At 47.8% G+C, this 137,978-nt stretch overlaps 8 protein-coding genes, 1 long non-coding RNA gene and 1 other non-coding gene across 13 annotated transcripts in view; 6 read left to right on the forward strand and 4 right to left on the reverse strand.

Moving 5' to 3' along the window:
- The window catches only part of Magix (MAGI family member, X-linked), a 6,465-nt gene extending 4,203 nt beyond the window's left edge, over positions 1–2,262 (forward strand). The window contains exons 4-6 of the mRNA XM_021153394.3: positions 545–781; positions 872–1,040; positions 1,695–2,262. Coding sequence (XP_021009053.1) covers positions 545–781; positions 872–1,040; positions 1,695–1,987 — 699 coding nt within the window. The 3' untranslated portion in view covers positions 1,988–2,262. The remainder of the gene's footprint in view (positions 1–544; positions 782–871; positions 1,041–1,694) is intronic.
- Positions 2,263–5,439: 3,177 nt separating this feature from the next.
- On the forward strand, positions 5,440–8,676 carry Plp2 (proteolipid protein 2). Of its 2 annotated transcripts, none has more exons than XM_021153965.3 (5): positions 5,440–5,712; positions 7,094–7,249; positions 7,354–7,449; positions 7,878–7,968; positions 8,390–8,676. In XM_021153965.3, exons 1-5 carry the CDS (start codon positions 5,617–5,619, stop codon positions 8,407–8,409), a joined length of 459 nt encoding a protein of 152 aa, XP_021009624.2. In that variant the 5' UTR covers positions 5,440–5,616; the 3' UTR covers positions 8,410–8,676. The 2 variants fall into 2 exon arrangements, with proteins under 2 accessions (XP_021009624.2, XP_085694426.1); XM_085838300.1 differs by lacking the exon at positions 5,440–5,712 and adding an exon at positions 6,388–6,670.
- Positions 8,677–9,018: 342 nt separating this feature from the next.
- Prickle3 (prickle planar cell polarity protein 3) lies at positions 9,019–19,207 on the reverse strand. Of its 2 annotated transcripts, XM_021153242.3 has the most exons (9): positions 19,091–19,207; positions 17,864–17,949; positions 16,857–17,040; positions 13,315–13,428; positions 12,910–13,047; positions 11,754–11,957; positions 11,474–11,660; positions 10,341–10,640; positions 9,019–9,794 (listed from the first exon to the last, which is right to left on the reverse strand). In XM_021153242.3, exons 1-9 carry the CDS (start codon positions 19,130–19,132, stop codon positions 9,172–9,174), a joined length of 1,878 nt encoding a protein of 625 aa, XP_021008901.1. In that variant the 5' UTR covers positions 19,133–19,207; the 3' UTR covers positions 9,019–9,171. The 2 variants fall into 2 exon arrangements, with proteins under 2 accessions (XP_021008901.1, XP_085694425.1); XM_085838299.1 differs by lacking the exons at positions 17,864–17,949; positions 19,091–19,207 and having other exon boundaries at positions 13,315–13,723; positions 16,857–16,985.
- Positions 19,208–24,154: 4,947 nt separating this feature from the next.
- On the reverse strand, positions 24,155–38,100 carry Syp (synaptophysin). The gene is made up of 7 exons (XM_021153482.3): positions 38,007–38,100; positions 36,844–36,909; positions 35,646–35,770; positions 32,559–32,757; positions 31,659–31,850; positions 27,913–28,243; positions 24,155–24,969 (listed from the first exon to the last, which is right to left on the reverse strand). The coding sequence occupies exons 1-6, from the start codon at positions 38,040–38,042 to the stop codon at positions 27,917–27,919; spliced, it is 945 nt and encodes a 314-aa protein (XP_021009141.1). The 5' UTR covers positions 38,043–38,100; the 3' UTR covers positions 24,155–24,969; positions 27,913–27,916.
- Positions 38,101–41,556: 3,456 nt separating this feature from the next.
- On the reverse strand, positions 41,557–69,379 carry Cacna1f (calcium voltage-gated channel subunit alpha1 F). Its single transcript, XM_021153210.2, has 48 exons — positions 69,355–69,379; positions 67,525–67,774; positions 66,585–66,690; positions 66,231–66,370; positions 65,845–65,987; positions 65,610–65,762; positions 64,835–65,031; positions 64,629–64,732; positions 62,587–62,777; positions 62,266–62,358; positions 62,058–62,151; positions 61,896–61,922; positions 61,585–61,745; positions 60,399–60,624; positions 59,344–59,551; positions 59,129–59,249; positions 58,927–59,008; positions 57,791–57,836; positions 57,218–57,266; positions 56,384–56,537; positions 56,106–56,235; positions 55,610–55,669; positions 55,348–55,454; positions 55,174–55,261; positions 54,618–54,725; positions 54,479–54,531; positions 52,803–52,949; positions 51,295–51,496; positions 51,047–51,205; positions 50,128–50,238; positions 49,776–49,859; positions 48,979–48,999; positions 48,657–48,785; positions 48,299–48,364; positions 47,967–48,058; positions 47,123–47,282; positions 46,766–46,893; positions 46,443–46,539; positions 46,180–46,282; positions 45,837–45,938; positions 45,598–45,728; positions 45,267–45,410; positions 44,834–45,003; positions 43,922–44,029; positions 43,688–43,815; positions 43,491–43,603; positions 42,032–42,229; positions 41,557–41,787 (listed from the first exon to the last, which is right to left on the reverse strand). The coding sequence occupies exons 1-48, from the start codon at positions 69,377–69,379 to the stop codon at positions 41,557–41,559; spliced, it is 5,940 nt and encodes a 1,979-aa protein (XP_021008869.1).
- Positions 44,862–58,568, forward strand: LOC147004865 (uncharacterized). The gene is made up of 3 exons (XR_015047202.1): positions 44,862–44,945; positions 45,890–45,945; positions 58,487–58,568. It is a non-coding gene; the product is annotated as an uncharacterized LOC147004865 (long non-coding RNA).
- A 1,599-nt stretch (positions 69,380–70,978) lies between the features above and the next one.
- Positions 70,979–82,793, forward strand: Ccdc22 (CCC complex scaffolding subunit CCDC22). The gene is made up of 17 exons (XM_021152689.3): positions 70,979–71,146; positions 72,049–72,226; positions 75,784–75,916; positions 76,805–76,911; positions 77,040–77,106; positions 77,204–77,382; positions 78,835–79,029; positions 79,774–79,836; positions 79,954–80,073; positions 80,613–80,732; positions 80,814–80,930; positions 81,029–81,130; positions 81,213–81,320; positions 81,562–81,657; positions 81,874–81,933; positions 82,013–82,087; positions 82,435–82,793. Exons 1-17 carry the CDS (start codon positions 71,097–71,099, stop codon positions 82,546–82,548), a joined length of 1,884 nt encoding a protein of 627 aa, XP_021008348.1. The 5' UTR covers positions 70,979–71,096; the 3' UTR covers positions 82,549–82,793.
- Positions 82,794–83,503: 710 nt separating this feature from the next.
- Foxp3 (forkhead box P3) lies at positions 83,504–90,235 on the reverse strand. Its single transcript, XM_021152692.3, has 11 exons — positions 89,960–90,235; positions 89,343–89,447; positions 89,108–89,246; positions 88,631–88,718; positions 88,440–88,544; positions 87,553–87,640; positions 87,332–87,412; positions 85,041–85,191; positions 84,335–84,411; positions 83,842–83,943; positions 83,504–83,695 (listed from the first exon to the last, which is right to left on the reverse strand). The coding sequence occupies exons 1-11, from the start codon at positions 90,164–90,166 to the stop codon at positions 83,552–83,554; spliced, it is 1,287 nt and encodes a 428-aa protein (XP_021008351.2). The 5' UTR covers positions 90,167–90,235; the 3' UTR covers positions 83,504–83,551.
- Positions 90,236–102,208: 11,973 nt separating this feature from the next.
- Ppp1r3f (protein phosphatase 1 regulatory subunit 3F) lies at positions 102,209–117,780 on the forward strand. Of its 2 annotated transcripts, none has more exons than XM_021152686.2 (4): positions 102,209–103,242; positions 112,052–112,104; positions 112,399–112,478; positions 115,514–117,780. In XM_021152686.2, exons 1-4 carry the CDS (start codon positions 102,242–102,244, stop codon positions 116,780–116,782), a joined length of 2,403 nt encoding a protein of 800 aa, XP_021008345.1. In that variant the 5' UTR covers positions 102,209–102,241; the 3' UTR covers positions 116,783–117,780. The 2 variants fall into 2 exon arrangements, with proteins under 2 accessions (XP_021008345.1, XP_021008346.1); XM_021152687.2 differs by having other exon boundaries at positions 115,517–117,780.
- Positions 117,781–133,110: 15,330 nt separating this feature from the next.
- On the forward strand, positions 133,111–133,250 carry LOC115030154 (small nucleolar RNA SNORA70). Its single transcript, XR_003835778.2, has one exon. It is a non-coding gene; the product is annotated as a small nucleolar RNA SNORA70 (small nucleolar RNA).
- The last annotated feature ends 4,728 nt before the right edge of the window (positions 133,251–137,978 follow it).

Below are 137,978 nucleotides of genomic sequence, written 5' to 3' on the forward strand. Positions count from 1 at the left end.
ACCTCACCTGAGAAAATGTTTCCGTAAGATCCGGCTGTAAGACATTTTGTTAGTGATTGATGGGGGGAGGGCTCAGCCCACTAGGGGTGGTGTCTTCCTTGGGCCAGTGATCCTAGATTCTATAAGAAAACAGACTGACTAGGCAATGGTAGCACACGCCTTTAATCCCAGCACTCAGGAGGCAGAGGCAGTTGGATCTCTGTTTGACACCAGCCTGGTCTACATAGTGAGTTCCAGGACAACCAATGCTACACAGAGAAACCCTGTCTCAAAAAGAAAAAAATAAAAGCAGGCTGAGCAAGCTATAGGTAACAGGCCAACAAGCAGCACCCTCCATGGCTTCTGAATCAGGACCTGCCTCCATATTCCTGCCCTGCTTGAGTTCCTGGTTTGACAATTTTGGTGATGAACTATGATGTGGAAGTATAAGCCAAATAAAGCCTCCCCGCCTCCAAGTTGCTTTGGTCATGGTGTCTCATCTCGGCAATAGTAATCCTAAGGTACACACCCAGCTAATTTATGTATACTCTTGCCCCTTTTCCAGCATCAAAGGTCTGAGACTCTAGGTACATGGATGGAGCCACTTCCAGTAACCCAGAATAAGGCAAGCTATGCTTTGAAAGTACCCCAAGCCACTGGCCAATTTTCTGTGGAGCTGGTCCGAGGTCCGGCAGGTTTTGGTCTCACTTTAAGTGGAGGCCGAAATGTATCTGGGGATGCTCCATTGGCCGTGCATGGACTGCTGAAGAATGGGCCAGCACAGCGATGTGGTCGTTTGCAGGTCAGCTCTAAGCAACAGTCCATTCATAGATGTGGTCCTTATCCTTGTCCAGTCTCCATCTGTCCTTCATACAGCACTGTGTTCTTGCAGGCTGGTGACCTCGTGCTCTATATCAATGGCCAGTCAACACAGGGCCTTACTCATGCCCAGGTGGTGGAGAGGATTCGAACTGGAGGCCCCCGCCTTTGCCTGGTACTTCAAAGGCCTCAAGACATGGATGGCAGTAGGATCAAGGAGGTTGGAGGACATCAGAAGACAGGTGAGGTGGTGGATTTCCCAGAGAAGAGAGGCAGGCAGAGATCAGAGAGGGGAAGGGGAGGCTCAGAGAGTGGAAAGGCTGGATCCCGAGGAAAAAGAGGTTTCCTAACCATCTGAGAAGCCCTGTGGATTCCATCCCCCAGATTCTCTTTTAGAGAGTAGGGAGTTTACTTGTGAGAGACAAATAAAGGGGGCTGGCAAGAGTGCTCAGTAGATGAAGGTGTTTGTCCCCAAGCCTGATGACATTGAGTTTGATCCCTAGGTCCCACACAGTGGCAGGAGAGACCTGATCCAACCCCCACCCCCACCTCCACCCCCCAATCTTTAAGAATTGTTCAGTAACTGAAAGAGCAGGGAGCCAAAGAAGGAGAGGTGAGAGAGAAGAGATTCGGAACACTCACAAGGGGAAAGCTTCGTGGTTCAAAAGCCAAGATTAGGGTTTGATTGCCTTTGGGCAATGATTCTGTGGAGCATGTCCTGGATTGAAGAGGTATATTTATTTGGAGGCGGGGATGTTGAGGTTTGTGACGGAGTGACACCTTTAGGACTTGAAGAGAATTGTCTCTAAGGGCTTTTCTGGCCACTCTTAGCTAAGGCCCCGATTTCCATTGTCTATTCCACCACCCAATCTAACCCCTAGTCTTGCTATCTCCAGATCGCAGCCTAGATCCTAGGGGAAGCAGGGTGATGGAGTCTCGCAGCACCATTTCCCCAGTTCACCACCGGCCCAAGACCCGGCCCAGTCCCGGACCTAGTCCACAGGCAGTGGCTATTGGCCACGTGGTTCGCGCAGTGGAGCACCCCACAGAAGACCTGGAAAACCGTATCCCTGGTACCCCTGGGCCCTGGCTGGTGCCGAGCGAGGACCGGCTCTCACGGGCTCTAGGGGTTCGGGGTGGGGGCGCGCAGCTCGCTCTGGAGATGGCAGCCGGAAGGCGGAGGCATTGAGCACCAATAGACAGCTCTGTGCTCACTAGGTGAGGTCCCATAAGGTTCTAGCATGCCGGACCGCCAAGCTCTAAGCTTTTCCCTTAGAGCTTTAACCTGGTTTAGTACCTTCCCACTGCACATTGCACAGTGGAGTGGTCCCCACCCTTTCAAGACGCCAGTGGTATGGCCCTCCCAGAGCCCAGAGCGCTCGCACCCCACCACCCCCACGTCCGCGTGCGCGCAGCTTCTCCTAGTCCCTTCCCGGCCTGGAGGTAATAAAATAGCTGGATCCAGTTCTGACTTGCTAGGTGCTCTAGGCGGGGTGAGGTTTCCCAGTCCACCCTGGAAGGGAGGGGTGGCTTGATCTGGTTTCGATGAAGTCCCTTCGAAACCACCCGAAAGCTACGTGCAGCTTCCTTCATGCCTCCAGATGGGTCTTTATTTCTGCTTGCTTCCCAGTTTGCTTTGCTAATCCCTGCCCTTCATTCATTCATTTCACTTTCCGAGTACGCACATTATTGCTTGTGATGTGGGGAATGCAGAAGTAGGCCTGTTGTGGGAGTGTCCCAGTAAGCTCAGGGTTCCCGCATGGAATTCTTCAGACCCTTAGCTGACATCAAGATAGCAAATCTAGAATCCTGGCGTCTTCCTCCACCCAGAGTCTCCCACTTCCGGCTTGGAAAAACTAGCTTTAACTGTGGTATATGCTGTCCCAGGGGCGCGGGCTGGGGCCTTGGACCCCACTTGGAGACAGAGCCGGGAAGGTGTGAGTCAGCGCCTCGGGTAGGCCAGGCTAAAAAGGGCTGTTAGAAGTCTTTGGACCACGCCTCCTCCTTTCCTTAGACGGTGACAAACTGCACCAGGCGGTCCTAGCCTGGGATGAGACTAAAGTTTCCTCCGCCCTGGGAGTTGAATCCTACTGTCAAAAGCTTATATGGACAGTAGACTCCAACCCAGAGAGCCACAAAGCAGGTCCTGGCCAATGCTACAAATGTCCAGTCACCTTGCTGCTAACCACATCCTGCATCCTCAATCCCATCCCCCAAAGAGGGAAGTTGTGGTCTTAACAGGCAACTTTCCCCCTCTATAAGGAGGATGCGGGGGGGGGGGGGGGGCGGGGGGGGAGAGGAGGGGAGAAATGACAGGTCCTGAGTCTCAGGTGGCGGTGGGGGTGGGGTGGGGCAGACTGCAATCCAAACAGGGACAGCTAGCAGCTGGGGTATAACAAAGTGAACACTTGAAGTGTTAGTGTGTGGTGGTGACATGTGACTCAGAGTACATACAGTGGGAGTATGGTTCCCCAGAAGTCAGGAAAGGGTTCTAGTACACAGTTCCTAAACAGCCACACCCAGGGGACTAATATAGTAACCTCAGCCACCATTTACTTAGTTTAGCTTTACCCTGCTACTAGCTTTAATGGGGGTTTTTATTTTCATCTACTTACATGCCTACTCAGCATTAGATCATTTCCCAAAGGGGGAAAACGAGGCCCAGCGATCGCCAATAGACTGAATGGGGGAGAGCTCAAAGCAGGATTAGTTAAAGCTTGGTTCGGAAGCCTTTCCTCATAAGCTTAACCGTATCTGACAAGTCCCAGTTGAACCTCGACCATATACCTGCTCTAGAGTAGTTCTACAGTGACTCCAGGGAGCTGGGATAGTGAAAGTAGACCAGTATCAGACAAGAATGACAAGAATCCATAAAAGATAACTTCCAAGAGAAGTGATAGTTACAGAATAATAATAATAATAATGATAATAAAGGTTATGGCTGGAGATTGTTGTATTCCTGTAATTTCTCCATGCGGGCAGCCAAGACAAGAGGATCACGAGTTCTAAGCCATTCTGGGCTACACAGGGAGAGACTGGCTCAAACAAACAACATCAAAGCAAAAAGGACCAGCTAGACTGTGGGAGGGGTGGTGGGCTGCTGGCCTGCTTGAAGACACAGCTTTTGAAGTGGAACCTGAAAGACCAGAAACCAAATGAAGCCAACGCTGTGGGGGAGGGGCATGACAGTTATGAGAACGGCGAGTACAGAGGCCAGAGCTAAGTTTGTCATGTTCCACAAGTTCAGGTATTTGTCCCTGCTTGAATGCAGGCACTCAACACTGGGGAAAATGTTTCAACCTTTCCATTACTCAGGCATTCCTCTCAACAATGGTGACTGTAAAATGGACCCCCTTTCTTCATTTGGAAGGGACTTATGTTTGGGGCGGGGCAGGCAGGACCTTAGGGTGAATTCTAGCCTTTCAGTGATTGCGTTATACTTGAGTATAAACCAATGTCCAGAACACATTGGGGTGGGGGGAGTTTCCTGATTTCAGGTAACCAGGCACATGTCTCAGAGTTAGACACGACGAAGGCCAGGAGGAATTAATTAATTGCTCAGGAACACACCTCAAAAAGTCAACTTTTGTACCCAAAATTATACTCAAAGACCATCCCCTTACCTTGCCCAACTCTCAGCAAAAATGTATGCTTTCTCTAGTCTTTCCCTAAAGCTTGTTTGGCCTCTCTTCTCAGAATCAGAAAACAGGGGTCCAGTACCAAAGCCGAAGAAGTCGTGCCTGGAATTGGCCAGCATGGGTTACTGGGGGGCTAGGCTCGAAGCAGACTGATAATATAGTCACTAGTATCCACCAGGTTGGTCACCAGGTTCCGTTCCCACTCAGTCTCTGCAGCACTGTCACCACCACTGCCCAAACTCTGCGAACTGACTGCATCCTCCCCATCCCAGTTTGGTACCAGTTGACTACAGAACCTGACCTGACCCAATCAGAAACACCTTTCAATTTTTATTCATCTCACTTATTGTGAACAATTACACCAGATTCAGGGGGAATTAAGTCTTAATACCTCAGACCCTGCCTATTAGGTGGTTCTCAACGTCCCTAAAGCTGCGACCCTTTAATACAGTTCCTCATGCTGTAGGACTCCTGACCACGACATTATTTTTGTTGCCACTTCATAAGTGCATTTTTGTTACTGTTAGGAATTGCAGTGTAAACATCTGTGTTTTCTGATGATCTCAGGGGACCCCTGTGAAAGGGTCGTTGAACCCCAAAGGGGTCCTTACTTACAGGTGGAGAACCACTGCTCTATATGCAAAGGGAAAACTTTTTAAAATTCAGAGCACTCCGAATTCAGGAAACACACCTGGCCTCGAGAATTTCGGGTTTAAACAGGGCCTCAGCTACCCTTTTTTCAGCTAAGGAAACTATTACTTCTTGGCCTTTTGGCTAAGTTCAAAAGTAGAAAATCGAGTCACTCCCTTCCAAAGCCAGATTCCCTCGGTAGCTCTTTTGCATTAAAAAAAAAAAGAAAGAAAGAAAAAAGAAAAAGTGAAGGGTCTACATATTCTTCCTCCTGGTACCTGAAGTTTCCAGGCACCTTGAAGATAAGGCTGTGTGCGGGACCCGTATCGTCTTCGGCCGCAGGGCAAAGGGGGCTTCCGGGGCGGCCTCCACCTGGCCCGGCCCCCTCCGGCCCCGCCTGCTTTGCTAGGCGCGGTGATTCATTCCCTCCTTTGCCCGGGGGGCCCCCTTCCCGGCCAGACGGCGGGATAGACGGCTGGGTGTGCAGCGACCTCGAACCCGTGAGCCAGAAAGCAGAGCTTTTGCGTCCCAGGGACTCCAGCACACCACCATGGCGGATTCTGAGCGTCTCTCAGCCCCCGGCTGCTGGTTAGCCTGCACCAGCTTCTCGCGCACCAAAAAGGGAATTCTCCTGTTTGCTGAGATTGTGAGTGTTCCCCGGCCGGAGGGTGGGTAGAGGCCGAATGTGCAAGCTGGACCACTGGGTACGGGACTGTGGCGGTTGAGGCAGGCACGTGGTCCAGCTGCTTGGCAGTGGGATGCAGGTGGGTGAGTTTGTGGAGGAGGGTCGAAGCCAGCCAAGATGCAGGGCGTTCGGTGGGGCATGGGCGAAGGGGTGGAGAGCTGGTAGTTCACTGGTGAGGTGAGTTATCTATAACTAATGTTGGGGGCTGTGGGTGTGTGGGTGTGTGTGTGGGTGTAGGCTCATAGTGGTCGGAGAGAAGGGGTCCTGGGGAGTGGGAGCCTCTCGTGGCAGGGCGTGGCCGGCCTGGGCACTAGCTGGCGGGCTGGCAGTGCGCCTATAGGCGGGGCCTGTTGGGGTGGGGTAGAGCTAGTCCCCTCTAGGGTAGGGCGTTCCACACTTCGCCAGTTCTTCCTTGCCCATTTGGGACTGGATGGGAGGTCCTTTGCTCTTTGGATGGTTATAGGGAACCTTGGTTTTTCCATCCCCCTCCAAGTGGGCACCGCCTTTGGGTCACTCATAAAAGAGGTGCGGTTCCTTTAACGGAGCCCTGCCCTTGTAGTGTCAGTCTCCCTCCCCCCCCTTCCCAAAGGGGTTGCCTGGGGAACCGAACGTCCCTCCCCCTCAAGGCATGGACGCTGGCGCCACCAGCGCTCACAAAACACCTGGCAGAGCCACTCCCCTCAGGGAAAGGAGAACTGAAGCACATAATTCGGCATTTTTCTTACTGGTTGACCCTGGGCAAGCCACTTAACCTCTCTGTGACTCACTTTCCTCCTGTGTAAAATAAATGTATCTAGCTCATTAGATTCTCGTGATGATTAAGTGGAATAGACTTGTAAAGCCCTTAGACAATGCTTGGAAGAACACTGAGCGTGGGAGAGGTGTTTCGCAATTATCGGACGTCATTTTCTCACTCCTGGTAGTTATTTGAGAAAAAGTGTTTTTTTTTTTTTAATTTTCTTTCTTCCCCATCCTCCCCTCCTCTCTGGAGCTTGAGTACAACCTAGGGCCTTGCATATGTTATGCAAATGCTCAGCCACTGAGCTACATCTTGGAAAGTAGATTTCCTCCTCCCCCCATGGATATTTAGGTTTGAGAGCCCTCTTTTCTAAATTTTTTTGTTTGCTTTTTTGTTTTTCGAAACAGGGTTTCTCTGGTTAGCCCTGGCTGTCCTGGAACTCACTTTGTAGACCAGGCTGGCCTCGAACTCAGAAATCCGCCTGCCTCTGCCTCCTGAGTGCTGGGATTACAGGCGTGCGCCACCACGCCCGGCTCCCTCTTTTTTAATTTAAACCATTGCTTTTAACCCGTGGCTGATTGAGCTCTGTTGCTCCGCTCTCAGATACTGTGCCTGGTGATTTTGATTTGCTTCAGTGCATCTACAACATCGGCCTACTCCTCCCTGTCGGTGATTGAGATGATCTTTGCTGCTGTCTTATTTGTCTTCTATATGTGTGACCTGCACTCCAAGATATCATTCATCAACTGGCCTTGGACTGTGAGAAAGGGGCCGGCAGTGCCGGGGCTGGGCAGGGCTCGGGATGTTGGAATGGTCTGCAGCTCTGGGTGCTGAGGTCACCTTTTTCTCGGTCCACTTCTCAGGACTTCTTCAGATCCCTCATAGCAACCATCCTGTACCTGATCACCTCCATTGTTGTCCTTGTAGAAGGAAGAGGCAGCTCCAGAGTTGTCGCTGGGGTAAGTAAGGGGCCCAAGAAACAGATGCTGCAAAGCTTTCAGGACTTACAGCAAAGTCTGGCCGCAGCAAGGACCATTTGGTGTAAAAACACTGTCCCTTGTCAGACACAGATCTTGTGAGAGGCAAAGGCAGCCCCTTTGTCAACCTGTTAGGCTACCATGTGCTAGAACTTTGTCTCTAGTTGTAGTAGGAAGCAAGCCCTCTGCATATGGGGCAATGGGGGTGGCTGTCCTGTGCTGAGAGGTATTGGGGAGATGGGGAGGTAGTAAGCATTCAGACTCCTGACCGGTCCCTGAGGTTTCCAGCCTTCCTAGCATGAGACTGGCATCACTAACCTACAAGGCCCCCTCCCTGGAGGTGGGTACAAAGACATGGGGGCTGAGTAGGAATGCCCCCTAATCCAGTCTCTTCACTCCTATCTATCCAGATACTGGGCTTACTTGCTACGTTGCTCTTTGGCTATGATGCATATATCACCTTCCCTCTAAAGCAGCAAAGACATACAGCAGCCCCCACTGGTAAGTGTGTGCGTGTGTATATACGTGTGTGCACATGTGTGTGCATTCACGCTGAGAGCAGAAACAAACAAAAGGGTTGGGCAGTAGTAGCAAACACCTTTAATCCCAGCACCCTGGAGGCAGATCTCTGTGAGTTCAAAGCCAGCTTGGTCAATATAGTAAGTTCCAGGACAGCCAGAGGTACATAGTTAGAACCTGTTTTTTTGTTATTGTTTTTGTTTTTTTTTTGTTTTTTAAAAAAAAAATTAAGGAAAAAAAAAGAAGAAAAAGGAAAAGGACCTTCTAGGGAAAGATATGACTGCCAAGTGTGTCCCTTATTGATTCTTAATGTCTTTTGTGTCATGAAATGTCGTGTGTCAGAATTCCCGTCTGTATAAATGGGCCTCTAGATTCATCGATGCTTTCTTTCTTCCTCCTGCAGACCCCACTGATGGCCCGTGATCGTCTTTCAGCGGTCTCTGCTACCTGTCAATAGCTCCTCCATCAAAAACTTTCCTCCTGTCGGGCGGTGGTGGTGCTCGCCTTTCCTCCAAGCTCTCAGGAGGCAGAGGCAGGTGGATCCCTGTGAGTTTGAGGCCAGGGCTACACAGTGAGATCCTGTCTCTAAAACAATTTTTCCTCCGGTTTCCACAATTCTCTGACCCCATTGAAAGTGCTTATGGTACAAGAGATTGAACCTAGAGCCGTGTGCATACTATGCAAGTATTCTCCACTGAGCTACATCCCTGTAAAAGTGCCTTTATTGGGAGTTTTGTCTTCCAGCCTGCCAATCAACCCATCTGGGTGTGGCCACCTTTATGGATGTGCCTAGATTCCCCTTTGCTCTGCAGTACCAGCAGTGGACATCAGTTCTGCTTGAACCGTATCCCCACATAAGCTACAAAATGAGTGTGACCCACTACAAATAACCTTTTTCTCTGTGTGGGGTGAGCTGTGAAGGGCTAAATAAACAATAAAAATATTGTTAAAGTCTATAATGAATAAGTTAACTTTTTTTGATGAAATGTATGTTAGCATCAGGAGGAGGGAAATTGAGGCAAAACCATTGGATCAAAGAAGCCAGGCCTGTTTCTTTAACAACTATTACATTGCTTCGCTAATACAAACAAGATGGAGTGCAGAAGGGGACCATGACTTAGTTTAGGACAATCATCATTTACACTGACTTTAGAAAGGTAGAATTCCTTCTAAAGTTGCCTTCCTTTAAGCCACGATGCAATTCTTGTCCCGGGTCTGGCGAGGCATCACGGGGTGAGACTCCTGGACAAGTGGCTGGGCTGGGGAGTTAAAGGTTTCGGTTGGGGTGTCCTGAGTGGTCCTGGGCCTGCACAGGTGAGGGGGCAGTGGTATACGTTCCCCCAGGAAGAAGCCATCATCCTCAGAAGACTCTGAACTGGGGCTGGAGGGAGAGCTGGAGCAAGATCCTGAATCTGAACCTGATCCCAAGTCACAGCGATGGTGGCCATGTCTGCCAGGATGGTGGTGGTGATGGTGGCTCCCTCGGCGGCGGTGCCGCTGGCGCCTGCGTCGATGATGGTGGTGGTGGTGGTGGCAGCTGGGGGTTCTGGGTGGGGGACTTCGCGGTCTGCGGCGCTGGGCTGGAGGTGCACTAAGGGTCCGTCGTGGACCTCCTTCAGATACCAGAGGGTCTCGGAAGCTGACACGAGGCGTACTTTGGCGACCAAAGGTGTTATCATCTGGATGCAGGGCAAGATGGCCAGGGGGTTCTGTGGGTGGCTCAGGAGCACTGCGGAGTCCCAGTTCAGGCATAGAATGGCGGTGGGGGGCTCCTCTCAGAAAGTGGGAGGGCTCTTCAGGGCCTGCAGCTGGGAAAAAGGAAAGATGGAAGACACCAGATATGTGCTTGTCCTGGCTGGCCCTTACCGGAGGAAAGACTTGGGAATGACTTCTTCCCTCTACTAGGACTAGGAAGAGGGGCAGGGGTCAGACACTGGATACCCCAAAGTTTGCCTCTTGCTTCAGGCCTTGAGTGGAGAGAAGGATAGGGAGTAAATTAGCATGAGTAGGGAAGGTTTGGCCAGGAAATGGGCAGATGGGTTGGCCAGAAGTGGGTATTATCAAGGGCTGGAGTAGATTTGGGTTGAGATAGAACAAAGGGGAAGCCTGGGTGTAGTGGGTAGAGGGTGACCAGTTGCCTGAAGTGAGGGAATTACTTCAACTCAAGATGGGACGAGTTAAGGTGTGTGTGTAAAGGTTCTGCAGGCACAGGGTGGACTAGGGTCAACAGAAAGGTGGGGTCAGGGCTAGAGACTAGTCCTGAAATAGAGAAAGATGGGCCCAGCTATCTAGAGATAGATGCTACAGGATAAGACTGGGCAGCCCAGGAAAGGCCTAGTGGAGGTGGGGCTCACCAGGCTCTGCCTTGGTACAGGTGCCTTTGCTGGCTGTCTCTGATGTCCCCTCCGTAGCTGAGAAAGAAGCTGTAGAAGTTGTGAGCGGTGCGGTGACGGTGCCGGCGCTCCAGCTGCGTCGGCCGGACCCTGGAGCAGTGGTCTCGGACCCAAGGCTGCAGGCTCGTGAGCAGAAGATCAGGCCTTGGCGTGGCAGGAAAGGGCGGCCCAGAAGAGGTCGACCGCAACGGCTACAGCAGAAGCAGCGATCTGAAGCGTGCCAGTGTTGGCCCTCATAAGCCATCTGGCCCTGGTCCAGGCCTGTGAGGACCAACACACGTGGGGAAACTGAGGGAGCACTCATAGGCTACCCTACCTAAGTGGGCTCTTTCTTAGGAAGAGGTGGGGGATTTGAAGTAGGGGACCCTGACTTTTCTCCTCACTTCCAGAAGGGACCCTTTCTGTGGAGAAAGCAGATAATGTGAGATTTAGCCCTCATCTTCCTTATCTCTTGGCAATGGCACTTTCTCTTTCTTTTCTACCATGAGCATAGCTGGGCACTGAGCTCTAACACGTGGACATTAGGAGCGCCAGTCAGCTTTAGGTAGAAGGCAAATAAATGGAAGACTGGAACTGGAAAGAGGTGTGGCTATTGGGGGTGGGACTTAGGGAGGAGCGGGATTTGGTGGGAAAGAAGCCAGTTTAAGAAGGTAGGATGTCCAAAAAGGTAGGGTGTGCTAGAAGGCAGGACTTCAGGTAGGATGAGGGAGGGAGGAAGGTGGAAAGGAAGAGAATATAGCTCTGTGGTAAAGGCTTCCCTTTAGCGTGCTGGAATCAGACGGTGCTCTGTAGGTGCATTTAGGTGTTGTAGGGGCGGCTGATGTGTCGGTGGAATTTAGAAAGCAGGACATAGGCTGGGGAAGATAGATCAGTGGTAGAAAATCTGTTGGGCATGATAGAAGCTCTGGCCCTGAGTCCCATCTCCAGCACCAAAGGAAAGGAGGGAAGAGGAGAAGGAGCTTTGTTGGGAGGGGAGAGAGAGAGAGAGAGAGAGAGAGAGAGAGAGAGAGAGAGAGAGAGAGAGAGAGGTGAGTGGGGCCATGGCCTAGCTGTTCCTACGCCCCTTTGTCCTGTCCCAGCACGTTCTCACCCACCGATGTGTTCCCCACAGCCGTCACAGTATTCCGCATGGCGGGCCTCATAGCAGGCACAGCAGTGGGGGCGGCTCTGACGCATGACATAGCGCTGCCCTCCTAATGAAGCTTCACACTCGAAACAGCAGAAGTGACCCATGTGCCAGTGTCGCCCCTCCGCCTCCGTACATTCAGGGGAGAAGATGATCTGTAAGGCACAGATCACCGCGGGGCTGTTGGAAGAGCTCGCTTCTGGCTCAGTCCACCCTCCATTCCCACCTCTGGCCAGGGTGGCACAAACCTCATCACACGCTTGGCAGCGAGGGCGCAGACACTCAGCATGGTGGCGCCCACAGTAGACCTTGCCAGCATGATAGAAGTAGATGAGGTCAACCAGCAGCTCCTGGCACGTGGTACACACAAAGCACTGAGGGTGCCAACAGGCACCAAGGCCTGCGCGGCTGGCAAAGACTGCAATATCCCCACCGCCGATCTGCTTGCCACACTGCCAAATGACAGACGCCACCACAGTCACCAAGAGAGTCAGATGGATGGGGTCAGCCAAGCATGTGAGAATGCTTGGCCTCTCCCATGATGAAACTTTGTATATTTTCTTATGACAGGATCTCACACAGCCCAGGCTGGTTCTGAATTTAATACACAGCTATGGCTGGCCTTAAACCCCTGATTTTCCAGCAACCAGCATCTCCTATGGGATAAATCTGAGATAGTTTCCACTCACAAGTCGATCGCACATAAGCGATTTACTCTGCTTGTGGGAAAATCATAAAGACAAGACTTAATCATGGGTGGCCTTACAGGCAAACCTTTTTCTAGGTGACTGGGGCAAATATTAAGCTACACCCAGTGGAGGTGCTGTAGAGATAGTCTCTGCCCCACAGAGGTCTCAGCCAATGGATCTCACCAAATAGTTTTAAAGACAGGCCCCCACCCACCAGGCAAGGCCTTGGGGACAAATCCCATCAACTGTGGAGGGTTCTCCCTCAGGATTCAGACTCTGCCACTATGCATCAGTTTATTAATCTTATTATTTGTTGTTATTAATTTGCATGGCTGGGGGATAGGCTTGTGAGTGAGCTCTTTGTTTTGAAACGTGGTCTTACTATGGGATGCCCTTGAATTTGACAATCCTTCTGCCTCAGCCTCCCAAATTGTTGAGATTACACGTGTGAGCCACAAGGCCCAGCTATGTGGATCAAATCTTAAGAACAAGTTCTGATCACAAGAAGAGCAGAAGAGACAGTCCCTGTTCTATGCCTTCTGCACGGGGGAGAGGAAACTACAGAAGTATCCATCAAGGCCTTAGAGACAAATTAGACCCAATATGGGTATCTAAGGGACACAGCATATTCACCAGAAGACTCTAGAGACACCTCACTGGGTGTTAAGGGGTAGGCCTCAGAGCCTTCACTTGCTGAGACCCCACTATAGCTCACCTCCTCGCAGATGGCCCCAGTAATGGTCACTGGGAAGATTCGAACGGTGGCTCGTCCCAGATTCTCCCGCTTCCTCTGCTGGCTGAAGGCTCGCAACTCTTTCTTCTCCTCCTCTTCCAGGGCTGTGCAGTACTGTGCCTGGGGAGAGAAGGAGTCCTTTGGATTTCATCCACGCTCACAGAGTATACTTCTATGCCATTATCTATAAGATGCCTCCCATTGGTGAGACCCATCCCTCTTCTCTCAAGACTCAGCTACCTTTGGTCAAGGCATGTTCCCCTTTTGGCTCTTGCTTCTCCAGGCCTTTCCTGAGCTGACCCTGCCCATTTCTTGTCAGTTAGCCCTGGATTTGTCCAGGCTGTACCCCACTCCTAGCATGCCCGCCCAGCCTTCTCCCCTCCTCACCTCACTGTCATGTGGGGGTAGCTGGTGCAGTAGCTGCTTTATCCTGTATTTCTCCCCAGGACTGTTGACATAGGGGACCTTGTCCTCTGGAAGGCAACTGAAAAACTGGTAAACCTGGGAGGACGTGAAAGGGTGAGAGAAAACAATTACAGTTAGGGATGAGCTAGGATACAGCGAGGTCATGGGTCCGTGGTTCTATGGGAAAATTAAAGCCATCTGAAGGGCACTTGTCCTGAAGCCAATCTCTTTCTCAAAACTCCTGAATGGTTGAAGGGACCTGCAGGGAAAACTCTGCTCTCTTCTTCCCTTTATAGCAAAACTTCTCAAAAGAGTTGAACATTCCTGTCCAGTCTGCTTCCTTTGCTCCCATTGTATCTTGGCCCAACTCAGGTCACTGGGGATGTCTGCGCTGTAAAAAAATAAAATCATTGTTCTCGTCTTAGTCCTCATTGGTTAGAGCATCCTTAGTCCAGGTCCCTGCTGATTACTCTTGCTTCCTGAAAACAGTTTCTTCCTTGGGCCTCCAGAATACCACAAAGCCCCAGGTTCCTTCCTTCCTTCCTCACTGGCTGTTTGTCTCATTCTTTATTGTTCCTCAACTAGTGGACACCTGAATATGGGATGGTTATAGGGCTGAGTCCTTGGTCCCCTTGCCTCTGTCTATATATACCTTGTTAGAAATTTGCATTCACCTTGGCTATAATGGTGATCTGTTGGCTAAGGTGCCAAAAATGCAGCTCCGAGACCTCTCCCCATGTCCTAGGTAATGTGGTTATGTAACTAGCAGCACCAACTCTTATTCAAACTTGCTCTTTGTTGGCCTTTTAAAAAAATCTCTCCTTCCCTGACCTTTCCTCTTTGAGATGGGGGAATCAATATCTAGTTCTTGCTGGTTTGGCCCTTGCAATTTAGATCAGGCTGGCCTTAGTCTCCTAAGGGCTGGGATTACAGCAGGTATGCACTACTGTGCTTGGTTTACCTAAGCTTCTTTCCTTTTTTTTTTTTTTTTTCTTTTTAGGTTTTTCAAGACAGACAGGGTTTCACTATGTAGTAGACCAGGCTGGCCCCAAACTCACAGAGATCCTGCCTGCCTCTGTTTCCCAAGTGCTGGGATTAAAGGTGTGCACCATTCTCATACTACTTCATTCACCCATTCATCTTTAGGTTGGCCTTGAATGCACAAAGATCTACCTGCCTCACCATCTCAGATGCTTCAGATGCTGGTACTTAAAGCCTGTGCAACTATGCCTGGCTTTCCATTTCTCTCTCTCTCTCTCTCTCTCTCTCTCTCTCTCTCTCTCTCTCTCTCCCTCTCTCTCTCTCCCTCTCCCCCTCTCCTCCCCACCTAGTTAGAGTTTCTATGTGTAGCTCTGGCTATCCTGGTACTCCCTCTGTAGACCAGGCTGGCCTTGAACATTGAAGGATCTGCCTGCCTCTACCTCCCGAGTGCTGGAATTCAAGCCATGTGCCTGGCCTGATTTCTTTTCTTAAAGACTGGAACTTGTTATGTAGTCTAGGCTGTGCTGGGTCACATAGTGAGTTCCTGTCCAATAAAGGGACACAGAGCCCTGTATCCTACCAAAACAACAAAAGACAATGTATCTAGGATTGAGGCTGGGAGGTTTCCCACACTCAGTGGTAGTGCATGTACAAAGGTGCAGTGCCTTAGTCCTAGCATTGTGTAGATTTCCAAAAACAAGCCTCACTCAGCAGTGACCCCAACTATTGACACAGCTTCCTAGTCAGCAGTCCTGATTCCACCCTTGCTACTACAGGCTGTTATAGCAGCCAGATATACTTTTACATAAGAAGACAAGCCATGCCCCTCTTCTCCCAGTCTTCTCGAGCCTCTCCCCTCAGAGTAAAGTTGTCTCCATGACCCTCTCCTTCCGTCCTCTGCCCTTCCCTGCAGGCACTCTCACCCTGCCCACTCTGCTCCTGCCCCACTAGTCTCCTCACATTTCTTCACACAGATGTGCCAAGCACACCGTGCCTCTGTCCCTTGGCATTTCTACTTAGCCTGAACTGTGCCAACTTCAGATCTCTGTAAGGCTCACTTCACCTCCTTCAGGGCGGCTCAGATAGGGCTTGCCTGGGCACTCTATTTATAATCCTGGCCTCCTTCCCTTTCCTCCCTCCGCTTTTGTTTTTTTACTTCCATATCCCTTATGCCACCTGATACACAGTCATGCCTTCCCGAGAGTCCCCACACTCCAGGATTAACTCACCAAAGATAGTTTTTAAAGATCCATATGAACAGAACACCTCTACACACTGACTATTCTTCTGAGACAGGGTTTCTCTGTGTAGCCCTGGCTGTCTTGGAACTTACTCTGTAGATCAGGCTAGCATTGAACTCACAGAGATCCTTTTTGCCTTTGCCTCCCAAGTGCTGGGATTAAAGGTGTGCACCACCACTTCCCAACAGCATGCAAATTTTTTCTTGCCATTATTGTTATTTTTTTAATAGGGTCTTATTATTACTCTTGGCCGGCCTGGCATTCTCTCTATATAACATACAGCCTCAAATTTGTGGTGCTCTTCCTGCTTCAGTCTTCCCAGAGCTGGGATTACAGGCATGTATTACCACACCCAGCTATTTTTTTTTCCTGAACACTATCTTTTTTTTTCTTGACTGTGGGCTTGAGTCCAAGGCCTTGTACATGTTAGGCATGTTCTTTACAACAGAGCCACAAATCCCAGACCAGACATAATACAACTGCCTATCTGACATTTACAGTGTAGCACAGACTATAATCTAGAAAAGATTTAAAGTGTAGAGAAGATGTTTAGGTTATATACAAAAATAATGTGCCATTTTACATGAGGTGTAGGGTATATATAGATATTATGGAGTTTTATAAAAGAGACAAGAATTTTTGGATGTTGGTATTCCTGTGTGGGAATATAAGTGCCAGCACGTGTGTGCATATGTGTGTAATTTGGTGCTGGAGTTAAAACCCAGTGTCAAATGCATGCTAGGGCAAAAGCTCTATGCCTGAACCATACCCTCAGCCTTTGTTTTCTGCTTTCTTTACTGTCTGTCCTCAGTGCCTAGACGTGCCCAACAAGTGGCAAATGCTCAGTACCAATTGAATGCATGCATAATTCGATGGAGACATAGTGAATGACATGCTGAGATAGTCTGGAGTAAAGGATAGAATAGAAATGGGGCTGGAGAGATAGTTCAGTGGCTAAAAGTGCTCTCCTGCTCATCCAGAGAACTGGAACTCAGTTTCCAGTGCACACACATGCCAGCTGACAACCTCTATAACTCCACTTCCACTGGGTCTGATACCCTCTTCTGGTCTCTTCAGGCACCTGTACACACACACACACACACACACCTTTAAAAAAGAATGGGATGAAAAGTGAACAAGACTCAGAGGAACTGGTCCAGTGATCACTCAGAACAGAGAGACACTGGTAGGTGGACCACACTTCAACATTACTCCAGAAATAGGTCTGCACTTAAATGCATATGTGCCTGCATATGTGTGTGCCCATTGGAGAACTAGAGTGGGTAGCCAGCCTTTGGTCACCTGCTCCGGCTTAAGGCCAGGGGGTACCCAGGCATACTCCTCTGAGGCACAGCCTGAGTCGTCATCGGAAATGGAGTGGCGCTGGAAGTCTGAGATGAGCCGGCACATGATGCGTTCTAGGTCCACAGGTACAGTGCGTACAGCATGCTCCTCCCGCGGGCATTTGCAGTGCTGGCAGATCTTTCTGTGAGAGCCAGGATAGGAGTCAATGACTAAGGAGTGGTCCACCCAGATCTCTAGGTACTCATCCAACTGAAGGGCAGGACATGTAGATTAACACCAAAGGACTCAGAGCTGGGACAGAGCTCTGTGCCTGAGGCCAGGGCTGACAGGAGCTGAGGCTAAGAGCCAGGGTCTGACTTTGCCTTGTGACCAGGCCATGGGACACTGGCTGTGCCAGGCTCAGCTTCTCGATGATGACTGGTCTGGAAATAGGGGCCTAGAGGACGGGGGTGGGGTGTGGGGGGGAGGGGGTTGGGCTGTGATTCTGGGTACAGGATGTGAAGGGGTGGGGCTTCAGTTTCAGCTCTGGTGCTTGGGTCAGATCCTTTGGGCAATAGGTCTGGCAGGGGCGGGACTCCGGAGCTGAGACTAGTATCATAAATCAAGGGATTTCCTTAGGCAAACGAGTCTGTGCTCTGTGGGGTAACCACTCCTGAAGAAAGGTCTCTAGGTTATGTGTAGGGGGAGCGGGGATACAATTGGGAGTCTGTGGGACTATGGGCTCTTAGACTTTGGGTAAAAGGCCACTGGGTATGGGGGGAAAGTTCTGAGCCTAAGAAGGGGCTGTGGACGGGGCTAGAAGATCATTCTAGACATGGGACTTAGACTTGAGAGAAGATTCTTTGGGGTTCAGGGCTGTGGAACTCTCCTGGGAACAGGTCTCTTGGGAATGAGTCAGGGGCGGGGCCCTGGAATGAACTTTGAGGCTTCTTTCCCAACTGAGCTCTCTATGGGCGGAGCTCAAGCCTTGGGGCGGATCTCTGACAATGGCTAGGGTCACTTACCTCCAGCCATGCAGCAGGAAGCCTGGGCACTGTTCCCTGCAGGAATTGCAAGGCTGGCCGCGGGCAGGGTCCTCTGCTTCTGGAGGCTGTGGTGGGTGGGAGCAGATGCAAGAAGAAATAAGGTGCGGGAGGAGGGAGGAAGAAGTCAACGCCTGCTACTCCACTCCCAGGCTCACAACCGCAGGCTGGGGCCTGTCTTACAGGGGTGGCAGCGCTGGGCAGGCTGAGACCGTGCATGGAGCGCGGGGGAGGAGGAAGCATTCAAACCAGAGGCAGGGCAGCTGAGACCACTTTCCTGTATTCCCTTTCTAGGGAATTCTTCTGTCTGGGCTGGTCTGTCCCTCTTTAGTTCTCAGACAGGTCTGTCGGAGAGAGAGAGTCCTCTACCTACCAGAGCAGAGACCCTAATCTGGGCATTCCTTCCCAAGTCTCCCTTCAATATCCAGGGCTACAGCAGCACTCCAGTCCCACAGGGCAGGTGTCTGAGAACCTCTCCTTTCCCTGGGATCCCTCATGGACTCTGGGCAATGCCATTCCCTCAGAAGTTCTCCCGCCCCTCCCCCAAATCCTGGCTCCATCTCTCCTACCTGAGGAAATGAGGAGTGTCTTTAGGACCACGGGCCATCCCTGCTCCATTCAGAAAGCCCTAGCCCAAGAAATCTTTCTCTTTACCCGGCATAGTTTAGAACTATTCTTCTTTGGTCCAGATTCCACCTTTTTTGGTTAAAGATCTTTCAAAGCAAGAGAGACACCATCCTATCTAGGAAGTCAGCTTCCAGACTCCGATGGAAACCTGGAATTCTTCTGATCCTAAATCTTAGTTCATTGACTCTTGGTACCCCTGGATGAAGGACCCCCACTTTCACTCTACAGTCCCTCAATGTATGAGGTCCCTTAATCAGAAACTCAGGATGCCCCACTCTTGCTCAACCTCAAATCTCAAGCCCCTATTCTTTTCACCTTTCAGATTAATTCACAGATAAGGGGGGCATCCCCAGATTGCAACAGTGATAAAAGTGTGAGGCGTGTTAGGGGCTTAAGCCACCATATCTACACGTTTCTGCATCCACGATTCTACTTCAGTCCCTGTGCCCCAGTCTGGGAAAACTGGGGAAGGGAGTTCCCATATCCTCCCTTAGGGTGCCTCCCCTCTGTCCCGGTGCCCTGTCCCCTCGTCTGGATCTTAGTTTACCCCTGACCCCCACCACTGTCCTGAGCCCTGCTCACCGCACGCCCAGAGCGGCGCCTCCGGGACCCACGCGCGAACATGGCGCGCTCAGACAGATTCAAGCACGGCTGGTTCAGACGAATGGAGTCGGCTGCCACGGCGCGTCGGGCCTGGCAGCTCTGTTCCGTAAACTTGACTCCGAGGTGGGAGGAGCACGCTTTCCAGGGCCCGCCCCACGGCCTGTGTAGTGTCTCAATCACCCCGGTGTCCCCTATCTAAAGGTGAGTGAGTGCCTTGCTGGAAAGCCCGTTGTTGGCGTTCATCCCAGGGCGAGAGCCTGAGCAGAGTGTCAGAAGGCTGAGCCTTCAGTATCCCTCGGTGCCACATGGCCTTTAGTGTTGGAAAGCCGGAAGCAAACGGGTTTGGATGTGGAGACATGGTGAGAGTGTGACACTAGAGTGCTTGTTTCTAAGAATAGAGTCTTGAAAGCTTTGGGGAACAGGGGTCAAAGCCACCTCTTGGTCCCTTCCCAGGTTCTCTTTTCCCAGGATGAATGTTACAAGGACCATCCCAACTTCATCTTCAGTGGTAGCTGGTGTTCTGTGGCTCTCAACATCCTGCTAGATCTGTTCCATTTTGGTACCAGCATAGTGGGGTATTCCTGTGACAACCTGACCATGTTTTGGGGAGGACTGTGGAAGGACTTTGGAACTTTGAGCTAGAAGATCCATTCCGTGTTAAAAGCTCTGTGGGATGTTGTGTAGGAGGCTGGAAGATAATGTTGAGAACAGTGCAGAAGATGGAGGCCTGGCTTGTGAAATTCCAGAGAAGATTAAAAACTCTTTTCAGGGCCATTGCTGTTTTGATTGTGAAGATTCTGTGGTTTTAGTTAGTTGGGGCTGAAGAATCAGCTGTGATTAACAAGATACCAGAACTATTAAAGAGAACACTTTGAAGCCCGGAGTGGTGGCGCACGCCTTTAATCCCGACACTGAGAAGGCAGAGGCAGGTGGATTTCTGAGTTCAAGGCCAGCCTGTTCTACAAAGTGAGGTCCAGGACAGCCAGGGCTACACAGAGAAACCCTGTCTAAACAAACAAACAAACAAACAAACAAAACAAAACAAAGAGAAAACTTGGCATTACTGGGACTATTGATGCTGGTTAGCTGGAGCTAAGAAATTAGCTGTGATTAAGAAGAGACCAACATCATTGAGGTGAAATCTTCTGGGAAGTGTTCTGAGAGAACAAAGAGGCTGTGTTCCAGAGATAGCCAAGGTTGTACCTTGTGCTGTGGCTGGACTTGGTAATGTGTAAGAGTCACCCAGGTGGCACTGGTTTTGAAGGCATGAAGGGGTCATCCAGAGCAGCTGAGGCTCGGCACTGAGAGAGGCCATGGGGCCATTGGTGAAGGTGCAGCCTCAGTTGCAATTGATGGCCCAGGACTGAAGGGGTCATGCAAAGGAGTTGAGGCTTGGCACCATGAAGAGAGCCTATGAGAGGCTGTTGGTGAAGCCTAGTTACAGCAGAAGACAGTAGTGTTTGGAGATGCCAGTACCATGAGATGACCACCAAGGACAGCAGCAGCAGTGGAGTACAGGCAGCTGGAGCCTAGAAGATAATGTTTATGCTACAAAGGGCATGGCTGGAGAAGTGACCCAAGCCCTTGGAAGAGCCCAGAAGATTGTGAGTTGGATCCCAGACATTGGATGGTTAGAGATTGATTTTTGCTTTTGATTGTGACTGTGCCCTGATATTTTTCCCTCTTGAAGGAAGAAAGTATTTTAATGGAGCCCACAGTTAAGAGACTTTTAATTTTAAAAGATACTGAACATTTTAAAGGGATTGAACTTTTAATATGTAAAGACTGTGGGACTTTTAAAGTTATTTAGATTTTGGGGATGAATAAGAAAGTAAGGGTTGGCCGAGCGTGGTGGCGCACGCCTTTAATCCCAGCACTCGGGAGGCAGAGGCAGGCGGATTTCTGAGTTCGAGGCCAGCCTGGTCTACAAAGTGAGTTCCAGGACAGCCAGGGCTATACAGAGAAACCCTGTCTCGAAAAACCAAAAAAAAAAAAAAAAAAAAAAAAAAAAAAAAAAAAAAAGAAAGAAAGTAAGGGTTGGCCAGGCGGTGGTGGTGGCGCACGCCCTTAATCCCAGCACTTGGAAGGCAGAGGCAGGCAAATTTCCGAGTTCGAGGCCAGTTCCAGGACAGGGCTACACAGAGAAACCCTGTCTCGACAAAACAACAAACAAACAAACAAAAACAGAAAGTAAGGGTTGAGGCTTAATAGTGATGTGTTTTTGTGTCAAGTTGACAAGGGGTCAATTGTACTGGCTGGTTTTGTGTGTCAACTTGACACAGGCTGGAGTTATCACAGAGAAAGGAGCTTCAGTTAGGGAAATACCTCTATGAGATCCAGCTGTAAGGCATGTAGTGATCAAGGGGGAAGGGCCTCTTGTGGGTGGTGCCATCTCTGGGCTAGTAGTCTTGGGTTCTATAATAGAGCAGGCTGAGCAAGCCAGGGGAAGCAAGCCAGTAAGTAACATCCCTCCATGGCCTCTGCATCAGCTCCTGCTTCCTGACCTGCTTGAGTTCCAGTCCTGACTTACTTTGGTGATCAACAGCAATGTGGGAAGTATAAGCTGAATAAACCCTTTCCTCCCCAACTTGTTTCTTGGTCATGATGTTTGTGCAGGAATAGAAACCCTGATGAAGACAAATTGGTACCAGCATAGTGGGGTATTCCTGTGACAACCTGACCATGTTTTGGGGAGGACTGTGGAAGGACTTTGGAACTTTGAGCTAGAAGATCCATTCGGTGTTAAAAGCTCTGTGGGATGTTGTGTAGGAGGTTGGAAGATAATGTTGAAAACAGAAGATGGAGGCCTGGCTTGTGAAATTTCAGAGGAAAGATTAAAGACTCTTATCAGGGCCATTGATATTTTGATTGTGAAGATTCTGTGGTTCTAGTTAGCTGGGGCTGAAGAATCAGCTGTGATTAACAAGATACCAGAACTACTAAATCGAAAACTTTGCATTAAAGGGACTATTGATGCTGGTTAGCTGGAGCTAAGAAATTAGCGGTGATTAAGAAGAGACCAGCATCACTGAGGTGAAATCTTCTGGGAAGTGTTTTCTGAGAGCACAAAGAGGCTGTGTTCCAGAGATAGCCAAAGTTGTACCTCATGCTGCAGCTGGACTTGGTAATGTGTAAGAGTCACCCAGGTGGTACTGGTTTTGAAGGCATGAAGGGGTCATGCAGAACAGCTGAGGCTCAGCACTGTGAGAGGCCATGTAAGGCCATTGGTGAAGGTGCAGCCTCAGTTGCAATTGGTGGTCCAGTACTGAAAGGGTCATGCAGTGTTTTGGAGATACCAGTACCATGAGATGACCACCAAGAACAGCAGCAGCAGTGGAGTACAGGCAGCTGGAGCCTAGAAGACAAGGTGTGTGCTACAAAGGGCATGGCTGGAGAAGTGACCCAAGCCCTTGGAGGAGCCCAGAAGATCGTGAATGGATCCCAGACATTGGATGGTTGGAGTGTGATTTTGCTTTTGACCGTGCCCTGAAAATTTTCCCTCTTGAAGGAAGTTTTTCAGTGGAGCCCACAGTTAAGAGTCTTTTAATTGTAAAAAGACTTTGGATTTTAAAAGATATTGGATATTTTAAAGGGATTGAACTTTTAATATGTAAAGACTGTGGGACTTTTAAAGTTATTTAGATCTTGGTTTATATGGAAAAGTCTGAAATCACTGGTGAGGTTCCCCCACTGCACCTCTGCCCAAAGAATGAGGTCTTAGAGCCTTCCTTCCTGTTCCCCTATTTGTCTGTCTCCAGGTAGATCTTCTTTCCTGAGCTCATTTCTATAGCTGGGTCTCTCCTGCTCTCCGCATCTCTGGGCCTTGGAGCCAGGAAAGGGGGTCAAGCATCTGCAGCTACAACTCAGAACTCAGGCGCCTGACTTGAGTCTTTAATTAGGCATGAGGCAGCAATGGTCAGACAGGCCTTTCATCTTGGGCGCCCAGGAACTCCTCCTTCTGCCCACCTCAACCCTATTACAACACACAACCTTGCCACTTCCTGACTCTGGTCCAGGGAGAAGCTGGGGGAGGGGAGCACTTCTTCATCAGTTAATCAACCTCTTCTCCCCACCTGGCAGGCCTCTGGTTTTCTTGCTGAGGCTGAGGCAAGAGAAAGGAGGGAAGATACCACAGAAGGGTTCAGAAACAAAGGCTTGCGTAAGGTGAGGTCTTGTGGAGTCTCCCTAGTTGGGGAGGCCTTGAGGATTTGAGAAGACTTCCTTGTGGGCCAGGAAGAGGAGGACTGACAGCCAGCAATGGAACAGTAAACAGTTGTAAGGCAGAATGAAACTCAAGAGTACTTTGTAGGCGAGGCTTCAGCAGGATGCTACAGGATCTGAGCTTCCTCTAGTCTCCTTTCCTCCAGCCTCCTGTGCCTTCTGCATGTCACCCCCCCCCCCCAAAAGGACGCGCACTGAGAAAAAGAGCCGGGATGACTAGATAGTTGAGGAGTTTATTGGGGGGGGTTCTCATATTTGCTCTTCCTTGGGGAGGGGGGTCTTCAAACAATACCGAAGGGCACAGGAAAGTAGGGGGTCTGGAGGGAAAAGGGAGGGGCCACAGTCAGACAAAATGGCAACACACGATCACAGGCACTACCAACATCACAGACACAGCAGAGGGTACAGGATTGGGGCTCCAGACCCAGCCTCCAAGTATTCCGGGACAGACGGGAGTGTGGAGGGAGAGGGTAGAGAAAGGGTGGAGAAGGTAGGCCAGCCCCACAGACCTGTAGATTCTGTCTTCTGATTATCTAGTCCTCTTTTGAGGGAGTCAGTAAGGGACATTTCGCTCACCCTCCAAACCACAATACTTGGCTCTTCCCAGGTTACCTCCATTCAGGGGAGTGGGGGGCGGGGTCAGGAGTACTCCTTCCTCCTTTTAGCAAAACTCACCTCACAGCTCCCAACCATGGCCTCCTACACCCACTGCTCAAACTCCACTCAACTGGAAACGTTTTTTCTTTTCTGCCCCATTACAGAATGGGCTTCCTCTTCTGAGACCACCACACATCCCTCGTCCTCTTCACCTGCCTGTCTGGAATCCTGACTAGAACCTCATCTCAAGCTTAGATCATTCCCGAATCCCACTTCTAGCCTTGCTCAAGCTCTTTGGAATCAAGCTCAAACTCCTGAATGTTTCAAGACACACCCCTTCTAGAGATGCTGGATCCAACCCAAACCTGCCCACTCCGGAACCCACCATGTGTTTAAGTCACACCCCTCCTAGTACCCCCTCTCCCCAGTCCCTTTTAGCCCCATTCCAGAATGGTGTAGGACACCACTTCCCTTTTAGGCTCCACATCTAGTATGTCTGGAATTCAACTGTTGGCTGACTGGTCCTCTCTCTACAGAGGCCATCTCCTCTCCACCCATTTCATCCAAGCCACCTCCACCCCTCTACTCTTGGGGTCGAATTTCCATTTGAGAGCTTCTGAAGTTCAGGCGATGCTGGAGGAACCAAGGCTAGAGTTAGGAGGGGCAGAGGGAGAGAAGGAAGGGGGAAAAAGTCACATCGACCCACTCCATGCAGCCAAGGTCTGGTCCCCTTCCTGTCCCCTTTCTAGAGCCCCCTTACATCACGGGACATGGCTGGGGAACCGATAGGGGCTGAGGAGTGCAAGGTCAGGGGTAGGGAGGAGCCCATTCAAGACTGGTCCCCTAGTGCATGGAGGAGTGTGTGAAGGTAGGGCTCAGACAGATAAATAGATATTTATATATAATATATATATATATAAACAGCAAAGACAGGGTCTCCTGGGTTGAGGGGTGGAGACCTAGGATATGGGGATGGGAAGGGGGGCAGGCCTTCTCTTGAGCTCTTGCCCACCCGTGGGGTCTTCGTGGGCTTCACTGACCTGTAGAGAGAAAAGAGAACGGGTCCAGGTGAGGGCGGAGCCTGAGCTCCCAGAGGAGGGCAGTACCCTCAGGTAGGGATTGGGCCGCTAGGCTTTTTCTTCTGCAACAGGTCTGGAGTCAGCACCATCCTAACTGCTCTCACTAGGAATATATTACCAACCTTGCTCAAACAGGGTACCAAAGGAACGGTTAAGGTCCCCTCTCTTAACCAAAAAAGCCCATTAACCAGTACCGTTCTAGTCACTCTTGAAAATCCATATTGAGAAAAAAAAAATCCCTATCTTTGTGAGGCTTACATCATATCAGGAAAGGAGACAGGTTTCACAATGAACATGATATACTAGTAGATTATCAAATATAAGACGATAATAGGCCATGCATGATGGTGCACACATTTGATACCAGCACTCAGGAGGCAGAGGGAGTTGGATCTCTGTGAGTTTGATGCCAGCCTGATCTACACAGTGAGTTCCAGAACAGCCAGTGCTATGTAGAGAGACCCTGTCACAAAAAAAAAAAAAAAAAAAAAAAAAAAATCCCTAAGTGAGCCTGTAGAGATGACTCAGGAGTTAAGAATGTGTGCTGCTCTTCTGGAGGACCCACATTTCACTCAGAGAACCCACACTGGGTGGGTTACAACAATCTGTACATTTAGCGCCAAGGGATCTGACCTTTCTTTCGGACTCCATGGACACTTGAACTTACGATTAAATAAAAGAATAATAAAAACAAAAAGTACTCTAAGTGATGTATGAATAGCACGAATGAGCCTTAGATCTCTAGTCTAGTGTAATATATGAACCATGAATTAGTAAATTACAAATTGTGAGAAGGAAAAACATAGGGTATGATGCGAGAGATAACAAGCGGGGGTGTTTTAGACAGACAACCTCTGATATGTAGTTGGTGGTATATACCCATGCCAAAATTTAGGAGGCAGAAGCAGGAGGAAAACAAGTTCAAGGCCAGCTTTGGTTCCATAATCGGACCCTAACTCAAACCAAAGCAAAACAGGGAGGTAGAGGCACAGTCAGGAAGTCAAGATCAGCCTTAGTGACCTAAGGAGCTCCAGGCCAGCCTTGGCTACAGGAGATCTTGTCTCAAAAATACTATCAACAACTAAGCCAGGTGTGGTGGTGCAAACCTATGAATTCCAGCCACATGGGAGATGGAGACAAGAGTACGGCAAATTCACAGCCCACCTGGGTTATAGGATGAGTTCCAAATTGATCTGGGCAATTTAGTAAACTCTGTCTCAAAATAAGAAGTAGAAAGAGGCTGGGCAGTGGTGGTGCACGCCTTTAATCCCAGCACTCGGGAGGCAGAGGCAGGTGGATTTCTGGGTTCAAGGCCAGCCTGGTCTACAGAGTGAGTTCCAGGACAGCCAGGGCTACACAGAGAAACCCTGTCTCGAAAAAACAAAACAAAACAAAACAAACAAACAAAAAGAAGTAAAAAGAGGCAGTGTTAGAGCACTTGCTTAGTGTGCAAGAATTCAAGTCTCAGTACTTGTAAAACAAAGCAACTCCCCCGACAGACAGCCAGACAGCAAAAAACCTCATTGAGTGAGTGACCAAAGCAATGGCTAGGTAGAGGTGTGTATGTAGAAAGCAAAAGCAAAGGCCCTGCAGTGCGCCTAGACCTGGCCCAGGCCAGTTCGACGCTAGGAGGCGAAGGTCAGATTCTGTCTGTGGGGAAGATAGGGCAGTGCTGCATTGGTGGGCCTGGGCGCACACTAACATCGTTTTTTTTGCCTTTAAGTGAGATGCTACAACAGACATGTGAGGGAAGGACAGTGACTTCTGAATCTAGGCCAGTGGAATCCTTGAGGCTGCTGGGTGGGTGGTAGAAGGGGTTGTAAACAGGATAGAAGACAGGCACTTGGGAAGCACTCTAAGGACGATAATTGTGAAAAAAAAGGAAAAGGCTGGAGAGATTATGAAAATAGGAACCAACAGGACTGGAACCCACCTCCCCCCCCCCCCCCCACACACACACAGGGCCTCTGAGCAGCCTGGAAATTGCTTTGCAAAACAAGAGACCTGCCTGTCTCTAATTCCCCCCCCCCTCGAGCTGTGCTTAAAAGGCATGTCTCAGAGCCTGGCCAAGGAGTTTAAAAACAATTAAATGTGGGTTGCTGTAGAAGGCTCACCCAGGACCACATCTGCTCCCGCCTAGGTGCTGTTACCTTCTCTGTTTAAGACAGGATTGGGCGATACAGACCACGCAGGAGTCGAGAACTTGCAATCCCCATGCCTCTATCTCTCAAGTGCTGGGATTATATATGTGCTCCATCACACCAGGCATTTTTTTTTTTTTTTTTGGTTTTTCGCAACAGGGTTTCTCTGTATAGCCCTGGCTGTCCTGGAACTCACTTTGTAGACCAGGCTGGCCTCGAACTCAGAAATCCGCCTGCCTCTGCCTCCCAAGTGCTGGGATTAAAGGTGTGTGCCACCACCGCCCGGTGGCATTCATTTTTTAAAGGCCCAACAAAAAGGCATACTCGTGTTTCTAAGGCCTCCACCTCTCCCCTTTTCCTCATTTGAAATTCCAAACTCTCTCTTTCATTAAAGGGTTAAGGAGAGGTAGCAGCTGACCTACATCCTGCTTTAGCGCTGGCGCCCTTCAAAACCCTACATGTTTACCTTCCTCTACCTACTGGCGTTGCCGCCTATTGGTTTACCAATGATTTCAAAGACCCACCTCCCCTTCCCTTCCTGGAAATCTACACCACTTTGGTGATTCTCCACTGCGCAAGTGCCCCTACACTCCTTTCATTGGTCACTCTGAGCACTGCTCCGTCCCCTTCCTTCTCACGGTTTCTCTCATTGGCTAGTTTTCCTAAATTCACCTTTTTTTTTTGTTCTGCCTATCTATTGGTTCCTTCAAACTTCACTCCTTGTATGCTCCCTGCCTACCGCATCCGCCCAGTTGTCACTCACCAGATTACATCTGATTGGAGAAGGAGGTGGGCGCACCCTGTTGGCCGTAGCCTTGCTGCCCATAGTCGCCCTGAGGCCCGTAGCCACCGCCACCGCCGCTGGCTGGCTGCCCGTAATCGGGTTGATAACCACCCTGAGGCCCGTAGGAGTCCTGGGGCCCATAGCCTCCGGGGCCCTGCCCGTAGCCCGCATCGCCGTAGGCATCGCCAGGTGCTGGTTGCTTTTCTGGGGCGCCTGGAGGTGCGCGCATGAATGGGGCGGCCCAGCCTGTCTCCTTGAACACGAACCATAGGTTGCCAACCCAGAGCACCAGGTTCAGGAAGCCAAACACCTGCAGGGAGACATGACCAAAGCTGTTGTCTCTGAGGCTGAGTGAATAGGAATGGGCATTTTTAGGGCATAAATTCGTGGGCCTCTATGACTATCAGTGTACAGAAAAACTTGGGAGTGTGTGTGTGTGTGTGTGTGTGGTTAGATTCCCATGGATGTTCAACTTCTATCAGTGTTTACATGGACAAGTCTGAAGGCCCACATCTGTTATCCTAGGAAGCTGGAGGCAGGGGTGATCACTTCAAGGCTAGCTTTTTTTCTTTTTTTTTTTTTTTGAGACAGGGTCTCTCTGCAGCCCTGGCTGTCCTGGAACTCATAGAAGTCGCTTGTGTTTGCCTCCACTACCCAGAAATTCAAGTCTACCGTTAAATTCATAGTTTGAGGGTAGCCTGTGCTACATGAAAGTCAGCCTCAAACAACTCATTTTTGGGCTGGGTGTGGTTGTGCAGTCTTCATCGTAGTACCCAGGAGGGAGAGGCAAGCAGAGGTCTGTGAGTTCGAGGCCAGTCTGGTCTGCGTAGTGAGTTCCAGGACAGCCAGGGTCACATAAGTAGATCCTGTCTCAAAGAAAACCAAAACCAACCAACTAACCAACCAACCAACCAAAAAACCCAAAACAAACCACCCAACCAAACCAAAAAGACCCTAATTTTTAAAATATATTTGAATACATGTTTATACATATACAAAATATAAATTTAATTTTTAAATATATATACATTTTAAAGAAATAGACATCACTCATTGATGCATATATAAACTTACGTATATACAACTTAGCACATAAATGCATATGTACATGTATAAAATTTTTTTGGTTGTCTTTTAAGACAGGGTCTTTTTATGTTCCAGGTCCTGGCTGTCCTGGAACTCCTTATGTAGACGAGGCTAACCTCAAATTCACAGAAATCTACATGCTTCTGCTTCTCAAGTGGTTTGTGTGTGTGTGTGTGTGTGTGTGTGTGTGTATGTGTGTGTGTGTATACACCTTGAGACATGGTTTTACTATGTAGCTTGGCAGTCCTGGAACTCACTGTGTAGACCAGGCTGGCCTCTGCCTTCCAAGTGATAGGATTAAAGGGTTCTAGGACTTGAACACTTGTTCTCAGGAAGAGGAGTAGGTGCTCTTAACCATGGAGTCATCCCTCTAGCCCCTCTTTTTCTCTTCTTTTTAAATTGATTTTTATTTGTTTTGTTTGTTTTTGAGACGGTCTTGCTGTTTATCCAAGGATGACCTGGAGTTTATTATGTAGGCCAATCTGGCTTTAAATTAGCCCTGGGCATAGAGTAATGGCACAGAGGTTAGCATCTAAGTTTAATACCCAGCCCCTACATGGTGGCTCACAAACACCTGTAATTCTAATTTCAGGATATCTGACACCCTTCCTTTACCTCCACAGGCACTAAGAATGCAAGTGACACATATAAGCAAAACATTCATACACATAAAATAAAATAATAAGTATTTTTAAAAGTAGTCTTTTAAGTGCTAGGTTTACAGGCATATATTAACATCCTTGGCTCTAAGAATATGCTTTTCTTTTCTTTTTTTTTTCTTTTCTTTTTTTAGACAGGGTCTCACTCTGCAGCCCTGGTTGACCTGGAACTCACTTTGTAGACCAGGCTGGCCTCAAACTCTCAGAGATCCACCAGTCTCTGCCTCCCAAGTGCTGGGATTAAAGGCGTGTGCTACCATGTGCCCAGATAAGTATATGTTATTTTTTAAAAAAACAATTAAAAACTACAAATAAATATGGAGCTTATATGAAATACTTAAAAGCAAAATTCTATATGCCATTTAGTACATGTTACACCCTCTTCTGAGCACCTTTATTAGTTTCCTTAAAGTTCCAGGTTTAAGCTGCTTAGTGGTGATCTACAGAGCAAGTTCCAGAACAGCCTGGGCTACACAGAGAAATTCTGTGTTGGAAAAACCAAAAAAAAAAAAAAAAAAAAAAAAGTAAAAAATAAAAATAAATAAACAAATCCATGTTTGGACAGAAAGTAAGACCTACATTTTATTCTGTTTGTTTTGACACAATCTTGAAATGTTGCCCAGGCTGGCCCAGAACTCTTAGGCTTATGTGATTGATCTTCCGCCTGTACTTGCTGAGTAGCAGAGACTATAGACCTATACCACTACCTCCAGTTGACATCCCCGTTCTATTTATTTATTTTTAGCATATTTAGTTTATTTTTCTATTTTTGAGACAAGGCCTCTGTAGCCTCAGATGTCCTACAACTCACACTATATAGCCAGAGTGGTCTCAATCTCTTAGCAGTCTTCCTGCCTCAGGCTCCCACGTGCTACAACTATAGGCCTGTACCACCACACTTGGGCTGATACCTCCATTTTATTTTGTGTTTAAAATGATCTTAAGGTTTTGCTTTATGATTGTAAGCATTTTGCCCACATGCATGCATGTGTATCACTGCATGCCCATAAATCCCGTGGAAGTAGAATTATGGATGTTACAAATTGAACGTGGGTCCTCTGCATGGACAGCAAGTGCTGTTCCTTCCTAGCTCCCATCCCAGACAGGGTTTCTTTCTGTAGCCTTGGCTGTCCTGGAAATAGCTTTGTAGACCAGGCTGGCCTCGAACTCAGATTGGATTGCCTCTGCCTCCCCAGTGCTGGAACTACAAGTGTGTACTACTTAGCTGTTCAGCCACCTCTCCAGCCCTTGTTGTGTCCATTTTAAAGCCAAGTTCAGACACCCAAGATTACACAATCAGCAAGTGGCAGGAAAAAAAAAAAGACTTCAAATCTTAGCATCTGTAACATTGATATGGGATGTAGTTTTGTGTTGGGTTTGTGTGTGTGTGTGTGCGTGTGCGTGTACGTGCTGTGAATTCAGTGGATACTCATGTTTGGAGCAGGACCTATCATCAGCCTTCAGTTTGCATGTTCAAAATGATGCCTGAAAGGCTGTAGGTCACAGAGCTTGCCAAGTGACAGGATCTATGGTCAGACTGTTTTTAGCCGCTAGGGGGCGCCCAAGTAAGAAAACATTTCAAGATCGTGTTCTTCTGCACGTAAGGAAATCAATTCTAAAAGGATACTGAATTTCAGCAGCTTTGGCATGACTGGGCTGGGCCCAATTATCCCCACCTAATCTGAAAGACCTCATGTTCTCCTACTGGGGACAGATATGTGGTATCCCAGTGGTTATAATTGTTCAACCTTCTTTTGTTGGTGTGCCTCTTCCTGGGAGCCCTCATGGACCAACCTCCTGACTCTCCTCCCATCTCTCTCTCTCTCTCTCTCTCTCTCTCTCTCTCTCTCTCTCTCTCTCTCTCTCTCTCTCTCTCTCTCTCTCTCTCTCTCTCTCTCTCTCTCGTGCCAGACTGTTTCCCGTGCCAGACTGTGTCTCCCAGCTTTTCTCTTCCAACCCGGCCAGCTTCCCAGGGCTTACCACCGAGGTGTTGAGTCCTGAAGTCACAGGGTCCCTCAGTTCCTTGCATGTGTTTCCTGTCTGGCGGCACATAGGCATCTCCTTGATAATGTTCTCTGGGTCAGTGGCCATCTTCACATCGGACAGGCCTTTGGCCCAGGCGGATGAGCTAACTAGCCACATGAAAGCGAACACTGCTGTGGCCAGGAAGTCCTAGGCAGGGAGGGTTGAGGAAGATGTCATAGTGAATGCACGGCTTTCTACTGAGCCTTGAGCCCCTACAGACCCCAAGCCTTTGTGGGAGGGGTCGTCTAGAAGAGGCTTGCATCTTTTCTGCCTTTGCAGCTCTGAGGCTTATTAGATTTTCACCTGAAGGTCTCAGCTTGAGCGTCTGTGCGTGTCTATGATACAGAGGGAGTGTGCTAGTGATGCGTGGGTGCAGATGTTGAGGGAGGAACTAACTCCGTGGGATGTTTCCGAATCTGTGAGAAGTGTGTCTTACCACTTTTATTTGCATGTGGGAATATGTGTCATTTGATGTCTGGGATGAGGGTGTGAGAACCTCTCTGTGTAGGACTCGGTGTCTGTGTGGCAGGGTGACATGCATGACTGTCACAGTGAACCTCGGTACTCCCTCTTTTCATCTAGTCTGTGTGGACGTGTGAGAGATGGTGGTATGTTTAGGTACGTGGGCCAGTCTGGCATTCTGTGTGGGCTATGAGTATGTCCCCCATGATTCTATGATGCCCAGTATGGATGGAGTCTTGGAGAGAGCAGCAGCAGCAACAGCAGCAGCAGCAGCGTTGGGCTGCTTGGGTATGGGGCCTGTCTGGGAGTCTGTTTGGCCTGTGAGCCAAATGAGCTGGGTCCCTGCGGCCTCATGTCCTTGGTCACTGCATGCAATCAGCTGTGGGGACTCACCATCATTGGTCCTTTGTTGTTCTCTCTGTACTTGTTCTGCAGGAAGATGTAGGTGGCCAGGGCCCCCATGGAGTAGAGGAAGGCAAACACAGCCACGGTGACAAAGAATTCAGCAGAGGAGGAGTAGTCACCAACTAGGAAGATCTTGGTAGTGCCCCCTTTGACGCAGGAGGGTGCATCAAAGTACACTTGGTGCAGCCTGCAGAGAGAGGTGCTCAGGTGTGGTCCAGAATTCCTTTCTCACCTTCCTGGCCAAGAGCATCCCAGACTGTTTTGAGGTCCCAGGAAAAGGAGGAAATGGCCATTCACAGAGCACTTGCAATGTACCATTGATTGCTGAAAGCATCCTGGTAATATCTGTGGCACCTCTCCCTCACTGCAGCCCAGGTACTCCTGCCTCTGAGTTCACTGTAGAAAGTGACAGGTATCTCTCTAGCTTAGGGCCTTTGCACTGGCTGATCTCTTTAACAGGAATGTTCTTCTCTCATTGTTTCCCAGCCTTTTGGCTAAGATCAAGTATAGGGAGGGGTGCTCTTCCTTAAGATAGCTTTCATGCCTTATTCTTTCAGCCCCTTCAGCCTTTGCTTAACTATCAGCTTCTCGTCAAAGACTTCCTGCATTTCACTTTAAAGGAAAGATTTCTTATCCATGTGTGAGTGAATGTGCACGTGTGTGCAGGTGCACATATGTTGGTGTGTACGAGGTTGCACCACTTTGTGACAGCCAGAGTTTAACCTCGTGTCTTGTTCCTCAGGTTCCATTCCCCCTCTTTTGAAACAGGGTCTCTCTCTGGCTTAGAGCTTGCCGAGCTGGCTGGCATGGAGTCTAGCATGGGCCACCACGTTGGGCTTTGTTTAAGTGGGCTCTGTGCTCCAAGTTCAAGTCCTCACACCTGTGAGGCAAACACTTTACTGACAGAGCTAGCTCCTCAGCCCTAGGATTTGTCTTTTCATCTTGCTTTTTGCTTTTGTTTTCTGTACCTATGAGGAGGTAGGCCTTACTCCTATTTTTTTCTTTTCCTGACAGATCCCAAGGATCTGGAATCATGCCGGCACCTATTAGCTTCTCGAGCAGTGGTTTTGGGGGTGAAATGTACAGAGATAGGAAGAGGGTCAGAGAAGTACATTTGCTTGTATGAAGTCATGCAGCTAGTAGAGACAGGACAGAACTTCTGTATGCATCCTGTGCCCTCCTAAATCATGTTGGCTGTTTTATATGTCATGCTTTAGGTGCCTGAGAGAGAAGACAGATGCATACGTGGCAGAGAAGCCAAACAGCTCTGAAATAGGAAAGGACAGAAGGGATAGAAGGGATCAGGATGTGTGAGGGACAGTCTGGGATGGTACTCAAAGACAATAGCCTTCCTTTCCTGTGCTGTGATGGGGGGTGTGTGTTCATGTCTGGGGCTCCTAGCTCTGGCCTCAGGTTGATGTCCTTGCATAGCAGTGGTTCTGAGCATGGAAGGTTCTAGGGGAAGTTCATGGAAGGCTTTTGTGACCTTGTGAATTCTCAAAAGGCTGGCTCTCATGCTGCTGATTACCCTTCACTCCCCACTGTGTGTGTGTGTGTGTTTGTCCTCCTCCAAAGTACTGGGGGTACAACCCAGGGCATGCTAGACGGATGCTTTGCCACTGAGCTACACCCTCAGCTTCCAAACTCTTTTCTTCCTGGCTTGTGTGAACCTGGATACGCCTGGCTGTGCTCCTCTATTATTTCCTGTTTCTATCACTGCTCATAGCCTGAGCTGGCTTTCCTCTCCCTAGTGTGTGACATTCTGGGCCTCCATTTAATCCTTGGTGTTCCCCAAGTTCCAGATTCCAACTCTTCCCCTAAATCTGAATTCTTATACTTAACGAGCTTATGCTGAGCACTTCTCGTGTCCCAGACTCGGCACCAAGTGCTTTACAAGTGTCACCTTAGTGGCAATGTTCCATCACCTGTAGGGCATCAGTATTTTCTCTGTTTACAAATGAGGACGTTAAGACCCTAACTGTTATATGATTTAGTTTGGTAGTCAAGGAAAGCTAAGTGAAACCATGGGTCTGTATCCCAGTCTGTCTCCCCATCCTTAAGAGATAGTGGCTCTTGCAGTTTGTCCTTACTCATGTACACCTAGTACCTAGCATAGTGCGTGGTACATGGTGGGGAACCTTCAGGGACATCTAATTTGGTCCCTTGATTTCCCACATCTATATAGTACCCTCATTGTTTTCTAGCAAAACTCCTGCATGAAGATATGCTTCTAGTATTTATCTATATCTGCAGTTATCCTCTTTGTTCTGATGTAGAGCTATGAGGAGAGGGAACTTGGTCTGTTTGAGAAGTAAATGATGTTAACTAATATTATTTTAAAGTGTTTTTTTTTTAAAAGATTGCATTTTATGTATTTAATGGGTGCATACCTGTGTGTATGTAGGTGCATGTATGTCACAGCTCATGTGTGGAGGTCAGAGAAAAATTTGCAGGGAAGTCTGTTCTTTGTACCACATGTGACATAGGGATCAAACTCAGGTTGTCAGGCTCAGTGGCAAGTGCCTTTATCTGTGGACCACCCTCCTTAGTTTGAGATAGGATCTCACTTTGTATCCAAGGGTGGCCTGGAACTCACTACAATTCTGGCATAGTCTCCCAAGTGCTGGGATTACAAGCACTTGCCATCGTGCCGAGCGACTAATATTAATTGAGCATTTACTGCTTTAAGGTGATGCTCTCTCATCCATGATCCACCCCCCCCCCAACCTAGGGCCTTGCATTGCTGTGCAATCTCTCTACCACAGACTCCAGCCCCAGCCCCAGCCCCAGACTCCAGTCATTTACTTATGAATCTTACTTATTTCCTGTCCTCTATTACTACCCTTTGCCAGAATATAGTCAGAGAGGATGACACTCTGTGTCTAGCTTGCACACCAATTGTCATAGAAGCCAGAGCTGTTCCAGCTACACAGCAAAGTGTTCGGTGCACGGGAAGTAATCCCAGGGGCGGTGGCCTCAAAGGTGTGAGCTGTGCAAAGGACTCTGGGAAGAACTGCTCTGACCCACCCTGCCCCTGCCTCTCCCAGGTCTCAGGATACCAGGGCAGGGGCACACCTGAACGGGTACTCAAATTCGACTTCGATGTTGAGGGCACTCTCCGTCTTGTTGGCACACTCCACGCTCAGCCGAAGCTCTCCGGTGTAGCTGCCGCACGTAGCAAAGGCGAAGATGGCAAAGACCTTGGGTAGCAGGGAGGTGGATGGCTGTAGTGAGCCTGTATGCATGTGGGAGGGAGTGCCCTCCTCTGGACAGATTGAGGGGGGGCAGCACAGACAGTAGCAGATGGAGAGGTCCCCACCCCCACCCCTCTAATCAGGGCTCATCGGGTCCTAGCACAAGCTGATTACAGGGGTGTGGCTGTTTCTCTTTCCCTGTGTCTCTCCGTTTTTTACCTCTAGGTGCTCTGGCTTCTCCTTCCCTCCCCCCCTCCCCTTTCCTCCTCTTTCTTCTATTCGTTTTCTCTCCTCTCCCCTCCCCTTTCTCTCATGATCACTGTATCTCTGTCTCTCAGTATCTCTCTGTGTGTTTTTATGCATGTTCTCCACCTCTCTCATACACACTTTCCCCATTAATCTCTCTCTCTGTCTCTCTGTCTCTCTCTGTCTCTCTGTCTCTCTGTCTCTCTGTCTCTCTCTCTCTCTCTCCCTCCCCCCCTCCCCCGCCTGTTTCTTGCCCTGCTTGTCTGTCTGTTCTGTCTTTCACAAGGTCTCTCTGGTTCTCTGGCTCCCTTGTGCCTTCTGTCTGTTGCCTTCTGTTTTCTCTTTTGAGATCCCCTATATCTGAGTGCGCCTTTCTCTCCCTTACACATTTTCCTGCTCTGAGAGCAGCTCCCTGGCTCTCATCTCTTTTACTCAGCACTGCCATTACCACCATCCCCTGCCTCTCATACTCTGTCTCCTTGGCTGTCTCTGGATTTTTCTGGTTTTGCATCTCTCTTTCAGCAGTCAGGGCTTCAGGCTCCACCTCTCATCCTTTCCTCCTTTAGTTCAAGAGAGGAGGTAGGACGTCACAATCTGTCACTTCACAACAGGGGTACCCACGGCCTTATGTGACGTCATAGCCTTCTGTTCCCTGTCCTTAAATCCCTGGGACCTTACTCTGGAGCCCAATTCCCTCATCTCCTTCCACCCCTGTCATTCCACCCGCCAGTTCAGTAGGACGCCTCCTGCCTCACCCCTCTGTTTTGCTGGAGCCCATCACCACCACCATCTCCCCCTGTACTTCCCCCACCTATAGCCCAGACCACACTCACCCACTGCAGCACCTTCACGAAGCCAAGGGGCTCCTTGACCACTCGGAACTGACCCCCAGCCACCAGCTGAGGAGAAAAACAGTGGGGAGGGGGAAGGGGTGTGGGAAATAGGGATGGAAGTGAGGGGCCAGGCTGCCAGGCAATGATCCCTGGGGATAGGGCATGTGACCCTCCGGGAGTGGGTGACATATGGAGAGGGAGTGGGGAAGGAGTAAACATCAGGGTCTCAGCAGCCCCCCCCCCCCCGGGCTCAGGAGTGGTGAAGTGTGAGGTGATGAGTCACATGGCAGAGGAGGTTGGGTGTAGAAAATAGATGGGGGTCCAGACTAGTTAGCGAAAGAAGGTCTGAACTGCTTAAAGGTGAGTCAGATTGGAGAAAAGGTTGAGTGGAAGAAGATGGGGTTCATTAGAGTGGGGGAGGGGGCACCAAGTGCTGAAGGTGAGTCACAACAGCAGAGGGGAGAGGTCTGCAGTGGTAAAGGTGAGTCAGATGACGATGGTTGCGTCTGAGGAGATGGGGATGGGGAGGGGTCGCTACCGGTTAGGGAGAAAGCCGATTTTGAGGTGATGAAGAAGAGGGAGATGGCGGAGGTGATCTCTTAAGGTGGGAGAGAGCTGGGGGCATGGGTTTACTGGACATGCGCTGGGAACGAGGAGGCTGGGGTTTTTGGAGAGGCAAAATTGGATCGTCCTCCTCTAGATCTGCTCGGGGGTGAAAGGGTCGTCATCCATCGGGGTGCATTCTTTTTGGGAGGGGCGGGTGCCAACCCTCCCCCACCCCGCCCCCACACCTTCTGTCGTTCTATTTCCTAGCTCATCTGCAGCCCCCCGAGTCATTTTTCATTATCCCCTCCCCTTCTCTACCCCTTTGCCCTCTTCCTAGACCCGAATCTCTCTTTTCGCCCTCCAGGTCGACAATTCTTTTGGGGCCTCTGGAGGCCCCCTCTGCGGCAGTGAGGACAGCCTTCGCTGCGGCAAAGAGCGCACTCCTTTTCTCCACCTCCCCCTTTCCCCTTGCCTGCTGCAGACCCCTTCCCAGCCCCAGCCCCAGCCCCAGCGACCGTATCTCTGCTACCCTCGCCACCACCTCTCAGGGTTCGAGGGCCAAAGCCACCCAGGTTTCTGCAAGCGCCGGGCTCTGTCCACGGTGCTGGAGCGCGTACCTGATTCACCACGTCCATGTCTGCCAGCAGCAGCATCAGCAATGCGGGGGGCGGAAGGTGCCTGGTAGCAAGGGCGGGCGCGGGGAGCGGCGGGGGCGGTGCGCGATCGTCGGAACAGCCCAGTCGGCGGCAGCCACGCCCCTTGCACCCTGCCTATCTTTTGAGCAAGCGCCTGCGCACCATGGCTTCCCCCCCCCCCAATACCCCTCTCCCGCCCCAGCTCGCCTGCGGCCATTCCATTCGGGAGGCTAGAGACTCTGGGTCTCTGAGCGAAGGGTCCTTTTAGAAAACAGGTAGCTCGGGGTGGGGGTCGGGGTGGGGTAAGAGGACCGCTCAGTTCTACCGAATGACATTTTGCCAACCTGAGTGCTGTTTGTTAAGTGTGTTCTCTCATTTAATCCCTATGTAGCAGTGACTATTAGTCCTGTTTTTACAGATGAGGAAAATGAGTCTCCAGAGAGATTAAGTGACTTGCACAAGGTCACACAGCTAGGTAATGGCAGTGTTCAGAGTCCTTGCAGTTTAAAGTCTCCACAGTTTAAAGACAGTTCAAGGTCTAGAGGGTTCCTTTTGGAAAACCTGCATTTTAAGCACATCCAAACTCTAACCATCTCATTTTTTTTCTCTTCTTCTTGGTCAAATTATAGCTTACCTTCTGTTTATTATTGTGTGATAGCTCCCTTTCTTTTAACAATACATTTATTTAGCATAGAGAGAGGGACAGAGGGAAGGGGAGGGGCAATCCAGTATAGGTGTGAGGAGAGGACAACCTGCCAGATAGGTTCTCTCATCTCACTGTGTGGGTACTGCTGTCTCTTAATGGACTACCTACCTTCTTTCATGATACTAAAACTAGGCCCACCACGCTCAGTGATGATTGCCATGTTACAAAATTCAAGGGAAAAAATATAGTTGAGATTAAAATCACCTTTTTATACCCTTCTGTTGCTTGAATTTGGAAACATTTGACTGGATACCATTTATTTGTTTGTTTGCTTCTTTTTTTTGAGGCTGGCTTTTTTCTGTGTATCCCTAGCTGTCCTGGAACTCACTCTGTACACCAGGCTGGTCTTGAACTCAGAAATCCGCCTGCCTCTACCTCCCAAGTGCTGGGACTAAAGGCGTGCGCCACCACTGCCCGGTTGTATATTTGAGATAGGATTTCACTTAGCCTGAGGCTGGCCATGCCCTTCCCAGGCAGCTGAGGATGACCTTATCCTAAGCTTATCCTTTTTCCTCCCCTGCTCAGGTGCTGGCATGTTATCTCTGCATCATGTGAGCTCTGGCTTTTTTTTTTTTTTTTTTTTTTTTCTTCTCTGAGACAGGGTTTGTCTCAGTAGCCTTGGATGTCCTGGAATTCACTCTGTAGACCTCGAACTCATAGAGATCTGCCTGCTTCTGCCTCCCAAGTGCTGGGACCAAAGGTGTGCGCCACCACTGCCTGGCTAGCTCTGGCTTTTATACTTTTCTTTACATTTAATTATTTACTGTGTGTATGTGTGGGTGTACAAGTAGAAGTCAGAAGACAGCTTTTGGGAGTCAGTTCTCTCCACCACATTGGTCCTGTGGATCTAACTCAGGTCTTCAGGCTTGGCCATCACTTTTACCTTCTGAGATATCTCCCTAGCCCCTGTACCTTTTATTTTATTTTATTTTATTTTATTTTTCTGAGATAGGGTTTCTCTCTGTAGCCCTGGCTGTCCTGGAATTCACTCTGTATAGATCAGGCTGGCCATGAACTTATAGAGATCTGCCTCCAGAATGCTAGGATTAAAGGCATGTGCCACCATGCCTGGCTCCCATATTTATTTAAAAAACACAAGTATATAATAGATACTTCCCAATTGTTTGCGTTTTGGCTCTCGGTTGTTTGAATCTCATTTCTAATATTTACTCCTGTTTGATCTTGGACATGTAAAATGTTTTAAAATATTATGTGTATGATTGTGCTGGTTAAAAAAAGATAATTGCCAGGTGATGGTGGCACACACCTTTGATTCCAGCACTCAGGAGGCAGAAGCAGGTGGATCTCTGTGAGTTTGAGGCCAGCCCAGTCTACAGAGTGAGTTCCAGAACAGCCAAGGCTATACACAAAGAAACCTGCCTTAACCTCCCCTGCCTCCCCCCCCCCAAAGATAATCAACTACAGTGCACTTAGAATAGGGTTCATTTTACTATTTTGGAAGCCACTGACTTCTCACCATTTTCCCCCTTTACCTTCCCTGGCTAAGGTAACCATCGTTTCTGCTAATTTTAGCATCTCCAGTCTCTTCCCCTCTATTCTGTTTTCAGCATACCACCAGAGCATCTATTTAAAATGCACAGTTAACTGTGTCACTACCTTACTTAATGCCTTCCTATGGTTCCCCGTGCTTTTAGAGCCTAGCATTCAGGACTGCATGGTAGAGCTCCCAACCTTAGTTTTCAGTGGACTTTATGCTTCCACCCTAACTTGCGCTTTCACCAAACATTAGCCCAACTGCTCCAAGCCTTTGTTTCAAGGCCCCGTGTAACTGAGTTTGAGTCCTAGTCTTTGATTGTGGCTTCCCTCAAATTTCCTGGCTTGGTTGACTCAAGAGATAGAAATAAGAACTGCCTGTCTCACGAGTGAGGAGGGCTCTACTTCAGACACTCCCCACTGGTGATCCCTTTTGGCATCATTTGCTGTGCTACCTTCAATTCCTGTGGAGTGGAACTGACTCCCACTTTGGATAAATCTTGTCATATGTCTAAGTCACCCCAGTTTGCTCCGAGGTTAAACCAGCAAGGTGCCTGGCACACACTAAATGCCCGGTACACTTTCCTTGAGTGAATGAGACCCCAAAGGCAGAACAAGAAGCGAAGGAAGATCCCGTGCATCTGCGTAGGGAGGGAACAACTCTCAGGTGTTTCAGGAGGACCAAGGGGGTGGGGGCTCGGAACGGGTTCCACGGAGCTAGAAGCACCACTGTATGCTGTCATCTAGAATTTCTACCAATGGATTTAGACTTTTCTTGCCTTTCTCAGGCAGAGGTGAGAAATGGGAGACACTTATGATACTAATTCAACATCCCTGAAATTCTTGATGCTGTTCAGGGGACACGTCTGCTTAAGCCTCCAGGTCAGCTCCAACCTCTAGGCCTTTGCTCTGTCAAGAATCTTCTACAGCCTGTCCTTTGCACTGATCCGATCGAGCCCCTGTGATGTCTCTTCCTTTCCTTACTACCCAAACAGTATCTCTTCTCTTTCCTTCCTCTTATCTGCCCAGTGCCCTCCTTCTCCCCGCACCTCCACTCTGTCTCCAGCTTTTTTTGGCTGCTGTCTCTTTCTCCTCCACCTCCTCCCTCCTTCCCTGACGCTGAATAATCAGGCCTAGCTGTCCTGGTTTCTGGAAATACTCATGTGTGGGCAGTGGCTGAGGGATGCAATAAGGGATGGATAGAAGCTGTTGGGCTGGCCCAGACTGCCAGTGCAAAGATACTAAGATTCAGCAGTGTGTGGTCCATGCCTGCCTCCCTCTGGGGGAAGGAAGGGCAGGGAGTTTATTGAGAAGTAGATGAGGGGTAAGGATTTAGAGGGCATGGACACAGGCCATCTCATCTCCCAGGTCTTCTTCATCAAAGCGGGAGAGAATAGACTCCTCATCACTGTAAAGGGAGGTGGCTCTCTGTGCCAGCAGGTCACTGGCAGCACTGTCCATCTCATCCAGGGTCAGGTGACATGCATCTGCAATCTCCTGCTTGGCCAGGGCCACAAATCGTGGGTCTTGGGCAAAGAGACCTAGGCCTTCGGAGATGAGCACCTGGGAGGGGGGTGTGGTCAAAGTAGGATTAGTGTTGATCCGTGACACAATGTGCACAGTGCAGGTCACTGTGAATAAATGACACACATGCAGCGCGCAGCGGGACAGGGTCAAGTACAGTATGCCGAGAAAAGGAATTTCCACATGCTCAACATAGAGTCTGGCCACTCTTGGTCCTTGGCTCTCAGCTCCCACCTCTGCCCCTACTACCGAAGCCCCTTTCCCCACACCCATCTGGACTCACAGCCTCCACCAAACTGTCAGCACTGCCCCTCTTGCGGTGGCTGGGATTCGAATGAGCTCCAGGCACTTGCAGACAGGTGAAGGTACGCAGTGGGCCGCCAAGTTTGCCAAGGTATCCTTCACCCACTGTAGATTCCTCCACCAACAACAGGGGGGCATATAGCAGTCGACCCTTCTGAGGAGGGGCTGCCCAGGAACCCTGGGTCAGAATAAACAGACACCAGATGGGCAACGATTGGTAAGTATGAGAGTCTTCCATTCACTCTTGTCAGTTCCGTTCCTGTCCTCTAGTAGACACAACTGGAGTCACGTGGGTGGGTGTAAATCAGAGGACAAATAAACGACTTCTTTATTTGTGGGGATCAAAGCCAGAGTCATAAACATGCCAAGCAAGTGTTCTGCTACTGAGCTACATTCCCAGCTCCACACTTGAGTTTATGTCAGAGTATAGACAGTGCCTGTTTGCATGCATCATGTGTGAGTTATTTATTTATTTATTTATTTATTTATTTATTTATTTATTTATTTAAGATAGGGCCTTGCTCTAGTATCAAGGCCTGTAATTTACTATGTTGCCCAGGTTGGCCTCAATTTTTCAGCAATTCTCCTGTACTAGTCTCACAAGGGCTGGGATTACAGACACAAACCACCCCATGTATATGTTTTGGTTCTTTTGAAAGAGTCTCATGTAGCTCAGGCTACCCTCAACTCCATAGATAGCTGAGAATAACTTTGAAGTCTTTTTTTTTTTTTTTTTTGGTTTTTCGAGAAGTCTTGATCCTCCTATGCCTACTTCTACTTCCCAAGTGATAGGATTGCAGGTATGTGCCATCATAGATGACTCTAAAACCTGGATTTAAATGCCAACTGTGGGGACCAGAGAGAGGAATGAGCAGCCAAAGAGCACTTTCTGCACAATCATGGGAACTAGAGTTCAAATCCAAGCACCCATGACCCACGTAGCAATCCAGGCCTCCCACGCATGCCTGTAACCCTAACAGTAAGGAAAGCAGAGACAGGAGGATTGCTGGAGATTGCTGGCTCTCTGCCTAGCCAAGAAAATGTGAGCCATTACTTCAAAGTAATATGTGGAGAGAGAGAGAGAAAGGAGGGCCCTGACACTCTCTTCTGGACTCTGTGCACTCCCATGGGGAAATATATCCACATACACAACATGCACACAGACACACAAAGACATATATACACATACAAAAATTGATAAATGAATAAATAAATACTAAATGTTGTAAAAGTGCCAGTTGTGCTGTATACTAGCTATGTGACCATGGGTGGATAGACTTTGAGCTTCAGTGATCTCCCGTAAAGTGGGGACAGCAAAGCCATTTCACAAGTACCATGGAGATTATGTGTGTTCCTTCTGAAGGCCCTGAGACCTTCTGTTTCTAAAGTTCAGCCCAAGATGCTATTTCCCCAAAGGCCACAACATCGCTTTTCCTCACCTGAGCCCTGCTTGGTCCTGAGGTCCGTCCACGATGGTAGGTGCCTGGGATGGGTAAATCTTCACAACTGCCCTGGCGTTGCAGACACTGGATGGTGAAGGAGGGCTTCCGACCTGGACAAAGGACAATGGAAATCCCTCTTCTGTTCTGTTCTGTTTTAGCCCTTAGGGTTCCATAGGGTCTATTTTTATGCTTGCCTGCAGGCGTGGGGGGCAGCAAACGTCGGCGTGGCACATGGTGCCCGTTTACATGTTGCTGGGACCAGTGAGGTGGTAAAAGGACTGGGTTTGAGGGAGTCCCAGCCTGCTCATCCAGGTCAGGAGTCCTGTGGAAAAGGCAGATCTGGCAGTGAACTCAGGTCTGGAATTCAGAGTTGGGGTACCAACACTCCTGCTCTCCCCTGCATGGCCCATGTAGTGTGGTCAGTGTACCAGTCAGGGACTTCCTGTTCCTCATTCGGATTGTCCTGCCCTTGAGTTCCCTTGGGCTGAATACTTCCTTCTTCCGGGATAGTGAACATGAAAACCCCAGAGCTTCTCCTGGAGAAATGATGCATATTAATAGTTAGGCTAGGTCCTGACCCTGCAACCCCAATAGCTGATCCCAGGCTCCATCTTCCTCTTATCCCATGCTTGCCCCATCCCCTGTACAAACACTAGGATTTACATTTACTTGTAGACAGGGTCTAACGATGTTGTCCTGGCTGACCTGGAACTCATTACATAGACCAGGCTGGCCTTGAACTCACAGATAACTGTTTGCTTCTGCCTCTTGAGTGCTGGGATTGAAGGCATATGTCACTATTCGTGTTAACCTTTTGCACTGTCTTTCTCATATTTTCTTGTTATTCTCTTTTTCATATTTCTTGTATTACCCCTCTATTCCTATTAGCCCTTGATTTGTCTTGGTCTTTTTTTTTTTTTTTTTAGAAACAGGGTCTCAAACTCACTATAGAGCCAAGGATAGCCTTGCATTCTGGATTCCCCCTGCCTCTATCTACTGGCATCACTGCTGTGGTCAACCTACCACATGTGACACTCATTTGAGCCCCTGAAACACACCTTTCCTTCCCAAATGTCTTCTTCTTCTAATTCTTTTTTGTTTTTGTTTTTGTTTTGTTTTTCGAGACAGGGTTTCTCTGTATAGCCCTTGCTGTCCTGGAACTCACTTTGTAGACCAGGCTGACCTCAAACTCAGAAATCCGCCTGCCTCTGCCTCCCAAATTCTGGGATTAAAGGTGCCCAAATTTCTTCTTGAAGGTCACTAGCCCTTCTCCTATGTCACCCAATATAGTGTCTAATCTTTCTCCATTCTCACAACCTTCCGCAGATGCTCGACCATACCTGTGGGGTTGGGAGCCAGCCTGTATCACACTGGGCTGCCTGGAGTTGGGAGCCAGTCCATCATCATCACTCGGCCCAGTTGAGAGAGAATCTGGAAGTTTCTCCTTAACAGGTAGAGACACCGAAATCCTAGAGTTCCATCGAGATTGGGGCTGGGAGTCTATGGAGTCCTGAGGAGAGTCATTTGTCTTTAGTGTTTCATAAATGTAATGGCTAAGTTACTTGATCAGTGTTTCGCTCACTGGTCCACAGGGAACACCACTCCCTACGGGATGAATCTGGGTCTTGTTTTCCAACAGCCAGTGATAGGTATTGAATAGGTTTCCATTGTAGAGGAGGCTTCTCCCAGACACAGTATGAAATTCAATTAGGGGTCTGAGGGAGTGTTTTTCCAGTCAAGAGCTTTGGAGGGGAGTAAAAAACTTGTCCTCACTTTGTATGGTTCTGGGTTGTTCTCAGCTTCCTCTTCCTCAGCCTCCTGACCCACTGCCTCTTCCTCTTCCTCTTCTTCCTCAGTGTCATAGGTGAGGGCCTGACGTATCTCAGGACCCAGGTCCTGTAGGCTCCTTAGACCAGCCTGTGGGGATGGATGGAAAAAGAAGGAAATTGGTAGCTCCTGCTCTAAAGTGCCCTTCTATCAGCTTGCTTCCCATGCAGAAGTGTGTGTGCTGGGGCTGTTTCTTCCTTTGTGACATGGGTTTCAGGAGATCATGAGGGAGGTCAGCCTCTATGCACATGGCCACCCAGGGCCCTGTCCTTCAGACCTGGAGGGCAGAGGATGTGCTTGTTGGGGCCTCTCTTCCTAGTAGCCCCTTTTCTTTCCTTCTCCGGAATTTTCGGAAATAATCTTGGATCAGGAATGTGGCATAGAATTTTCCCACAGTGACCTCTTCCTCTGGGGCAAGAAAGAGGGCAAAGTTACACAGGGATCCTGCACACTGCTCCTGCCTACCAGCAATAATCTGGGCAGAGAGTTAAGGAGCTGGGGGGATGGGCAGCTCACCATCGGGAGGAGGGATGACCTCATCCAACAATTTCTGCTTTATCCGCTTCCAGATCTTTTTGATGACCATCCGAAGCTCCTGGTTGGCTTGATCCAGGTTCCCTGAAAGGTAGGAGAGAGAGTATGGGTCAGGGGAAATAGAAGTGCAGAAGTTGTTCTTCATTGCTGCTGGGGGGGGGTAGGGGGCAGGGCTTTGCTTTGAGTTTCACTTCACTCCTATCAGCTAAGGTATGGAAGCAGGCCTGGAGAAGCCATTTTGAGGTTCAGACTTAGGAGCTGCATGTCTGTCATTCTCAACCCTCCCCAGGGCTCATGTCACTCCTGCCCCTCCCTTCCCCCATACCTTCTGTCTTGATCTTCAGGGATGTCCGCACCAGGGCAAAGAGTGTAGCGTTGAATGTCACTGTTCCATCTGAGTTGAGGGGCACATTCATTGCCACGAGTCTCTAGAAACACCAGAGACATAAAACGCACTCTGAGAAAATGTTAGGTAGAAACCTTTGTGTCGTATATCCATCTCTACCAAAGGCAAGTCCCTTTCCTTTCCCATAGAGTATAGAGCCTTCTTGGAGATCAGCAGGTGAGTGGGTGGGCAGGCAAACAGACCTTGCAGGCCACTCGGTGTGGGCATAGTTTTCCAAATCCCAATGGGGGCTGGATGCGTCTCAGCAGGGCAACCACATCCAAGTGCTTGATGCGGCCCCTGGGGCAGTCAGATAAGTGCCACTGGATCAACAGTCTTCCTTAAGCCCCATCCCCAGTAAATCATTACCTCCCATACCAACACCTTTAAGGCTTTGAGGGGAGAGCACATATGGGGTGGGCAGAGGATGGGTGATGAAATGTGTGAATATGAAGTTCTGGAACTAGGGGCCTTGGAGGGCAGCACACTATCCCTAGGATTCTAGGTAAGACATTAGAGGGTATACTTGGCTCCGGGGTCATATTCAGACCAGATCCTCTTGAATTCATCAAGGTGGTGGGGTCCCAGGATAGACCAATCTCTGGTTAGGTAATCAAAGTTATCCATGATTACAGCCACAAAGAGATTTATAATCTGTGGGTCAATGAGCAGAGTTAAGTAAAGGGGCAGAGCTGGGTTTGGGGGGGGGTGGATAGGGGCTGGGATGATCTTATATGGTCATTGGGTCACAAGCTCCTTGGTTGAGCATATTGTTGTGACAATGTTGTCAAGAGCTGGGCTGCCCAATCCATTTGGATATCTTTGAAGTACTCAGGGCCAGTTCCCATGGCAACTGTAGTGGCTGTGGGAAAATGGTTCTTACCAGGAAGGCACAGAGCATAAAGAAGCTGATAAAGTAGACGATGGCAAAACTGCTACCACAGGTAAATTCCTCGCCTGGGCCAAAGTCAGACTCAGGGTCACATCGATTTCCTGGAAGGCTGGCTAGCATTATCTCTTGCCAGGCCTCACCAGTGGCACACCTGGGGAGGTTCACAGAGGGGCGGTATTCTGAAGGAAGGGCTATAAAGTCATGTCAAGTACAGGTGTGGGGGGGTCTAGGGAAGGGAGAGGATAGTCTACTCTCACCAGGGGCTACATTTTGCATTTATTTACTGTGTATGTGAGACCGAGATGGAGAGACAGAGACAGAGAAAGAGAGAGACAAAGACAGACAGACAGACAGACAGACAGACAGATAGACACACACACACACACACACACACACACACACACACACACACACACACGGGGTGGGAGCAACCTGTGGAAGTCTTTTCTTTTGTTTCATCATGTGCATTCTGGGAAGGGAGCTCGGGATGCCAGGCTTGGCAGCAAATGCCTTTACTTGCTGAACTATCACATCAGCATCCATTTCAACACTTTAACTAGCATGACCATGATAATGGCAGTCAGAGAACGTCTCTTACAGATTAGGGCACTGTGGCCTAAAAAGGGGCCACATCTTACAGCCAGAAAAAAGAATGGCTTAGACTGGAATATTTTGAAAGACCCTCTCAGATCACAGCCAGAAAAGGCCTCTGCTTATGTGGAACTCAGGCTACCCTGATATTTCCATAGCTTAGGCATCTTGGGGCCCATAGCAGGTGCTTGAGTTCCCTAGGTATTCTGAGGGACAATGTAGCAGGGAATTAGGAGTTTATCACCTGAACAGAAGCAGCACAGCCTGCGGAAAAGTCTGGAAATTGTTGTTTCGATTTATCTGCGTGCCGTCCTGAAGAGCCACCTTGCCAAACATCTATAGACATACAGAGGCTGTGTGCCGGGAGTGAACTTATGTTCCCATCCACTTCATATTTCCTAATACCTAAGGGATCCTTATAATCTTGAAAGCAATTACTAATGAGCCCATTTTACATATGCAGACTTACCAAGGGTCATCTAGTGTGTCTATCTTTCTACCCCTCCATCCCCACACTGGGGCTATTCCTACCAAGTCTCTCAGACAGAAGGACTATTCTCTAGGGTCTCCACTTACCTGCATGCCAATGACTGCATAGATGAAGAATATCATTGCTATGAGAAGTGCCACATAGGGCAAGGCCTGGGAGAATGGGAAGGGGATAGATATTTCAGGTGCAGCCAGAGAAGTATAAATCCTAGAATGCACTCCTCTTCCCTAGCATGGGCCTGCTAGGAGATGTAGTCTACACTTAAAGTTTCCTGAATTACATGTCTCTCCCAAATGTGGACACAATATTAAATATAATAGGGTAAAGTCAGCGAAGCTAGAGGCATGTTAGGAATTGAGAGTGCAGAGAAAGAGAGAAAGTTGAAAACGGTAGGTCGAAAATGCTATGGAAGGCTGGGAACTGTAGTTCTGAGTGGGGACTTACCTGGAAAGACTTGATGAATGTCCAGAGCAGTGTGCGGATCCCCTCACCCTTACTCAGAAGCTTGACCAGCCTCATGACTCGGAAGAGGCGAAAGAACGTGATAGATATGCGGGAGCTGTCCTCTGAACTCTGGAGTTAGGGATGTAGTGAGGGTGCTCAGTTTACACCAGCTCTAGTAGCTTTTTTTCCCCCTTATGCCTTGGCCCTCCCAGTCCTCAAATCTCTCAGAACTCAGGCCCAAGAGTGGTCAGGGGGCATTTCTAAGGACTCTTGGGCTGGGAGGGATGATGGAAAAAAATTCCTGTTAAGAGTGAGAAGCTACCTCGCCAAGATGGCCTCCGTTCTGGTGGGATATATGGGCAAGCCAGAGGTGATAAAGGAGATGATGTAATCATGTGCCCAAATGAATAAGGAGAAATGGTGGTGCATACTCAGGGCATCGTGGGGAAGGGTATATGGTAGCAGATCAAGATGGTTGTAGACAAAGTTTTAATGGGGTGGAAATGTAGGGGCCAGGTAAAGGAGATGGTGGAGCAGAGACATTGAAGAAACAATGGAGCAAAGCGTCATGGAAACAAGAAACAATGGGTGATTATCAGAGAAGCCAGTGATGCAGAAATGCAATTGGCAGCATTGTCCATCAAGGTTATTACCACGTAGTACCCATTGGATGAAATGATGAAGCCAATGATGCAATCAGTTATGATAACCGAGCCGGGAAAGAGCCAGTATGGAAGATGGAGTTGGTGAACAATATGGAGCCAGCGAAGTAGTCAGAGAGGTGATGAAGCCAAAGCAGGTGTCAATGGAATTGATGGAGCCAATGGAATGGGGACGAGACAATGAAAAAGATAACAGAAATAATAAGGGAGGGATTTGGAGAGGTAGCAGAGCCACTGGGTAGGGTGCAAAATGAAATTGGGGAGCTGGTTAGCTGGTTAGAGGGAGGAATATGTTGGCAGAGTCCAGCAAGGACTCAAAAAAAAAAAAAAAAGATTGATCTAGAATGAGGAGTGCTAGTCTCCAGGACTGGGGAGGATACAAATGGGAGCTGCCTACCCAAGTGAAAGAAGGCTCTAGGGAGAGGATAGAGGGGTTAGCACAAAGCCCAGTTCTCACATTGACTTCTGTGACGGCGATGTCGACTACACTGCCCACTACAATGAGAGCATCAAATGTATTCCAGGCATCCGCAAAGTAATGCTGTAGATAGGAGGAAAGCAGTGTGCTGTGTTCTTTTAGCCAGCAGACTCGTCCATCCATGTAGGGGACCAATAATGGATACATGGTATTGGGGAGGCAGGGCCTGGCTTGGACTACAGATGGCCTGTACCTGGGTCCCTCTCATTATTATTATTTAGTCTTATGACTACTTGGTGGCCAGCCTCCAGCCTCCCTCGCCCCCACCAGGCTATGGAATGTGCTTCCTACCCCAAGGAGTTTCCTTGTAGGGTGTGGGTCTAGGGCATACCTTGGGTTTAAAGGCGATGATTTTGAGCACCATCTCAATGGTGAAGAGGCCGGTGAAGACCATGTTGAGGATGTCCATGGCATAATTAAAGGGAGCAGTCTGTTCATAGTGCTATGGGAAAAACCAGATGAGGACAGAGCCTAAGGCAGAGACACCCTACATACAAACACATAGTCCCTGGCCTGAGCTGAGGAGTCTAGGGATTGGAAACACTGTGTCTGACAAAACTGGTTCTTCATTCTCAGAGCACCTTGTATTAAGGCAAGGATTGTTCTGGGAATGAAGCATCAACATCAATCTCCCGCTGATTGACAGCTTCAGTGAAAAAAATAACTATATCATTAAAATGTGCAAGAATTGCTGCTTGATGCAACTTGCTTCCCCCCCACCCCCTTGGGTGTGGTATTGATGTCTGGACTAGTTAGTTATTTTGTGACCACAATGCAACAATCAACTTATAGTGAAATGGTGTAGCAGGAAGATCAACAAAGCCTGGCTCACTGGCTAACAATGGGAAGGCAACCTACATTAGTGTTCCTCAACATTTGAGGCAACTAAGCAAACTACACCGACTCTAGGGTGCACGACATTTTTCATCTTAGAATCTGAGTCTGGAGTGCATTTTACAATTGGGACAACTTACAACAGTCGTGGACCATTGCTTTCACATTCCAGCATCTTTAAAAGCAGAATGCAGGCTTTGGCCTTAGATTTGAAGAAAAGTTACAAATGTGCTAACTTAAGGCTCTGTCAGTTAGGCAGATGTGTGTGGGTGGTGGTGGTGGGGAGAGTGCGGGGGTGGGGTGGGACAGGATGTAGGCTTGTTACTTGCAGCCTAATGCATTCCTAATAGCTCTCAAAGAGATTGTGTGAAGAGAACAAATGTCTGGCAATGACCAAGATAGAGGGTTCAGCAGACCTGCATGGCTAGGGCAACCGTGTTGAGCAGGATGAGCAGAAACATGAGGTACTCAAAGGCAGCAGAGTTCACAGTGGCCCACACGCGGTACTGATGAGGATTTTTAGGGATGTATCGGCGGAGTGGCTGAGCTTTGAGGGCATATTCCACACACTGGCGCTGCAGAGTGGTATAGAGCATGGGTGAGCAGGGAAGCCTAAGACAAGGGGAGACAGTTTGGTGGCCATGGGTCAGGAGGGAGAGGTCACCTGGTTCTTGTCCAGTTCACAGTTTTGGTACTCCTGCTCTCCCTGGGCACGGAACGTGATGATAACAAAGCCCACAAAGATGTTCATCATGAAGAAGGCGATGATAATGATGTAGACAATGAAGAATACTGATATCTCCACATGGTAATTGTAGATAGGGCCCTCATCTTCTGCATTTGCATCTATGGCCTTGTATAGTAGCCTGCGGGAGACAGTGGGAGTTAGAAGTGAGGGCACGTTCGGGGATTCCCAGCCCTCTCTGACTTCCTTCCAGGCTACATTTCATATTCACTCCCAAATCTCCAACCCCCCCCCTAAATTTACAACCCAATCACTTTGAACATACACAAAGAGACCCACACAAGGCTTTTAAAGGGGCCAACATCTTTGGTTTGTTTGTTTGTTTGTTTTCCTTTTTTAAAAAAATTATTTATTTGCATTGGTGTTTTGCCTCCATGTATGTCTGTGTGTCTGATCCCCTGGAATGGGAGTTAAAGACAGTTGTGAGCTGCCATGTGAGTGCTGGGAATTGAACTTAGGTCTTCTGGAAGAGCAGCCAGTACTCTTAACCAGTGAGGCATCTCTTCAGCCCCCTATTTTCCTTTTTTTTGAGACAGGGTCTCATCATGTAGCCTTGGCAGTCCTGGAACATAACCATGTAGGCTAGGATCCAAACTTTTTGTCCCAGAAACCTCCAGAGAGTCCTATGCAGTCCTCGAAAGAAACCTATCCAGACCTTCAGTGACCTTTCAAAATTCTCTGATTCTGTAGACCTTTAATCCCCTCAAGGCCCTGAAGCACCTCCCCAATGTGGTTCTCCAGAACTTCCCACAAGCTCTTAAAGATCTTGGACCCCAATCCTACAGTCTCCAATGCTCTGCTCAAATCCCCCAGTAAATATCTAGCTAATATGCTCAAAAGCTTTTGTTGCTCTTTGTTGAACTTCTGAACTGTATCTCCTCAGCAAACCCCTTTTGAATTCCCCCATCCTCTACTTAACCCCTTGTAATGCTCACCTAGCCTTTTCAAGAGTTTCACCTATCCCCTCAGATACCTTTCCCCAGTTTCTAGACACCTTTCTCCAAAGTCCCAATCAATCCTAGCAAGGTTCTGGGAAATCCCTGTCCAGGCTTCTAACACATTCACCAGTCTCTAGAAAGCTATACTCAACTGGGTACAATGGCATAAATCTGAATCTCAGTACTCAAGAGGATGGGGAAGGAGGATCATTAGGTTGAGATCAAAGTGGGCTACATGGTAAGACCCTGACTCAAGAAAATAGGCCATAGGGATATAGTTTAATGGAATATCATTGCCTAGCATATATCAAACCTGGTTTCAATTCTCAGGCATTGGAAAGTGGAAAAAGGAAAGAAAGAAAACCCTATTCAGTCTTGAGACCTTTATTACATCCCTAAGACACACTCCCATCCATTCCCAGGTGACCCCAGAAATTGTCTAGACCCATCTGCCCAGCTTCCTGTCATCCTCAAGACCCTGCCCCTCACGCAGGCCAGCCTTCAAAGGTAGAGACAGTGAACAGGGCCATCATGGCTGAAAGGACGTTGTCAAAGTTAAAATCACTGTTGACCCAGAGCCGCTCCCGGACCAAAGGTCGTGACACATCTCCATCAGGGTAGATGAGGAAGGAGCCCCTGCGGATGTTGTAGACAGGTTAGATGGGGGAGGAAGAGGAATGAGGAGTGGTGGCAAAGGGTTTAGGGTCTTTATTATGGATGTAGCAGGGCATAGGGGTGTACCTAGACAGTTTGGCCTCACATCCTGCCCTTTGATTTCCTGGCTGGGTTATTGTATTTATTCAATCTCTGTCAGTTGATTTTTGCCTTCACTTTCTCTATTTTTTTTAAATGAGAATACTAACAGAGCCCATTTCCCATTTGCCACAAAGAATGAGTAAGTCAATAAATGACAGTTAATCATGGTGGTGCACACGTTTATAACCCCATTACTTGTGAGGCACAGGTAGGAAGAGGTTAGCAAATTTGAGGGCAGCCTGGTCTATGTACATTCCAGGTCAGCCAGGACTACATACTGAGACCTTTGTCTCACAATAGACAGACAGACAAAATCCAAATCAAGTCAGGCATAGTAGCACATGCTTATAATCCCAGCAAAACTCAGGTGGCAGAAGACAGGAAACTTGTGAGTTGAAAGCTATCTTGAAAGTTTTAAGGCTGGCTTGAGACATATTGAGACCAAGGCTCAAAACACAAACAAGGGCCAGCAAAACGGCTCGATGGATAAAGGTCCTTGCTTCCAACCTGATGATGTGAGCCCAGTCCTCAGAACTCACATGGTGGAAGGAGAGAACCAATTCTCTCAAGTTCTTCTCTGATCTCCACACATGCTCAGTTGCATGAGTACTCCCCATATGAATAAATACATGGATGCAAAGCAAGCAAGCAAGCAAGCAAGCAAGCAAGCAAGCAAGCAAGCAAGGAAAAACAGCCAACAAACCAACAACAAAAAAACCTAATCTCTGTAACACAGTTGGTATATCACTGTCACCATTGTCTTTGAACATTTTTGCCATCCAGGGGAAAGTAGTTCCAAGTGACTACTACCAAAGCTTCCTTGCACTGACTCTACGCCAGGCACTGTGCTAGCTCACCATGCAGGCACTTTGCTATGTATACATATTCCATACACTACCTCTCTACTTCTCTTAACAGCCCTGTGAAATAGGCACTCTTTATCCCTAGTTTCCATGTGATCTAACAAGGGCTAGACAAAGTGAAACAATGCCCCTGAACTCCATGCACTGGGGTCGTCGAGTCAGGGATTCCTGGCTTCATGGTCTTTGCCTGAAACCACCTCCATCTACAAACATCTCTAGATGGAAGCTGACATTCAGAGCAGGAAATTGCAAGAGGTTCTGGGGAGGAATGTAGCTAACACTGAAAAAATTCGGGAAAGGGTTATGGGGAGACTTTGAGGGCTTGCCCAGATATGAGGGCCTCTACAATTAATAGGGGAGTTCTGGGGTATAATCTTGGGGGCATTTAGGGAAATTTGAAGGTCTTGGGGACTTTCAGGAAACAAGACATATTTAGGGTTCTTGGTAAGAGGCTGTAAGCTGCTTCAGGGACCTTAGAGAAATCTATGTGATTTGGGGGTGGGGGAGGTTCTGGATTCAGTAGAGGGTGAGGCTTCAAACACTCACTTGCATTCTTTCAGGGTGTGTTTGGCCTCATCAGTGCAACTGTAGAATTTTCCCTATAGGGAGGAAATGTGTCAAGCAGGTTCACCTTTCACCCCCACCCCTGCCTGGACCTCCCTTTGGATCTTTGGATCTCCCTCACCTTGAACAGCTGAACACCAATGCAGGCGAACATGAACTGCAAGAGGGTGGTGACAATCATGATGTTTCCGATGGTCCGGATGGCCACGAACACACACTGCACCACATGCTATAAAATACCCACACACTTGACTGATGGACATCACAGGCCATACATAGCATGTAAAGGGAACTTGGGTGATGAATACAGTTTAAGGACTTGGGTCAGGGGTATGTGGCTGCAAGTCAGAGATGTGTGATCAGGAATAAATGGTCAAAAGGCACTATGGCGGAATAGCATCCACCATAGCTATTATGACCATAGCATGTATGGTATCAACAAGGAGTAAGGGTTTTTCTAGACAAGGATATATAGTCATATGCCAAGGACACGAATTAGAAAAATGTGGCCATTGGTATAGTCACTTGTAAGGAACATGGCCAAAAGGCAAGAATATGTGGTCACATGTTGAGTTCAGGCTGCAGGCAGTCAGTCATGTCTTTGTACAATAGTCAAGTTGGGTCAGTTATCCTGATCCAGGGCCTGGGTCCTGTGGGTTTGGGTGAGCTGGGCTTACCTTAAGTCCCTTGGCTCTGTTGATGGCTCGGAGAGGCCTCAGGACTCGGAGGACTCGGAGAATCTTCACAACTGAGATGGCACTGGAGCTGGGGAGTAGAAGTTGTCAGGCCCTAATTAGGGCTTGGTCCTGGTTCTGGGAGGAGTGGGGTGGGCAGGGGGAGGTGTCACTCACTGGATGCCGAAGGAGATGAGGGACACACTGACCACAAGCAGATCCAACAGATTGAACCAGCTACGGCAGAAAGAGCCTCGGTGTAGGAAGGCCCCAAACACTGTCATCTGGGAATCAGATTATATTGGATTAGACCTCCAACCTGAGGATATAGCTGATGGGATGAGTAAGAGCAGAGCAAGAGACCAGAGAGATAGGTGGTAGGAGAGGACTGAAAATGGATTGGGACAACTGAGGGTATGGCTGACAGTCCAGTAATCACCTTTAGTAGAATCTCCACAGTGAATATGGAGGTGAAGGCATAATCAAAATATCCCAGAATCTGGGGACATAAGAAAGAGGAGGAACACTGTCATAACTAATGGGTATTAGCATCTCTCTCTCTTTTTCTCTATCTATCTATCTATCTATCTATCTATCTATCTATCTATCTATCTATCTATCTTTCCATCTATCTGAGACAAGGCATCACTTTGCAGCCCAGGCTGGCCTCAGAGTTGCAGTGATCCTCCTGCTTTAGCCTCCCAAGGACTAAAAATCCAGGCAGGTACAACCATGCCAGCTTGCTACCCCCAGTCAAATCCTGATCCCCTGTCCCACACTTCTCAGAGTATGGAAATGGCTGCTGGCACTGTATCTGCCATTTTTAATCCTCTTTCCCAGCCCAATGAGGCGTCTTCTGGACTTTCTCTACTCTGGCTTTGTGCCCAGGAGAATGCCCTCTGTGAGTTACTCCCAGCCCCCTGCCATAGGCTCACATGGTTTCGGAAGGAGTGAGCTCGGATGGGGTCCTCAGCAGCCAGGGACACACTACTGAGGATGATGAACACTAGGATGAGACTGGTGAAGATATGGTGATGTATGAGTGTGTGGCAGGCCTTCCGAAGCCTGGGGAGTGGAGAAAAGGCAATGAGTAGAAATCAGGATTGGTGTTTTCTGGGAGATCCAAGGGAATACATCAGTGGCCCACTGCCTCCTGTGTAGTTCTAGGGCTCCCCACCTGTTGCCCTGCCCTACTGGCATTCCCAACACTCACGGGTTGGTTTGGCTAAGGCAGAAGAAGGCACTGCCTTCAGGGATGGGTACCACCTTCTCCTTGGGTACCACTTCCTGCAAGAGTTCCACATGTCCTGCACCATTTTCCTCTTCCTCCTCCTCCTCTTCTTCTTCCTCCTCCTCCATGCCTGGTGCTGGGGATAGAGCAATGAGAAACCTCAATGGAAAGCTCCTGTCACTGTGCTTGACACAGGACCAGTTGCTTTCATTTCCTGCCCCGAATCTCAGCTCCTCAGCGGAAGGGACCTTCCATCTGTTTTGTTTAAAATGGTATGCCCAGCTCTTAGAACAGCGCTGGGACACAGTGAGAGCCTGGTGAATGTGCCTAGTGAGTGTTATATGCACACACACAATTTGATAACAAAGGCTCTGAGAAGGCCCACAGTAAAAGAAAATACCCATCTCTCTTGTTTAACCTTGGTGTCCCAAATGTTGCTGGTTACAAACCAAGGCCATCCATTCATTTCAGAATAATTATGTTTTCAGTGCAGATTGTCTTACCCAAGCTGTACAAGCACTTTACCATTGAGTCATAACCCCAGTCCTTATTTATTTACTTTTTTGAGATAGTATCAAGTGTTTCTAATAAAGTCCAGGCTGACCTGGAACTCACTATTTAGCAGAACACGGTGTCCTTAAATCTGCTACCTTTCCCAAGTGTTAAGACTACAGGCAGGTGCCACTGTGTTACTGCCTTCAGGATGACCTTGGAAGAGTCTGCTGGCCAGAGAGGATTTTGTTAGGAGTCAGGAGTTCTCTGCCTGCATTCTCTTTCCAGTATTCCCTGTCACTTCCATTTGACCTGCCTACTTGCCTGCTCCTTCACTTGTGTCCTTTGCGTCCTCATTCTCTCCACCAGGCACCTGGAGACAGGAAGATAGGAGTCATCGATGAGAGACAGCAGGCAATGGACACAAAGGAGGCGTAGAAGAGACAGGATAACATGGAAATAGATTGACAGAGGATGGGGTTAAAGCTATGCCACATTGCTAGGTATGGGGGGTGAGGGAGAGACAACCCCTAGGCTTTTTTTTCTTTAGGATTTAGCTTTATTGTTTTCAATTACGAGTATCCATGTGTGGGTATGTGTATGTGAATGCAGGTGACTCTAGAGGCCAGAGGCATTGGATCTCCTGGACCTGGAGTTGCAGGGAATTGTGATCCGCATGACACGGGTCTGGGAATCAATTCAGGTCCTTTAGAAGATCAGCAAGTACTCTTCAACTCCTCCACCCTTTTAAAAAGAACGAGTCTCCTTCTCTAGCCCAGGCTGCCTGGAACTCACTACGTAGAGCAGGCTAATTTGAAACTCAGAGACTCCCCTGCTTCTGTTTTCCAAGTGCTGGGATCAAAGGCATGCATCAGCACACCCAGGCTTCTAACTTACCAATACTTTGTTCTCCTTCGGAGGGTTTCCTTCACTGCTCTTCTCTCTGTTCAAGGAAATAAGGACTGATTGCTGCAAGTGGTAATAGATGGATAAGGCTGGGCTGGGCACTGCTGTCAGGACAGACCTTTCTTGGAGCTTCCTGCTTCTGTTCTACCTATAGTCTATCCTGACAGCACTCAGAAGGAGCCTGTGAAACCCTAACACTTCCATGTCTATCACTACCAAGAACCAAAGCCAAAATCTCATCTTGATCGAGAATACCCGCAATCTGGTCCTTTTATTCCTCTTAACGTGTAACCCCATTTTCCTCCCGGCTGTGTCCCTGCCTCACTGGTGGTTTGTGGTTACTTGTTATGGTGCTGGGGATGGAAACCAGAACTTCAAACAAGTACATTTTCTTCCTCTAAGCTAGGTCAGAGGCCCGGATGTTTTGTTGTAGATAGGTTAACACCATCACCACTTCAAAGGAGTGATCTTCTTGACCCTCATCTCCTATCCAGTCTCAATATGGAGCCCATTTTGGCCTTGAAGTCCTTATCCTTCTGCCTCGGCCTTCCAAGTGTTGGGAATATAGGGATGGATCTCCAGGCTTGCTTTCATTTTTCACTATTGCTTTGTTCTGTTTTCTGCTCCGTTACTACTTATTATTAACACATTCTTCTTCTTCTTCTTCTTTTTTTTTTTTTGAGAAAGTCTGTGACAGAAGTGGAACCCACTATGTAGGCCAGGAGGGCCTCTAACTCAAAGAGATAAACCTGCAACTGAGAGCCTGCATTAAAGGTATGAGCTACAGCACCTGGCCGACTAACATTATTCTTCAAGTTACATGTCGATGTTCTTGAATTTTGCTTGCATTCCTCAACTACAAACAGCAAGGACTCTGTCTGCTGTCACACTGGCATGCCGTGTCTGGCTGCTGACAGCATGTCAACCCATGCTGTCTCCTTAGTATTTCCAGCAGGGCCTAGCATAAAGTGTGTACTCAATGAATATGTGTTGAGTGAATGAATTACTGAGGACTGTATCTGGAGCTGGGGCTTTCCAGCACAAAAAGTCCCATGGGATGTGTGTTTGTGAGATCCACATCAGAGATCTTAGGGAAAGGAAGCCTTGGGGATGAAGCCAGAGCTCACCTGCCCTTGTCTTTGGCAGTGCCTGCATCTCCGCTGGCTAGGTTATCCACAGCAATGGCAAGAAACACGTTCAGCAGGATGTCTGGAGTGAGCTCAGGTTGCAAAGGTGAAGTAGCAGTCTGCCTGTGTGCTGCCCGGCCCACATCCTTACCCTGTCTGCCTTCACCAAGCTCTATCCATTCCCTAAAAGCTCTGAGGATACAGTTGCCACAGATGAAGAGGATGATGAAATAAACACACACCAGCATCCCTGGGAAGAAGGGCCCACCGTAGGCCATGATACCATCATACATGACAACGTTCCAATCCTCACCAGTCAGGATCTGGGGGTAGGAAGTCACCACAAAGTTCTTGGGGCCCTGTATAACTCCAGGCCCTATCCACATGGGTACACATCTTAGGGTGTCCAGGCCATACCTGAAAGACAGTGAGGAGGGCTTGGGGGAAGGTATCAAAGGTGCTCCTCTTGGTGTGGGTCTGGTCAAAGTTGAACTTGCCCCCAAACAGCTGCATGCCAAGCAGGGAGAAGATGATGATAAAGAGAAAGAGGAGAAGCAGCAAGGAGGCGATGGACTTCATGGAATTGAGCAAGGATGCCACCAGATTGCTCAGGGATGCCCAGTGCCTGCAACAGAAATAAAGTACAGGGTTAACATTTATTTGGTCAGGAGTCAGGAGCCAGGCAGGCCTCCGGTTTGGGATACACTGGGGCAGAAGGGGTTAAAAGAGGCTGTGGTGCCAAGGTTGGAAGTGGTTTTTGGAATTGAAGTGTGATAAGAATAGGAAAGGAGGATTGCTAAGTTTGGAGTTAGAGTTGGCACCCAGGGTGTGGTGGGAGGTGAAATTAGTGGGGAGGCGTCGATAGAATTGGGTTTCATGTTGGGACTGGGATGAATTGGGCATCAAGCCATGATGATTTGGGGTTGGAGGAGTTGGGAGAAGGTTATGATTGAAGGTTTGGTCTAGGAAAGGAGATGCAGAGGAGCTTGGGGTTTGGGAGAGCAGAATGGGGTTGCAGTTGGAGAAAGGTGGCTGGCCAGGAGTAGGATGACGAATCAGAGATTTGGGAATGGCATTATGGTTGGTGCTCAGTGATGGCGCTAGGGCTGGGGCTGAGGTGGGAGATTGGGTTGGGCTTGGGATTAGAGAGTGGACCTGTGGATTAGATGTAGTTGGGGCTGGGGTTAGAGAGGTTCTGTGACTGGGGTGGGGGATAAGCATGGAGATGGGCTTGGGGGTGGTGAAGTCAGTTGGGAACTGGGATGGAAATGGAGGAGGCACGATTCCTGGTGACTCTCCTCTCCATGAGGGTAGGAATCTGTGCTTTCTTTGCTTTTCCTAGGGCCCAAAGGTCAGCATGTAGCAGTTGGTGCTGAACAGATGTTTGCTAAATGAATGAGGAGGCTGAGAGAATTATCTTTGGAGCACGGGAGTAGAGTTGGGGTTGCATTTTGGGCCCCATGCATACATACCTGGTGACCTTGAAGATCCTGAGGAGGCGTACACATCGGAGTACTGAGATGCCAAGAGGCTGCATGGCCCCCACCTCCACCAAAGTGGTTTCTAGGATGCCCCCACAGACCACGAAGCAGTCAAAGCGATTGAAAAAGGAGGCAACGTAGACAGAGGGGCCCAGGCCGTATAGTTTGAGAAGCATCTCCACAGTGAAGAGGCAGAGCAGAACTTTGTTGGCATACTCTGTTGGGAGCCGGGGTGTGGGGCGATGTGTAATATGGCAACGTGTTTAGGAAGCCAGGAGCTTTGGTGGGATCTTGGGGTAAGCAGGGAGCAGGCCGGGTATGGGCTAGGGTTTGGTTGGGGTTAAGAACTGAAGTGAGTTTGTAGGTCAAAGCAAGTGAGGTTTGGAGCTGGGGCAGAAGGTAGAGTTGAGACAGGGGCCAGAGTCACCCTTTGTGAGTCCAAGACAACTCCATACTCCAGTTAGCATCTAGGATTTCTTCTTATTATTATTTTTATATTTATGTCCTATGTTTTTGCTTCTGGGAATGAACTCCAGGGCTCCTCACATGCACTCTTCTGCTGAGATACAGCCCCAGCTCCAAGCCTAGGGTTTCTTTGGGACTGAACTGGTTTGGAGTGGGGTTAGGAGCAGGACCAATAATAAACTTGGGTTTAGGACTATAAGGAATCATAACAGTTGATATTTGATGTAGGCCAAACACTATGCTAAGCATTTTACAGCTGAGCTCGTTTAATCCTCCCAACCACTCCATGCCATGGACACTTATCATTGTTTCCATTTTGCTTATGGGGAAACTGAGGCACAGAGGGGTTAACTTGTTTGGAGAGCATGATGTTAAAGAGTCAGGATTCTACTTCCTGCTCTGACCCTCGGGAGCTGAATCCTGGGGTTAGTTGCTCAACATTAATGGCATGGTGATCAGGACCCTTAACCTTAAAGTTTTAGTGGAATGACATTTGAGTTTGGCCATGTGTAATACCGAGACTAGAGCTTGATACACATAGCAGGTAGCACATAAGTGTGGTCTGCAGGGTGGGATAAGACAAGTTAAGGTTTCTGCACTCGTTTGGATTGGAAGGCGGTATCAGCAGTCAAAGACTCCCTAGAGAGCCTGCCTTTGAACTTCTGGGGCGAAGAGAGCAAGGGATGAAGAGAGCTGGCAGGCAGAGGCTCACCTTGGGTCTGGGTGAGCCACACAGGCTGCCCATGGTGCTCTGAAGCTATGGTCAACGTGTTGAGGAAGACGAGCAACAATACAGCCCAGTAGCAGGCGTTGGACTTGACCGCCCGGCGGCAGCGTGCACGGAGACCCCGGTTGGCTCGGCGGAAGTGGCGGCTAGGCAGAGGAGAGCCCATCACATCATTGAGATTGGCCTATGTCAGCCCAGTGTGCAGGTCGGGGAGCCCAGAAGTCCACATGGGCCATGGAGGTGGACCGGTCTCAAATTCAGGGGGTCAAAAGGTTGCACAACCTTTCACAACTTACCAGATCCTGGTTTTCATAATCTTGTTTCTAGAAAGGATTGGAAAGGGGATGTCATAAGGAGCAAAGAGGGATTCAGCAGTTATAACTGGAAGTCAGGTGTTTGAAGCTAAAGTAAGAGTGGGGGTCTGGGCTACATAGGGATTGCGGGCTGGGATTCCTCACAGGCAGCGTGTACAGCTAGCCATGGTCCCCTCCTCTTCATCCTCGTCTCCGGGGGTGTCTGTCATGGAGCCAGTGTCACTGGCTGGGAGGCTGGCTGCAGGCAAAGTGAGGTTAGAGGTGAGGACCCAAAGTCTAGGTTCCAGTTTTGGTTTTTCCCTCAGTCCACTCCCCCTAGCTCTGCCCCACCCCTTGCTGGCTTAGTCCTTACCATGGCTGCTGGTGGAGTGTGTGGAGCGAGTAGAGTGGCTGAACCATCGCAGCCGTCCGCGCCTCCTATTGGTCAGCTCTGACAGTTGTGGCCCTGTGGGGGATAGTTGTAATTGAGAAGGGTGGCTTGGTGGCAGAATTAGGGTCAAATCTAAGGGACAAGGAACTAGTTGGAGTCTTTGTATCTGAATCTGGGTTGAGATTCTGTGTCCTGAGCCAGATTTGGAGCAAAGCCTAGGGTGGCTGCAGGCTTGCTCTGGGTTTCAGGAGGGCAATCACATCAGGGCTAGGAATGAAGCTGGGCCAGAATTGAGTTGCCTACGGTGGCCCGCCCGTCCCTCTTCAGCAAGAGAAGCCAAGTTGCCGTCTACTGAGGGGTCATGAAGGTCTAACTCCTCAGCCTGTGTGATCCAGTCCAGGTAGCCCCGAAGGTCTTCTTCCATCTGCTGCTTCTCCCGAAGCTTCTGAAAGTCACCTCGGGCTTTTGCCTTTTCTCTTTCCTTGGAGAACTCCCTGGAGGAAGAGGGAAACAGACTACATAAGGAAGTCACCCCCAGTAACCTTGCCTTTACTACTCCAACCACAGTAGCTTTCTAATTGTTCTTTGGAGAGACCAAGGACATTCTAACTGCCAAGCCTTTGCGCCAGCTGTTCCCATGACTTAGAATACCATCAACACTTTCTCAAGAGGTCCTTCCTGATTTTTAAAAGAATCTATCTATCTATCTATCTATCTATCTATCTATCTATCTATCTATCTAATCATTTATGTGTGAGGCAAGTGGGTGTCATGGCCTGTGGACCAAAGGACAATCCAAGGGAGATGGTTCTTTCCTGCTATTATGTGGGTCTTGGGTCTTAAACTTAGGTCATCAGACTTGGCAACAACATCTTTAGCCACAAATCCATGTTGCTGGGTTCTGATTATTATTAATATCTATATCTATCTATCTACCTATCTACCTATCTATAGAGAGACAGAGACAGATACAGAGAGAGTGAGACAGGGTCTCACATACTCTAGGCTGACCTTGAACTTGCCAGGCAGCCCAGGCTGATCTTGAACTTGTTATGTAGTCAATGTGATTCTCCTGCTTCTGCCTTCTAAGTGCTGAGATGACAGGTGTACATTCTAAGCCTGGCTTGATTATATATTTTTGGGAGAGTGTCTCATTACTAGCTCAGGGCCTCACCAAACTTGCAATCTTTCCTGCCTCTGGATGTTGGCTAGAGATGTGCAATGCTACACTTAGCTTTGATGTTCCCAGTTCTTTCTTTCTTTTTGTTTTGTTTTAAAGTCTTTATTATTTATTTGTGTGTATGTACACCAGTTGCCTTCAGGAGCCCTCAGAGGCCAGAAGAGGGAATCAGTTCCTTCAATAGTGAAGTTACAGGTGGTTGTGACCTGGCATGTGGGTGCTGCGAACTGAACCTGAACCTTCTACAAGCACTCTTTTTGTTTTTATTTTCTGAGACAGGGTCTCTCTGTGTAGCCCTGGCTATCCCAGAACACACTATGTACCAGGTTAGCTTCAAACTCAGGAGATCCTTTGTTTCTGCCTCTTGAGTGCTGAGATTAAAGGTATGTGCCACCAAGCCCAGCTTTGGCAAGCATGCTTTACTGAGCCACTTCCTCAGCCCCAGATGTGGGTATTTGCAATTGTAACATCTCCCTGTTCCTCTTTATTTTTATTTTCTCTTCACAGTGCATATTGTGTGTGTGTGTGTGTGATGTGAACACATTTACTCATTATGTGTTGCTATTATTCGTATGTTCCTATGAAAATGCAGGGGTTTCCATGTTCCTTGTTTCATTTCTCTAACAGTGCCTGCCACGCAGTAGGTGTGTAAGTTTGAATGACTGAGGGGACATATCAGATTATTTTGGTAGTGCTAGGAATTGAGCCCTGAGCCATAGAAATGCTAGACAAGTGCTCAGACTTCATTTTTTTTTAACTTCAGAAAAAAATGAGGCAGGGTCTCACTAAGTTGTTCAGGCTAGCCTTAAACTTGATATACTTCTGTCTTAGGCTCCCAGGTAGCAGGGATTGCAGGGTTGTGCTGCTAAGCCGAGCTCAGATGGAGTTTATGGAAGATGCTTGGGAATTTGGTGGCACAAAAGGGCGGTGAGGGGCTGGAGAGATGGCTCAGCGGTTAAGAGCACCAAATGCTCTTCCAAAGGTCCTGAGTTCAAATCCCAGTAACGACATGGTGGCTCACAACCATCTGTAATGAGATCTGACACCCCTCTTCTGGTGTGTCTGAAGACAGCTACTGTGTACTTATATATAATAAGTAAATCTTAAAAAAAAAAAGGGTGGCGAGATGGGGAGGATTATAGGGGAGAATATCCAGGCTTCTTACCCACTTAGGACTCCAAGCACAAGGTTGAGGACAAAGAAGGACCCAAAGATGACAAGGCTCACAAAGTACACCCAAGGCAGCTCATACCCCATGGCATCCTGCATCTGGAGAGAGAACATAGTCCATAGCATGCAGACAGGACAATCTGAGCTAGGGAAGAAGTGCAGGTGCAGCCTCCAAGCTGTGTGAGGACTTGTTCTCCTCACCCAGTAGAGGACGTCTGTCCAGCCTTCCATGGTAATACACTGGAACACAGTTAGCATGGCAAAGAAAAAATTGTCGAAGTTCGTGATGCCACCGTTGGGTCCTGGCCAGCGCCCGCGGCACTCGGTATGGTTCAGTGTGCATGAACGCCCAGAGCCAGAAGATGCACAAGGTGATGGGTCCTCCTCTGCTTCCATATCTGCAGGAAAATTGGAGCCTGGGGCTATGAAGCAAGTCACACACTGGTCCCTGCCACTCTGAAGCTCTACCCTTATAGGGAATTTGTTTCAATGCCCTAGATATTTTTAAGGCAAAAAGAACCCTGGGCTCCTCTGCTAGGGTCAACCCCCTGGAAATATTTGAACCACTGGGAAGCTGAGTCCTTCCAACATGGGTCTGGGAAGAGTGAATGTGCATGAACTTGGGGGAAGAGTCTTGTGGATATGAGTCTCTTGAAAAGAGGGTAGAGAAAAGGCTTGGGCGCGGGTCTACATAAATGCCTATGGGTGATTTTGTGGAGTTTGCAGTCTAAAATGCAGCAGACTGAGCCTGTGGGTGGAGTCTTGTGATACTTGCACAGTCATTGCTGAGGGAGGGGTTGTATTCTGGAATTTTAGGGAGGAGTCTTGAATACAGGGATGGGTTTGGCTATACAAGGTTAGAATCAGAGCCTAGCAACCAAGTCCTGAGAAACGGAGTGGGCTTTCTAGAAGCAAGATGGGAGCCAGAAGTGAGGGCAGGGGGCGTGTCCTGTCCTGTGAGAGGGTGCTGGCTGACCAGATCCCAGGAAGTAGCATGTCTTGTGCATTCGTCCGAGGAACAGCTCGAGTCCGATGATGGCGTAAATGATAATGACGAAGAGCACCAACAGGGCAATGTGCAGCAGCGGCACAAGCGCCTTCATGATGGAATTGAGCACTATGTGCAGACCTGTGACGGGGAGGGGCAGGCTCAGCGCGTTCACCATAAGCCTGGCGCCCCTCCTCCAACTTGGTGAGGGACGTATACTTACTCGGGACCCCAGACACTAGCCTTAGTGGTCGTAGCACCCTAAATGCCCGCAGTGCCTTTACATCGAAGCCTCCTGGCTTTCCTCCAGTATGCGGGGCATCTCCTGGCCGCCCAGGTCCTTGCTCCAGCAGCACGCTGAACAGCCTGATGGGGGAGCATTGGGATGTGGAGGGGAGAGTCAGGGCTTTGGTTCCCGCCCTTTCCCTTATTTTTCTTCGGGAAAGCACAACCCCCCTATAACTGGAAACGCAAATGGTTTTAAATATGTTAATATTACAGATTTTAGCTGCTGAATAGGGGCTGTCTGAAGCAGACGCTTCCTTGAGCCCCAGAATTCATTGGATTGCCAACTAGGGTGGGGTGCCCCCTCCCCTTGCAGACGCGCACCCGACCACGACGATGATGAAGTCGAGCAGGTTCCAGCCATTGCGAATATAGGCGCTGGGATGGAGCACCAGCCCATAGGCTACGATCTTGAGCACTGTCTCCACGGTGAAAATCACCAGGAACACGTATTCTACCTGTTCCTGAGGGCGGAGCAGGGGGCGGGACGTGAAGGCCTCGATTTATTTCAGGGCAGGGTCAGACCCCGTGGGTGAGTCGTAGGCACAGGTTAGGGTTGCTTTTACCAGGACCAAGGGTGAAGTAGGGTAGGCCCCGGAGGGGTGGGGTCTGGCTGGGTGGTTTTAGCTGTAGCTCTAAAGGGAACTGCAGTCTGGTTGGGGATGGGGTAGACCTCACCAAGTTGTGGTTAGCAGTGTTGGAGTCGTCCTCAGGGAAGGGGATATATACCCCCAATGCCACGCAGTTGGCAAAGATTGTCAGGAGGATGAGAATATCAAAAGGCCTCAGGTGAACACACAGTTAAGGACCCAGGAAGAGTGACATTCAGAACCCACATTCACTTAGTGCCCTCTCCATCTAGAGTTAATTTTAGACTTCAAGGTTTGGACAGTCCCAACCCTGCCCTGACCAAGGCTTTAACTTTGACTCCTCCCTCCCTCTCATCATCATCATCATCATCATCATTTTGAGAAGAGTCTCATGTAGCTCAGGCTGCTCTCAAACCTCAAGCTTGTGCTATGTAGTTGATGACCTTCAACTTCTGGTCCTTCTGCTTGCACCTTCTGAGAGAAAGGCTCACAGGTGTGTGCCTCCATATTTAGTTTATGGGGTCCTGAGGATTGAACTCCAGGGCTTTGTGCATGCTAGATAAACACTCTACTGACTGAGCTACATTCCCAATTTGACTTTTTTTTTTTTTTTTTTTGAGACACGATCATGCTATGTAGCCCAGGCTGTCCTTGAATTTTCAGTTCTGCCTCAGCTTCCTGAGTTATAGGCACATGCAAGCATGGCCAGATTGGTGCTAGACTCTTGCTTGATCTTGGTGACCTTCATTCCTCTGGACTCCCTGTCTATTCTTTCTTTCTCTCTCTCTCTCTCTCTCTCTCTCTCTCTTAATTTGCAATGCTTTGGATTGAACTCAGGGCATCTAATACACTAAATAAATACTTTACCACTGAACTACACTCCCACCCCAGAATCTTTTCCCCCCAATATTTGATCATTGGTCTCTAGTAATCTCAGGCTTCCTCCAGTCCAGGCTTGACTTAACTCTAGACTCTAGACTCTTCTGCACCCTAGTGATCCATCCTTACCCCTGAGCCTCGCAGGATACTTCCACTCTACAATGCTGATGCAGGACCGACGAATGGGATTGGTAAGGGTGAGGCAGAAGAGTGCTCGAGGTGATCTCTGAGCACTGGCCACCGCCACAGTCTTGTGTTTGTTGTGCTGGGTCCTTCTTCTTGGGGTCCCCAGGCCTGACGCCCCGCTGGTATCAGTCCCCACAGTTGGAGGCCCAGGACAGAGCCCCCATTCAGGGCCAGGGCCAGTCCCATTGGCTGGACTGGGCTCTGGGGTTGTATCTGTGTGGAGAAACAGGAGTCAGGGAAGGGACGGCATAGGACAATCATAGCCATTTCTTGTCCAGTCCCATCCCTCTATTTGATGGGAGAAGAACATGTAAAGCTATGGGGAGATGGGGGATGCTTGAGTTATGAGTTGAGGGTTGACAATCAATGTTGGAATGAAGTTTAGGGTAGAGGGATTTTTGCTAAGGAAAGCGGCCGAGGACTTGGTTAGATGATCACCATGCTGTGCATTTCAACTCCAGGACAAATTTAAGTTGTGGATTTTGTGTTTGCGTGGGTCTAGCCTCAGTTGATATATGCAAGAATGGAGGTTTTATTTAGGGCTGAAGCTGGGTATTTGCTTGACTTGGGCTTGGAATCAGGATCAAAGTGAGGGATACACTTTGAGCAGAATTTGCCTTTTGCATTGGTGTTTTCAGCCTGTAGTCTCAAGACTCTGTCTGTGGCTTTGTTTCAGTTTTTGAGAGGGGTAAAGGGTCGACCTGGTTAAGGTCCCCAGCTTTGAAGGAAATAAGACATCTGGATTAAAATCCTTACTACTATTTAGAAGTTGTGTATTGCATTGAGTAAATTATGGGATTACATCTGAGCCTCAGTTTTCTTATTTGTATAATGGAAAGGATAATAATAGTTGTCTGAATTATAAGGATGTTGTGAGGAGTAAGTTGAGCTCAATATTCATATGAATGTCTAGTATGTGATATTATTTTGATTTTGAAAATGAGAAAATTGAAATGCAAGCGTTAATAATTTGCCGAAGTGACTGAATCAGGAGTCAAACCAAGGCATTCTGACTCTTGAGCCTTCGCAGCTTACAGCAGCACTAGCTGTATGTTCCTGATCTGCATTCATTTTGTGTTTGTAGAAGGGTCTGCTCAACCTGGAGCGAGCTCATAGTGCTCTTCCAAAGGACATGGGTTTAATTCACAGCACTCACATGGCAGCTCAAAGTCTCCTGGAACTCAAATTCCAGGAGATCTGACACCTTTTCTTACCTCTGCTGTCAATGCACACACATGACACTCAAACATAAACTCAGGCACATGCACATACTTATAAGATAAATTAATAACAGCTTGAAAAAGGGTCTGTGCTGTTTCTGGACAGCCAGGGAAATCACTCCATAGCAGTACTGGCGTCTAGATGTTAGATGACCTTTAAGTTCATGATAAGGTCTGTAGCTATCGTGCGGTTTGGATTCTAATGTCCCATGTGGTGGAGGTAGGGGATTGTCTTCTGGTTAGCAGGGTTTAGATTAAGGTTTAGTGTGAGGCTGGATTTGGAGTGAGTGCTAGGGTCAGGACTGAGTCTGGGTTTCATTTGGGAACTAAGGCTACGCATAAGGTTAGGGGCTATTGAGGATAACAGATAGGCTAGGTTGTGCAATTGAGATCGGGTGACAAAGAAGCTCTTTTAAGGGGAGGCTAGGACAGGAAGAGGGGGATGATACTCTAGTTCCCCAGAGACTTCTCCGGGAGTAGGATCCAGGTGGGCAGTTGGTAGGTGAGAGGATGAGGGTGGACCAGAGCCCAGGGTCACTCCAAGGGTCTTCAGGGGTGGATGGCTTCTCTCACCTTTCCCGACTTCAGATTCCGACATCCTCCTCAGGAGATATAAGGACCATCTGCACACAGTCCTCCCTCTCCTCTCCCAGCCTTAGAGAGATTAAGGTCACGGGGCGGGGGAAAAACAGTGTCAGTTGGGAGGGTGAACAGGGGGGAGCAAATGGGATATTTGTAGGTCTGAGATTGGCAAGGGAAAAGGCACTGGTTAAGTGTATAGTAAATCGATACCTGCACCAAGCAGGCAGAAACCAAAATAAGAAAAAAAAGGTATAATTTTCCAATAGCATATAACATTTGAAGTACATAGGAAAAACCTAATATATATATTATCTCTAGGAAAAAAGTCAGATAGTAAATATCAAAGGGAGATAAAATGGAGAAATATGTAACATTTAGTGATGCTGTAAATTTCCCCAAAGTGATCTTCTTGGCATTTTGCATCAGTTATACCAAACAAAATCTCAGCATATTTTTCTTTGGAATTGACAATCTTTGAGACAAATGACAAAAAATAAAAACAAAAACAAAATAAAGCAACCAAAACACCACCACCACCACCACCAACAACAACAACAAAAAACCCAAAACCCAAAAAACAAAAAAGCCAAATCCATTTTGAAAAAGAACAAAACGACTTGCCATATCTGATATCAAGACTCATTGTAAATCTACAGTAATTAAAAACAGAATACAGTCAGGGGTGGTGGTACAAGCCTTTAATCCTAGCACTTGGGAGAAAGAAATATTATTATTACAATTTTGAGGCCAGACTGGGCTACATTGCAAGATTTTGTTGTCTGAAAACCAAACCAAAGCAAGACAGGATAGCACAACGAGAGGGGCGGGGGGGGGGGGGGGCGGGAGATTGAGAGAGAGCGAGAGCGAGAGAGCTTAGTTCAGAAACAGAGTCAAGTATACTTGGGACAGGTGCTGAGATTACAGATGTTTGCCACTCCTCCTGGTCTAGTAATTCTTTGCTTTTCCCATCTATTTTGTGTGCATGATAGTGGTACTGCTGCACATGTGTAGATGTCAGAAGACATTTTGTAGGAGTCCATTCTCTTTTTATGTCACTTGGGTCCCAGGGATCGACCTCAGTTTGTTGTGGTTAGTGGTTAAGTAGGTTTACACGAGTAATGACGTTTGTTTTATTTATTTAAAATCTATTTATGATCCTTTTGTGTGTGCTCACAAGCATAAATGTGTCACAGTGCACACGTGGAATTCAGACTCTTATCAAGTCATTTCCTGCCTTCCACCATGTGGATCTCAGGGAGAGAACTCAGGTTGTGAGGCTATCCTGAGTCACCTCCCCAGTCATAGCAATTATGTCTTAACCCTAGGAAGTAGGTATTATCCAAATTCTCACTTTACAGATGAGGCTAGCAAGACACAAGGGAACAGTCATTTTGTACACGTATAAACTTTTATAACTTGGAAGATGAACGTGTCTTATAAATGGAAGATTTTTCTCTGTCCTGTCTCTCAACTCCCCAGCCCATTTCCTTTTTTTTCTTGGAGGAGCCCATGGGACTACAGGTGAAAGAACTACAACTTCCAGGAGCCATTACGTAATTCACACCCCGCCTCCAGGCGCTGCCTGCGCAACGCTCACTCCCAGAACTACATTTCCCAATGTTCCTCGCGCGGCACGTGACTCTCTGTCCTCGGCGCGCGGAGAGCAGCGCGGAGAGCTCCAATTTCTCTGATCTGGTCCTAGACCCAGCCCCGGAGTTAGAATTAACTCCACCATGGAGGAGGCTGACCGAATCCTCATCCATTCCTTGCGCCAGGCGGGCACGTAAGTACGCAACCCCCAGTCGCCTCCAATTGCTCACATCCGGGACTCCAAATCCTAGGACCCCCCATTACCCGGGAACCTTAAAATCAAGACCTTGACACCCAAAGGCCCAAACTTAAAGGATTCCGAAGCCTCTCCTCCTCCTCCCTGCCTACACTCTAACATCACGAGTTTCCTAAATACTTTGATGTGGACATTTGATAAAACCTCGAGGACTCAGACACCTTACAAACTGAGACCTGGATATGCTGGGACCCTGATATCTAGAGGTTTCAGGACACCCACACCAGGAAACTGATAACACAGGAGTCTGGCACTCAGAGTCTCCAGAATTCCTGAGACTGGCTACTTGATCTTCGAACAATAACTCCTGAAACTCCCAGGACTTATCAAAATACCAGGGCCCTACATTCTGACAGTAGCAGCACTTGGTAACACAGGAACACAAAGGATGCACGCTTTGAGAGCCCTAAAAGTCCTGGATGTCAAAATTTAGGATGCCCGATTTTTTGTTTCTATTTATTGACCCTGACATTTGAGACTTCTGAAAACTGCAGCCTCTTCTTATGTACCTTCCCCAAACCTCGTAGATCTAGGAGGCCTTGCCATGCAAAGAGCAATGTCTTGGTGCCCAGAAATATGGAGACTGTGCCACTTGGACCATTTTCACTTTTGCAGATCCCAGAGGTTTGAAACTTTGAAGTGTAGGGGAGTTTGAGACTTTTCTGAACTCAGGTTACACTCATTCACTGAGGTTTTAGGACTAAGTAAAAAGTCACTAGCACCCAGGGTCTGTTGAAGCCTAGGTTGTTCCCTGCCCCGACCTGGATTCTAGAGCATTCCCTCTCTGGAAGTCTGTACTTTGTTTCCTAACTACTCAAGCCTGGTGCTTTCTATTTTAGGGCAGTCCCTCCAGAAGTGCAGACTCTGCGAGCTTTCACCACTGAGCTGGTCGTAGAGGCTGTGGTCCGATGCCTTCGAGTGATCAATCCTGATGTGGGCTCTGGCCTCAGTCACTTGCTACCACCAGCCATGTCTGCCCGCTTCCGCCTGGCCATGAGTCTGGCTCAGGCCTGCATGGTGAGTGCCCTCCTCCCAGTGTGCACACTGTCTTCCTTCCTTTTTCACGAAGTCGCCAAGTTCTTTGACACTTGCCTTCTTCTCTGTCCCTTTGTATAGCTCAGCGTTCATTAATGGTTAAAGCTGCTGCCTCTGTAGCCAAACTGTGTGACTAGTTCAGACCCTACCTAGTTCAGTTCGCACTTTCTGTGTGACCCTAACTGTTCTATGCCTTCTCCTTATTTGTGAAATGGAGATGATATAATGAGCTTGTGTGGATTAAATGAGCTGATTCGGTTTGTGCTCAGGCTAATGTTAACAGCCACCTTCTAAGCTTGGCATCAAAATCTCACTCCACTGTCACATAGTAGGCCATTTACCTATTTATTAGGGCTGAAGGAAGAGCTTGACTGGGTTACATTCTCCTAAATAAAGCTCTGACTAGCTCTGCCCAGACCTCATGGACATCCTATAGGACCTGTGATTACTTGTTTCATCGATGGGCTGGGGAAGAGATGCTTGCTTCCCGAGGAAGGTCATTGTCTGTTCCACTGTATTGTGCTTCTCTTAGTTCCAAAAATGATGCTCTAATGAAGCTCCCAGCCCTCTTCACTTCAGAGCTGTGCCCATTTACTGTGGTCAAGAGCAGAGAGCTCTACCTTTTCTTGTAGCTCACTGTCTTTGCAGCTTTGAGCCTGCCTTTTAACCTTTTTGGTCCTCAGTTTCTCTGTGTTGGCGGTGAGTGAAAGCTAAACTGAACCAGGGTGTAGCTCAGTTTTAGAGTGTGTACTTCATATGTATGAGGTCTTGGGTTCAGTCTCCAGCATGCACAAAGCAAAAACTGAGTTGCTATAGGAATAGTTGATCACATACTTTGGCAGCCTGTATTCCAGCAGCCTGTGGCTATGGAGTGATTGTTGATTTTTCCAGAATACTCAAGAAATTGCTGTAAGTCTATGGTAGAGTATCCAGTAGACTAAAGGGGACAGGTCATCACAGTTCTTTGCCTTGGACCACTGTTTATGCAGTTTTGGTCTGAGCAGTAACCCTGTTGGCTCTGCCTAGCCTGCTCATTACTCTCAGGTTTGCCTAGCTATCAAGAGTTCTCACTTTCTTCTGCCTAGGACTCTAGACATGGTCTAGACCATGGTCCCATGAAACTGTCAGTCCACCCCTGATCTGGTCTAGACATGGTCTAGACCATGGTCCCATGAAACTGTCAGTCCACCCCTGATCTGGTTTAGACATGGTCTAGACCATGGTCCCATGAAACTGTCAGTCCACCCCTGATCTGGGACCATGCTCTGGAAGATGGCCTTCAAAGAGGGCATGAAAGGAACTCGGTGGGAAGCACCAAGGTGGTGGGGTGAGGCTTTCTCTGATGTTCCCCTTCTCAGTGCTGTCTGCCTTTCGATCTTGTGGCTCGTGTTGATTTCATTGTGGGGTAGAGAACCTAGTGGTTAAGGGATATGTATATATATACATATATATATACACACACATACATACATATATATACACACATACATACACACACACATACACACACACACACACATATATATATATATATATATGTAATTGTCCAGCTCAGTAGCCATGGTTTGCCAGAACAACCAGAAAGTGTCTCCAATTCAGCACTGTGTGTTCCGGTGTCTTCCTCTGTATATACCTTGCTTCTGGTGTCTATTTCTGTACCTAAGCCACCTTTCTCTTTTTGGCATCTCTCACTACATATAGGTGTCTTAGTATGTGCTCTGTTGCTGCGAAGAGACACTATGACCATGACAACTCTTATAAGAGAAAGCAATTAATTGAGGCTTCCTTACAGTTTTCGAGGTTTAGACCATTATCATCGTGGCAAGGAGCATGGCAGTACACAGGCAGATGTGGTAGCTGAGAGCTCTACATGTGGATCCCAAGGCAGCAGGAAGAAAGACTCTAGTCTTGGTTGGCATGGGCTTCTAAAACCTCAAAGCCCAACCCCAGTGACACATTTTCTCTAACAACACCACACCTTCTAACCCTTTCAAATAGTACCCACTCCCAGGAGAGCAAGCATACAAATCTATGAGCCTATGAGGCGATTCAAACCACCACAACTCCTGGAATGACAAGTCTTTGATTGCAGATATCAAATACAAAATTCCTAAATAACGGAGCATAGAAGCAGGTTGTTTTTATACGTGTGTGGCCATGATCCTCGGCTATAACTTTCTTTTGACAGAATGCATGAATACTCATCGGAATGACTTCTTTTGAGTCAATATTTTGTACCAGGCACTGTGGTGACATGCTTATAACTCAATCTTTGTGACAACTGTCTGAGATGAGTACTTTTAGTATCATTTTGAAAGATATTGAAAACATTTTACTTATTTGGATTTATTTTTTTTTAAAATTTTCTGCATATGAGTGCTTTTGCCTGCGATGTGTATATATATGCACCATTTGTGTGCCTGGTAATGGTGGATGTCAGAAGAGGGCATCACAGCCATGGAACTGAAGTTACAGAAGGTTGTGAGCCACCATGTGGTTGCTGGGAACAGAACCCAGGTCCTTTGGAAGGACAGCTAGTGCTCCTAACCACAGAGCCATCTCTCTAGCCACTGGTATACTTTTCTTTTCACATGATAGAACTGAAGTACAGAGAAGTATTGGCCTGGGGTCACACGGTCGGTAACATGCAGAGCTTGGGTTTGAGTCCAGGAAGTTTGCTTTCAGGGTCTGTATGTCTTTGAACCTATCTTGAACTCTTGAGAGTCCTTTCTTTCTGGCTGTGTGTTTGCTGATTTTCTTTTTTGCCTGTTGTTGTTGTTGATGATGATGATGATGATGGTGATGATGATGATGATTGTGTTAGTGCTAGGGATGGAACCCAGGGTCTTCTCATGTTAAGCAAGCCCTCTGAGCCACATCCTTTGTTCTGTTTATTTTTAGGCACTGCTTATATAATAGATTGCTTTATGGGTTTCCTCTCAAAGGCTCTGAATAGTGTGTCCCTAAGCTGTCAGTGCTCTCTTGACTTTATTAATTATGTTTTTCTTAAAGTTGCATCTTTTCACAGGGCAGAAGTCCTGTGTTCTCTTGTGGCCTTTGGATTTTGAGTCATATTTCGTTAGCAATGCTAAGCTTTTTTGGTTTTGTTGTTGTGCTTTTTGAGACAGGGTTTTTATGTATAGCCCTGGCTGTCTTCGAACTTGCTCTGTAGACCACACTGGCCTCGAACTCACAGTTCGGCCTCCTCTGCCTCCCAAGTGCTGGAATCAAAGGTCATGCACTACCATCATGAGGTAGTAGCCTCTGAGCTTTAATGTCTGGTGTTTTTTTTTGTTTTGTTTTGTTTTTTGATCTTGTAATACTGTCTAGGGTGGCTTTGTAGCTGTCACTGGGGCCTGGATACCTTGGGGATGCAGGGGAAAAGTGGGAGGGTGATGGCTAGTGAAGGCGACAGAGTCGGTATGGTAGTCACAGGGCTTCCAGAGCAGGAGGCGCCTCCCTGCTTGGCAGATGGGGGTCTGGTTTCTTTTCTTTTTTATCCTCAGCATCATTATCTGCTTATACTTGCTAACCCCCAGGACCTGGGCTATCCCTTGGAGCTTGGCTATCAGAACTTCCTCTATCCCAGTGAGCCTGACCTCCGAGATCTGCTTCTTTTTTTGGCTGAGCGACTACCCAGTGATGCCTCTGAGGACGCAGACCAGCCTGCAGGTATGGGGTCCTATAGGACTGGGGAAATGGACTGTGTTCCCAGGGTGATAGGGGCCTGAGAGAAGTGTCAGGAAGGGTAGGGGGCAGGGCATATCTTCTGGAGAATTGGGTGGATCAGAGGTCAGAGAACAGATAGACCCAAGACAGGCAGTGTGAGGACTGGGTTCCCAGCTTACCCCCTGTCCCTCGCACACTCGCTAACTCCAGTCTTCTCACATGGATGTTCTTAGTGGTCTCCAAATGTGCCAGGTGAGAGCTAGCCTCAGGCTATTTTGGTCCCTGAATTATTCTTCCCTCAGTTCTCTTCATAGTCAGCTCCCTACCAGGTGAGTCCAAAGCATGGGGCACATGCTGCTGAAGATGGCTATCCACGCCACCCACCCTGGAACTGTAAACGTGTTTAAAATGTTAGGAGATGTTTTTTTTTTTGGTGTGACTTGATTGCACTGTTCTTGAGCATGAACTTTGTAGATGATAACATCATGCCCAAGTGTCAAAAGGTTAAATCTATCCTCAATGTTCTGTGGCTTCTGCTCTGTTATGTCAAGAGGTCTTTCTCTGGCTGTTCGTTGAAACATTCCGGCTCCCCTTTACCATCCTTCTCTTTCCTGCTTAGAATAGATGGTGCTAATGGTCCTATTCTTGAAGTTCCTTTTCTGTTCTCTTGCTGACCCATGAAGATGGAGACCTCCCTTTTGGTTTTCCTGAGGTGGTTTTTAACCGGGTAACTGGTACTCCTATGTAGTTAACGCTCAGGAAGTGCTGAGTGACTGAGAATGGTAGTTGAATCCATCTGCATCTGGAGGTGAGGGATCAGGTGTTATGGCTGGCTTCCCAGATTGGTAGCATGTTACTCCTTCCCTACCCACCCCCCTCGCCCCCTCATAGGTGACTCGGCTATTTTCCTTCGGGCCATTGGGAGCCAAATCCGGGACCAGCTGGCCCTGCCCTGGGTCCCACCTCTCCTTCGAACTCCCAAGGTGCAGCGCCTCCAGGTGGGAATCCCCACCTCCGTTTGGACTTGTCCCCTCCTTGCCTTCTTTGTCTGTCATGTGTTTGATCAGGTTGTTGTCCCTTTCATTAGTACCTCATTCTGGAGGCACTGACTCTGCTTTCCCCACAGGGCTCAGCCCTCCAGCAGCCGTTCCACTCCAGCAGGTTGGTTCTGCCTGAGTTGAATTCCAGCGGAGGTGAGGATGCAGCTGTATGAATCTAAGCGAGGAGGGGAGAGGCTTGTGTGAGCACTGGTATGCGAGGACAAAAGGCTGACACTGTCTCTGCCTTCAGAGCCACGGGAGTTCCAGGCCAGTCCCCTGCTGCTACCAGCCCCCACACAGGTGCCCCAGCTTCAGGGGAGGGCAGCCTCACTCCTTGAACACCATGCCAGCCAGCTCTGCCAGCATGTGAACAGGGATTGCCCAGGAGATGAAGACCGGGTGCGCTGGGCATCCCGCGTCCCATCCCAGGTACTGCCTGAGTTCAGCTCTCCCTGAGAGTCTCCTGCTTCTGGTGGCTCCTGTTTGTTCTCTGCATCTCGTTTCCCCCTATTCTGGCCCTCTCTTCATTGCTTCTCTGTGTACACCTGCCTGGCTCCCTGCCTGAAAGAATGGATAAGAAGTGCAGAATCTACAGCAAGCCCTTCTTGCCTGCTCTTCTTTTCTGAAAAATGGGGGTGTAGAGTAGTGACCTTGCATGAGTTTTACCTGGGACTGTTGGGGGCATACCCTGTGGGGACGGGGCCTGAGCCTTTCAGTTTGTCTGTCTGTGCATTTGTCAGTGATTCTCCTTTGTCTGGCTCTAGGTGACTGCACCATCTCCTCCTGTTACTGTCTTGTGCTGTAGTTTCTCTGATGCACTCTATCAACCTTTCTGTCTTCCCTGTTTGTAGCCTTCATCTTTCTCTGTCTCGCTTTTGCCTATTTCTTCCTTTTCTTTCTCCGCCTCAGTCCATATCTTTCTCTGTCCTCGCTTCCTCCCTATCTACTTCTCTGCTGGTCTCTTCTTTCTACCTCCTTCCTGTCCACTTCCAGTTTTGTCTTTCTATCTGTCCCTGCCACCCTGGTTGCCATTTGCTTATTCTTTCTCTCTCCCTGCCCAGTCTGCTTTTTTGAGGGGTGGGGGTGGGAGTGGGGGTGTGGGATGAGATTTGAGACAGTGTCTCACTAGATATCCCAAGCTGGCATCAAAATTTATAATCCCCTTGCTTCTGCCTCCTGAGCGCTGAGACTAAAAGCATGTGCCACCACACCCAGATCCCATCTCTTCTTTACACTTACAGGAATTTTGATGTGTAAATATAGAGGAATCGCTCTAATGATGCTTGTCTTCTAGTCCTTCTTTTATTCTCCTTTAGCTTCCCCACTGTGGTTTTAGAGTAAGTCTCAGAGCTTGGACTACAGTTTCATGGTAGAACCTGGTTCCGTCCGTGTTCAGGATCAAATCCTAGCGAACCCAGACTGTCACATAATTTCAGCTCTGAGTACTCAGATGTGTCATTACTCACAGGAACATTTTTGTTAATGGAACCACTGTACTGTTTTTATACTGAATGAAATAAATGATTTCTTAGCCCCATTTAATACTGACACACGTCTCTATTGTAAACTCTAATTTCTTTATCTGCCTGTCCCCAACTCTAGGGTTTTGTTTTTTTGTTTTTTTTTTTGTTTTTGGTCTGGCACTTTTTTTTTTCCCTGTATCTATGCTGTCCATATCTTTCTATCTCTTTCTAATTTGAAAGCTCCAGGCTCACTTTGTTCTCTAGTCACTTTCTTCCCCAGGGTCAGGGGTGAGTGGGTAGAGAAGTGCAGCTGTGGAGATAGGGCGCTCCTAGGCCAGGGCTGGGACCTACGTTGGTGGGAAGTCCCAGCCCTAGGGACCAGCAGGTATGCCTTCCTCTTGCCTTCTGTCCTTTCCAGGAGGATTCCCGGGCTCCACAGCAGAGATTGCACAAGCAGCTGATTGAACATCTGCGTCAAAGCTGGGGCCCACTTGGAGCCCCGACACAAGTCCGAGACCTAGGAGAGATGCTGCAGACCTGGGGTGCTAGGGCTATGACTGGTGTGCCCAAAGGCTCCCGCTTCACCCATTCAGAGAAGTTTACTTTCCATCTGGTGGGTAGGCTAGAGTGGACAGGGCATGTCCGGAGTGCTTTCTTTATTAACACTACTGTTATTGGCATAGGATCTGGTGCCCACTGAGTAGGTCCTCTCCAACTAGGACAGGGTGTCTAGATGGTTCCCCTAGCTTTTTGAGACTTTAGTAGAGGAAAGGCAGATAGGTGGGACTCGTGTAAGAGTGTGAAGTGCTCCCACTACAAAGTCCATCTTGCCTTGGGCTTTCCTTTGGGAATTTTTTTCCTTTGGAAACACCTTTTCTCCTTAGACACTCATCTTTCTTGTGGACATTTTGGGCAGGGTCGTTATGGAGTCAGAGTAGTTATAGGGTCAGGGTGGTCAGGTGGTTATAGGGTCATGGCGGTTGTAAGGTCAGGGTGGTCAGGGTGGGTATAGAATCATGAAGAGGTTGTAGGGTCAGGGTGGATATAGGGTCCGGATGGTCAGGTGGTTATAGTGTCATGGTAGTTGTAGAGTCAGGATGGTCAGGGTGGGTATAGAATCATGAGGTTATAGGGTCGTGGTGGTTGTAGGGTCAGGGTTGTCAGGGAGGTTTCCTTGTGGTCAGGCACTCTAATCAGCAGTTACAGATGGCACTTTATTCTCTTGTAGTAACAATCTGAAAACTGTCAGTGGTTGAGTGGACATGGGTACAGTGCTTGAGGGTGCTTTGGGGGTTTGAGGCTGGCCTGGGAGGGATAGAACTTTGTGTGATAGTCAGGTTGCTTCTTCTACCCATAGGAGCCCCAGGTCCAGGCAGCTCAGATGGCAGATGTACCAGCTACCTCTCAAAGGCCTGAACAGGTAAGGAGACCAAGACAGACAGACAGACAAACAGACACGCACACACATAGAGTCAGCTGGGCTATTGCCTGTCTTCTGGACTTGGTAGCTCCACCTAGACTGGCGTGTGTTTCTCAGGACACACGGGCAGCTCAAGAGCAGGAGTTAGAGTCCCTTCGGGAGCAGCTGGCGAGTGTGAACCACAATATTGAAGAGGTTGAAGCTGACATGAAGACCCTGGGAATCAACCTTGTGCAGGTGAGGGGCTTGGAGAGGGACTTTGGCTGGACCAGGCAGAACTGGGGCCTTGAGAGATGATCTGACATCTAGAGATCTATAGATGCCATAATCGTTTATGGAGCATCCTAGAGACCTCTGGTATTGTTGAAGGCTCAGGAGAACTTATGCAAAGAAACATGTAGGGTTGATAGCTTGCTAGACTATAGGTCTATATAGACTATATAGGTCTATATAGACTATATAGGTCTATATATAGGTCTATATAGGCTATATAGGTCTATATAGGTCTATATAGACTATAGGTCTGGCATCAGTCAGGCTTTGTAGGGGAACATAGGAGCTATGGGCATCAGGGAATCAAGGTGGATGTGTAGGGGCAGGGCCTTACAGGGCTTCTCAGAGCCTCTGGCTGTCAGTACAGAGCTGAAGATGTCAAAGACTGTAGTAGGTAGAGGCTTTGGAGTTCTCTGAGGTCTTGAGCTGGGCCAGGGCCATAATGGGCTCACTGGGATCGTGGGCTGTGTGTATGACTGGGAGCTTGGCTGTGAGTGTACCAGGTGGAAACCGAGTGCCGACAAAGTGAACTCAGTGTGGCCGAGCAGGAGCAGGCCCTGCGCCTGAAGAGCAGGACAGTGGAATTGTTGCCTGATGGGGCTGCCAACCTCGCCAAGCTGCAGGTGGGCTGGGGTTTGGGGTTGGGCTGAGAGGGGTGGGTAGATGGATCCAGCCCATCTTGACATATCCTCGACTCCTGCCAGCTTGTGGTGGAGAGCAGTGCTCAGAGGCTCATCCATCTAGCAAGCCAGTGGGAGAAACACCGGGTCCCACTTCTTGCTGAGTACCGCCACCTCAGAAGACTCCAGGACTGTAGGGAGGTAAGTGGCACAGTGGGCTGAGTATAGATGGACTGCCCATAGGGAGGGGGCTGTTTCTGAGCTCTGCTCACTGCCTTCTGCCTATGGGTTCCTGCTAGCTGGAATCGTCTCGACGGCTGGCAGAAATCCAGGAGCTGCACCACAGTGTTCGAGCAGCTGCAGAGGAGGCTCGCCGGAAGGAGGAGGTCTATAAGCAGCTGGTAAGGCCTACTTTAGGGCCCTGGGTTGTAAGGGTGGTTGTGGTATAGGGCTTGGGCTCATGCCTGCCATGTTCCCACCTAGGTGTCAGAGCTGGAGACTCTGCCAAAAGATGTGTCCCGGCTGGCCTATACTCAGCGCATCCTGGAGATTGTGGGCAACATCAGGAAGCAGAAGGAAGAGATCACTAAAGTATGTCACTGTGGCTCTGATTGATGGCTCATGTAGGCAGACAAGCATAGGGGTGATCACATGGGGACTTTATGCTCACTACTAGGCAGAGCTGTTCAGGCACACTCCAACACATAATAGTCACCCCAACACAGTGACACAGGCCCTGACTGGATATAAGTATAGGCACGTGAGCGTTATCACTGATCAGCTACCTTGCCTAAGATGTGCACTGAGAGTTAGTTACTCTGCTTTCTGCCAGATCTTGTCGGACACAAAGGAACTGCAGAAGGAAATCAACTCTCTCTCTGGGAAGCTCGACCGGACATTTGCAGTGACTGATGAGCTTGTGTTCAAGGTATGGCGCAGGCTGGCCTCCGGGAGGGTGGAGGTGGGACTGAGGTGTTGCCTGCCCCTCTATGAGTCCTTTAGGTGCACTGTTGCTTGGGGCCTAGCTTTGTTCTGTGGAGGATGAAGGCCAAGTACTAGTAAAGAGTGGTCTTATAGGGGCATAGAGTAGTGGAAAAGGGGGAATGGCTTGCTGATATCTCGGAGATCCCCTTTGTCTTATCAGGATGCTAAGAAGGATGATGCTGTTCGGAAAGCCTACAAGTACCTCGCTGCCCTGCATGAGGTGAGGGGAGCCATGTGCCTGGTGGGATGGCTGGAGAGGGCCAGCATAGGTGCAAGCCTTGTATTCTTGCTGTCTCCAGAATTGCAGTCAGCTCATCCAGACCATTGAGGACACAGGCACTATCATGAGGGAAGTTCGAGATCTTGAGGAGCAGGTGAGACCTGGGACTGGTAAGGGGAATGGAGACAGGCCAGGGGATAGTTCCTTGTTTTGCGTTGAGAGTCTTTGAAACCAGACAACTAACAGCTAGAGGCTTTGCCTTCGTGCCCGCTGTGCCTGGGACCTGAAGCTAGACACTTGCCTACTCTGAGCCCTGGCTTTTAGCTTGCGGCTCCTAATGCCTCCCAGCGCCCACGGCAGAAGTTGCTGCTTTAGGTGGAGTGGAGGGAAGGACATACGCAGAAGCCCAGTGATGGGAAGGAACAGGCTGCTGTTATGGGGATAGGAGGAGCAGGGAGGAAGCCTGCAGGGGCTGAAGAAGTGTGCATCCTGTTTTCTTAGATTGAGACAGAGATGGGCAAGAAGACTTTGAGCAACCTGGAGAAGATCTGTGAGGACTACCGAGCCCTTCGCCAGGAGAATGCTGGCCTCTTGGGCCGGGTCCGAGAGGCCTAGAGCCCTGATGGATGTCTCCTAACCACAGGCAGGAATTTGGGGGTGCTGGAGACAGTGCTGAAGCACCTGTTCTAGCACTCTCTTTCATTTGGTATCCGCTTTCTCCTGCTGGGATCTTAAACCCAGCTGTCTGCTTATATGTTCCCATATCTGATCAGGGTGATTGTCCAGCTGACCACAGTTTATTGGATGGGCACTGGGGGCCAGGGGCCTTGGATCCCAAATAAAAGAGAAGTTCTTCTGTGGGCCACGCTTAGGCATGGATTGGGGCTTGTGGGTAGGGAACTGGGGTCAGTGGCAAGTGAGACGTGGGGTACATCTTGGAGAGTCGGTGTGTATTCATGGAACTCAGGAGATAGAGTGGAGGGGGCTGCATGTGTGTACGTGCACATGAGCGTGTTCTGACAAGCTGTGTCTGACTTGGTATTTTGGGCATTGCTTGAGGCTGCGTATGATCAGTTATGCCTGTGTGGTTTTGGGGGATGTAATTGTGAAGGTTCCAGTGCTGTTGCTGTGTAAGGGTCTGTATATACACCTATGTGTGATAGTGCCCATGGTTCCAGATGTTGTGGGTGAGTGCTTTGGGGTGTGAGTCAGTAGGACTGCAGTCATGTGTGACTGCATGACTAACTTTGAAAGCTCACGAATGTACCAAGGCAGGCTCTTCATGTTTTAGGGTTTGGATTGAGTAAATATTAGGATGGTGTCTGTCATCTTTCTGCTTGGCAGTGGCCAAGGCAGATATGTATAGCTGGTTGTGAGGGCTCTTTGACTGGAAAGTTTATCTTGGGGCTAGGTTGGGGATAGGGGCTAGGCTGGGATTGGTACCCCTCTCAGCCTTAAGGCAGATGATATGATCCAGGAGGGCAGCTAGATAGGCAAGACAGCAGACACATCATCGCCTGGTTTCCATAGGTACACCTAGGACTTGCCTCCTTGCCCCCACAGCCTCAGTGTCATGGTTTTGGCCCCCTCCCCCGCCCACCTTTTCTTGGTTTTGAGGTCAAGGGCAGGGGTTGGAGCACTTGTTGGGGCGTTGGCTCCTCTTCTTGCGAAACTCAAATTCATCTACGGTCCACACTGCTCCCTTCTCGCTCTCCACTCGCACAAAGCACTTGTGCAGGCTCAGGTTGTGGCGGATGGCGTTCTGTGGAGGGGACCGGGACCCCAGTCAGGGACAGGGTGGACAGTCACCCTGAGTCTGAGACTGACCTGCTCCTTCCCTACATGTCTAGCCCCAGGCTAACCATCCTTGGAGCCATCCCAGCTGCCAGTGTGTACAGAGGAACTCACCTTCCAGGTGGCGGGGTGGTTTCTGAAGTAGGCAAACATGCGAGTAAACCAATGGTAGATTTCATTGAGTGTCCTCTGCCTTTCTGGGGCTTCCAGGATGGCCTGGAAGTTGGAGTCAGGTAGAATAAGGGGGATGTTCCTCAGGGTTGTGGCTGAGGGGGCAGCCTACTCTCGGCCCTCTGAGCTATGATAGCTTTGTAATGTGGGTCAAGGGGAAGGAGAAAGAATAGGGTGAGGCATGAGGTCAAGGATGATGTTAGAGGTAGGTAGGGTGGACAATGGAAAGGGTAGTTTGTAGTGTTACAGTTTGCTTTGCACTGAGGGCTAGATCTGAGGTGAAGCTATTAAGAAGGATCATATCTTGGGGCTCCTCAGAGCTGAGGTTTGTTAATGGGTGAATTTTGCTCTTGGTGCAGTGTAGGAGGCAAGCACCCCCCCCCCAAACTCCCCTGCTGCTGCCCATCAGCTGCTGGGCCTCTGCTGCCCTGCTTACCCATCGGATAAGGGTGGCATAGGTGAAAGGGGGTCGCATATTGTGGTACTTGAAGTAGTCCATGTTGTGGAAGAACTCTGCAGAAGGTTGGCATAGATCAGAGCCCATGGCCTCCTCACCCCCTACTCCACCTTTGTCTGCACCAGGAATCCAAGGTCTCAGTTCCTACCACTAGCACCAAGGGGGGAGGGGCAGTCTATGCTCACACATAGTACTGTTTACTGAGTACCTGCCGTAAGCTGTGTCTTCTTTGCAGCACTCCTGCCAAACTAGCTCCCCTCACTTTAAAAAGGAGTCAAGGAATTTGTATATCAAAGGCCTGTAAGCAGCTCAAGTGGCATAGCCAGCCTGACGCCAAATATCTATGGTCCCTGGTAAACTCACAACCCAGGCCTGACAGGTGGGAGAGGGTTGGTGAGCTTGGTTGAGTGCACCTGACTTCCTGGAGGTGGGGACTGAAGAGAGGGCTCTTTGGACTCAGCCAGGCTCCTCCCTCATGGTGACTGAATGAAGTAGCACATGCCAAGTAGGTGAGGCCTGGCTCCAATCCCCCAAAACACGGGGCCCGAGGCTATGCATTTATAACAGTTGGAGGCTTCTAAGCCTAATAAACTCAGGTGCACTTTCCTCCCAGCTCTTAGTGGGGGTGAGGGGAATGGGGGAGCTCCTTTGTACCCCCTGGCACTGGGGTGTGGACTCCACTGACCTGGGAAGGTACTATTGCCATGGCTTCCCCAGAGGTGCCTCCGCACTGCAAACAGGCCGTCTGGAGCCTCCCGAGGAGCAGACCAGGCCGGGAGCACACTGCCCTGGGTACTGGTGGCTACGATGCAGCAAGAGCTCTTGTCCATTGAGGCCTGAGGGGTTGGGAGGGGCGTGGTAATTGAGACGCTTAAGCTTGTCATTTCATTGTAGCCTTTCAAACATTAATTTGAATTTTCTTATTAGTTAAGCTTGTTTTTAGACAATTTTGTACATGTATGTAATCCACACAGACCACTTTCACCCTATCTCCTCCCTCATCGCTTATCTTCCTTCTTCTCATTCCTTTCCCCCTTCATTCATGTCTATTTATTTTGGTTTTAAAATTATTATTATTATTATTATTATTATTATTATTATTATTGCCATTATTATTATTATTGCCAGGGTCTTACTATGTAGCCCTGACTGGCCTGCAGCTCTCAGAGATGTACTTTCCTCTGCCTCCTGAGTGTTTGCTTATTCATCTTTTTGTCATACTTCATTTTTTTTTTTTTTTTTTTTTGTCTGAGACAGTCTCACTATATATCTCTAGCTGGCCTTGTACCTTCTATCCTAGTTCTACCTCTGGAGTGCTAGGATTATAAGTGTGTGCCACCACATCTGGCTTCTACTTTTTATTTTATGTTTCTCTGTGTAGTCTTGGCTGTCCTGGAGCTCAATGTATAGACCAGGCTCTGTAGACCAGGCTGGCCTCGAACTCACAGAGATCCGCCTGCATCTGCCTCCTGAGTTCTAGGATTAAAGGCGTGTGCCACCACACTGAGCTTTCCATTTTACTTTAAAAAATGGTTGCTTGCTTGGTTGGATATTTATGTAGGTGGGCTCTTGCTCTGTAGTACAGGCTAATCTAAAATGTACTATGTAGCACAGGATGGGCTGAGATTACTGCCAAATCAGCTTGCATTTTATTTTAGGTGTACAGGGGTTTTGCCTGTATGCATGTCTGGGCATCGCATGTGTGCCTGGTACCTGTGGAAGGCAGAAAAGTGCATTGGACCCACTGGAACTGGAGTTAGAGATAGTTGTGAGCTGCTCTGAGGGTGCTGGGAACCAAACTCTTGTTCCCTGAAAGAGCAGCAAGCTTTCTTAATTCCTGAGCTATCTCTCCAGTTCCCCAACCCCACTTTATTTTACAATTTGCAGTTCCTTATTTGGTTATATTTCTATCTGATTTGTATGTGTGGTGTGTGTACACATGCTGGGATTACAGATTTCCAGTGCTGCATCTGGTGTGGGTGCTGGCATCTAAACTCAGGTCCTTTTTTTGTCAGGGGTGTTCAAGACAGGGTTTCTCGGTGTAGCTCTGGCTGTTCTGGAACTAGCTTTATAGACCAGGCTGGCTTCCAACTCACAGAGATCCACCTGCCTCTGCCTCCCGAGTGCTGGGATTAAAGGCGTGCGCCACTACCACCCAGCAAAACTCAGGTCCTTATCCTTGTATGGCAATCACTTTTCCCTCTCAAGTTTCTCCCCAACTCTGTTTCTTTGTATTTTAGAAGAGTCAGGGTGTCTCTGTGTTGGCCAGGCTGGTTTTGAACTTGAGGGTTCAAGTGATCTTCCTTCAGCCTCTCCAGTAGCCAGGACTACAGGTGCATGCCACTGTGTCCAGTAAGGTCAATGCTTTTGAGAAGGGCACCACCCTGTAGTCAATTGCAGGCTCTGGTGGAGCTCTGTAAAGCAGCATTTTAATTAGAGTACAGGCATGAGCATGTGATGAAGCCATAGATGCTGGGGCTGGGGGTGAGCAGGGGCAGAATTGGAATCCCCTAGCATCCAACTGTGAACCTGGGAGCATCAACTAAATCTTCCTGACCCAAGTTGTCCTCATTTGTGCATTAGGATGATGGTGGTAGCTACCTCCGTTATAGTATAAGACTCAATAAGTTCATATCAGCCTGAGACTGGGTATGTGAAATGTGTGGTCACGCACTGTTCGATGTTCTGAGCTTATCTTGAAATTTGAACATAAGGCCCTTCATTTTCCTTTTTTGCAGTGGCCCTGTGAGTTCACTGCCTTCTGTATGTGCCCTGAAAAGGCAGAATCATAATGTTTTGGAGGTCAGAAGGTTTGTAAGCAGAGTAGGCGTGTCTTTCGATCTGGCATATTAATTAGGTGGGAATGGTCTGTATAGGGGAGGGCTTGCATGTGAGAAGAAGACACTTGGTCCTTATGGGCTCTGGTCTTGCCCCTCAGCAGTTGAAGTCAGCTGCCTCTGGACTTGGGGTACTCACCACAGATGGAGCCTTGGCCAGCGCCATCTTCCCAGCCAGGTGGGCCTGCATAGCTCCCAGCTTCTCCTTTTCCAGCTCCAGCTGTGGGGATGTACACCAAAGCGGGGCCTCCACCTGGTCGTTCTCAGGCACACTTTTGCCCATTTCTTCCCTCACCTGGTCCTCCCTCCCATCCTTCTTTCCTGCAGCCACATCCTGCAGCCACACCCCACAGACATTACCTGCTGCTCCAGAGATTGTACCACTTCTCTCTGGAGGAGGCACTGGGCCTTGCCTTTCTCATCCAGGAGATGATCTGCTTGGCAGTGCCTGAGTAAGGAGAAGATTCCATGTAGCTGACCATGGTGGGTCAGGCCTCTTGGCTTAGTGTATCAGTTAGGGACAGCCTAGACCCTTTGGGAGATTTCTCTATGCTCAGTGCTCCCCCCGCCCCCATGCTTGCCTTAAACACATGTGCTTCAGCAACTCTGGGCTGCCAGGCCTGAGCTTATTTACCCTTTGAGTCTGGCCAAAGTGCTGGGATGACGTTAGACTGGAGGTATGCAGGGGCATGGCATTTCAGGTGTCAGGCACAGCCTATGCAAAGGCCTGGCCACGCAAACATGCACCATTGCCAAGAGTTAGGGATGACTAGCAAGATACAGAAGGGGAGGGTCGGCAGATAGAGAGCAGAGGGGCAAGAGCTCTATAGTCATCTAGAGGAACAGAAATTGGAGGATCAGGAATGTGTTTTGTGTGAGCGGAAGTGGGACAAAGCAGTTAGGCGTGTGGGCTCTGGAACCTGGCTGCTTGTGTTCATATTCAAGATTCATCACTTAGGACCTGTGTGAGCTTGACTGACCCTTAATTCTCTTTGGCCTTAGATCCTTCTGCATGTAACATGAAGGTAACTATGAGCACATACCTTTATTATTATGTCTCTTCATACATGCGAGGTAACCTGGGCCTAGAGACCCGTAACTTGCCCAAGATCACAGAGCCAGGGAGGGATGGAGTCTCAATCTTTATGATTCTTATTATCATCCATTGAGAGGATGGTGGGTTGAGACGTGAAGCCTAGGTCTTTGCTCAGACAGCAGAACTCTGTGGGTAGGGTGAGGCTACTCACTTGAGAAACTCTTCTGGCTCCTCGAAGACCTTCTCACAACCAGGCCACTTGCAGACTCCATTTGCCAGCAGTGGGTAGGATCCTTGGGGTGCAGCCAAAAGGTTGCTGGGGGTGGGAGAATATGGGATGTCAGCAGAGGAATAGGTGCAGAGGTGGACAGGGGCCATTTCTTGCCAGCCCTGCCAACTCACCTGTCTTTCCTGGGTGTACCCGAGCGCGGGAAGGTGCAGAGTAGAGCTGGCTCCCTGGACACCCATTCCAGACTGGCCACATTGATCCCTGTGGGTAGAGACAGGGTACTTCTGGAGCTGCAGGTTAGACTCTATAGCTGGTCCCAGAAGGCCCCTCCCCTTCCTGAGCCTTGAAGACTGTCTCATAGGACTCAGCTGTTCCCACAGTCAAGGGCTTCTGACATAACAGCCTAAAGATGCCCATTGGTAAGTGATGGCATTTTGACTGATAATAGCGATTATCAGTCAAATAGCGATAATAGCATTCTATGTCTTCAAGGTTCTAAGCCTGATATTTTTTTGGAGGTTGGAGTTTCTGTGACTCTTAATATACCTCCATTCTGTGACTTCTATACCTCCATAGGGCTATAATTCAGAAAAGTTTACATTGCATATGCTCAAAGATTAGAGAACTTGGAGATACTGTGAAGGTGTTACCAGGTGGCAGGCCAGGCCGGGCCTTGAGGGAGAAGACCCCAGTGGCAGCAGAGGGCGGTGGGAGGCTGATCATGGCTGGGTTGTCCAGTGGACGCACTTGGAGCACAGGGGTCTGGGCATGGGTATCCACAGTGGAGAGCTGGGGAACACATGGACCATGGCTCAGCGGGGCTTGGGGCTCAGCTCCACGGCTGTCCTCTTTGTTCCCTCCTCCCAGCCTGTTCCGATTCCATACCTGATGCATGAAGTGCGGTCTGTCCTGGAGAAGGGCCTGTAGGTGGGGCGAGGGACCTAGTCGGGCCCCAGATGGTGCCACCATGACTAGGGGCACCGTAGGCAGCTGGAGGGAGAAGGGAGATGCCGTGAGATGCCATGAGCCTCATCTTAATAGTTCTGTGTCTCATTCATTAGCTCTTTACTAAAGTCCCACACGGTAGCAACAATGGACCTATCCAGTTCACATCCGTGGAATCTGAGGCTCATGGAGAGTTGAATGCATCAAGGTCCAACAGTTCCAAGGGGTAGAGCTGGCCCCAACACTGTTACCTTCTTGAGCCCCAGCCATCTCGTCACAGTGGGATGAGGATACATGGCTATGTCCATGGGATCATAAGGTCTCCTATCAGGACGAGGATTGGGAGGGGTGGGGAAAGCCTTGAATCTCTGAAGCCTGGAGAGTGGGGATTTTCTTGGCCCTACAATATCTGCATAAGTCAGACTTGCCTGGGACCCATAAACCACTTCCTGTGCCCCAGCCAGCCCCCCCCTCCTGCCACATGCCACAGTAAAGGTCGACACCTATAGGCCCAAGTACCCCACCCTGCTTACCCCATTCTGGGCCCCGGGCCTCACCTGCAGCTGGGATGGTGGCAGGGGGTTCAAGGAAGAAGAGGTGTGGGCCCCACTTCGCAGGTCCCGGCCTTGGAAGGGTCCCCCAGGACCCCTGGTCCCTAGAAGTTCTGAGCCCTTGGGTGCAGTCTTCCAGCTTGGCAAGACTCCTGGGGATGGGCCAAGGGCCAAGGAAGGAGCCATAGGCTTGGCTGGCCTAGGGTTGGGCATTGGGTTCTTGTCAGAGGCAGGCTGCAGGAATAACAGTGGAGTGGAGTCACATGCATTCCAGGGGTGGTGCAAGATAGCCTCATAACTACACCTCTGGTCTGTCTTACATACATATATGTTACCCTGACAGCAGGAACACAGATTGATGGATATATTCTACACATGCACATGTCCAGCACCTCTCTTGCTTGCATACACCATACCACTCTGTCGTGAATGTGGGGTGATGGGGAGTTGGTTTGTGGGACCCTCCAGTACCCCCTGCACTCTGTACAGGCCATACAGTCTTTGCTGATTCTACTGGGGCTTGTCTTGGACTCTCTTCTCATCTTTTTATTCCAATGACTTGGGCATAGCCTCAAAAGATTCAGTTGGATGCTGTGAGCGGGAAGGCTCCAGGGAACTGTGCTAGTGGGAAGTCTACTGCGATAGTGAGGTGAGTGGTGTTGCTGCTACCAACCTGGATAACGGCAGAGGAGCTGCTGAGACGTGGCTGTCTTCCAGGTCTCGTCTGAAGGCAGAGTCAGGAGAAGTTGCCGGGAGCTTGGATGGAGGAGATGAGAGAAAGGGTCAAGATGATGTCTAGGTTTTTGGCATAAGCAGCTCCAACAGGAGCATTCCTGGAGATGGAGGGTAGAGGATGGAGGAGCAGAGTTTACAGTGATAGTCAGATGTGGCTAAATGCAAAAGTAAGCAGTAGAGGCAGGGAAGACTTGTAGCTAAATTCAGTACTGCAGAGCTCAGGGCTACAGCATGGGTCTGTCTTCTCTGGGCTTTTGTCTGTCATGGAATTGGCGTGGCAGGTGCCAGGAAAAAAAGAGGGACAGGGTCCCTGGGTGCTCCTCAGACTAGCCCCAATCTCTGCCCAGCTTGGAAGTCCACTTCTTCCCTTAGCCATACTGCAGTCTTCTGATTTCCTCCTCAAAGCTCTACAGGGTGACCCAGGTCCCTGTGCTGAGCCTCACTACCTTACAGTCCCTTAAAAGTGTAGCTTTCATTTTTCAGGATCCTATACTTCCAGTCAGAGAGGGAACCAGATCTTGAACTGACTATGGAATTCTACCCTCATTTTAATTAAGAGGATAGCCAGGTTCAGAATTCTATAGTCTTCTCATGGCCTGGGCCCTCCTTTTCTTTTTAGATAGGGTTTCTTGTAGCCTGGGCTAGCCTGGAACTCCTTATATACCCAGGCTGTCCCTGAACTCCTTGTTTCTGCATTCTGAGTACCGGGATTACAAGCCACCATTTCAGGCTGATACTGCCTCATTTTTCTCTAGGAAGTATATATATCTACATTTTCCCTACTCTGTGTGTGTGTGCATGTGAATATGTCATTCTCCGTTCTACTATGTACTACGTGTGTTGGGCATGTAGCTTCTGAGAACAGCCTGGGGGAAGCACGGAAGGGTTTTGGAAGGCAATTGCATCTTCTTTGCTATCATGTCTGGGGCTTATCAGAGTTGAGAGATTTATATGAGAACCTAGGTATTAAGACTAGTGTGTCATGGGCTAAAACATTAGCATGAAAACAGGAGTCTGGGGCTGTGGAAGCTGAGACTGGCTTCCTAGAACTGTGATGCGATGAGCTGAAAGACTGCAGGCAGGCAGCCATGAGGTGATGCTCCTCTAAGAAAGAACAGCAAAGGAAAGCATCAGAGATGAGAAGGAGGCCAGGACTTACAGGAGGAATCAACCCTGCTGACATCTTCATCTTGGTCTTATAGCCTCCAGAACTCTAACATGATAATTCGATGCTATGTAAGTCACCCAGTTTGTGATACTTCATTACAGTAGCTCAAGCAAATGCGTATCAGGTTTGGTGAGTGGAATTTTCCACTATATTGGCTTAACCCATATGGCTGGACCATGGTCACTTTTGAAGTGCTCTTTATGTTTGGTCAGAATTTATAAGAAATCTCCTCCTTAAATACATGTGGAACTGGTGTGACTGTGTGCTGCACCAGTCCATTCTCAGAAAGAGGACCTGAATTGCATATGGTCTGTCTAGTGGTACTAGAGACCTGGAGGGCTGGGCTGGCCAGCCAGCTTCCTGCACTGTCTGTTGGGGCGTTCCTGTTTGACTGTTTCTTAGAAGCTGTATGGAGGTTGTTTCTGGGACATAGAATATGTTTTCCTATCGGGGTCTACATCTGGGCCCTGTTGTCACAACCCGAACTTGGCCAGATTTTTCTGCCATTGACGTCATGGCGGCCGGATGCATTGGGCTTCATCGGCAACAAGGAGGAAGAGAAGGGGGCAGATAATCCACCCCACAGGTTTCGTTCCGAGAAGTGGCTAGTCTATCCTGTAGCCGGATAGGCCCAGGTAGGGTGATGTGGGTGCTAGCGGATGTGGTAGGTGACGTCCATCTGGCTACCATGCAAAACCCAAGTTCTATCAATTCTGTCTTTCTTGGATGCCAGATGGGCCCAAGGTTGTCTGCTTGGTGAGTGTTAAGCAGGCCTCATGGATATTGAGACCCCCTTGAGTCTTCAAATGCTGTAGGAACAGAAACTCAGAACTGTAGGATATCACTTCTCAAAGCCAACGGATTTTAGAATCTCAAGAACACAGACTCTGTAGGGTGCATGGATCCACCTTCTTACTGTGTGGATTGATGTCCCAGAGCCCAAAGAAATGGGAACCACCTAAAGCCAGGAAGCTTAAAAGTCCATAAGGCCTCTTGCTGGCTCTGGAATGTCAGCCTCCCTCCTGAGCTCCATTATGACAGAGGATTGGAAAACCCTCTACTGTCCTGATCTGGGGTCAGGCTTTGCCCTCCTGGGACAAAGGGACCTTCCTGTCCATCTCTGAGCCCAGTTTTCCCTTCTAGACTGGGAAGAGTATGTGATGGAGGAAGGCTGGGGTCTTTCTGTCCTCCTGTCTAATTTGGGACAGTAACAGGAGCCATCTTGCAAAGTTAGTACATACAGAATGCTGAACAAGTGTCCATGACTGATAAACGGTCACTTACATATGGCTCCAGACCTGCTCTCCTGGGACAACTTTCCCCAAATTATAACATTCTTCCAGATACGGGGACAAGAGGAAGAAGACATTTGGCCTGGCCCTCATGGAAAGAGCACACCACCAGGCTTTTTGGAAGGGCCTCAGAATGGTTGTCCCAAGGAACGCAGTATGAACTCTGAGGGTTCATACTTAACTGATATTTCTCCATCGTTACTAGTATTCTTTGGTCAGCTAGGACTTCTGACTCATGGGGCCCAGAACCTCACATAGACCAGAGCTTGTGAGATTTGGCCCCATGCCATGATTATGGACTGTCCTCTGCAAATCTGGATCCAATTCATGAGAATGTAGAAGAGGGAATGGCACCTCAGGTCTCCTGTTAACTGCCTCCTGGGTACTGAGAGATAAACTAAGGCCTGCAATGTGGAATTGCCAAAGTCAAGGTCCCACTGAGAATTCTGAGATCTGCTCTTGGATTTAACTCTGACACAACATCTCTGTGAGGCCTGGGGGTGGGGGCTGCTCATCTCTGAGCCCAGTTTGCCCTTCTAGACTGGGGAGGGAAGAGTACGAGGTGGAGGAAGGCCAGCATCTTTCTGTCTTGTGGCTGGGGTGAATCTTATGGATATATATAGCTGTATGTATGTATGGTATGGTATGATATATATATATATATATATATATATATATATATATATATATCGTGTGTGTGAATACAGATATAGAAGAGATACAGATATATATATATATATATATATATATATATATATATATATATATATATATATATAAACATGAGATGGAATAGGAATCGAGCTCATAGATACAATGAGAGCAGTTTAGAGGAAAAGTGACAGAGAAAGAATGAACAAAAGTATGAACAAGACAGAGACATTATACAGACAGAGACAGACAGGCAGAGACAGAGATCGAGAAAGTGAGAGAGAGGACTGAAAATAATCACTGGCCTCTGGCTGGAGGACTGATGCTGCTAGGTGCCAGAGACACCCATGGCTGGTATTGAATTGTTTTGCAAAGCAACATCAGAAAAATAGTGTGGGCTTTGTACAAGAATAAACACTGAGGAGCAGATCAGAGTAGAAAACCGTGGCAGAGACCTATGCAGAGAGGGAATGGAATTTGTGATGAACACAACATTTCAACATGAGGAACAGTGCAGGACAGATTAACAAATGATTCTGAGACAATTAGGGGAAAATAAAGTGACTGAGTAGATAGCCCACTTTCCCACCAATACCTCTCTGCCCACTTGAAATGTTGCTGTCATCAGACGCTCTAGAATAATTTCCAGACCCACTAGAGAGATACATTTTAATGTCTATCATTGTTGTTTGGCCTTGTGCTGAGCACCTACCATCATTAATAAAAATAATCCTCAGAAAGATCCTCTGAGGTAGGTATTGTTATAATCATCACAGTACATACGAGGAAATGGAGGTACAGAGAGGTTAAGTGCCTGGTTAAAATTCACACAGATGACTTGAGTTGAGGCTAGGTTGTTCCAGACAGTCTGGCTCCCATACCCACACTTTTGACCTCTACAGTAAATGGAAAAAATGAAGCCATAAAGGAGACTGGAAGCCAACATGGGGTGAACAGTTATCTCATTTTCAAGTGCAAAAGACTTAAAACACAAAACCATACACAGAAGCCCCACAAGAAAAGAGTAATCGAAATACCTAAAAGACGCATGCATTACAAAGCACAATGAATAGGGAAAAAAGCAAGTGATCGCCAGCCGTGGTGGTGTATGTCTTCTATCCCACTTCTCAGAAGGCAGAGGCAGATGGATGGATCTTTGTGAGTTTGAGGTCAGCCTGGTCTATACAGTGAGTTTTAGGCCAGTCAGGGCTATAGAGTGAGACCTTGTCTCAGAAGAACCCCCCCCCCCAAAAAAAAATAAAGCATACAAATAGAGCTGGAGAGATGGCTCCATGGGTAAGAGCACTGCTGCTCTTTCGAGGAGGTAGCTTCTCATTTTCAAGTGGCAAAAGGCTTTTAAACACAAAACCATAGAAAGAAGCCACACAAGTGCCAGCACCCACGTAACCATGTGTAACTCCAGTCCCATGAGATCCCACACCATCTTCTGGCCTCTGTGGGCACCAAGCACACATATGGTGCACATGCAGGAAGAACATGCATGCTCATAAACTAAGTAAATGAATACAATTAAAATACACATACACACAAATGATGAATTTCAGGGAAATATGTGTCATATACATATAGCCAATAGTTATTATCCTTTCCAAATTAAGAGCTATTAGCAATTTTGAAAAATCATGAGCACTTTAGTAGGATGAAGAATGCGATCATAAAACTCTAGCCTACAGAGCACAAATGGCCTGTAGTTATTAAAAGTAACCAAAATGCAAAATTTTAATACGTGTCATTTTTCTTATGACGGGGAAGGATTAAAAATGGTAACACACACCTAAAATTAACTTGAATAGAAACAACAGAAAATAAGACAACGTTTTGGAAAAGCAATTTGTAGAGAGGGCAAAACCCCTTAAGATGCACACCCCTTCTTCCCCAGCTACTCCATTTTCAGGATCCATGGAGTCAGGTATGCAGTTTTGGAATCAGAAGACACCCAAATATCCCACCATCAGCACTTAATTCAGGTAATCAAATTCATGGTGATGTGAGGACAGTCATGGGAGACATAAAAGATCACGTGTTCGTTATTTAGTATGCTACAAAAATGGTATTGCTTGAACAGAGCAGACACAAATCCAATCTACAGCACGATTCTAATTTGTTTAAAAATGCTAATAGCAAACAGTGAGAACTTACCATATACCAGGCACAGTGCCACAGCACTAAACCTGCAGAGTCCAGCTCACCCTAGTCCTGAACTGCCTGCTCTCCTTGCACATGGATTCTGGTCACAGTCATACAGTCCTTTGCTAAACTGTGGCTGACCGAGGGTGTCACAAGCAGAAGGCCAGTTAAATGCTAACACTGACCTGACAGCTTACAAACCTAAGACACACAGAACTAATGCCCGTTCTTGGAAAACAGAGCTCTTAAGCCATTATTATTAAGTGCCACTGGTGTACAAATATCTGCGCTCAATACCGGGTGCAAAAGCAGCTGAAGGAAGATGAGCCGAGAGTCAGAGAGCGGGAGGAAAGAAAGGGACCGTGGGCTGGCCAGGCTGGAAGAGACAGACAGGCATATAGTCAGAACCTGGGAAAGAGAAAGAGACTGGGGACTGATGGAAAAACAGACAGGCAAAGAAGCAGGGGGAGACAGGAGAAGAAATGGAAGACAGCAGGAGGAAAAGAAACAAGAGATGCACTTCTAGTTTCTAGTTATAGCTGGACAGCATGAGTTGTCTAAAGCTCCGGCATTCCTGGAGACCAGCAGTTGATAGACATATGTTAAAAAAAATCCTGTTTATCTGTGCATTAAACAATCAAAGTACTTCTTTTTGCCCCCGTCAAAGGACCAACTGCTCCACCTATCTGGCATTTAGGATGAATGGTATTAGTTTCAAAAGTCCTTACCTGGAGTGGCTGGGTGTTTCCAGCTGTACTGGTGGGCTCCTGACACCCACCTTCAATACCTCTCTGCCACTTTTGCCAGCAGAGCTGTGTCTGGTGGGGGAGAGCAGGGACACTCACCTTGGTGAAGTGGACTGCTAGAGAGGGATCAGCCTGGCTTGTGGGAAACTGCCACATTATCAAAAACAACTTTGCTTTTATACCGAGAAGAAAAACCACGGCGTGGAAGCCGCAGACCTCTCTCTTCTAATAATCCAATTTTTTTTTTGATGAGTGTGTGTGCTGATAATTGCAGGGTGGGGGGGGGTTCTTGTAGTTTTTTTTTTCTTTGCTCTCTTACTTTGTTTATTCTTTTCTTATGAGACTTAAACGGAAATTTTGAAATTTTGGGTTTTTTCTTTGCCCTTTACAAGTCATCTGAAAATATGATTTCTTCCCCTCACCACAGAGGTAAAAGGTATCAATGAGATAACAGGGCTCATGAGAAACCACAATTTCTTAAACAAAAGTGTGTAGAGTCAGAAAAAAAAAAAAAACTGAGGGAAAATAAGTCAAATCACAAAGGCATCCCGAGGCAGGTAGAGACAGCATTCTGTTTGTGAGACGTTGGAGGATCGCTGGGTTGAACAGAAGAAGGGATCTGAAGCTTGCCATGTGAATGGGAAGCAGCCAGGGGAGAGGTGGGATAGTGCTCTGTCTCCAGAGGCTTCCTTCTGCTCCAAACCTCAGTATTTCCTTAGCAAGCATGCATATGATCACCACCATCGTGTTGCCAAGGCTTGGGAGAGCTGGCCACTCCTGTAGCCTTTCTTTCCATAGAAGGCAAGAGGCATGGAAAGCAATTCATGGAGAAAAAGTGGGCTGTACTCCTCCACTGTACAAATTCACAGAATCAGAGAGTCTCGCTGGCTCCCAGAAGCTGCTGCGAGGCTCTGAGTGAGGAGGAAAGTATCCCCACATCATGTTTGTGCTTGAGTGCCCTGACCCAGCAGCCTCCCACCTGGGAACAGCCCCAGCGGCTGTTAATGCAGCCAGCATCACCAAGAAGGGCAAGGGGAAGAAAGGCTGGCCATTGCAGCTCAGTGCCAGAGTGCTTGTTTAACATGCACAAGGCTCTGGGTTGTTAAAACAAACAAAAAAACCATACACATAGCAGCCCAGGGTCCCAGTCCTGTCAGGAACAATATAACCATAGCCTGATGATTCTAAATTTTGTAACAGTCTACTCTGAAAAGCTCCAGTTTCACCCAGTATCACATACCAGTAATCCCAGCACCCCAGAAACTGAGACAGAAGAATCAAGAGTTTAAGGCTGCTTGGGGCTATATAGCCAGATTCTATGTAAAAAGAAAAAAACAAAACCAAAAAAACCAAAACCACAAATAAAAGGAAAGAAACAGTCCCGTTTGCAAAGGTTTAGGATTCTAAACAGCTGCCATAATTTTGGTAGCCAACATTTATCTAGAATTTTCTACATTCCAGACAGAGCCGAACACTTCTCACCCTCTGAGGTCCATCTCATCATGGCTGTATTGTTATTAGACCGATGGGCAAAATGGAGGTGCAGCTTGCTTAAGATCACAAAGTTGGGAAATAGGGGTCCTTAGCATTGGGCTCTGAAGTGACCAGTTTTCCTGAAGCCAACAGTGTCCTAGAAGTTCTAGGACTTGGAGACTCCTCTGGAACTTGATGTTTGTGAGGTTTTTAAGGTTTGTATTCAAGATCTGGCAGCTGCATGTCTTCGATTTGGCACAGACCTGCTCCTTGTAACCACTGTTTAATACAGACGAGCCTTCACAGAGTTTTTCCTGACAAGGCACGGCTAAGGCTTCCAGCCTTTGGTGTCCTGGCATTCTACAGAGAGCTAAGAGTTCCAGGTATCCAACTGCATGGCCACCACCACCTCTTTGCAAGACTGGCTTCAGGGCTGAGGAAGAGAAAGTAGAAATAAGTTTTTATTCACATGATGCTAAGCTAGTAAACAATTCCCACACTCCTTTGCTCTTTCCCTCATTTGCACTTTTTGTCCCTTTCCGCTATCTTCTGAGCACCCCCCCCCAACAAAAAAGAGACTGACTCTCCTCATCTTAACTCACCTTTTTGGAAATAACAAGACTGGAACTGATGGCTTTGGCTTTATAAATACAAGAGGGGAAAACAAAGTGAAAAAATGAATAGAAAAAAAAAAAAGACCTAAAAATACCAGCCAACAACAACAACAATTTAAAAAAAAAAAAAAAACCCTCAACCCTTCCTACCATTAGCTCAAAGCAAAACTTTCACTGGTTGGGGCTTCTAAGTTGGTGGGACACATCTAAGACCAAACATGGCCTGTGTGGTGCCTGGAAGCCGGGGGAGGTCCTGAGTTGAGAGGGAGGGAGGGACAGAGGTGGGATGAGGTCCTCTTATTTTGGAGGTCTGCATGGATCTTAGGAGCTTAACAGTTGTGGTTGTGTGTGGGAGGGAATAGGGGAGGGGTGAAGAGCATACCTAACAGGTAATGGGCAGCTGATTGTAGCTATGCCCCAAAGTTAATGGTCCCTGCTCCCTGTACACTTGGGTCCAACTAGTTCCTGTATCTTCTATGTCTCTGAGACAGTTCTAGTCCCCAGCCCTGGCACCTGTCTCTTTTTGGAATAGGTACTTATTTTCTCAGGGTCCATGGCTTGGTCTGCATCCTTCTTTATATCCTCGTCACCATCTTCCTGCCACTCTGGGAAAACTTGGTCAGAGAGGTGGCAGGATAAATAAATGAGGGGTAAGTGACACAGGTTTCCAGGAGGCTATTTGAATGGGGCTGTGGGTGCGGGAGTGTTAAGGTTACTGAAGCATAAAGCCAGGGTCTTTGCAGCATGGTGGCTAGGGGTCCGTTTGTCAGAGGGTGGTATCTCCTCTCCACCATTACTATATTGGCTCATGTAGGTTTCTGGGGAAGCAAACTGGGAGGGCTAGGAGCTGATGATGAACAGGGCAGGATTTAACAGGTCAGGGGGAGCATTCCCAGGGAAAGGGATCTTTGACAAAGAGCAGGAATAGGTGAAGAAGAGAGTGATGGGGAGATCTGCAGATCTAGGAGAGAAGAGTCAGTGTGGGTGTCCTGAGGTGAGTGTGTACAGGGTCAGCAAAGAGTCTTGTGTGATTGGAGTGACGTGACTGGAAGGGAGAGAACAGGAGGAAGGTCAGACGGGGCTAGCTGGCTTGTGCGCTTACGACATGGTGAAGGTTGGCTCTTCCTCTTAGTGTAGAGGAAGCCAGAGGAGTGTTGGGAGCAGAGGAGAGACATTATTGTTAGGACTTAAGAGGCTCTCTTAGATGGCTGAATATGGAATAGGGGGTAGAAACATGGGATGAAGACCAACCAGGGGGAGGCGACTACAGTAGTCCAGGGGACTGGGACTGGTGCTGGTCCTATTGATGGAGTGGTAGTGAAAAGGTGAATTTGGGATTTTAAAAAATGATGCTAGAGATGGGGCCCATGCACTTGCTAGGAAGTGGTTTTTACCGCTGAGCTACACCTAACCCTTTTTATTTTTTAGACAAGGTCACACTTGTAGCCTAGGCTTGGAATTCCGTGATTCTCCTGCCTCAGCCCCTTGAGTGCTGGGATTACAGGCATACATCACCATATCCTGCTTGGAAAATGCGTTGGGTAGATAACCTGCAGGATTTGCTGAAGAATGAGACTCTGAGGCAAGACCAGGGCACAGTTGATACCTAAAATGGGCAGATAGGATGGAGTCCTGAGAGCGCTTGCTGCCTTGAACTTTCAGATGAGAAAAAAAAGTTCTGCCTTCATTATGCCATTATTCTTCTGCTACTTGTAGCTGGACATATTCCTTTCATGACCCTGGACACAGACAGGAGGAGCAGAGAGACTGTGGGGGCCTTCCTGTTAGGGGTGTTATGAGGGTTAGATAAAAGCACTCCTTGAACCTGGCATATGGCAAACAGTAAGTCTAACTTAGTAAATGGGAGTGGGGGATATGTGAATGAACATGATGGCAAAATCCAGGTCATTCCCATAGGAGGTGCGATCTCAGAGGGATGATGGAAAGAATTCACTAGATGAAAGAAACAGATGGGACAGCACTCTAAGCAGAGGAGATGGGGAAAGGGGTGGGGGGAGAAGAAAGCCACTGTGGGATTAAGTGTCAAAATGAGCAAGAAGGGCAGGACTCTGATTTGAACGTACATTAGCTGATAAGCTTGTGATGACATACTGTCAGAGTCAATGTGTGCTAAGTGTGAGTTGGAAAAGCTAATTCTTCAAAAAAAGGTTCTATTTCCTATTTTGTGATTGATTCATGCAATGGTGCCAAGTCTTGAAGAACATCAATGCTCAACTGGGGACTTTAACAGTTAAGAACGTTCATGGCTAGCTGCATTGGTCACAATAAGGCTGGGAGGTGTGTGTGGTGGTGTGGGGCCGGCAGGACACACCTAGTAACTGATAGAACTATTTTGCTTTGGTCTCATAATCCGGTGCAGTCTGGGCTTTTAGGGGCTCTGGGAATTCGTGGAGCCATGGGGAGTCATGGAAGATTAGGGAAAGGTAAAGCCATTCCCCAGAGGTCCGGTCTTACTGGCTGACTGAATTCTGATTCTGCGCTCAATCACTCAATAGCTCAGGCTCAGCCTATGCACCTTCTTCCAACTCAGCCTATTTATTGGCTACTCATGCTTTCCTTCACAGCACCTACGCTACCATCCGTGGGTGTGAGTTCCCATCTTGCTTCCAAAGTTTCCTTCCGGCTACATTTCTCTAGTTTCAGCTTTGGTTAATCCCATACTGGCACTGTCCTTTGAGATATAACAGCCTTCACCCTGGATCCCCATCTCTTTCTCGCTCCCACCTTCACTCCTCACATGCCTTAGTGCTCCCCCCACCCCCGCTACAGCCCCGCCTCCATGTCTGCTCACACACAGCCTTCCTGTCTCTGTTCAGTCTCTGTATTGGCTAGATCTACCTTGTTACCGCCTCTTGAAGCCATAGTGTGCGCTCACAAGACTCCCCCATTGGCTCATTGCAACTATTATCGTCATTCTGTCTCTACATCATTCGCGTGCAGTTCTCCATTGGCTGTTCATTTTATCTTTCTTACGTCTCACCGCCTACGCAACCTGCGGATCTCCCAGTTTTTGGACCTCTGGGTTCGCTCCCCATTGCCCCCATTGCTTGTAGCCATTTCATCTTCCTGCCGCCTACCATGCCTCTCGTGCTCAGACTTTCCCACTAATTGTCATACTCCTGCTAGCTACATCTTCGGGCCCGCATTAACCCTACTCAGGCCTCTCCATTGATTCCGTTATCATCCCGCCTTCCATCCCGCCCACGCGCGGGCGTCCTCATTGGTTGCTAGCTTCTCCTGCTTGTCAATCACCTGTACGTCACTCCCGCGTGGCTGTCCATTGGCTGTTGGTCGTACCTGTCTCTAGCTCACCGCCTACGCTCCACTGGAGCCCCACCCCCCTGTTCTGGCTTTCTCATTGGCTGCCCGCCTTTTCAGGCCCTGCCTCCGCCGGTCCCACCGCCGGTGCCGTCGGTGCCGCCGCCGCCGCCGCCGCCGATATGGCGCGCACGGCCCCTGTGGAGCCACCGCTGCGGCATCCCGCGCCCCCGTCACCGGCTGCGGGAGAGCCCCGCGCCTCGGCTGAGGCGGCGGTGGCCCCGCGGAGGGTGCTGTTCGCTGACGAGGCCCTGGGGCTGCCTCTGGCGCAGCTACGCCGCTACCGGCCGTGGGGCGGGCCCGGGGCGGGCAAGATGGCGGCGGCGACCGGGCAAGATGGCGGCGGTGGCGGGGCTGATGAGGACGACGATGGCGAGGATGGGGATGAAGGGGAGGAGGAGGAGGAGGCTTTTCCCGATCCCTCTCCGCCGTGCCCCGTTCCCGCTGGCGGGGGGTTTTACCTGGTGCCCACATTTTCGTTGCCGCCCGCGCTGGGCCGTCTGGAGCGGTTGGGGCGCGTGATGGTGGAGTTGGAGGCGCTGCTGCCGCCTCCTGGAGCGGTTCCCGGGGGTTCCGGGGTGTGGGTGCCTGGGGGACGCCCGCCAGTGGTGCGCGGGTTGGTGCGCGTGCTGAACCGCTCCTTCGAGAAGGCGGTGCACGTGCGGGCCTCACACGACGGTTGGGCTACCTTCTGCGACCACCCAGCCCGCTATGTCCCACGCAGCCCGCCTGGGGCAGGAGTGGGAGGAACAGGAGCAGGAGATCCCCTCCTGGATCCCGGGCTAGGCCTGGGCCCTGGCCAGATGTCAGCCTCCTCACCCGACGACGGTGGCTGCACTGACCGCTTTGCCTTCCAGCTGCCCTTTGCTGAGGGCGCGGGCGATGGGGCGCGCCTCGACTTCGTGGTGCGCTATGAGACCCCCGAGGGCACTTTCTGGGCCAACAACCATGGCCGCAACTACACTGTCCTGCTCCGGATCGCACCCGCTCCCACACCCACTGATGCCGAAGGGCTGCCCCAGCAGCAGCAGCTGCAGCAGCTGGAGCCACAGCCTGAGTGCCAGGGTCCTGTGGAGGCTGAGGCCAGGCAGCTGAAGAGCTGCATGAAGCCGGTGAGGCGCAGGTAATGTCTGCCAGCGCCACCTCCACCAACACAGGGCTGGATGTAGAAGCCTCCCATCCCAGCACTTCCCCCTCCCCCAGGCCTGCTCTCCAGGACAGGCAGGAGGGTGCATTCGGTCAAAGAGTAGTGCAGGCCAAACATGTGCTAGGCACTGTTTTAAATTCTGGGGTATCATCCATTTATTGAGTTCCACTATAAGGCCCTGAACAAGACAGACACCTTCCCTGTCCCCAACCATCCCGCAAAGGCTCCTCTGGGAAACAGAATGCAAAAGCAAACAAGCAGATAAGATAAATAGGGCTAAGGTTAGTGCTGAAAGGAAAATACTGTAAGGCCCTGGAGGGAGTGGCTGCTGCAGACGTGTTGAGGGTGAGCTCTTGTGAAGAGTCCCAGACGGTGATAACGAAGAGTTATGGACGAGCGAGTTGGTAGAATTTGGACCAGGTAGGACTCTTTCTAAGGAGGTGGCATTTGAACTTGAGTCCAGAGTGGTACGGAGCAGTGATGCACATACAGGGGAGGAAGATGTAGATAGTGGGGACAGCAAAGTCCTGAGGTGGTTCTGGGTTTCGTATGACTGTCAGCCAGTGTGCTGGAGTAGAGAGAACATGCCGTGTGAAGGTGTGGACTAAGGGTCTCCCGGTGTGGGGAGGCGAATCTGATTCCTATCTGCCACAGCAGGAAGCCAGAGTTAGAGAAACTGGTTGAGGAAGTGGTGGTACTTGGCTTTTTAGTTTCAACCATTTCTGGCTTTGAAGTCTATGCATACTTTTTTTTAAAACTGTTCCTCTGGTAGTCTGAGGCCTCCAGTGGAGTTTAGGGAACGAGGCTATATTCTCACATAAAACATTAGCCTTGGCAGAGGTGGGAACAGATGAGAAGCGGACTTTTTTTTTTGCACACCTCTTGTAAACTGACTGATATAATGCTTTTCTAGGTCTTTACCAGGGCTATCTGTTTGTCAAGGGCTCCAGCCAGGCCTAATGCCCGGGGTCAGTTAGATCCCCTATGAAATGCATACATTTTCCTGCTCCTATGAGAAAGCTGCATGATGGAGCAGGGTGCTGTGGGATCTGCTGGTTGTGGTAAGGGCTTAGGCTGTGAAAGGTTTAGCTCTTCGTGGATGGACCTTGAAGCATTCAGATTCTGACATTCGATTACCCTAAGCCTGCCACTTTTTAGTGTGACCGTATCCAATTCTTAACTGCATCGTGCCGTAAATAAGCACCCTCATCTGTAAAACAGGTTGTTATGGCACAGACCTCACAGGATGAGCAGAAGCACTCAGGATTGAGCCTAGTTCAAAGGAGTGCCATAGTGGTGGTAATTAGCATCGAAGCTTAGATGCTCATGTACAGTCCATGTATCCTTTCCCAAACTCAGCTTTGTTGTGTGGTCTTGTCTCAGTTTTCTCATTTGTCAGAGAGGAATGGCTTTCCCATTGTGTGGTTGAATTGGATGCAGCACCCGTAGGCAAGGTAACTGAGGCATAATTGTAGCTGTAAAAGGTCTGGTGGGCAGCATTTCCTAATCTCTGTTAAGAGTGGTAGGGACATTCTCCTCTTGAGGTCAGCTGAATGTGCTGTTGACTGTAGGCACTATATTGAGTCCTAGTTAATGGGAAAAAGGGGGGGCTCAGAGAGGTGCTCTAGCTTGCTCAGAGTCACTCAGCTAGTAAGTAACCAGGCCAGGGAGGAAATGTTAGGGATGCTGGTTTAAAAACAAAGTCCGAATTTCACTGTTGGCGCTCTTAGTTCTTCCTTTCCCCCTTGTACCTGTTATGTGTGCTTCGTGTTTTATTGAGATATACACAAGTGGACGGTACTGATCCCCGAGGGCATGGCTCGGAAGAATTGCACATGTATGTGTATGCACTTATGTAGCCGCCACCCAGTTCCAGTGCCCCCAGAATCGCCTGCATTTCAATCACTTCTCATTCCATCGGCAGTTGTGGGAGCCCTTTCTGGAAGATTAGACAGTTGAGTACTGAAGTTTGGTCATTTTCAAGAATGTGAAAGGAAGGGAACAGACAAATCAAAACCTTGCCGTGCCAAGGTGGGTGGAGAGGGTGTTTTTCTTTTAAAATACATGGGTGGTTTTAAGGAGAAATTGAAGTAGTTCATTTAGACAATTGTTTTGGTAGCTGGCCCCATGTTTGTGGTTCCCAACGTGACTTGAGATGTTATTTTAAGTGGGCAGATGGCTTTTTGATAGCTTCTTTATCTTTTGATCTCAGCTCTTGCAAAGGGGAGGCTGGTGTGCGCTGCTAGATCAGCGATAAGGTTTTCTTTGTAGGTCGGTGACTTTCCTAGCAAATACATTTCAACTTATTATTGTTTTAAGGCCTGTGTGCTGCTGCTGATTTGAAGTGCTGTTGAAGAACAGCTACCCCCTGTGATCTAGCCCTCTGGGGAAATGGTGGTGGACCTCAGGGGATCCCTTTTCTTATCTGTGGGAGGCCTGCTGTAGAGGGCTTCAGAACTATTGGCCGCAGGCCCACTGTGCAGCTGGCCCTTGGCAGGTAGGGTCAGAAGAGATGATTGGCAGCCATGAGGATGTAGTCCAGAGGCTGAGCTGGCTGCTTTCCCTGGCTTGCAGGACCAGGTTTTCAGTACTCAGTAGGTTTAGAGAGAATCCATCAGCAGCATTTTTGGTAGAGCCTGTTATGTGCTGAGCACAGTGCTAGGAACAAGCAGAGAAGACACAGGCTGGTTCTAAGACTCCCAGGAGCTTGGGGTAGAGCCAGGGGGCAAGGGTTATGTGAGACCCTACCAAGTGACATATGGCCAAGCCCCATTTCCTTGCTGGGCACTTTGCTGAGTATTTTTGTATAGTTTTATTTGTGCTCAACAGTGTTTTCTGTGAGCTAGATTCCTTTAAATCCCTCTTTTCTGGGTGAGCACAGAGGTTTTGAGTCCTCAGTGATTGGACTGATATGGGAAGGAGCCCTTCTGGTGTGTCTTGGCTTTATACTCTGAGGAAGTATCCTATTCCTCTTAAAAATAAAGACCAACAAAAATCTGGCTGGCCCTTACACACCCTCACTGATGCCTGCTTCGGCCTCTGTTAGCATCTAGTCTGGCTTTTTATTGGTTTCTGCTCCCGAGCTCTTGTCGCCACATCCCTTCTGTTACTCCTGCTTTGGGGTTGTCGCTCATACTGTTCGCTTCACCAAGAATGTGTTTCCTGTACCCCTCAGATTCTCCTCATGGAGACTCCTCAGTTCTAAGAGGGTTTCCTTAGGGAAGGAAGTTTGTATAGCCTAGCCTCTTAAGTCCCCAGTTTTATTCATAGCACTGATCAGCAAGTCAAGTTGGAAAATGCCACATAGGCCAGCATGTGAGCCTTCCCCCAAGTTAAGGGCCATCTTCCATCCTGCCCCATTGTCCCGTGTGTCCTTTGATCCGCCCTCGGCTCTTCTTTCATGGGATCCCTTCAAGTGTTCTCTATCTTTACACTCTGCCTTTGCTTCTTCAAACACAATAGAAACCATAAGAATGGAATGCCTGCTCCTTAGAGCCCCCACATCTGAACACCAACACCCTCACATTGTACATGAGGAGGGGGTCCCTTGTTCCCATTTCAGGCCAGTTCCTGTTCTTGGCTCCAGAGCTTCATTTTCTGCCATTTGTCCAGAGGCTGCAACCATAAGCCCCATTTGTCTTTCATCAGGCTTTTTTTTTTTTCCAGGTCTGTCTCACCTGGTCCTCTGTTGACCTAGCCTCAGGCCAGGGTCTCTCTCTTAATTGTTGAGCCACCTTGCCCTTTGCCTCTGGTCAGTACTTGATGATCACCCTTGTCCCCCTCCCCTGAAGAGTCAACAGCACTTGCTTTGTCTGCAATCTTATTAGTCCCTGGCTTTGGCCACACTGAAAGGCTCCGTTGCTTTCTTCTTGAAATGGCTAACTGCTCCTACTCAGGTCCCCTCTGGCTTTGGGACCGCCCTCTACTTGCTTTCTTCAAAATCTCTGGCCCTTTCTCCTGTTCTGTCAGCCTCAACTACTAAACTTGGTGTCTCTGCTTGACTGAATCCTTAGTCTTCTCAAGCTTGGCTGTCTCCCACTCAGTGCCCCCAAACAACCTCTTATTCCATACCCATGCACTTGCTTTCTAAGCATCCTTAAGCCCTTGCTGATTCTAGTCTGTGCTAGGGCTTAGTGTTCTAGCATGTTCCTTCCTTTTCTAAAGGCACTGGCTTCCGTCTGTAGTAAGGCCTTTATTAGGGGATTAATGGGTGACTGCAATGCTAGACTGTAAGCTCCGTGAGGGGTAGGGACATGCTCTGCATTGGTGACCACTGTATTTTCACAGGCCTGCCTTAGTGCATGGCACTTAGTAGGTGCTCAATAAATATTTGTTGAAAGAACGAGTTTGAGTATTTTTTCAAATGTCTCCACATCAAATTCTAAATTTCATTGCTGGGTTTGCTCACCAGTGTGTCTCCTGTCACTATCCCTGATGCACAGGTTTTACGTTATACCTGTAACTGAATGAATGGGTAGCTATTGGTGGCCTCATAGAAATGAGAACAATAGAGTTGAAATGGGTGGGGTGGGTGGGGTGGGAATCATCTAAGTGGTCTGGAGAGAGGATTTCATGAGAAAGTGTCCCTTTGTTCTACAGACAACTGGTAGGCCATCATGGTTAAGGTTATGGGCTGGAGGCTGCACAGCAAAGTGGCAGAGCAGGGACCTGAGCCTGTGTAGTTCTGCTAGTGCTCCAGTTGAGAACTGCAGTGCTAGGCTGCTGGATGGGGCCTACAGCTGGGAATGGCCGGACAAGTTGCTTCCGTTTTTCAGAGCCCCCTGTGCTATTCCAAAAGACTTAGTTTTAAGCACTTTATTGGTGCTTTGCATGTTTCCTCAGTCCATCCAAAAGCTCCCTGAAGTATTACTACCATTTCTTCCTTATAGATGAGGAGACTAGGGCACAAGAGGTGAGGAAATTTGTCCCGGGTCACAGCTGATATGTGGTAGAGCTGGGACTATTCAACATTGCATTTTCTGGCCATTTCTTGAGATGCAAGATCAGTTTGCTGGCTTCCAACAAACATTGACAAATGGTATAGGAAACAGCCCATCGCAGTTTGACATGCAGTAGAGGTGAGTATTACTTTGAAGAGCAAGTGTTTCAGTTCTCAGTGTGTCTGTATTTACTCGTGAATGTGCTGGCTTATGAGGTAAAATGGTTTTCTCACCCTGGGCTGTGGCCATGGGAGTGTCAGTTAGATGAAGCTTGAAGCATGCATGGTAAGCTGCCCTACAGCGCACACAAGTCCTAGAGTTGAGGCCGACACTCGGAGAAAGCAGGGCAGAGTCCTACATAACTTGATGATGTCACAGCCTCCTCACCTCACCACCACAAAGCACATGACTTAAGGTGACCAGAATTCCAAGTATCTTGAAGCAACTTTTGGAAGCCACCCCCCCACCCCAGACAGCATCATCAGATTGTCTCCATGGGAGCTGGGCTGTGCGTGTTTCCCTTTGGGGCTCAGCACATGACCCAGTTTGGGCAAGCACAGTTCTTTGAAACTTGGCGTGCTCACGTAGGACCCAGACGATGATTGTGGCCGTGGTATTACTGACTCTACTTTGCATTTCTCTTGGGGGCTTGTTGGCCCTCATTCACTCATTCATCCTTTAACTCTGCTAACTCATCTTTCTTTTCTGTCTTGGCTGGCCTGGGCTGGGGCCGTTGCCACCAATTTCTGAAGTCTTATCCCTTGGTCTCCAGGTACTATCTGAAGTCAAGTAGCTGTTGAGTTTCTTTATGGTGGGAAGAACTTTCACTCCCAGTAGAGTGGTTCATTCTAGGTAAGATGGGCTGGACTCATTCACAAGTACTCAAGTAAGGCATGCCAACACATTTCCCAGCACTGTGTGTCCTGGCCCACTGTGTGTTCACTGCCCCCCAGAGAGACTGCATGGCATTTGTGGGACAGGTGCCAAAAGGTTTTATTCTCGAAAATGAACGGGCACACCGTATGTACAGTTTTGTTCTTGATTTCCTTCCATTTTTCTAAGAACTGTTAACTGATCGGTAAGTCTGTACACTTACACTCGCCTCATTTTGATTGCAGTCACAGCTGCTTCCTAAATTTTACTGTGAAAGACGATTCAAAGGTTTCTCCCCACCATCTCTCTCTCTCCCTCTCCCTCCCTCCCTCCCTCCCTCCCTCCCTCTCTCTCTCTCTCTCTCTCTCTCTCTCTCTCTTTCACACACACCTCTCTGCCTCCTGTCTGAGACACTGTCTTCAAAGTGGGGCCAGTTTTGGATGTTATCAGTATGCAGTGTAGTTACCGGGGATAGAGAGAGTTCCTTAAATCATACTTTCTATATTTGGAAGAAGGAAAGGTTGCTGTTTGAAAGGATACATGTAAACTTTTCAAATGACTTTGATGTAACAAAAAGGCCCATGGTGGCGGAGATGAGCAACTGTCTCCCCTGCCCCCAGCTTTTCTTACCAACTCTTTGAGCTTGGGAAGACAACTTGCTGACTTTGTGGATCTTGAGTTGGGCTGATACTTGAAATGGCTTCAGCTGTGGAGGGCTGTGGCAGCTGAAGAACACTGTGGACTGTATTTCCCTTCATCTGATTAGAAGTCTCTTTTCCTGCTAGGGGCTGCCGCCTGAGTTCTCTTCACTCACATCTATGACTTAATAGAAGCTTGGTTGGTACGCATGGCAGGGTTGAGTCAGATTACGGGCAAGCTTGCATAGGCCTGTCTCTGGGAGGAAGGGCTGGCTTTCTATCCAGTTGAGAGTGTTCTTGAAAACTAAAGATTTTTTTTTTTACTACTTTAGTTTTACTTTAGAAGATAACAATAAAGTAGGTTCCTCCCCCCCTCCCTGACAGAGTCTCACTGTATAACCTTGGCTGTCCCTGGAGCTCTTTCTGTAGATCAGGCTGGCCCCGACCTCATAGAGATCTGATTGCTTCTGCCTCTCAAGTGCTGGTTTAAAGGTGTGTGTCACCACTGCCCAGCTTCAGTAAGACAATTAAAAAAGAAAACAAACATAAAAAGTTATCCCTGCTAGGTAAAAGTCCTGAGCTGTAGATTCAAAGGTCTGGATTTTAGACCCGCTGAAGAGACTGACTGGTTCAGTCTCCGGTAACTTTTCCTGAATCTTCTTTTCTCATCTATGTTGTGCTGAGGTTGCTGGTTGGGCTCCTAGAGTCACCTGCCCCAGGCTCTATAATATTCAGAGTGAAATAGCTCTGGTGGGATGCATGAGGCCTAGACTGTAGAAGGAGACTGAGGGCCCCTTGCAAAGATTCCAGACTCTAGGTCCTTCTATACACTGTTACGTTTCTTCCTCCAAAGTGCTGCTCAGAGGTTCGAGTAGCCACTCTGGTAGTGATGTAGCCATGTGTACTATGGAACTGTACACATAGTGAATATGTGAAAGGGAGGGGGAGGGAATGTATGTGTCTGTTATAGGTTCTCTCCTCTCTTTCTACATAGAGCTGGAGATTGACTCTTATCTAAACAGCATCAGCTTGTTGGTTAAAAATCTGGGTTTTGATCCTACCTGCATAATTTTGAGTCATTTCCTTAGCCTGTGCTTCATCATCCATAAGATGGGGATAGTAGAACTGGCCCCACTTCAAAGGATTTAGCAGTACCTCCCTTGCAGTCCCAGCGAGGATTAAATCAGTCCATGTAGGGCGTGTAGACCATTGGCTAATCCCATAGCATAGGCCTGCTAGCAACATTCTGCTTTTGTGAGGGTGATTCTGAGTAGGTAAGTGTCAACCGTGTCCTGTCACCTCTTAGGAAGAAAAGTTGTGATTGTTTCAGTTTCCCTCAGGTCTCTGGATCTTGTAATCATTGCTTCAGCCCTCTGCCTCATTTGTGAACATTTGATACTCACTAGTAAGAATAGAACAGTGATCGGTCCATGATAAAGGCATGCTCCTGGGAGGATCTGGCTGAAGTACTTGGTTTATGCCACTCAGGGATCTACCTTGGCTGGCAGAGGAACAGTTGGACCAATAGATTTCTCCCATTGATTTACTCACTGCTCTGTTCCAGGCCAGAGAGCTGCCTTTTGATCCTTATTCCTCTTGACTCCACTATACACTCTATATTACCTACAAGGGGGTTATGGGTCCTGGCAGGCTGGTATGGGGACCAAGGAGGGGTGGAGTAGAGGACACAGGCTGCTCTGACTTCCTTCCTGATCTCCATTTGCCTTCTCTCCTCCCCTCTGCTGCTTCCTGTGTCCCTCAGTCTTTTCTGTCCACCCTTCTTAAAAAAAAGTGGCTTCTGTGATAACCAGAAACAAACCCTAAAGAAGTGATCCAAAAGTGCCTGTTGATATTTGGTTTGTAACTATAAAGGAAAGAAGCTAGCTACTCAGTCGGAAGGGAATGGCTATATCAATAATGTCAAGGCCATTTGATAGAGGCACAAAGCAGCCGTTCTTTCAATGTTTGCAAAAGTCTATAATGATGTTTCATACTGTTTAATGGACAAAGCCAGCTGTGAAAGTATGTTTGCAGAATCTAAATGGTTTCAGGGAATGTCTGGAATGAAATTTTCCAAATAGTAACAGTGGTTGCCTCTGGCTCATATGTGATTGTTTTGTTTCCTGGATCCTTATGTTTTTCTGTCTTTTGTAAAATTTCTACCATGATTGCGTAGGGCTCTTATGACCAAATGGACTGAGAAGCTGGGGGGAGAAGAAATAGCAGCTGTCAGGTGAAGATGGGTCATCACAGAGGCCCGGAAGATGCCTCTGTGGGTGGTGCGACTGACCTCTCAGGGTGTTATATTTACCTGCTGTCTTGTCTGCCCCACAGGCCTTTTGAAGAAGAGCCAAGGATGAGGAGTGCGGACGATAATACCCTAGCAGGTAAGCACCGGGCTGGTGTTGAGAGTTCTAGCCTTTGTAATACTTTGTTTTTCATGGTGCTGGGGCTTGATGTGTGCTAGGCAAGTGCTCTACTCCTGAGCTATGTCTCCTAACCTTTCTAGTGGCCTTTTACCACTTCTTTCTGCCTTGTTTCTATATAAAAAGGAAAAAGGTCACCTGTTCCTTAGACTGTCACAAAAAGCTTCTAATGTGAACTTACAGTTAATGTCAGAGAGAAGCAGAATTAGGCTGCTTGTACCTGTCTTGCTTCAACATTGCCTTTCTCTCTCACAGAACATCCTGATGTTCGAGAGTCACTAGGTCCCCTGTTGGCCCCTACCCCTCTCCGTCCATGGCCCCAGATGACCCTTCAGGTGAGCAGACCCTGGTAACCTTGGTTCGAGCAGCCAGATAGGAAGCTCATAGTGTGACCACAATTGGACCTACTCTTGCCTATCCTAGAAGTAGGGGTGGAGATGGGGAGTGATAGTACAAAAACTAGAATTTGATGGGGGGGGGTAAGGGAAAGATGAAATTATTCACTTGGGTTTAACTGTTAATTAGCAAACATTTAAGGGAAGGCTTGTTGTGTGTGATAGACATTGGAAACCCAGTCCAAATGGCATCTGTATGGGGATTACATGTTAGGGCAGAGACATATTGTAATAATGGTTTAAAGGTGAGACATTTGAGCTGAAGATGAATGCTTAGGCAAAAGGGAGGGAGGGAGGGAGGGAGGGAAGGAGAGGAATGGAGGGAGAGGCCTGAGAAGTGAGGCTTCAGAAAAGAGCATTCCAAGTCCCAAAGGCCGGGCCTCAGCTACTGTGTGTTAGAAACAAGACTCATGTGGCAGGAGCAGGAGCTTCTGGAAGTGAGGGCAAGTAGAGAGGGGGTTGAGAGCTGAGGTCAGGGAAGTGCTAGGGAACAGATGGGGTGGGGCCATGGGGCTGGAGGTGAAGACCTAGGCCACTTTACTCTTAATGAGGAGGAGTCAAGGGACAGAGGCAAGAGCAGAAGAGGAATGTGACCTGCTGTGAGACACTGTGGGAGACGGTGGGGACAGGGGCACCCGGGAGGAGAAAGCCGCTGAACCCTGGCACCCTGATGCTCTTGGCCAGGAGGAAACATTTAAAGTGGCTCTGCTTTAACTTCTGTCTATAAGAACTTTAAGCACATTTATAAAGGAGACTAGTATAATGAACCCGCATCACCCGGCTTCAGTGCATATTGGCATGTGTCAATTCCTACTTACAGTGTAGCCCCTTCCCATTTCCTATGGAAGTGTTTTGGAATAAAGAGAGCCAGATACTATTCAGCTCATGAAGGTTATAGTTTATTTCTTAGAAAGATAATCCTAAAAGAAGACAAAACAAGAACTACCAATGATTTATCATAATCATAGCTCCAAAAATTAACAGTATTCCTTCATATCATCAAGTGATTAGATTAGTGATACAATTTTTTTTTATAACTATTCCCAGGACTCAAACAAAGTGATCTGTTGTCTTCTTTTCTTTTCTTTCTTTTTTTTTGTCTTTTGTTTTTTTGAGACAGGGCTTCTCTGTGTATCCATGGTTGTCTTAGAACTTGCTCTGTAGACCAGGCTGGCCTCAAACTCAGAGCTTTGACCTGCCTCTGCCTCCCAAGTGCAGGGATTAAAGGTGTGGGGCACCTCTGTCAGGCTGATACACTGTATCTCATGGATATGTCTCTTAACTTTTTAATAGTCCCTCAGTGTCTTCATTCCACTTTAGTTGCTAAACCCTGTTTGTCAGTACAGTTTGACAGAGTCGGAGTTTGCTTGATGAGATTCAGGTTCAAATCCATTTCTTACTCTATTAAACAAAGTTTAAATTACATTTATTGATTGATTGTGTGTGTATCTGGTGTATGTACATGTCATGGTATGTGTGTTTGTGTGTGTGTGTGTGTATTGAGGTCAAAGGACAACTTGTGGGAGTTAGTTCTCTCCTTTTGTTGTGTAGGTCCTGGGTGTCAGACTCAAGCTGTGCGGCTTGGTAGCAAGTGCCTTCCCTACTGAGCTGTCTGACTGGTGCTCTTCCTCTGTTTCCAGTCATTCATTAATCTTATTTACCTTAGTGTTTTACTAAATTAAATTTACTAAACCATTAAGTTTGCTAAATATATTTATTAAATGTTGTCTATCATTTTAAAATCGACTTAAACAGAACTAATTCCATTAGTTAATAGAACTTAAGTTCTATTAAATTCTAGGCTGGACTTGAGAGAGAGGGAGAGAGAGAGAGAGAGAGAGAAAGAGACAGAGACAGAGACTGAGATAGGTCTAGTTTGTACAGAAAAGTGTTGTAAATAATCCATCCCCTTCTGATTTGTCAATATGCATTAAAATGTTGTTTTCTCCAAAGGTCATCAGAAAGGCTTTGAGTTTGGTGTTTCACTCAGATTCCAAACATAATAGTTGATTTTGAGTCCACTGTATTTGTTTATTTTGATGCTTGCATTGAAATATTGCTCTCTGTGGCCAGGAGGATTTTTTTTCTCTCTCATAGTCTCCTTTTATCTACTAACACTCCCTGTTATTCTGTGAGCCTGTTCTCACATCTTGCTATGGCAGTATATCATGGCCTTGTACTTTACCAGCTCTAAAACTGTAGAAGACTATCTCAGTAAGAAACTTTGCTTCCTTTCAGTGGAGAATCATGTCTAGAGACTCCGAGGCTCCATGTGAGTGTTGCTACAAGATTGAGCACTGCTCTAGAAGACAATTAGGGAGTAAACATTAACTTTTTTTTTTTTTTTTTGGTTTTTCGAGACAGGGTTTCTCTGTGTAGCCCTGGCTGTCCTGGCACTTACTTTGTAGACCAGGCTGGCCTTGAACTCAGAAATCCGCCTGCCTCTGCCTCCCGAGTGCTGGGATTAAAGGCGTGTGCCACCACGCCTGGCTAACATTAACATTTTATTATATTTGTGTATGTGTGTGTGTGTGTGTGTGTAGGTCAAAGTACAGCTTGTAGGAATTGGCATTTTCCTTTCCAACACATGTATGGGTCCTGGGGATCAAACTCAGGTCATCAGGTTTGGCAGCAAGTGCTGTTACCCTCTGAGCCATCCTGCCAGACCTGAAATCAGTCTTTTTAAAAGAGAATTCATTTGTTACTGACCGTCATCTGCTCAGTGCTGATGTCCAGTGAATCACTTAGCATTATCACTTGCAAAAGGAAGTCACTCTGTACTTGTTTGAGCTCTGCTCTTTGCATATACAGGACCAAGTCTTTGGTGGTGAGAGAATTACATGGGGTTCTTGAGCAGATTTTTGCTGAGAAAACGCTAGAGACTGGGTGTAGCTATACTGCTTCTTACTATCTCTTCTTGTTCCCCCTCTTCTGCTTTCTTCTATTCTCTCCATTTCCCATCCACATAATGGAAGCAGGTGCCCGAAGTCACGTTGACCCGCAACCCTCAAGAAGAAGGTGACATCCCCAGAAGCAACCCACCTGTGGCTTTTACAGAGGTTCGCCAGGCACCTGCCATCAGGATTCTTCCAGCAACCTGTGGCCTGGGTGGCCCCCCAAGGGACCAGGCCTCAGGGCCCGATGCAAGTGATAGAGCTGCTGGCCCTTTCCTGGAACCCACCCAGCAGCAGGTGGAGGCTACGTGGGAAAGTGGAGGGGGTCGAAAGGCCCCCATGGTAGGGGCTATGACAGATGAGCCTGCCAGGGGTCTGGAGATTGTGAGTGGCTTGGATGAGTTGCTTGGTGAAGACACCATTGACCAGGAATTGGAGCAGCTCTACCTGTCTCACCTGAGCCGCTTGCGAGCTGTGGCAGCGGCGGGTGGCGGGGAAGGCACTTCCCCCAGTCATGCCCTGGGCATACTCACGGACCGTGACCTGATCTTGAAGTGGCCTGGCCCCGAGAGGGCCCTGAACAGTGCTCTGGCCGAGGAGATCACGCTGCACTATGCGCGCCTGGGCTGTGGCGTGGAGCTCATCAAGGACACTGAAGACCCAGATGACGAGGGAGAGGGTGAAGATGGGTTCTCCATCACTCCTTCTAGCCCTGAAGGGGGCAGCCCTAAGGAATCGCCTCCAGAAATCCTCTCTGGAGCCCGCTCTGTGATAGCTACTATGGGAGATGTGTGGGTTCCATGGGCCGAGCGCTCTAGCTCTAGATGTGATAGCCCAGTGATTCTGGGAACACAGGGTCAGTTCACTGAGAATTCAGAGAAAGGGATGGGCAAGGACAGCAACTCTTTGCACCTGAATAGGGTAATAGTTGGGGTGAGCAAGTCCCCTGGGGAGGCTGGGACCGGAAGCCAGATGGAGGAGGTACCTACTGAGCGGGAAAGCAGCTTGGTACCAATTTCTGAGAAAGAGCTGCCTGTACCAGTTCAGCAAGAGCAGAGTCCTGCCCTCCTTGGTCCCATGGGGACTGAAGTCTGTCTGTCTAGTGTAGCCAAGCCTCATGTGAACTCCCAGGAAGAAGAGGGTGGAAGCCTGAATCTTGAGTCCCCAAAGAGGTCTCCCATGCCAGCGGCCCCTGCAGAATGTGCGTGTGCGTTGGCTCCTCGGCTCCGGGGGCCCTTGACCCAAACTTTGGGGGTCCTGGCTGGGCTCGTTATGGTCCCCGTGGCTTTGAACAGCGGTGTGTCCCTTCTGGTGCTGGTGCTGTGCCTCTCTCTGGCCTGGTTCTCGTAGGGGCTGCCGGGAGGGAGGGCTAGGTTCCAACAGCAGGTTTCCTCCTCTCTGGGATCTGGAGATTGACAGTCCCTCTGTCAGCCCAGAGTGTTGAGATGAGACCCAGGGCCTGTGGAGTGAGGGACTTTGATTTTGAGAGTGCTTGACTGGAGAGAGGCCTTCCCATCTTGGAGCTCTCCAGCCAGAAGCAGGCTTCCTGCAGTAGTATTTGTGGAGTGGAATACAATGGTGGATGGTGTGAGAAATTTTAGAATGGAACCAGGCATGCCCCCCACCCACCCCAAGCCTGTATTTATTTTTGTATAATTCTCTGGATGAGGGAGAGTGGTCATGAGCTGGTCTTGGGGCACAATTACCCAGAGAGATATTTATTAACAACCAACCTGTGCAACCTGCTGGAGCTTTATTTTTAATTTAATTTATATAGAGTACATATTATTATATGCCACAATAGAGCTCTATGAGAAATGATGTGTCTTGCTGTGCTGGTCTCCTGTTTGGGCCTGAGTGTATAGGGTAGTCACATTCTGGGGAATGGCCGTGGTCCATGTTGGGAAAGGAGATGGCCACGGCCATACCTACTGCTGCCTCCTCAATGTGTCCTTGAGGATCTGTATCTCTTTGCCTTGTGGTCCTAATATATGTGGTCCTTTGGTCGTGCATATTTTGTCTGGGAGCTTGTGTCTGTGTATATGGGTGGTTTCGGTGGGAGCTGAGAGGAAGGATTGGTGTTAGTCATGCGGCTGCGGTGGTGGCTGTGCTCAGCTGTAGGTATGGAGGCTTGGATTAGCTACAAGGTTTGGAGGTGACTGCAAAAAGCAGCTTTTGACACTAGCAGGGAGACCCCTGAAACCCCTAAATGGGGAAGGCCCCAGAAAGGAGTTAATGTACTGTGAAAAATTTGTATCAGGTTTGTTGTCCCCAGACATTGCATTTCTACTCCAAACAGGATACCCAGAAGCTTTCAAAGAAAGGTTAGAGACATTTATTGCATGCAAATAAAAACTCTTGGCATAGCAAAATAAAACACAATATATTTATTTACTTCCCTTTACAGCAGAACTTTTTAAAAAGTGGTAATTGTTTTGGTGATTTTTTTTCTTCTTTTACCAAGGTCTCAGACTGACTGGGAACTCCCAGTCCTCCTGATGCACCCTGGGTGTGCACTAGCATGTATTCCTACAGGTACCACAAACTCCTTACAGGAACAATTGTAGGAGCCTTTTCCATTTCCCCCATTCTTCCAAAACCCGGTGCCTTTCTGAAACAGCACCAATCTGTATTTTTTTCCAGCAGTGTTAAAAACTCCTGGTGCTGGTGCTGTAACAGATAAACCCATATGTCTTCTTAATGGCTTCCTGGCGGCATTTGACAGTTAGTCATCTCTGGTCTAAGCCATTTCTTCACTTGGTTTCCAGGATGCCACGCTCTCCCACTGTTCCTCATTTCACACTGGCTATTCTAGAACTGTGCCCATCAACTAGATTTTCCCAGGAACTGCCCATTGGATGAAACATATGGAAATCCAGAGAAGTGTGGCTACAGTTTCAGCTTAGCTTCACAAATCTTGACCGACCGAGCACCTCTTCTCTGCCCTGTGGATGTAGAGTGAAGAGCTCCCGGTCCAGTGGGGGTGAGAGGCATGCTCAACCCACTAAGGATGTTAAGTAACTAGGACTATATGCCTGGCTTTGAGTTGATAATTTTATGATTATTTGAAAAGTTTCCTTATGTCAAATTGTATGAAGAAAGTAGACAAATTACTATCAATATATAACGTATGAAATTCATACCCAATAGGAACAGAAAATTTTAAGTAGTTTTATCACCATTGAAGAAATAGAAGTTTCCCTCCACAGAAACTCTGGGCCCAAGGAACGAATAACTCCACTTTCCCTAGAGTAGTTTCATGATGTAGAAAAGGGGAGCACGCTCAACTCATTTAATGGGGCTCATGAGTCTTTGATGATTTTAAAACCTGATGAACTAAAAATGAATATCAAGAAAACTATCTCTTGTTCACAGAGACAAAAATAGTCTAAATCAAATGATTGCTAAGTCAAATATATATTAAAGTCTAAGATAGCCAGGCAGTGGTGGCACATGCCTTTAATTCCAGCATTTAAAGGCAGAGGCATGGAGATTGCTGTGAGTTCGAGGACAGTCTGGTCTACAGAGCACGTTCCTGGACAGCCAGGGCTACACATAGTAACCCTGCCTCAAAAAAAGTCTAAGATGACCAACTTGAGCCAGGTATGGTGATGTGTGCCTCTGCCTTTCTGTAAGGTGAAGCAGGAAGATTACAATTTTTGAAGCCAGCCTCTGCTCCAGAATGTTTTCAAGACCAGTCTTGACTATATAGCAAAACACTGTCTCGAAAAACTTGGGGAAAAATGAACAAATTAGACTTATCTCTAATATGTCATGTATTTTAATATTTGAAACAGCATAAGTATCTCATTAACATATTAAAGGAGAAAAACTACAGGAACCAGAGAGATGGCTCAGCAGTTAAGAGCACTTGGTTCTCTTCCAGAGAATCTGGGTTCAATACTTAGCACCCACCTGGTGGTTCACAACTGTCTGTAACCCCAGTTCTAGGGAATCCAACACCGCCTTTTGGCCTTCACCAGGCACACAGATGGTGCACAGACATGCATGCAGGCAAAACATCTGTAAGACAAGATAAGATTTTTAAAAGTTACAATTGTGTCAATATTTAGAGAGAATTAGATAAAATTCAACTATGCGTTTTCAAATCTTAGTACAACAGTCAAATGGATGTTCTTAGCAGAAAGATTATCTAGAATAATTGTCAGTGAACTGCATACTTCGACTGAAACACTCACTAGCACGTGGCACTGAAACAACAACAAGGCTACGAGCCGAAAAAAAAAAACAAAAACAAAAACATTTAGGGGCCAGTGAGATGGCTCAGTGGCTAAAGCTAACCAAGCTTAATGACCTGAGTTCAATCTCTGGAGCCTATGTGGTAGAAGGAGACTTCCACACACATGTTATAACACATGCCCCACAAATAAATGTAATACAAATTCATAAAGAAGAAAACATTTAAACATTGGAAACAAGGGACAAAATTATTATTTGTAGGTTATACCATTTATGCATACAGAAAAGCCAGCATAATCTGTGGAAGAGTTTAGGATGATTAGAAAGATTTCAGAGTACAAAATCGCTATTTCAAAGTTGTATGTATGCGTGTGGCTAGACATAGCGGCGCACGCCTTTAATCCCAGCACGTGGGAGGCAGAGGCAGGCGGATCTCTTAAGTTCGAGGTCAGCCTGGTCTACAGAGTGAGTTCCAGGACAGCCAGGGCTACACAGAGAAACCTTGTCTCCTGCCCCTACCCCCCCATTTCTTTTGGCTTGGTCCGGGACTGTAGTTCAGGGATAGACGCTTAACAGGTGTGAGACCCTGGTGCTATCACAAGTGCTGCAAAAATATGTTTTCATATGCAAACAACAAAGAAACTTTTAACAAACCACTAATAAACAACTTCAAAATTAACAACAAAGGGCAATACCTTTTAGGGAAAATAATACAAAAACCTGACTGAAGAATTTCATAGGCTAACATAGATCCACATATTAATCGGGAGAGTCAAGGCCCTAAATCTTGTCAGGACCCTCTAATCCAGTGGTTCTCAATCTTCCTCATACTACAGTTCTTCATGGTGTGGTGACCCCAACCGTAAATCTATTTTTGTTACTACTTCATAACTGTAACTTTGCTACTGTTATGAATTGCAATGTAAATACCCGATATGCAGCCCACAGGTTGAGAATACCTGCTCTACTGTTTTGTAGGTTCAATGTAAACACAATCATAATTTATGGGCATGTTTAGATTGTGATAAAAATTTTTTTTTGCTTTTTTTTTTTTTTTTTTTTTGCTTTTTGGTTTTTCAAGACAGGGTTTCTGTGTATAGCCCAGGCTGTCCTGGAACTTGCTTTGTAGGCCATGCTGGCCTTGAAGCTCGGCGATTCATTTGCCTCTGCCTCCCCAATGCTGGGATTGAAGCTGCACCACCACAGCCCAGTTGACAAATCAATTCTTAAATGTGTGTGGAATGTCAAGACAAGCCAGGCCATGCATTCCTATTATAAAGGAACAGTAACCAAGGTGGTGCGATAGTGTTTCAAGCCTAGGTAAATAGGTAGTCTCACATCACACTCATGTATTAGACACTGAATCAGTGCTCAAGGAAAGATATTCTAGACTAGTGAGGGAAGGGTGGAACTTTTAATAAATAGAACAACTGGTTATCCATCTCAGAAGAAACGAATCTTAATATCACAAATAAGGACTCTTGGTGAATTAAAAGCATCAACATGAAAAGAAAAAGCAAATCACTTTTTAATATGATGCAAAGTTTTTCTTTGCAGTGTTGGGGGCCAAGTTTTGTATCCTGTGTAAACTCAAGCACCTGAACCCAGCTATACCAAACCCTCAACCATGGGATGCATTTGTATATGCATGATAGACATTTGTTTTCTTCAACAAGACACAAAGAGCATTAATCATAATTGAAAATTATAAAACATTAAATGACAGTAAGAATGCCTCTTGACCAAGGCACAAAAGTGACATTTTGGAAAAGACAATGGAAGTACCTTTAACTAATGAAGGACTTAATCCTAGAATGTATGAAAAATGATAGAAAGAAAAGCCAGGGCCCACTAGGCATACCAGTGAACTGTGACATTCACCGAACAGAATGGTGTGCAGCAGGAAGGGACGATCTATAGCTGCATGAGCTGGGGGACTCTCACAGCTGGGATGCTGAACAAAAGGAGCCAAAGAAAAGGTTTCACATCGTTTGAACCACTTAACCAAAGTTTATAAACAACTAAGATGAACACATCATCCCATGACGGAAAATGTAAAGAAAGCAAGATGATCATAAAGTCGCCAAGCATTTCCGCAGTGGGAGAGAGGGCTGTGGCCCAGAACTTGGGAGGACAACATCCTGTCATAGAGTGGGGAGGGGCTCATGGAGCCCCCACACCTTCATGAGGATGTATATGCAGCTCATTATGGGTAGGAAGGGAGAGACATTTTCTTCAGTGGTGTAGCCAGTTATTAAGGTGTCTGTGCTCTGTCATCCAATAGTGATCCCTTTGGGTGTGGCTTGTGGGTGTACAGCTCATTTTATTAAGTTTTAAAATGTGCATTAGAGGCTCAGTAGTTAAGAGTACTTGCTGCTCTTTCAGAGGGCCTGCGGTGAGTTTCCACTATCTACATCAAACAGCTCCAGGGGATCTAGCCTCTGGCCTCTGTGGTCACCTGCGCTTATTTGTATATGAGACACATGAACACACACACACACACACACACACACACACACACATACATACACACACACACACCACACACACACACACACACACCACACACACACACACACACACACACACATACACACACAACACACCACACACACATACACACCATACACACACACACACACACACACACACACACACATACACACACACACACACCGACACATAATTAAAAAGTAGTAAATCTTAAAAGTGTGCATTTGCATTTTCTAGTCTTAGGCAGCAAATCAAGTCAGGGTGCAGTAAGAAGAGGGTTACAGTGTGGGCCTCCTTTACAAGGCTCCCAGGAATTCCCTTTCCTGGCTAAAGGCATGAAGTATGGGTGACGTGTATTCCTCTGAAGCTCCCCTCAGTTCAGTCTCTTGCCTTCTTTCCTGGCTGCCCCTGTGGCTTCCTCATCTCTGCTTAGGCAGAGGATGCTGTGAGGAATTGTTTAGCTTGTATCCTAAAATGGTATTGCAGTGGGTTTTGCCATCTTCCCGGCCATGGGACATACCCATCTTGTCCTCAGATGAGGTTCATTTCCCCTTGGGCTCCATCACTCCTTTCATTAAGCAAGACATTTAAAAGCCTAGTTGTGTGACTATAAGCAAATTATGCGGTCTCTCAGAGCTTCAGTTCTTTATTTGTAAAGAGGATCTGGGCAGAGTGGTTGCACACCTGGGGATAAAATTTTAGCATAATAACATTATCCAGACCCACATATATTTAGTGTAGTATTTGATGTAGTATATAGCATGGCTGGCAAAGGCAAGGCTACAATGATAGGACCCCAGACTGAGTCTTCCCAGCCATCACACAATGGGCTGTTACACTGCCTTACTTTTCTGTTATAAAACATCATGCGCAAGGCAATTTAGACAAGGAAGGGTTTACCTTGGGACTGCAGTTACCAAGGGATAAGAATCCCTCATGGTGGGGAGGAAGGGAGCAGCAGCAAGCTCGCTCACTGGAGCAGCAGAGTGAGAGCTCACATCTCAAACCACAAGCAGGAAGCAGAGAGAGTTAACTCACAATGGCAGTCTTTTTCAAAGCCCACCTCCAGTGACATACTTCCTCTAGAAAGGCCATATCTCTTAATCCTCCCCAAACAGCCACCAACTGGAGACCACGTATAGAAATGCCAGAGACTTATTGGGGAGGGGCATCTCATTCGAACCACCACAGCCACTGCTGGTGGCATCTGTCACACAACAAGCTTGACTTCAAGTTTGCCATTGTTATCCATCACAAGAGTTTACAGCTGATGCGCCCACAATTACCCCAAACCAGTGCATGGGTTATTCCGGTGTGAATGATATGTACGGTGGATGAGGACCTCCAGGCACCTTTCTGGCCTGCTCTCTCTTGAGATACTGGGTTCCTCAAACCCTGTCTAGGGGACCAGCACCTTCTCAGTATCTCTGTCACTGAGGCTGACTAGAGGACAGGCACATCACATGCTAGGCTGGGTGTTTCTGACATAGATGGCCCAGAGGGAGGGAGAGAAGCAGGGCAGGATGGGAAATTGACTCATGTTCTTGCCTAACTCAGTTTTCTGTTGCTGTTGCAGATTTACAACAAACTTAGAGGCCCAAACCAACAAATAGTCACTTAGATTTTGGGAGCAGTGTGATGTTAGATTTCTGAGGCTGTTCAAAGAGACAGGAGACAGAAAAGAGACTAGGGACTGACCTCAGCAAGACTGGACTGTTTCTTTCGAACCGCGAGGAGCAGCAGACACAGCAGGGAAGGGACAGGGGTTACTTGGGGTTCCTAGAAGAGGTTTGGGGAATGGGAAAAGGAATGCAACTTTTGGAGCTACATGCAAGCCTGCTGCTTATCCCTTATGGGGCTGTTTGTCCAGACACGGCCATTTATCTTTAGACAACTGCCTTGTCCTGGCTCCCAGGATGGGGGTGATAGTGGCTGACTGAGTCAGACAATAGCAGTGAGCAGGAAGGGGCTGGCTCTTTTTTTTTTTTTTTTTTTTTTTTTTTGAGATGGGGTTTCTTTGTGTAGCCTTGGTTGTCCTAGAACTACCTCTATAGATTAGGCTGGCCATGAACTCACAGAGGTCCGCCTGTCTCTACCTCTCCCGTGCTGTGATTAAAGATGTGCATCACCACTACCCATCAGTCAAGGCTAATTCTAATAGTCTGAGGTCTCACAGGTTTGTAGTCTGTTCCTTCTGGGGGATCTAGGGCAGCGGTTCTCAACCTGGGGATCGAATGACCCTTTCACAGGGGGTGCTTGTCAGCTGCTCTACACATCAGATATTTACATTATAATTCATAAGAGGAGCAAAATTATAGTTATAAAGTAGCAACAAAATACTTGTATGGTTGGGGGTCACCACAACCCGAGGGGCTGTATTAGAGGGTCCCAGTATCGGGCAGGTTGAGAATGACTGATCATGTCCTTGCCTTCCCAAGTTGTCGAAGCTCCTTGTAGTCGTTGGCTCATTTTACCCTTCTTCTATAACCTGAGCCAGTCAGGACCAGTCGAGCACAATCCTCTGATGCCAGGGTGGAAAACATGGCACAGCCAGCTGCCAAGAAGTGATTCTGGTCGTTATGGCACTGTGAGCATCCTCCCACCCTTCCTCTGGCCCAGCAGTGGCTGAGCACTTGTCATGAGGCACGCTTTATGTCAAGCACAGAAATGTAGAGTCTGCTTTGCCCGGTGGCTAGCAGATGAAGAGACGGCAGCCCTGGGCCTCTGTGTTCTCATTGGCCCTGTGCACAATCCTTACTGCTGGCCTTTCCTCATCACCCTTTCCCTTCTCTTCCTTGCCTGGCATCTAATTCTCATGTGGTCCCTATTCTCTCTGGCCTCAGATTTCATCCTAGCTGCCCTTTGTCGCTATCCTACAAGCCCTCTGCTTTGCATTCTGGGTGGCTGTGGTCCAGGGTGAGAAAGGAAAGGCAAGGCTGCTTTCACTTATCAGGAGTGTCAGGGAAGCCTGTGGCCGCATGGTCCTTGTGCTCCCTCAGTGAGGTTGTATCACCATCAGACATGCTTGAGCCATGAACAGGTTATGTAGTGATGGAAAGGCACATCTTATCTCCAAGACAGGGAAGGCTTCAGAGAACACAGAGGAAGGTCAGCCATTTTCCTTTGTACATTTTTTTAATTGAAAATTTTATGTTAAAGTTTAGGTTTTATTGTGTGTGTGTATGTGTCCTTGGCCAAGTTTAGACCCTGTAAAACTATAGGAAGTAACTGTATTTTGAAGACTAAAACCTCAGTTTAAAAAGTGGGGCAAACTGGATGGATGTTGGCACCGGGAAGAAAGGCCTTATTACCATAAAACAGGCTTCCTGTGACAGAGCTAATGAGCAACCTCAGATTCTTGTCTAGAAAAAGGTCATCTGTCTTCTTTGGCCTTTCTAATTACTCTGCAAAGAAAAGCCCAGAACAAAAACCATCTTCGAAACTCGGAGGCCTAAAAGCTCTGCTCCTCTGTTGCTTTCTCATCCAAAACAGCCAGATGGGGGAATAGGACCTTGCTTCCAACATAACTCCCAGACTTGCACACTTGTCTGGTTCAAGGACCACCAGCCGAGAGAGAGTTGAGAACAGGGACGGTGTAGCTAGAGTGTCTCTGCTGCCTTCGGCCCCACTTCTCTGATCCCAGCTTACCTTGTGCATGTGTCTCCACACTGTAGGAACCCCTCTTCCACAGCTCAAGAATGAAGAACCATTGTGCGTGTCCATCACAGAGGCTTGAGCCTCTGTAAGCACAAACATCATATCTTAATAAGGATTTCACACAGCTCTATTGAGCCTTCTCTCTAAGCGCTTCCCAGTTCAACCATGGCGCAAGCTTAAGATGAATAACCAGAAGAGGGTGTGTGTATAAAAGTCTCCTTAGAGAAACACATTGGACACTAGAGCTGTGCTTCTCAAGTGTGGGCAATTTTTGTCCCTACAAGACATTTGGCAATTTCTGGGGAGACATTTTTGGGTGTCAGAACTGGGGTGACTCAGGGATACTGTAAAATCTTTTATAATGCACAAAGCAGCCCTCTATTACAAAGGAGTTATCCAATGCACATTGCATTGGCATTTCCAAACAGGAACAGGGCGAGAGCAGAGGTAGCAGCAGGATGAGAGTAATTAAATGAACTCAAATTAAAGTTTTAATTAATTCAAAACGGATATTGTTAGGAGGCTAATGATGCTACAAGAGCGTAGGATTAGATGGCTAACTGGAGAAAGACCCCAGTGCTAGCAGAGTGAGATGAACTGCTACCGTAAGTTCTGAAGTCTACAGTGGACAGGTCAATGGCCACCCTCCCAGCCCCTGAGCTCTGCATCAGTTCAGACATAGCAGAAAGGTCACGCAGAGCTGCTTTCAGCTTTGGTAATCTTATTCACACGAACCATTTGAGGGGATAAAGTTTAAAAACAGATGGCATGGTGGTACACAGTTCCAGAACTTGGGAGGACAACATCTTGTCATAGAGTTGGGAAGGTCTCATGGAGCCCCCACTCCTCCATGAGGATGTATATGCAGCTCATGGTTGGTGGGGAGGAAGAGACATTTTCTTGAGTGGTGTAGCCAGTTATTAAGGTGTCTGTGCTCCTGTAAATAAGCCCCCACCCTTGTTCTGTAAAAGGCCCTAATTAAACTCCTTGCATCACAAAAGAAAGTTATCAAAGTGGAAGTGAGGTTAGTTAAGGAAGAGGAAGTCACCTAGTAGGTGTGAGATAAGAAAGGGTAAGGGCAGATATGATTGAGATCCATCATGTGCATGTATGAAAATGTAGTAATGAAACCCACCATCACAGATAATTGATATGGCAATTAGATAGGCAGTTAGATAGAGAAAAGTGGGGCCCTTGGGCCACAGGATATAGGAGGGATGGGGGTGGGGTAACTCTTCTGGGATAAACATGGACTCCGAGCTCCAAGACAGCAGAATCACTCCTATGGGAGCTATGGTTGCTCCGTGGCCCATCTTTGTTTCCCTAGGATCTTACGTCCTCACCTGCATAGCAACTCTGCTCACAGCCAAATCTTCCCCAGAGCAATGTGAATCAGACAGACAAAACTCATTTGCTCCTCAAATCAGGGTTAGGACAGTTTCTCTTTTCTTTTCTTTTTTTTTTTTTTTGTGGTTTTTTGAGACAGGGTTTCTCTGTGTAGCTCTGGCTGTCCTGGAACTCACTTTGTAGACCAGGCTGGCCTCGAACTCAGAAATCCGCCTGCCTCTGCCTCCCGAGTGCTGGGATTAAAGGCGTGCGCCACCACGCCCGGCCAGTTTCTCTTTTCTTTTCTTTTCTTTTCTTTTCTTTTCTTTTCTTTTCTTTTCTTTTCTTTTCTTTTCTTTTCTTTTCTTTTCTTTTCTTTTCTTTTCTTTTCTCTTCTTTTCTCTTCCCTTCCCTTCCCTTCCCTTCCCTTCCTTCCCTTCCCTTCCCTTCCCTTCCCTTCCCTTCCCTTCCCTTCCCTTCCCTTCCCTTCCCTTCCCTTCCCTTCCCTTCCCTTCCCTTCCCTTCCCTTCCCTTCCCTTCCCTTCCCTTCCCTTCCCTTCCCTTCCCTTCCCTTCCCTTCCCTTCCCTTCCCTTCCCTTCCCTTCCCTTCCCTTCCCTTCCCTTCCCTTCCCTTCCCTTCCCTTCCCTTCCCTTCCCTTCCCTTCCCTTCCCTTCCCTTCCCTTCCCTTCCCTTCCCTTCCCTTCCCTTTTCTTCTTCTTCTTCTTCTTCTTCTTCTTCTTCTTCTTCTTCTTCTTCTTCTTCTTCTTCTTCTTCTTCTTCTTCTTCTTCTTCTTTCTCTCTCTCTCTCTCTCTCTCTCTCTCTCTCTCTCTCTTGGACAGAGAATTTTCTACCACAAAGTAACCCAGTTTGTACCAAAATGAGGATGGTGTGTGTGTGTGTGTGTGTGTGTGGTGTGCACACACACATGGGCTTCTATGTTCTATGTTACATGTGTGGAAGCCAGAAGACAATTTGTGGAGGTCAGATGACACTATGTGGGAGTTGGTTTTGTCCTTGTGGGTCCTGGGGATTGAACTCAGTCAGGTTTGGGCAGTAAGTATTTTCACCCGATGAACCATCTAACTGGCTCTCTCTTCTTGAAACAATATTCTGCATTCACTCAGCTAGGTGAATCTAGAAAAGAGGATGGTCCTTGAGGTCCTTTTCTGTGCATCGAAGAGCAATGTCTTAGACTATGAACAGGGCCAGTAACAGGACCTGCTCTTGTTCGATATCAAGACATGTAGCTGGTAGGGGCTCTGGCCTGATGTCTAGGATTGCTCTTCTTTGGGGTTGGGGAAGCCAGGGCAGGTCAACCTTAGTCTTAAATATGCACTCCTGGTTGGGGTTGCAGAACTTTGTGTTCATGAGCAAAGGCCAGGGTGTTTCTTGGAGCAGCCTCCTGCACGTGGATAGGTGTGGGCAACCTTGGCCTGCCTCCTTAGGTCCAGTAGTGAGAACCCCAAGGTTATGTCAGTGAGCTTGCTGCTGCATTGTTTACTTTGACTCAGACACTATCACTACAGGCATGACTTGTCATTACAAGAGCAGCTAGGTTGACATTTGTGCAATGTATCCATGTAGCTGCTTGTGTGGTCTCAAATGATTCTCACGACTTGACCTAATTTATTACCACATTGTTTCTCTTTCTACAGGATGGCTAGGCATTGTTTGATTTACTTTTCTACTGTCCTAATTTAGAAAAGCTGAACACTGTGTGTGTTTGTGTGTGTGTGTGCATGTATGTCATATTAGGGATTTATCCCAGGGCCTTAAGCATGCTAGGCAAAATACTCTAACAATGAGTTCCATCCCTAGCCCCTAGCATTCTTGCCCATATGTCCAAACCTAGGAGAAATGCAGGACTGTTCATGCACTAAAACTGCTTGTAATAGCAAAAATCTGAAAACAGCCTGATCATAAATCAACAAGAAATGCATAAGTAGACTGTGCTATCCCAACATCAGGGCCTACAACAGACCCAGAAAAAAAAAATCTAGATGCAAAAGAGGTGATGCTGTAAGAGTCTTGACAAATGGCTTGGAGAAAAATGAACGGCTCAGGAGCAAACAAAACAAATGGCTAGGCAGGCGAACCTCTGCAGCCAAACAGTTTGAGAGAAAGCAAGGATTTCAATGGGCTTGATTGGAAAGATTAAAAATCCAATCCATACTAGGGGTGACTGGAAGAAGTGAGCCGGACAAGTTTGGGATGTATATGATAAAGATACAGCATTTACCCATATGAAATTGTTAAAAGAATAAACAAGATCTTGTTTTTAAATGCAAGGAGAGAGTGAGAGGACAAATCTAACCAAGTCCTGTTGCAGTCACTTTGGATTTTATGAAGTTCAACACCTGTGTGGATTTATGGAACTGACCGTATGATGATTCAGAAACGATCCCGAAGCCCCAAAATCTCCATGGTCATTTCCACTTTGTATCCACATCTTCTTGGCCCAAAGTCTTTGTAGCCCTTCGCCACTCTGCTTTTGTCTTTCCAAGAAAGGCATGCCAATGAGATCATACAGTCTCCTATTTTTTGAGACTGTTTTGCTTGGCGTGGTTTCACTAAGGTTCTTTTTCCATTGAGTTTCATCTAAATTGTTGAGCTTATCAATGTTTTATTCTATTGCACACGTGTAGTACAGTTTGCTTATCCAGTTTCCCACTGAAGAGCATTTGGGTTGTTTCCAGCTCAGGGCAGTTATTAATAGAGCTGCTATCAACATTTGTTCATGAGGTTTATGTGAACATAAGTTCTCATTTCTCTAGCAGAAATATTCTAGATGTGCAGTTGTTCTGATGCTATTTGTAAACACGTTCCTTTTTCTTCCAAATAGCCTGCAGAAATTTTTATGTGTGTGTATATGAATGAATGTGCATCTGTGTGAATAAATGCTACCTGTATGAAGGTATCCTGGGAGGCAAAAAAGGTTGCTGGATCTCTTAGAACTGTAGTTAGCGATGCTTGTGAGCCACCTGATGTAGGCGCTGGGAACCAAACTCAGGTCCTCTGCAAGAGCAGCAATTGCTTTTAACCATTAAGCTGTCCCTCCAGCCCATAGTTTGGATTCTAAATGTCCCCTAAACTCTTGAAAGTTTGGCCTAGAACTACTGCGTGTGTGCACAAGTCCAAGAGCTCTAGGCCAGAGGAGCATCATAGGGTAATTTCCTCATCACTTTCTGCCTCATTCTTTGTTTTCCATTTTTTAATTAGATATTTTCTTTATTTACATTTCAAATGCTATCCCAAAAGTTCCCTGTACCCCCTGCCCCACCGCTCCCCTACCCACCCACTCCCGCTTCTTGGCCCTGACGTTCCCCTGTACTGGGTCTGCCTTATTCTTTAAGATAGCATTTCTCACTCAAGCTGAAGCCAGAGAACTTCTGGGATCCAACTGTCCCTCTTCCCCCAGTGGATTTACAGGTTCAGACAGCAAGTGCTCTTACTGAGCCATGTCCCAAACCTTATACACTGTTTTATTTCGGGGGGGGGCAGGGGAGGATGCAGGACGTGTGTGTGTGTGTGTGTGTGTGTGTGTGTGTGTGTGTGTGCGCGCGCGCGCGCCGCACTTATATATTTATAGAGGCCAGAGATCAACTTCGGGTGTCTCACCCCAGCAGCTATATACCTTGTTTTTGTTTGTTTGTTTGTAAGACAGGATCTCCCTCACTGGCTCTTGAGGATCAGCAATTAGACCATGTGCAGGCTAGGGACCCCAGAGATCCTCCTCTTTCCACCTCCTCAGCAGTGGGACTACAAGCTCGCATCACCACCATTCTCAGGTTTAATGTGGGCTCTGGGTCTCACCCTTAACCTCAAGCAGCTGTGTGGCAAACTGCCAACTGAGCTATCTCCCCAGATATCTAGATTTATTGAAATGAAGGGAACATATATGATACAGAACTGAAAAGTATTAAAAGTGTGAGATGGTGCTGTTTGGAGACTGAGGCAGGGGAATCATGAACTGAACATTAGTCTGGGGTACATAGGTTTTTTTTGGTTTTTGTTTTTTTTAGTTTTTTTTTTTTTTTTTTTGGTCACCCTGAGTGAAGATGATCATCTCCCAAGGCAAACTGCCTTCATAGAAATCTGTAGATGACAAATGAATACAAATGGTCCAACTTTATGAACACGTGCAGTTAGAACACATATTTACTCCTTTGTATTTTATACAGACAACCCACACATGCACTATGTCAATTCTGACAAAAACAAAAACAAAAAAACCCCAACAAGACAAAAAAAACCCAAACCCCAAAACCCAACCAACCATACAGATATCACCCGGAGATGTTAAAAATAGTCTCAAGTTGAAAAGAATATTGTGGAATATGTTTCAATAATAGTGTTCAACCTTCCATAGTTGTTTTTTGAGACAGGGTTTTTCTTTTATGCCCAGGCTGGCTTCCAACTTAATGGGCTGCTGTGGTTCTTCTGCCTTAGTGTCCTAAATAGTTGGAATTACAAGTGACCACTACCACGTGCAGAAAGTTCCTAGTTTAATTTTGTGATTATATCATGCTCAAAATGTAACAGAGCCCCAGACCTTAGTAGACCCTCAGACCTTAGCACAACTAACTCCATAATGGAAGTACCATTCAGGCAGTAAAACTCAACACATAGACAGCAGCACCTGCTAAAACCAAAACAAAGGCCTGATCCATCAAAGCCCATAGTTCTGGGAAAGTCTCTAAATGGACTGACCTTGCTTTTTGGCTTCTGTAGTTCTGCTTCTGGCTAACTGAAGTATGTCAACTCAGAACGTGGTTTTTGTGCTTCAAAGCTCACCTTGAGAAGACTTGGGACTACGTTGTGATCCCAAACACTGAGTGTAGTCACCAGTCCACTAATAAAGACTTTCTATTGGCTTAAGCCCATGGCCAAGCAGTCTTCTCTGGTGAATACCCCATAATATAAACATGATTGGTTTGTTGGAGTGTCTCACTATGTAGCTTGACTGGTCTGGAACTCATAGACATCTGTCTGTCTCTCTCTACCAAATGCTGGGATTTAAGGTGTATGTCACCACACTAAACTTGGTTTTTAGTTTTTAAAAAATAATATTGGCATCATGAAACAATGGATTATTTAATAATGAAGACATTTTACACACACAGTATCTTTCTGAGGTTAAAAAAATTAATATTTGCTACAATGCTTTATGTTTTCAACATTTCAAGACAAGAAGCTAGCTGCACACCATTAAGTGGCCTTGAACTCCTGATCTTCCTGCTTCATCTTTCTCAATGCTGGGATTATAGGCCTAAGCCATTACACCATTACATCCAGCTTCTTTTTTTTAAAGGCAGAGAATCACCAATATAGCCATCGCCGATCTACCTACCTCTGTCTCCTCAGTGTTGAGAATTAAAGACATGTGCCGCCACACCTGACCTAAGTATTTATGGAAATATAAAACTGCCTTTAAAAAATTAGTGATTTTTTTTGTTGTTGTGCCTAATAATAAATTTTGACTTGCATTTTTCTATGCAATATGAATTGCATGCTTGTGGAGGACAGCATAAAGACCTACCTCACTCTTTCTACGTAAGGTGGTACATGCTTTGATCCGTACAATTCAGTAAACTGCCGCAGTGAGTTCAAGGCCACTGTGTACTACAGAATAAGACTATCTCAAAAGGGGCCAAACAAACACAGAAGTGGATGCTCACAGTCAGCTATTGGATGGATCACAGGGCTCCCAATGGAGGAGCTAGAGAAAGTATCCAAGGAGCTAAAGGGATCTGCAACCCTATAGTTGGAACAACATGATGAACTAACCAGAACCCCGGAGCTCTTGTCTCTAGCTGCATATGTATCGAAAGATGGCCTAGTCGGCCATCACTGGAAAGAGAGGCCCATTGGACTTGCAAACTTTATATGCCCCAATATAGGGGAATGCCAGGGCCAAAAGAATAGGAATGGGTGGGTAGGGAAGTGGGGGGCGCTATGGGGGACTTTTGGGATAACATTGGAAATGTAATTGAGGAAAATATGTAATAAAAAAAAAAAGACTATCTCAAAAGAAAAGCAACCCCATGGAGGCCTGGTGTGCCGTAGTTACAAAGAGCAGCTTCCTTGGTAGTGTGTGCAGTCTGTTACCTTAGGTCTCCTAAGGGACCTTGGACACAATTTCCTGTTTCCAGTGTCCGAGCTAACCGCTGTCTAGGTTTCAGACAGGTGTGGGTGCTGCCTTCAGGAAGCCCCAGGGCACAGTGGCCAGGGTTCACTCTGACCATCTGCGCCAGGCTGAAGCATAAGGAACAGGTGACTGAAGCCCTTTGTAGAACCTAGTTCAAGATCCCAGGCCGCCAGATGTTCCACACCTTAAGGAAGTAATGCTTCATACAGTTGAATGCAGATGGATCTGAAGGCATAGTAATGGAAAAGCAGCTATGAGGTTACCTATGCCGACAGTCCTGCTATTCTGGACAAGTGTTGGGTCCTGAGGTCCTCTTTTTTTTTTTCTTTGCTATTCCACAGCCCCTATTTCTAAAGGATCAATTTTCTTTCTCTTTCTGTGTGCGCATGTGTATGCATGTTGGTGTAGGTGCATGACTATGTTTATGGAGACCAGATGTCAACCTCCAGCATTATTTCTCCTGTTTATTTTTCTGAGACAGAATCTCATTGGCATGGAGCTCACCAATGAGGTGAGTTTGACTGGTGGGCCTGGGGAGCCAACTGTCTTCACTTTCCAGGTGCTGGGATTATAATCCTGTGCCACCAAGCCTGGCTTTTGACTTTATGTGGGTTTCTGGGGATTGAACTATCCATCTGCTCAATTTCTGTGGCCTCTCCCTCCTACTTCTGTAATGAGGATTTGGAAGGGATGACGAGTGTCAGGAGATAAATTGCTTTAGCTCATCTCTTTGGACTTAGCTCAGCTTGCCCAGATGCTCTAATTACAGAAGTGGCCACTGTGGGATCTATTTGCTTATTTGTAAAATTTGTGATTCCTTTCTCAGGAAGATCAATGGGATGATTCTCAGCTTTGTAGAAGGTCCATTAAAAATTGTTGGCTTTAGGGCTGGAGAGATGGCTCAGCAGTTAAGAGCACTGACTGCTCTTCCAAAGGTCCTGAGTTCAAATCCCAGTAACCACAAGGTGGCTCACAACCATCTGTAATGGGATCTGATGCCCTCTTCTCGTGTGTCTGAAGACAGCTACAGTGTACTTACATATAATAAATAAAACTTAAAAAAAATTGTTGGCTTTAAATGTCATAGTCTCTCTCTCTCTCTCTTTCCCTCTCCCCTCTCTCTCTTTGTGTGTGTGTGCACGCACACACACATACACGCACGCATGCACGTACACATGTACACATGCCTGTACATGTGATTAAGTGGGTTACTTTTTATCAACTTGACACAAACTAGAGTCCCCTAGTTGGGAAGAGAGACTGTCAGTTGAGGAATTGTTTTCATCAGATTGGAGATTGGCCATCTGGCACATCTATGGGACATTTTCTTGATTGGTTGGTGTAGGAGGGCCAAGCCCACTTTGGGTGGTGCTATCCATTCACTGGTGGTCCTGATTTGTGTAAAAAGCAAGCTGACATGACCAAGCCTTGGAAAACAGGCCAGTAAGCAGTGTACCTCATGGACTCTGCTTCAGTTTGTGCTTCAGGCTCCTGTCTTGGCTTCCCTCAGCAATGAACTATAATGTGTAAACCAAATAAACTCTCTGTTCCCCAAATTGCTTTTGGTTACACCTTTACATTTTTTTCTTTTCTTTATTCTATTATTAGTATTATTGTGTGTATGTATATGGTATATGTGTGTACATGTGCTCTTGACACTGGATGCATGTGGAAGTTAGAGGACAACTAATTAAGACAAATCTTTTACCCACTGATAAAGTCCCCTAAAAAAGAACGTGCCTACATGATAAAAGCTCTGAAGCAGGGAGAAACGGATAGAGCATACCTCAACATAATGAAGGTGGTGTATGACAAGCCTAGAGCGGACATTACACTTTGAGGAGATGAATGAAAGAATTTTCTCTACAATCTGGAATGAGACAGGGAGGCCACTTTCTCCACTTATACTCAATATGGTGCCTAAATCTTAGCTAGATCTATAGGAAAGAAAAAGAAATAAAGGGACCATCAGTAAGAAAAGTAAAAAATCTCTATTTGCAGACAACATGATCCTTCACATTTTTCTTCTTTTTTTGATTCCTTGCCTTTCTTTCTTCCTCCCTCCCTCCCTCCTTCCCTCCCCCCTTCCCACCCTCCCTCCCTTTCTTTATTTTTCTTATCTATCTATCTATCTATCTATCTATCTATCTATCTATCTATCTATCTATCTATCTATAATGGGGTTTCTCTGTGTGATAACCTTGGCTATCCTGGACTTTCTTTGTAGACCAGACTAGCCTTGAACTCACAGAGATCTGCTCACCTATGCCTCTCAGATCCTTCAAATATTTAAGCCGAGGATTTCATTAGAAAAAGTATGAGAGGAATAACTATGCCCCAAATGACAACAAACAAAACACCGAAAAACAAACCCTGAAAATGGCCAAAGCCAGCTGAGGAATTGAACTTGTTTCTTTCAAACAGCAAGAAGCCAGCAGGTTAGCAGCAATATTCTCTGACAGTCACATTGCCAGAACATAAGTCTCCGGCAGGAATGTGCTGCCCTACTCCCTCACAGGTAAGGAGAAGACAGATTGCTGACGTAATCAGTAGAAAGACAATGGTAACCATAGGAACACACACACACACACACACACACACACACACACAGAGAGAGAGAGAGAGAGAGAGAGAGAGAGAGAGAGAGAGAAAGAGACAGAGACAAAGAGACATAAACAGAGACAGAGAGATAGAGAAAGAGAGACAGAGACAGACAGACAGAGAGAGACAGAGAGAGACAAAGTTAGAGAAACAGGGGGGACTTGAATAGAGTCCAGCCTTTCGGTGCAAATCCCCTCAAACACATTAACAAGTAGTTCCAGGAATGGTTACTGAAAAGGGATTATGTCTAATACTGTTTCCAAGAGTCCCTAAGACATCTTTCTGAAATGTCTCATCTAATCTCAGACCACCACAGCAAGAGTCCAAAGGCCACACTCTTGAAGAAGAAGAAAAAAAAAAACAAGAAAAAAAAAAAAAGAAGATCTGTTGTTCTTTAACCAGAGGAGAAGCAGAATTAGGAAGGCTGAGAGTCACTGACATAGGGTAATAGAATAGAGTGGTGGATCCAGAAGTGAACCCATATAGAAATGAGCATGTACGCACACTGGGGGAAAGAGAGTCTCTTTAGCATATAGGGCTAAGAAACCTGGATCTGCTTGTAGAAGAGTTAAGCAAGTCCCTGAACAAAGATCAATTCAAAGTGGACCAAGGAACTTAATCTAACACCTGAAACATTGAGGCCCTTAGCACTGGTTCTCAATCTTTCTAACGCCACGACCCTTTAGTACAGTTCCTCATGTTGTGGTGATCCCCAACCATAAAGTTATTTTTCTTGCTACTCCATAACTGTACTTTTTGCTACTCTTTTGAATTGAAATGTAAATGTCTGACATGCAGGATATGTAATATGCAATCCCCAAAGGGGTCGTGGCCCACAGGTTGAGAACCTCTGCCCTAGAGGAAACTATTTCAAGATATTGTCATGGGCAGGATTTTCTGAACAGAACTCCAACAGCATAGGAAAAATTTCAAATACTGGCGAATAGGATTACATGCAGTTAAGAAGCAACCACCGTTAGCGTGAAGAGATGGCCTGTGGACTGGAAGAGAGTCTTTGCAACCTATATACTACTTGGGGGCTAAAATCTAGGACATAAAGAATTGTAGACTTCCATAAATCATTAAATTAATCAATAAACAGGCTAATGAGGGGGGTGGCAAGATGGTACTGACTGCTCTCCTGAAGTTCAAATCCCAGCAACCACATGGTGGCTCACAACCATCTGTAATGAGATCTGACGCTCTCTTCTGGTGTGTCTGAAGATAGCTACAGTGTACTTATGTATAATAATAAATAGACCTTTGGGCCAGAGCAAGCAGGGAGTGAGTAAGCAAGGCTGTCCGGAGGGAGCAGGGTTGACCAGAGAGAGCAGTGGTCCTAAAAATCCAATTCCCAACAACCACTTGAAGGCTCACAGCCATCTGTACAGCTACAGTGTACTCACATACATAAAAATAAATAAATCAATCTACAAATCTTTTTTAAAAAACAGGCTAATGAATGGAGTAGGCAATTGTTCAAAGAAGAAATGTGAACAGCCAATAAATATTATTCACAATAGGCAAGAAATGGATTAATAGGTGAAAGGGTAAAGCAATTTGGTGTATATGACAAGGGGATTTTATGCAACTAAGAAGAAGGATGAAAGCATGACACATACACACAAGAAGGATGCAAAGTAAGGCAGTCTCAGAAAAACAAATACTGCACGCTTTCATATGCAGAACACAGATTTAAAACTCATCTTGTAGACAAGGCTGGCCTGGAACTCACAGAGGCCACATTCCTCTGCCTGCTAAGTGTTGTTACTAAAGGCATGCACCACTATGCCTGGCTTTGTGTTTTGAAATTTTACAGTTTACAGTTTGGGGTAGCATAAAGATGCAGACTTTCTGCAAGTTGATTTTCCTTTTAGCAAAAGTTAAATACGGTTATTCTAAAAAGTTTATCTCACAATTCCTTTGGACACAAACTGCCTCTGAGAGCAATTTTGTCTCTTCCATTTTGAATATTATACCATTTATTTCCTTTTCTCAATTTTTGTCATTGGATAGATCCACCCAGTACAATGGTCTATTTATTTGATAATAGTTGATATTCTTATCTCATTCGTGGTCAGAAAAGACGAACTTCAACATTTCACTGTAGTGTTTATTG

The sequence above is a fragment of the Mus caroli genome, unplaced genomic scaffold (genome assembly GCF_978045245.1).
Source record: "Mus caroli unplaced genomic scaffold, Mus_caroli_1 scaffold_5, whole genome shotgun sequence".
Classification (NCBI taxonomy): domain Eukaryota; kingdom Metazoa; phylum Chordata; class Mammalia; order Rodentia; family Muridae; genus Mus; species Mus caroli.

Coding starts and splice junctions, on each gene's coding strand:
- Plp2 (XM_085838300.1), top strand. CDS start 6,566: ATGATTAAGTGGAATAGACTTGTAAAGCCCTTAGACAATGCTTGGAAG. Junction 6,671..7,093: donor ACGTCATTTTCTCACTCCTG/GTAGTTATTTGA, acceptor CTCCGCTCTCAG/ATACTGTGCCTGGTGATTTT. Junction 7,969..8,389: donor ACATACAGCAGCCCCCACTG/GTAAGTGTGTGC, acceptor TTCCTCCTGCAG/ACCCCACTGATGGCCCGTGA.
- Prickle3 (XM_021153242.3), bottom strand. CDS start 19,132: ATGTTCGCGCGTGGGTCCCGGAGGCGCCGCTCTGGGCGTGCG. Junction 11,958..12,909: donor CTGGGGCCATCTGCGAGGAG/GTGAGCTATAGT, acceptor GTCATTTGGCAG/TGTGGCAAGCAGATCGGCGG. Junction 9,795..10,340: donor CTGTACCAAGGCAGAGCCTG/GTGAGCCCCACC, acceptor CCTTTTTCCCAG/CTGCAGGCCCTGAAGAGCCC.
- Syp (XM_021153482.3), bottom strand. CDS start 38,042: ATGCTGCTGCTGGCAGACATGGACGTGGTGAATCAG. Junction 32,758..35,645: donor GAATTTGAGTACCCGTTCAG/GTGTGCCCCTGC, acceptor CTCTCTCTGCAG/GCTGCACCAAGTGTACTTTG. Junction 28,244..31,658: donor CAGGACTCAACACCTCGGTG/GTAAGCCCTGGG, acceptor GTCTCCCTGCAG/GTGTTTGGCTTCCTGAACCT.
- Cacna1f (XM_021153210.2), bottom strand. CDS start 69,379: ATGTCGGAATCTGAAGTCGGGAAAG. Junction 67,775..69,354: donor GGAATCTGAAGTCGGGAAAG/GTGAGAGAAGCC, acceptor TTCTCCACACAG/ATACAACCCCAGAGCCCAGT. Junction 65,988..66,230: donor TTCATCATCGTCGTGGTCGG/GTGCGCGTCTGC, acceptor CTCCCCCATCAG/GCTGTTCAGCGTGCTGCTGG.
- Ccdc22 (XM_021152689.3), top strand. CDS start 71,097: ATGGAGGAGGCTGACCGAATCCTCATCCATTCCTTGCGCCAGGCGGGC. Junction 80,074..80,612: donor TGGGAATCAACCTTGTGCAG/GTGAGGGGCTTG, acceptor TGAGTGTACCAG/GTGGAAACCGAGTGCCGACA. Junction 81,658..81,873: donor CTGATGAGCTTGTGTTCAAG/GTATGGCGCAGG, acceptor TTGTCTTATCAG/GATGCTAAGAAGGATGATGC.
- Foxp3 (XM_021152692.3), bottom strand. CDS start 90,166: ATGCCCAACCCTAGGCCAGCCAAGCCTATGGCTCCTTCCTTGGCCCTT. Junction 88,545..88,630: donor GGTACACCCAGGAAAGACAG/GTGAGTTGGCAG, acceptor TCCCACCCCCAG/CAACCTTTTGGCTGCACCCC. Junction 84,412..85,040: donor TGGCAATAGTACCTTCCCAG/GTCAGTGGAGTC, acceptor AACCTTCTGCAG/AGTTCTTCCACAACATGGAC.
- Ppp1r3f (XM_021152686.2), top strand. CDS start 102,242: ATGGCGCGCACGGCCCCTGTGGAGCCACCGCTGCGGCATCCCGCGCCC. Junction 103,243..112,051: donor ATGAAGCCGGTGAGGCGCAG/GTAATGTCTGCC, acceptor TCTGCCCCACAG/GCCTTTTGAAGAAGAGCCAA. Junction 112,105..112,398: donor GGACGATAATACCCTAGCAG/GTAAGCACCGGG, acceptor TCTCTCTCACAG/AACATCCTGATGTTCGAGAG.